Source organism: Crotalus tigris, unplaced genomic scaffold (assembly GCF_016545835.1).
Source record: "Crotalus tigris isolate CLP2741 ecotype Arizona unplaced genomic scaffold, ASM1654583v1 scf7180000017881.257975618366:2651188, whole genome shotgun sequence".
Classification (NCBI taxonomy): Eukaryota; Metazoa; Chordata; class Lepidosauria; order Squamata; family Viperidae; genus Crotalus; species Crotalus tigris.
In genome coordinates this window covers 1,906,733-2,045,825 of record NW_024096698.1, presented here as the reverse complement: position 1 = coordinate 2,045,825, position 139,093 = coordinate 1,906,733, and the positions used below count along the sequence as shown (strand labels likewise).

The 139,093-nt window shown below is 38.0% G+C and overlaps 1 protein-coding gene and 1 long non-coding RNA gene across 8 annotated transcripts; one reads left to right on the top strand and one right to left on the bottom strand.

Annotated features, from left to right (window-relative positions):
* The first annotated feature begins 32,760 nt into the window (after positions 1–32,760).
* Positions 32,761–35,383, top strand: LOC120308211. The gene is made up of 3 exons (XR_005556792.1): positions 32,761–33,158; positions 33,643–33,764; positions 34,614–35,383. It is a non-coding gene; the product is annotated as an uncharacterized LOC120308211 (long non-coding RNA).
* A 2,460-nt stretch (positions 35,384–37,843) lies between these two features.
* On the bottom strand, positions 37,844–93,112 carry BCAS1 (brain enriched myelin associated protein 1). Of its 7 annotated transcripts, none has more exons than XM_039343936.1 (13): positions 92,972–93,111; positions 87,142–87,226; positions 85,734–85,821; positions 72,162–72,724; positions 61,205–61,363; positions 59,526–59,570; positions 57,809–57,943; positions 53,263–53,298; positions 52,765–52,995; positions 49,209–49,373; positions 47,672–47,734; positions 44,760–45,014; positions 37,844–42,413 (listed from the first exon to the last, which is right to left on the bottom strand). In XM_039343936.1, the coding sequence occupies exons 2-13, from the start codon at positions 87,211–87,213 to the stop codon at positions 42,339–42,341; spliced, it is 1,887 nt and encodes a 628-aa protein (XP_039199870.1). In that variant the 5' UTR covers positions 87,214–87,226; positions 92,972–93,111; the 3' UTR covers positions 37,844–42,338. The 7 variants fall into 7 exon arrangements, with proteins under 7 accessions (XP_039199870.1, XP_039199871.1, XP_039199873.1 ...); XM_039343937.1 differs by having other exon boundaries at positions 87,142–87,221; positions 92,972–93,050; XM_039343939.1 differs by having other exon boundaries at positions 87,142–87,221; positions 92,977–93,036.
* Between the last annotated feature and the right edge of the window lie 45,981 nt (positions 93,113–139,093).

Here is a 139,093-nt window from a genome sequence, read left to right as displayed (position 1 = left end):
CTTTGGACAAAAATGTTTTACAGACCATGAGACATAATTTGGCATCTTCCCATTCTAGTATCTTCTGAAGCATCATCAGCATAATTCCATGTTTAGTGATCTAGCTTTTATTTATATAAATGTGTTAATTTATATCCCATCTTTCTCTGGGACTATCAGAGAGCTTAAATGTGGATCTGTCTTGATCCTATTCCAGAAGAAGAACCCTTTTCTGATAAAGAACAACCCTGAGCATTGATGATGTTATCTAGTTGGGAAATGAAACATCTGACTTGTTCCTCCAAAGCAGATCAATATTCACTGAAGAATGGGTCCCTTTAAAGAGGTAGCTAAGCTTATCTTTTCTTCTCTGCAATAGCCCATGCAGACAATTGGCTTTTGTGTCTACTATAGGTTTCTACCATGGGGATGAGGAAAAAATAATGGGTTTAGTGCTCCATTTGTGGGATCACAACCCTGCACAGTCATATTATATAAACACAAAAGCAATTCCCACTTTTGAAATATCTCCCTCTGATTCCTAGACAGCAGGAGATGACAAGGTGCAATTAACATCTTCTGATGCTTATTGTATTAGGGGCAGGCAGCTCTCCAGTGGGAAATAGAATAGAATAGAATAGAATAGAATAGAATAGAATAGAATAGAATAGAATAGAATAACAGAGTTGGAAAGTACCTTGGAAGTGTTCTAGTTCAACTCCCTGCTCAGGCAGGAAAACCTATACCGGGGTAGGCAACTTGGCTCTTTTATGACTCGTGGACTTCAACTCCCAGAATTTCTGAGCCGCTGGAAACCTCTTCCCTGAGCATGGCTGGCTCAGGAATTCTGGGAGTTGAAGTCCACGAGTCATAAAAGAGCCAAGGTTGCCTACCCCTGACCTATACCATTTCAGACAAATAGTTGTCTAATCTCTTCTTAAAAACTTCTAGTGCTGGAGCATTCACAACTTCTGGAGGCAAGTAGTTCCACTGATTAATTGTTCTAACTGTCAGGAAATTTCTTCTTAGTTCTAGGATGCTTCTCTCCTTGATTAGTTTCTATCCATTGCTTCTTGTCCTGTCCTCAGGTGCTTGGAGAATAGCTTGACTCTCTCTTTGTTGCGGCAACTTTCCCTTATGATGGTAGTGTCTTGTTTACTTGGGCCATGTTATGGGGGGGGGGAATTCAATGGAGAAAGCAATTGTGTTTGGAACAGTTAGTGGTAAAAGGAAACCAGACTATGAAAGAACACGGTGGCTGGACACTCCCAAAGGTGACACCAGCCAGAGCATAAAAAATCTCAAAGAAGTGCAAGATTGGAAGTTGTGGAAAGACCTGATCCATAGAATCACCAAGAGTCAGATTCGATGGAATGAATAACTTCATCATCGTCATGGTAATACCTTGAATTTAGAGAAAAGCAGAGAAGCTGATTTGGTAGTTCCATTTCTCAAGCCTTGCCCTGGGCAATGGCAAAGGAAGCAATGGCTACTATTCAGGTCAAAGGCTTCTTTGTAGAAAGTAGCTTATTAACAATAGAAGTGGCAAAGGAACCTTGGTCTACTCTATACTTTGATAATCCTTCCTACCACTGAAGGATAACAGGAAACATGACAAAAAGGCCTATCAATAGATGCTATGGAGTTTTTTTTAGCAAATATTTGGTTATCCAGGAGCAAGTGATCAGAAGGATGTTGGATTTGGAATCACTTGTTTTAGTCTAGAACAGTGGTTCTCAACCTTTCTAATGCCGCGACCCCATAATACAGTTCCCCATGTTGTGGTGACCCCCAACCACTTATACATCACCGGGTGCCAAGGGCGTGGCCAAAGAAAAGGGGGGGAAATGGTGGACAGCCTTGTTTGGTGACCCCCATAAAATGGTCGTTCGACCCCAAATGGGGTCCCGACCCACAGGTTGAGAACCACTGGTCTAGAAAATAATTATTTTGGTTCCAGGAAAACAATAAGAAAAATCACTTCTTTTAGTCTGGAGAATAATTATTTTGATTCCAGGATTAGAATAAAAAAAAAAAATAGGAAAATTTGTGTGTAGATTGAAATCATTTATAACCACCTCCTCCTCCTCCTTTTTCTTCTATTTTTTGACAAATGATTTTTAATGTAGCTACAAAAGAAATATAGAATTTGCAAAGGTGTGTTGCCATGAAAAGATTTAGAAAAATCCCCAGTTATTGTTGACAAAAAGTCCTTGACTTAACATTTGACTTACCCATTTGTTTAGTAGCCATTTGAAGTTACAATGACATTGAAAAAAGTGACTTTTGGCTCTTTTTCACATTTACAACCATTGCTGCATCCCCATATTCATGTGATCAAAATTTGGATGCTTGGCAACAGGCTCATATTCATGACGGTTACTCACTTAACATCTTTCTCACTTAGCAACAGAAATTTTGGGCTCAGTTGTGGTCATAAGTCGAGGACTTCCTGTATTTTATTTCTAAGTTGTTTTATTGCATAAAATATTAATAACATACTATAGAATATAAAGAATAATTGACTGAAGTGATATTTATACAATGGAACTAGAACCTGTTAACACTGTTAACAGTGTTATGAGTAAAATAAATTAAGGCTTTAAATATAAGAAAAAAATATATCATTGTTAAATAGAATTTTGAAGAGGTTAATAAACATAAGGTTGCCTTAAATTGTGCATGTAATGATAAATATGGCATTGATAAAAGTTTCTTTATATTTGATGAATGGTAATGAAAACATGAATTATATCATCAGCTACATTATTTTAATGCTATTTGCTATATTAAAATCATCAATGAAATTTTATAATGTGTTTTCCTGTTAAATTATCTGCAGAATTTAGGCTTTCATACGGTAGCTTTTTTAATAAATTGAAATCATTTCTATAGTTAGGATGGCCCTATTTTTTTTTCCTTTTATCCCTAGGGGAAGGATATTTCTGTTTTGATCTCTGATCTCCATAAAATAAAGGTATTTAAAATCTGTTTATTGTAACTTTTTTTAAAAAAAATGAATACTGTACTTCAGATTGTAGATATTGTTTATTCTAACTTTTTTTTAAAAAAATATTGTATAGTCTACTTTAGATTGTGGATACCGTTTACCATTGTAGCTTCTAAAAGAAGATCCTGACACTGAATGCGCACAAAAGATAGAAGCTTAAATCTCTGACTTTATTATGGAAGGTTGGCTTAAATTCAGAGAATTTTACCATTGTGCCTAAGAGGAAGTTTTAAAAATTCTTTCAGCATTACAGTTACTTGTCTCTATAGTAAACAAATCTAAAGCTTCAGAGTTTGTAGGCAAGATTCATTTGTGTTGACCACATGTTGCCATTAATTCTTGGCCCTCATTCAAAACAAAAAAAAAATGTAAATACAAAACTGGATGCAGTATTCCAAGTGTGGCCTTACCAAAGCATTGTAAAATGGTATTAACACTTCACGTGATCTTGATTCTATCCCTCTGTTAATGCAGCCTAGCACTGAATTAGAATTAGAATAACAGAATTGGAAGGGACCTTAGAGGTCTTCTAGACCAACCCCCTGTTCAGGCAGGAAACACTATATCATTTCAGACAAATGGTTGTCCAATTTCTTTTTAAAAACTTCCAGTCTTGGAGCATTCACAACTTCTGGAGGAAGTTGTTCCACTGGTTAATTGTTCTCACTGTGTTGGCTTTTTTTGTAGCTGTAGCACACTGCTGCTTCATATTTAAGTGATTGTCCACTAGGACTCCGAGATCCCTCTCACAGTTACTTTATATATTTGTATATATTTGTATCTGAACTGAAGTTATTCTTTTTCTATCTTTTAAAAAATATTTTATTCTGTATTTTATCAGTCTTTGAAATTCAATAAAGTCTTATTTATAAAAAAAGATCACACCTCATCTTTCTGCTTATATAAGCACTCTAGAAGATTGACAACCATTAATGAAATATATAGAATGACAGCATGTGAAAATCAGAACTTAAATCAGTATTGTTAAAACAATTTAATGGTTAAAAGCTTAGGGAAAGACATGCTCTGTATGTATTTCCTGAATACTGGAGTCCAAATGCATCTGAACTCAGCAATTCTATTTGCCTTCTAGCCAGTTATAGCAGTGTAAATATCTTGAACATCTTACCCAGAACAATGGATTTTCACATATATTGGTCTTTTTGCTATACTACCTAAATGGCAAAAGACAATTTATGAAGTGAGATATACATAGGATGAAAACAAAAATGACTTCCAACAATATAAAGTTCTTGAGAATAGTGTTGATGGAAACTAATTTAGGCTATGTTTCTTTTTCTTATCTAATGGATTTATTTTCTTTTGGTTATTGTTTCTGTGCTTTGCAGAAGTTTCTGTGCTTTACAGAAGTTTCTGTGCTTTGCACCCTAATCAGATATAGTGTGATGGATAGGCATGCCTATCATCCCTACCCTATTTGCTCTTTTAAAAAGTTCTAACTTTGTTAATGCATATTTATTTGTTTATCAGATTTTATAGGATGCCAACTATCTAGGTCTCTCTGTACTTCACAATACTAAAGATAAAGGAGGAAAACCCCTTAAAAGCAACATTAAAAAAAAAATGATCAAGGTTAAAAGTCTTCCCCCAAAGAAGTATTTGAAAAGCAAAGGAAGAAGGATGGGGCTTCAACTCAGTAGGGAACGCATTTCAAAGAATTGGGGCACCAGAATGTTTTCCAGTTGCTAGAAGGAAACCATGACAATTGTAAGCTTTTCAGATAAATTGGGTGCGAAGGAAGAACAGACAAGAATCTTAGAGAAAAGAAGGCTTTCTCTTTAGGTAAAAATTATCCTGCATAAGAGACAGTACATGCAGCATAAGCAGGTTTCTGCATGCTCATTTTTACCAAGGTAAGAAGTCATGGAGTTGTACAGGTAGTCCTCGATTTATGACCACAATTGAGCCCCAAATCTATGTTGCTAAGTGAGAAATTTTTTAAGTGAATCCTTGCAATTGTTAAGTTAGTAACAAGGTTGTTAAGTGAATCTGGCTTTCCCATTGACTTTGCTTGTCAGACGGTTGAAAAAGGGGATCCCATGAACCTTGGATGCTGTAACCGTCATAACTATGAACCAGTTGTCAAGCCTCCGAAGGCAAATCACATGATCATGGGGATGCTGCAATGGTGATAAATGTGAAAAATGTTCATAAGTCACTTTTTTCTGTGCTGTTGTAATTTCAAACAGCCACTAAATGAACTGTGGTAATTTAAGGATTACCTGTATTGTATGATGGCTTTTCATAATTTGGGAGATGTGGTTATACAAGTATTCCTCATTTATTGACAATAATTGGAACCAGGAACTCTGTCTCTAAGCCACATGATGTCATGTGATAGGTGCGATATCATATGATTGTGCTAACTATCAAGAGCAGTTGAAGTTGTTACAGTTATCATAATTTTGGCAAATCCTCATAGTTGCAGCATTCAGCAGTCACATGATGGCCATTTGTGATTTTCTGCTGGCTTCTCCGTTGACTTTGCTTGTTGGAAGTCAACAGTGAAGGTGTTTGAATTGTGATCCCAAATTGCGATTATATGGCTATGGACTGCAACTACAAGGGCCTATCGTATATACCTCTTGTGTAGCATCATTGTAACTTTGAACATTATGGAATAAATGGACGTTTGGTGAGGACTACCTGTGTATATATTTGCTATATAATGAATTAGATTATTAGACCCTAGAAATGCCTACTACAGGCAGTAATGTTCAAGAAACTGAGACTGTATTTATTCTATCCCAGCAGAAATACTAGGTCCTACTTGTCATAAATGGGCAAAGAAAGTGCAGTTTCTTTGATATAATCATTTGTGACAGCATCATAGAATTAGACCTGCAAATGCAACACCATGTCTATTAATCCTGAGTTACCACTAGATGGCAACAAAGAATTGGTTTTTCCTGTGCCCTTTGCTGTCATCTAGTGGTTACTCAGATATTAGCAGTCTATATCTGGCAGACTTCTGCAATCTGATATTTAATGCTGTATTCATTTCTGCTTTTTTTTTAAAATCAGGTTTCAGTATTTGTATTATGCTTCCTATTCCCCTAACTTTAACACTAGCTGGCTTAGAATAAGTATCTCATATAAATCTGTGAATATTAAGTTAGCAAAAATACTCTGATCACATTACCAAAGATTGATTGTCTATGGAGATTCTCAGTCATCCAGGTCATAGTTATCCCAAAGATGCTTTTTCACAAGGCAACTGGACGTTCTTGTTACAAGAAAGTCCAGTTGCCTTGTGAAAAAGCATCTTTGGGATTACCAAAGACTGGCTGTCCTATGACCTCAGAAAAAGCATTCTCAAGATAAATGCTTGATTGTTGAATTCACTTTTTCCTCTTTTTTCAGTTAAAGTTGTTGGCACATCTTTAGATGTTTGGTACCAACTGAAGACATATCTGGGCCCTTTTATGACTTGTGGCCTTCAACTTCCAGAATTCATGAGCCAGCTCAGGATTTCTGAGAGTTGAAGTCCACAAATCATAAAAGAGCCATCATTCCCCACCCCTGTTCTAGTCATTCTGTTAAATTTGTGCTGCTGGCTTTCCTGTTTCCTACCAATGTCTAGTTGTTCCATGATGAGATATGAATTTTAAGCCAGGATGAGATTTTTAGCTTCCCACCCTATCTCCCTCTAAATTTGCTTGCAAAACTATGGATTTTAAAATATTTTTCTCCCTGTAGAGAGAGATGAAAAACAACTTTAAAAGACAGGAAATGGGAAGGGGAAGGAGAATTGAAAGTACAACTAACTGAGACATATAAGATCATATGCTCCCATGAAAGTCAGTGACTGCATTGTGTGAACAGGCCTAGAATTTTCAGATTAACAGGTATTGACTTTTTAAATTAAAAAAAAATAGATATCACAAAGAACAACAATATAAAACAAGCAGGTAAATATTACACAAGTATCAAGCCCATCATCATTATTTACATAGCTTTTGAACAAGGTGTGGCTCTAGAGGAAAAGAGCCAAAACGAATCTTAAGGCGGAACAAGGGCATTTGAGTTTTATTCATATCATACAGAGTTATTAGTCATGTGTTTCAGCATTTCAAAATCTTGACATTCTAATTTAAGCTATTCTTGTCTCCTAAATTTCTCTGCCTACTGTCAGCACTCCATAGTAAATCATATCTTTAACCATGTGATTAGGATTTTCAATATTTGTGCATTTGTTCAGATTTTACAGCTAGGTACATGCCTGAAATAGAAAGTACTGAAAGATAAAGATGTTAAAACATATAAAGAATGGTTGCTGATAATTCCTTATTTCTACCCTAATGAAAAGAAGGACTAGGGGTGACATGATAGTAGTGTTCCAATATCTAAGGGGTTGCCATAAAGAAGAGGGATTCAGCCAGTGGTGGGATTCAAATATGTGAACAACTGGTTCTCTGTGTGGATGCCACTTCCAGAAATCCATTCTGGGCCTGGGCAACAAAAAATTACTACCAGTTCTGATGAAGTGGTACGAACTGGCTGAATCCCATCACTGGAGTCAGCCCATTCTCCCAAACACCGGAAGGCAAGACAAGAAGCAATGGATGGAAACTAATCAACGAGAGAAGCAACCTAGAACTAAGGAGAAATCTCCTGACAGAGAGAACAATTGACCAGTGGGGCGACTTGCCTCCAGAAGTTGTGGGTGCTCCAACACTGGAAGTTTTTAATAAGAGATTGGACAATCATTTGTCTGAAATGGTGTTGGGTTTCCTGCCTGAGCAGGGGATTGGATAAAAGAGCTCTAAGATCCTTCAAACTGTGTTATTCTGTTCTGTATTCTGTGCTATGAGCTACAATATATTTCAGTATTGGTCAATTCATCCATTTTCAATAGATCTCTTGCTAAGTTTATCTTAGTGGTATCTTTTCCCCAATGTGATCTGCCCCTATCACTGTGAATAGCTTTCTTTAGCCCTGGCCAAACTTGTTTAATATTAGTTAGAAATTATAAGAAAGAGCTAAACACGAAAATGCAAAATAACTGGAACAGAAACTGAGGATAGAACTGGTAGTTCTGCTTTTTTTCATCAGCAGTCATTGGATGAGCTTGCAAGAATAAATACATAGAAGGCATTGCCAAATGACCTAGGTATGTGTGAGAGAAAGCGAGGGAAGAGAGAGAAAGAGAGAAAAAGGAGATAAGGAAGAAATATACCATGAAGGGAATTCAGGGAAGGAAGCTCTAGATCAGTTGAGTGATAGATCAGACTAGTAAATTAATTATCCATATTTCGACTTCCCCATTAGAATGAATTCCACTACCCTTAAGAAATGACACTGTCATTCCATCAGAACACTTTGTCCTTATTTATAGAAGCCCATCAACCCAGCTATCTGAAATTTGGCATATGTGTTCCTCAAAGAATTGGGTTCACTAACTACAAATGTCCTCATATCTTGACTCAAAATAGAGGCACTTAATTAAAAAAAAACACCAAAATCCAATTGTAAATATTTTAAGCTGGAAACACCTTGTGCCAATTTCAATAAAATTTTAACTTCATCCTTGTTTAAAATACTTGACTAAAGTGACTCAAAGTTCAACATGCCTACTATTGTAAAAACATTGCTACAGTACTGTATCTATTTGAAATCACTGGCTAAATGGTAGGAAATTCTAGCTTTGTCAATCAATTTCTTCTCTTATTCCAGGCAATTAACTTGGTTAGGTGACCTTCAGAGAAACTTATGCCTGAATATTTTCAGAGCTTGGGTTGAATCCCCAAGCTGGACCAGATGGAGTTTGTGTATATTTTAATCTCTATAGCTAGTTTTCACTGAGTTATCCATAACTCCACAACTCCTTTCCTTTTTAGTTGGCTGCAAACTAAGAAGTCCTTTAGGGTATGAAAAAATCTGAAATATTTTCAGCAAACTACATTGCTTACCTGTAACAAAATCCTTTTAATAATACAATGCAATACAATCATACTATGCAATGCAATACAATACAATACAAATATTAGTAGAGGACCCTAAAATTTACATCCTTCTGTTGGGAAAACTACCCATATATTCCTGCTTTCTTATCTCTATCTAGGCTATTATCCCAAAAGGACATCACTTATCTCATGAATGTTGCTCAGAAGCCTTAGATGAGGAAATTTGTTGCAAACAGTTTGAAAGTCCAAGCAAATTGCATCTTCTGGATCATCCTTATCTGTATGCTTCAAAGAACTCCTCATATTTGAAAGGTCTCTAGAATTTTACCACCATTTGCCTCTGTTTCTTAGATTCTGTCTTCATAAGATTGGACATTGCTATTCTATATCTACAGTGGAGATGTTCCTCAGCTTCTTTGAAGTCTCGTTATCTTTTAATATCCCTTTACCTCCCATGATCTCTAATGGTCTAAGCACTTTCCTTGCCAGCTTGCTACTTCTATTGCCTTTTAAATTCATCTTAATATGATTGATGACATGCTCTTTTAATATTTAACATTTTTGTGCAGTGCTGTGTTCTGTTTTGTTTTTTGGCCTGGCAAGTTTTCCAGTTTCAAAAGAAGTCTTCTCTTCCCCCATATCTCCTTTGAATGCTGCTCCCCCATGTGGGTGGTCTCTTGGATTGGCTCTAGGTGAGCTTTTATTGTTTTGTTTTATTTATTTATTAAAATTATATGGCCACCCATCTCACAGAAGGTGCCTTTGTGTGATGTTCAATAAAACCAATAGTTAAAATGGTAACCAAAAAACCCCTCCCAAATAAAATAAAAATCAGAATTAAAAAAGCTCCAAGATGATGAAAGGGAACACATCAGAATATTATATATAATGCAGCCAACTTTTTAGTTTTGGAGAGACAACCTGTTCAATTTTCTCTTTCTGCTTTTCTTACATTGATCCACTCATTTCTATAAGTTTTAAAGTTCAATGTAATTATATTTTGATGCCTTTGGAAGCTTTCAGTTAAATGCAAATTGTAGCTGATGGCACTGAGACACTCTAATCTATTCAAAAACATCCATATCTTCTAGTAAGCAATTTAGGGAAAAGTCAAGTCATAGGTTCTATGATCATGGTCTTAGGGCATAATCATTTAGGTATCTAAAAATATGCAGTATTTCTTTGTAAGTGGATAGAGTATTATATCTATTCAGGGTAACAGTACAGCTTAATTCCAGGAAGCCTTGCATTCTTATCAATCTTTGCAAACTTTTATAACCATGTTACCCCTAAATATTCTGAAAATGTCAATAAATTGTTTCATCCTTGCCATTTGCTATTAAAAGGGGGCAGCTAGCCTCCCTTATGCAATATTAAATCCACAGTCTAGAACTGCACCGCTATATGTTGTTTGTATGTATGAAAATTCTTTCTCATGAATAATGAAGAAAAACCTTTCATACATACAAGGCAGAATTCCATTTGTATTTAACTAAGAATAGTACAGGTAGTCTTTGTCGTACAACTACAATTGAGCCCAAAATTTCCATTGCTAAGCAAGGCGGTTGTTAAGTGAGTCATGCCCCATGATCATGACCTTTTTGCCAAGGCTGTCAAACAAATCTCTGCAGGTGTTAAGTGACTCATGCTGTTGTTAAGCGAATCTGGCTTCCTCCATTGACTTTGCTTTTCAGAAGCTCCTTAGGAAGGTTAAAGTTCCAAGGACATTCCCAGGACCCCGGATGCTGCAGCCATCATAAATACAGCTGGTTGCCAGTTTTGATCACGTGAATGTGGGGCTGGTGCAATAAGTGCGAGAACCAATCATGTCAGTTTTTTCAGTGTCGTTGCAACTTCAAACTGTCACTAAATGAATGGTTATAAGTGAAGGACTAGTTGTATTTTTACAGCTAGTCCTCGACTTATAACCATTCATTTAGTGTCCATTCAAAATGGACTTATGACCATTTTTTACACTTATGACTATTGCATAAGGGTATGGTCACATGATCAAAATTCAGACGCTTGACAACCAACCCATTTTTATGACGGTTGCAGCATCCCGGGGTCATGTGATCACCTTTTGCGAACTTCTGACAAGCAAAGTCAGTGGGGAAGCCAGATTCACTTAACAACCATGTCACTAACTTAACAACTGCAGTGATTCATTTAATAACTGTGGCAAAAAAGGCTGTAAATTGGGGCAAAACTCATTTAATAAATGTCTTGCTTAGCAACAGAAATTTTTGGCTCAGTGGTAGATGTACTAGCTGTCTAAAGAGTTTTTAGTCAGACAGGGTAAGTAGCTGAATTCCTCTTCTTACAAATTCTTCCATTAACTTTTTGGAAGTGTGGAATAAAGTGGGAGACTTCCAAAATCAGAGACATATTCTTCATTTTAGCACTGCAATTTGTTAAATAATCTCATTGAAACCCTAGTAGCTAAACTAGCTCAATACAGTCGTTAATATCCCTGTATTCAGCTCTGGGAAGGAGGGGGGAGGGTGATGGGGGGGAAGGGGGTGGGTGGGAGAGGGGGTTTATTTTATTGTAAAACTGTAAAAATTTTCAATAAAAAAAATACAGTCGTTAATACAATACATTTGTGACAGAGCTAATGAGAATACGTTGTCAATTTTGTACAACAGCTTTTCCCAACTTGGCATGCTTTTCATATGTAGAGACATGTCAGCTAAGAGTTTAGGCAATTACAGCCACAAAACATCTGGAGGACAGGAGATTAGGAAAAGCAGTTTTAAAGGAAAGGTCATTCTTTACAAACATCTAGTACACTGAAATGTTTGAGCAAACTTGAAAAACTGGATGTCCTAAGCTAACAGCAATCAAAATTGCTGATGTGTGTTCTACAGAAACGCCCAAGAAAGACTGATACCTTATTTCATTCTCTTTCCTGCCAAGTATCCAAATAAGAGAGTGATAAAAAAAAGCTCCAGAGGCATTTATATTCATTCCGCCTAATCTGACTTTAACCTTTAAAGAACAAAATAAATCTTCTCCTCACCAATAGGTTCACTTTTCTTTCTCTGGTTCTCTAGAGGTAAATAAAAGAAAACATTTTGTGTTTTCATGCTGTTCAAATATCTTTATATATTGGGGAAGCTGAATAACCTATGATTTAACACCAGTATCTGCTGATCAAAGAGATAAACTGTCTCCCGTCTGTCTGGTACATTTCTTAAGTCCTACACCTTCAATTATGTTTTTTCCTCCAACTCTTCCTTAATGCATGCAGATGAGTCGTTAGGGAGCCCAGCTTTTGCATTTTAAAATGTGCCCTGGAATTGACTTGTGAGAAAAAAATTGTTTTCCTGTTGAGGAGCAGCTGGTGAGAATGGCATAGAAGGGATAATCAAGAACAAAGCTGAATTCTTGAGAAATTCCAGCCTGACAAAACCCACATAGCTACTTGCTTTAATAAAAAATGGGGGGGGGGGCGCATTAGAAACGTCCCAAAGTAATTAAAGGAATGCAATTAAAATATCTTTCCTTGGAGTTTGGACATCACTACTGTTATATAAATCTATTTTTTTTCTTAACATTAATATGCAAAGGAAATTTTGAGCCGTTTGAGTTGACTTCCTTTTTGCATCTGTATAGGTATATTTATATACACTGTTACACTTAAAAGAAGCTCTACATGGCAGCCCACTTCCTGAACCAAGAAGACATCTGCATTGAGGCAAAATGAAATGGAATCACAGAGAGCTGTTAACAGCCCAACTTTCCTTGAAGAATAAGTGGGATAGTTGTATCCAGCTCCAGTTCAGTCTGTCAATTAGGTCCTGTTTTGGAAAACCTCCTTCTATTCTTTGCCCTGCTTTTTCTTCTACCTTCAAAGAAACACTCATCTACAGCTTTTTTTTCTTTCTTTTTTTTAAAAAAAATACAATGGATCCTTTTATACTTCTGTAAAATTTAGAATTTGTTTTAGTGAATGCATATTATTCCCCCCCCACTCCCCCCCAAGACAGGCTTCTAAGGGGCTGCCACAAAGGAGAGGGGGTGTGTGTCAACCTATTCTCCAAAGCATCTGAAGGCAGTATAAGAAGCAATGGATGAAAACACCCATTACATCCCAGGGTTCTGAAGGAGCTGGCAGATGTTATCTCAGAACCACTGCACCACATCTTTCAAAAATCTTGGATTACCGGGGAAGTACCTCAGGATTGGAAAAGGGTTGATGTGGTTCCCATCTTTAAGAAAGGGGAAAAAATGGACCCAGGAAACTACAGATCAATCAGTTTAACATCAATACCTGGGAAGATCCTAGAAAAGATAATAAAAAAACAGAGCTGTGAACAATTAGAAGCAAACAAATTTATAACCAGTAGCCAGTACAAGTTTGTTAAAAACAGATCATGCCAAACCAATCTTATTTCATTCTTTGGTAAAGTGACTAAACTAGTAGACCAGCGAAAAGCTGTTGATGTAGTATACTTAGATTTCAGTAAGACATTTGATGAAGTAGACCACAACCTACTCCTTGGTAAGCTAGAAAAAGGTGGAATAAACAACACCACCACCAGATGGATCTATAGCTGGCTGGCAAACCGAACTCAATGAGTAATCCTCAATGGCACCACATCCACATGGAGAGAAGTAAGCAGTGGGGTACCACAAGGTTCTGTCTTAGGCCAAGTACTCTTCAATATCTTCATAAATAACTTAGATGAGGGAATTGAAGGGAAACTCATCAAATTTGCAGATGACACCAAACTGACAGGAGTAGCCAACACCCCAGAAGACGAACTCAAGATCCAAAAAGATCTTGACAAACTTGAACAATGGGCCCTATTCAACAAAATGACTTTCAATGTGGACAAAAGGAAAGTCTTACATTTGGCAGGAAAAATCAAAGGGACAAGTACAGATTAGATGAGACCTGGCTCAAAAACAGTAACTGTCAGAGGGACCTTGGAGTCCTAGTGGACAATCACTTTACTATGAGCTAGCAGTGTGCAGCAGCAACCAAAAAAGCTAATACAATTCTGGGTTGTATAAACAGAGGCATAGAAACAAGATCACGTGAAGTATTAGTAACATTTTATAAAACCCTAGTAAGACCACACCTGGAATACTGCAACCAATTTTGGTCACCATATCACAAAAAAGATGTTGAAAGTTTGGAAAAAATTCAGAGAAGAGCAATTAAGACAATCAAAGGCCTTGAGACTAAAACATACAAAGAATGGCTGCGGGACTTGGATTTGGCTAAAGAAAAGAAGAAATAGGGGAGACATGATAGCAGTATTCCAGTATTTGAGGGGCTGCCACAAAAAAGAGGGGGTCACGTTATTCACCAAAGCACCAGATGGCAGGACAAGAAACAATGGTTGGAAACTGATCAAAGAGAGAAGCAACCTGGAATTAAGGAGAAACTTACTGACAGTGAGGAAGTTCTATTCTATTCTATTCTATTCTATTCTATTCTATTCTATTCTATTCTATTCTAATCAAGGAGAGAAGCAAAGAGAACTAAGGAGAAATTTCCTGACAGGGAGAACAATTAACCAGTGGAACGACTTTTAAGAAGAGATTGGACAACCAGTTGTCTGAAATGGAATCTAACAATTGTAAATAAAACAATGCAAACCCAATGGGACTGTGTTAAACCAAATGAATAACAGAATAACAGGGTTGGAAGGGACCTTGGAGGTCTTCTAGTCTAACCCCCTGCACAAGCAGAAGACCTTCAAGGTCCCTTCCAACCCTGTTATTCTGTTATTCATTCGATTTAACATAATCCCATTGGGCTTGCATTGTTTTATTTACAATTGTTAGATTCCAAATTAAATAATGTCCATTCCTTTAATATTTTTGGGTGGATAGAGAAATCAGATCTATTTCAGGAAGAGATTAATCCCTGGTAACTTCATGGATACATCTATGATATACAAGGGCTTGGTTCAGACATTGTTTGTCATTGTCTTTCTTCTGGAATGATTTTTCAACCTCTCCATCTGCCCTACCCTTCTGCATTTCTTACAGCCTTCCCATTCAAGTACAAACTAGGTCTGGCCTTATTCTTTTCAGATCAGATCAGATGGGCTTCCAATGCTGCCAAACTGGGCTCTCTAGTCTACAGCTCATACAAATGAACCATAAAATGATAGAAATATGATTATAACAAGAAAATTCTAAAACTACAGCTGTAAAAAGTTGAAAATTAAAAGGACTGGGAAAGTAAACATGGTTTGAGCTCCCTACTAGAATAATGTAGGTCTTTGAAGAGGTTTCACTCACCGCATGTTGCCATAACTGCAATTTTGGCAATGTCTTTAAGGATTACAGTACATCATGAAAAATACCTTGTGCTACTCCAACACTAAAATTACCATTGCATAAATGATCAAGCCAAAGACTTTCTCTTCTCGATAGGACAAAATTATTTATCAGCTGAAAATGACAGGCTGTTTTTGCTACAAATACTATGTGTGTAGTGACTGGATCTAGTTCCCTACATTGCAAGCAACCTGTTTAAGTGAGAGTACAATCCCATCTAGAACAGGATATATTTTCAAATACTGAAACCAGCCCCTAGAACTGATAACAGCTCAGTTCTAACTAATTTTAGCTTCAGCCTACTGTATTTTCTCACATTGAGTTTTTATCCTGGAGCAGGGTTTCTCAACCTGAGCAACTTTAAAATGAGTGGAATTCCCAGAATTCCCAGAATTCCCTAGCTAGCCATGTTGAAGTCCACATGTCTTAAACTTTCCCAAGTTGACAAACCCTGCTCTGGAGAATTTGAATCCCAAAAGAGCAGGAAGGGGAAACATAACAAAGTCCCATCAGCTTATTGATGACAATAACCCCCAAACTTGCAAATAATCCTTTCCTTTCATGTAGATGCTAAATAACATAGCAAACAAAACAGAACCAATGAAAAGAAATTAGAGAGAATGAGGATGAAAAGTGGAGCATTCAAATTGCAACATTTACTGGCAAAAAGGGCCAGGATGACCCTTTTTGTTTAAAGTTAAAGTTTAAAGATGCTAGTATTTTAAGAGCATGGATCTGTATTTTGATGTGTATAAATATCTGTACTTCATCTATATTAATAACATTTTAACTGGTTTCCATCAATAATAAGGTCTCCATCTAGAAAAGAAACACCCTGAGGGAGAAGGGATGTTCACCTACCCACATAAATAGAAGCTTGTTGACAGTTCTTCCAACATATGTTTGTTTATAGAGACAGAACATCTTTAAAAGATCCCAAATTTGGAAGCGTGAACAATAAAAGAACAGTGCACTTCTTTAAATAGCTCTTACTTTGGAGATGGATAAGTGATGGGGGCCTTTAATACAAGATGCAAATGTTAAATTCTATATCACAAGCGGGCATTCTCCAAACATAAAATTACATGTATCCCCAGAATTTATTTTTGCAACTCCTGACAACTTATCTAATCATGCCATTAACTTCAGGCAGTGAAACTGCCTGATATTGGTTACATGGCATCTGACTGTTTGGAGATGAGAATCACACAGAAACTTGAATAGAATCAAAATAAAGTTGATTTATTTTATCCACTTAAAAAGTGATTTTAAATATCTAGGTATTTTAAGTGATGCATTACATATTTAAGGAATTATTTTCTTCTCTACCATTATTTATATTCAAAGACACAGCCTTATAGCTGATTTAGGGGAATTATTTGATGATGTTGAAGAATCAGACCTGTTATTTATTTTATTAATTTATTTTTCTCATTCCTGAACTGCCCATCTCCTTCAAAGAGAATTTATTTGAGAGATTTTAAAAAATAAAATAAAATTACTAATTGGGAGAGGCCATGGCTGGGAGAGAATTATTTGTTTTCTTTCCAAATAAAGGCTTTTAGGTCCATCAATATGTTGGTTTGGCTGATCATCACAGGAGCTGGAAAAAATGTCAAGTGCTTCTCCATTGCTCACCTTATCTCTGCATTCATTAGCCAGGATCCTGAAGGATTAATATTTCCTTTTATATTGAGCAATAGGATAAGAAACACCTTTGTGATTTTCCTTGAACCTTCACAAATAAAATGTTCAGCAACTAAAAGACCCCAAAGGCCTGAAAACCAACAGAACAGGCCAAAGGGTCACCTTAAGTGTGTGTGTATGTGTGTGTGTGGGGGGGAGAGATTTGGCAATAATTCTTATGTGTCAAGTTCAACCCCTGTATATTATAGCTGTATACCTTTCTGAATCAGACTCCATCTTATAGACTGTGGGGGAAAATGTACTATCTTCAGTACCTCTGAATTAAAACTCAAAGTGCAAGTACTGTATGAGTTCAAGAGGTGAAGAAATAGCTACAAATGAAATTCACTGGCTGCAGCAATAAAATGTCAGAAGTACAAGATAATCTGCAGTAAGCAGTGGGGTACCACAAGGCTCCGTCTTAGGCCAAGTACTCTTTGACATCTTCATCAATGACTTAGATGAGGAAATAGAAGGGGAACTCATCAAATTTGCAGATGATACTAAACTAGTAGGAATAGCTAACACCCCAGAAGGCAAGCTCAGGATCCAAAAAGATCTTGACAAATTTGAATAATGCAACAAAATAAATTTTAATGTGGAGAAAAGGAAAGTTTTACATTTAGGCAGGAAAAATCAAAGGGACAAGTACAGATTGGGTGAGACCTGGCTCAAAAACAGTTAACTGTGAGAGGGACCTTGGAGTCCTAGTAGACGATCACTTGACTATAAGCCAGCAATGTGCAGCAGCAGCGAAAAAAGCTAATACAATCCTGGGTTATATAAACAGGCATAGAATCAAGATCACAGAAAGTATTAGTACCGCTTTATAAAATCCTAGTGAGACCACACCTGGAGTACTGCAACCAATTTGATCACCATACTAGAAAAAAGATGTTGAGACTTTGGAAAAAGTTCAGATAAGAGCAACTAAAATAATCAAAGGCCTGGAGACTAAAACATATGAAGAACAACTGCAGGACTTGGGTTTGGCTAGTGCTAGTCTAAAGAAAAGAAGAAATAGGGGTGACATGATAGCAGTATTCCAGTATTTGAGAGGCTGCCACAAAGAAGAGGGGGTCACATTATTCACCAAAGCACCAGAGGGCAGGACAACAATGGTTGGAAACTGACCAAAGAGAGAAGCAACTTGGAATTAAGGAGAAAGTTCCTGACAGTGAGGACAATCAACCAGTGGAACAAAAATCACAGGTGCTCCATCACTGGAGGTTTTTAAGAAGAGACTGGTCAGTCACTTGTCTGAGATGGTATAGGTTCTCCTGTTTGAGCAGGGGCTGGACTAGAAGACCTTCAAGGTCCCTTCCAGCTCTATTCTATTCTATTCGCATCTGGCAAAGTGGAATCAGATTTATAAAAGCCAATGTCACAATTCACATGCTAGACTTTGACTTCTATAAAACCTTCAGCAAAACAGACTACTGGCTTCCCTAGTTGAGGAATCTCTTCCCTTTCAGGAAGATTTTTTCTATTTTTTTGTCACCAATAGATCTTTTAACACATCACTGTTAATTAGCAGTTTACTAATTGTTTCTCCAATCCTGTAACAATTGCCAGTTAACCATTATTGTTGGATTTCACTCAAAGAATGATTCCTTACAAGTTTATTTTTAGAAATGCCGGAACAGTATTATTAAGTATCAGTTCCATATTTTCTTGACGGAACAAGAGATCTATAAGATTGGTTTGGTTGTTACTTATTGGATGAATCCAGACCATCTCTGCTTCATTCTATTCTTTGGTGCATAGGCTCATGATAATATTTGCTATCTTCAGCTTTTAGTAAAGAGCTGTTATTTATTTCCTGGCCATGGATATAATCCCCAAGTTCTTTAGTTCCTTGTTGATGTCACTCCTCTAGAGGTTACGGTTCTGTATTTAAGAAATTTGAAATTTGAAAGATATTTCAAAAATCACTGTGTAGGTGTAATCAAGAAACCTGATATTTATTTTGGCACAGATAATAGGATTGCCAGGAAAGCCTTTAAGTCACACACACACACCACCGTCACTTAAACAAGAAAGATGCATATTATTTACTTTGTCAAAGTAATCACAGAGTCTTGAAAGAAAAAAAAAAGCGGAGTTGAGTCAAACAGAAATGATTAAACACGAACATAATAGAAACAGCATGTCTCTTTCCTTCTAGCTTCTCTCATGCAGGAACGAAAAATAAATTTTGAGGAAATTTAAATTGGATTAGGTGAAGTCTTGAGTGAGAAATTGTAGAAGGGCCAAGTTTGAAGACCCCTGTTCTAAGATGACCTTGTCAGCCTACATGTTTCTTTCTGCTGCTGGCTTTATAGTAAGAAACACAATAATGATTGTGAAATAACCACAATAAGCTCTTTTAATATACTCTGACAATTTATTCTGGGTTACCCAAAGAAGAAACCTTTGCATTTTGCTCTAAATCAGAAGTCATTCTGGTCTGGTTTAGAATTGCAATCAGAGTTCTTATATGAAGGTTCAGGTAACTAATAAGAATAATAGGGTTTTTTTAATGGCTTCCTTTGCATGGCATAAAAGGTTTGAGAACTAAAACCTGAGATCTCCTATGGTTTTGCTTTAGATATTGCTTGACAACACCCAAATCCTTATAGGTTTGGGGATACTTTTTAAAAGAATAGGGTTTTTTTTGGGGGGGGGAGAGGGGGATGACCTGGTTCCTATTGGGTTAGTTCCTGATCTCTGCTCTGAAGCCACTCTTCAAAATATCTTCACTTCCCCTTTCAATCAGGAAATATGGTTTCAACCTATATACTCATTGCGTTACAATTCTATGAAACAAAATAATAAATATTGGGAACTAGGGGATAAAACGGGATATGCCCTTTGCTGGAGGTGATCTGGCTGTACATATGACCACTTCTAAACTGGGGTGCTTCCTGTTTCTCTTTCAGATCCATCAAATTTCTCACCTTCAGCAAACTAAATGGAATAACAGTGCATTTAAGTTGCCAAAGTCTGCTGAGATACACCTAGCTGAGTTATTTCAAATGCTCCCAAAGAGTAATAGCTATATGGCCAAAGAGATTTCCTCTGAAAGCAGAGGGTGAATTAGAGCTGTGAGGTAAATCAGAGATATATTAGCTAAACAAGGATATGAGGACTGCTGCCTGTAAGTTTAAGAATGTTCATACTCAAGAAGGGGATGAGTACAACTAGTCTGTTGTTTACTAGTCTGTGAATTTCTGTTGCTAAGAGACATAGTTTTTAAGAGAGTTTTGCCTCATTTTATGACCTTTATTGCCACAATTATTAAGTGAATCACTGCAGTTGTTAAGCTAGTAACATGGTTGTTAAGTGAATCTGGCTTCCCCATTGAGTTTGCATGTTAGATGGTCGCAAAAGATGATCGCATGACCTCGGGACACTGCAACCGTCATAAATATGAACCAGTTGCCAAGCATCTGAATTTTGATCACAGGATCATGGGGGTGCAGCAATGATCATAAGTGTGAAAAACGGTCATAAGTCACTTTTTCAGTGCTGTTGTAACTTTGAATGGTCACTAAATGAATGGTTGTAAGTTGAGGATTACTTTTAACGCACAATGAGAAGACATCAACCAGAAGATAAACTGATTTGGTCTGCGCTGGGTTTGATAACAAAGAAATAAAAGAATCTGAATCATATAAGATTTGTTAGGCCATTAGAGAATTAAACTATTCTAATTTAATTTGATGAACAAGAAATTGCTCTCCCCCCCAAGAAAAGATAAGAAAATAATCAGCGAAATTCTCACTAAATGGAATCTTAGTGCTTCCTTTGCTACATGATGGACGAGCAGTGCAGGTATAAATGTGTATCTTTTATGGAAAAATATATCTCAAGTAAACTGTGGCTTCTTTTAGTGCTTTCAATTTAATGTCACAAGAAGATACTGATAGGAACTCCTCCATGTGGCAGATTTTTCTGCTTCCAAGCATAGCTCCAAGGTACATCACCAGAAAGAAATATGAAAGGAATGCTCAGAATTTCTCAGAGAATTCCCTGAGAATAATGTAGAAAAACAGCAGCATGTTTTGCTGGGCGAGAAAACATTTGAGAATTTTTAAGGCAGACTCCAATGCAAAAGTCTCAGCTGGTTTGAGATCCTGTTGCATTTTGGCTCAACCACTTTGAAAGGCAATATTGCCATTTCCAGTTCCTGCAAACTGTCTTTCAGAAGTTGCTGCGAGGGGCAGGAAATCACAGTGCAGTTATTACTTTTAATTGCTTAAAGAAATGCTTGTATATTAAGTAAATAACCCCCTCTGGTTTCCACCGGTACTGCTGATAGAGATATATGATACAAATGGTGTAGTCTCTCTTCTTCCATATGTTTCTCCCTGAATTTTAGAGGCACAAATGGGACTTTATTGTATACTTCATCAATTAGTGAAGCACAAGGTCACAACTTTGTTTCTGTAATATAATGGTGGTGGCATTGTTGAATCCACCTTTTCTCATTCTCTGTTCCATATGCAGCTTCTGTTTGTCCAAAGGTTAAGTCAATTTTAAATGAATGTCTTTTTTTTTTAAAGTGCTTATCAAATTTTTCTGGAATCATTTTAATTTTAAATGACATGCTTGAAGGCAAGCTTCAGCTCTTGGCTATGTGCGTCACTGTGTGTCTGGAGATTGTGCTGATATTTTTATGAAATTCTGTTATCACTTCTGCAAGGCATTTGATTATATGTTTTACTGATGGCTTGACATTGATTATGTGTCATCGGGTCATTTTTGACTCTTAGTGACCACACACATAGATTTTCTTTGAAACTATCTATCCCTAACCCATTTTTTCAAGACTCCCATCACCACTGTTTTCTTACACTGATGTTTTTAGATTCTGGATGTCGGTGTATTCCCATGATCAAATAACTTTCTTGATTGCTCGCAATCCCTTTGGAATTCAGCCCTTCCTCTTTCTTACTTTGTGAAAACTAGAATACAAACACTCGTACACCAAAGACCAGGATCTCCAAACTTGACAACTTTAAGACTTGTGGATGTCAATTTGCAGAATTCCCCAGCCAGTATGGCTGGCTGGAGAATTCTGGAAGTTGAAATCCACAAGTGGTAAAATGGCTAAGTTTGGAGACCCCCTACTGAAGACACCATAGCCACATATACTTTTTGCAACTAATCTGTTAAAAAATTGAATAGCTAGAGAAAGTACCCAAAGGCAACAATACTGTTAATTAGATAACTTTCATTGAATATTTTCTTCCAATACATACCTCTGCAATTTTACAGCAAGGTAGTTGTTATGTCCCGAGCCTTTGCAAACGGCTCGGGCGTTTGCAGGCAGTCCCGGGCAGGTGCAAAGCTGCCCGGGACCAGACAGGCTGTCGCCAGCGCCGTGCGCATGCGCGGGTGCTGGCGCGGGAAAAGTAACCCATTTACCCGGGAGTTGCCTATATAAGAGGCTGCGAGGCGTTTGGGCGAGGCTGAAGCCATCTTCCTGTAAGCTGAACGCTGAATAAAAGAAACTGAGAACTCCAGCTGCTTCTCGTGTCTGTTTTCCCGCCACGGACTCAACACTGGCGACGAAGATGGGATGCCTTGCACTACCTGGAAAGGAAGAAGTGTAAGCTTACCCAAGGAGTCCTGAGCGGCGAAAGAGGAACGGTGTCGACTCGGCAGCTGCCCGCCAATCCGGTGCGCATTCGGGGGTAGGCTGGCTGATAGACCCGTCTCCTGAAGATCCGAAGATGGCGAAAATCGGAAGGCTTTCGGAATTCGACGTCTCACATCCAGAGCGGTGGGAGTCCTACGTATCCAGAATGGAGAACTACTTCAAGGCAAACCAAGTGAGGGAAGATAGCTTGAAGGCGGCCACCCTGCTTTGCGTTTGCGGCCAAGACGCCTTCGAAATCGCAGAAAACCTTGCAGCACCTGTCCCAGTAGAGTCTGTAAGCTACGCAGACCTGAAGAAGCTGCTGAAGGAGCACTTCCACCCCAAGGTGTCCGTTATCTCATGGCGCCACACCTTCGAACAAAGGGATCAACGGTCCGGTGAGTCAGCCAAGGAATACATCGCCGTGTTATGGAAGGCCGCCAAGCCCTGCGAGTTCAAGGACCTCGAGGAACGACTGAGGGACCGATTCGTGTGCGGGTTAAGGCATCGCGAGCTACAACAGAGACTTTTCGCAAAGGAAGAATTATCCTTCCAAGACGCCTTAAGGGAAGTCACCGCAGAAGAAGCAGCAGGCGGCGCCGTCAAAAACATGCGGCCGATCAGAAACAGTGCAGAGGGTGCGTCCGTGCACCAGGAAGACGTCCGACGAAACTCCGAGGAGGATCCGGACGAGGAAGTCGACCGTCTACACCCCGCGAAGGAAGAGAACCAGAAGGGAAGCTCTTCGGCTCCGCTCAAGTGCATCGGCTGTGGAGGTCGCCACAGGAGAACCGACTGCAAGTTCCGCTCCGCTACCTGCCGGGCATGCGGTAAACAAGGGCACATTGCAGCTGTGTGCCTGGGCCGACGAAAGGCACAACCCCAAGAAGAACGCCTGAAGGGTACCAGATTCCCCAGCCAGAATAGGGTAGGTTTTTGCGCTTCGCGAAGAAGCATCTGTAGAACAGGCACACACAAGCCCATGAAGAAAAAGCTGTCACTCAACGTGAAGCTACAAGGGGTTCCATTATCTATGGAACTAGACACAGGGTCTGCCCTGTCCATCATTTCATTGCATACATTTAGGAAGATTTGTTCCAGAAGTGGGTCTAAGGCCAAGTTAAGGCCTTCTGATATTGTATTAACAGATTTTCAGAACTCAAGAGTGTGTGTTAAGGGGGAGGCCACCCTTAACGTGCAATACAAGAGTTTTGAAGGTCCACTAGACTTATTAGTAGTAGGGGGTGAACGAACGAGTCTCATAGGACTCGATTGGTTTGAGGCCCTGGGGATACACGTCACAGGACTCAATAGCTTACAAACACTCGACCTACAGGAAGTCTGCAAAGAATTTGCAGATGTTTTCAGCCCCCAGCTGGGCACATTCAAAGGACCACCTGTGTCCTTAAAGCTAGACCCCACTGTCACTCCCATTAGGATTAAAGCAAGAAGGGTCCCTTTTGCTTTAAAAAGTAAGATTGACACTGAATTAGACAAACTAATCCAACAGGGAATCCTAGAACCTGTTGATTCCAGCCCGTGGGAGACCCCCATTGTCACGCCTCTAAAGGCAAATGGGGACATTCGCATTTGTGCTGATTACAAATGCACACTCAATAAGGCATTGCAGCAACATGCCTATCCTGTTCCTGTGGTCAGTCACATCCTGGCCTCTCTCAAGGGGGGGCGTGTTTTTGCAAAGCTTGACCTAGCTCAAGCATATCAACAGCTGCCTGTTGATGATGATGCTGCCATAGCTCAGACCATTGTGACCCACAGGGGAGCCTTTAAAGTAAAAAGGCTACAGTTTGGAGTGAATGTCGCTCCTGGGATTTTCCAAAGCGTTATGGAAAACACACTACGAGGTATACCAGGGGTCTGCCCCTACTTTGACGATGTCTTGATTGCAGGAGACTCCACACACATTCTAGCTGAAAGGCTTAGGGCTGTCCTGTTAAGATTCAGGAAATCAGGCCTCAAGCTCAGAAAAGACAAATGCCAGATTGGGGTGCCTTCTACTGAATTTCTGGGATTCAAAATTGATGCTGCTGGGATTCATCCTGCTGAATCCAAACTAACTGCTATTTTAGAAGCACCCAGGCCAAAGTCTAAGGCCGAACTTCAGGCCTTCCTAGGCCTCCTGAATTTCTACAATTCTTTTCTTCCACATAAAGCTAGTGTAGCTGAGCCTCTTCACAGGCTACTAGACAAACAGGCTGTGTGGCTGTGGTCACAAGCGCATGAGGCTTGCTTTAAAGAAGTCAAGGCCTTGCTCACTTCTAACAGTGTTCTTGCACATTTCAACGAGTCTCTCCCTGTGTGCATCGCTTGTGATGCGTCCCCCTACGGGGTTGGAGCTGTCCTGAGTCACCTCAGGTCTGATGGAACTCAGGTTCCTATTGCATACTACTCCAGAACACTGTCTTCTGCCGAGCGCAACTACGCTCAGATAGACAGGGAGGCTCTGGCTGTTGTTGCTGGAATTAAAAAATTCCACGATTTTCTATATGGCAGGCATTTCACGGTCTTCACTGACCATAAGCCTCTGCTGGGACTGTTTACCACACGTAAGCAGACTCCCCACATCATTTCCCCTAGAATGCTTAGGTGGTCTATTTTCTTGTCTGCATATGATTTTTCATTACTCCACAAGCCTGGGAAAGAAATGGGCCATGCTGATGGCCTCAGTAGGTTGCCTCTGCCAGTAGTAGAAGCTGACCCCGCGCCAGCTGTCAACATTCTATCAATCCAAGCCTTGCCCGAGCTCCCTCTTAGTGCCAGGGATGTTACCGCTGAAACAGGTACAGATCACACACTTTCACGTGTCCGCTCCTGGGTCCTGTCCGGGTGGCCTGAGCACTGCCCTAGTCCTGAGTTTCAGAGTTTCTGGTCCAAAAGAAACGAACTGTCCCTTTCTCAGGGTTGTCTGCTTTGGGGAAACAGAGTTGTCATTCCCACCTCAATGAGGACTAGGGTCTTAGAATCCCTCCACGAGGGTCATCCTGGCATTGTTCGTATGAAGGCTCTTGCACGCAGCCACTTGTGGTGGCCTGCTTTAGATAAAGATATTGAGGCTAAGGTACACGCATGCCACCTGTGCCAATGATCTCGCCCAGAGATGCCCCAAGCTCCTGTGCATAGATGGGAGGAAACACAGTCCCCATGGTCTAGGGTGCACATTGACTACGCTGGGCCCTTTCAGGGCCAGTTCTTCTTGGTCCTTGTTGACAGCCATTCAAAATGGCTTGAGGTTGTGCCTGTCTCATCCACCACCACTGCAAAGACTATTCAGGTACTGAGGGGGATTTTTGCTGCACACGGGCTGCCAGATGTCATTGTGTCCGACAACGGCCCTCAATTCACCTCCTCCGAATTCCAAGCTTTCTTACAGGCAAACCTGATTCGTCATGCCACGTCTGCGCCTTTTCACCCGTCCACCAACGGTATGGCTGAACGCATGGTGCGCATCGCAAAGGACGCCTTGAAGAGACTCACCTACGGGGACTGGCATCACAGGTTGGCTGACTTTCTCCTTTCTTATCGCACCACACCGTCCACTTCTACAGGGAGAAGTCCAGCTGAACTTCGTTGGGGGCGCCAACTTACTACTAGACTTGACCGGTTGCATCCGGACAGACTGCCTTCATCTACCTCACATCCTAGGGCACCTAGACAACTACTTGTGGGTGCCCCGGTTTGGGCTCGCAATTACGGGCCTGGTCATACATGGGTCCCCGCTTCTGTGTCCAGGATCACAGGTCCTCTCTCCTACGAGGTTGCCCTGGACAACGGTCGTGTCCTGCGTCGGCACATCGACCAACTTCGCTCTAGGCGAGACTTTTCTGCTGAGACTCCTGGGTCTTTTCCAGGGGGGGAGGGGGACCCTTTGGAGCAAAGGGAAGGGCAAGAGCTACTGCCCATCTCCACTGAGGGAGCCACAAACGGCTCGTCCCAAGGTTCTGCAATTGCTCCGAAAAGAAAGTCATGGAGCTTACCCACACAACAGGCACTCACGCCTACTCCAGCCAGGGAGTCACCCCGGGGGCATACTCACTTTCCACACACATCACACAGCACTCCAGCAACGGAGGATACCCGGGGGCATCCCAACAAATCATTCCCCGCAAGAGAACTGGCACACAATTCCCAAGGTTGGCCTGACCTTACCCCAAATCCTACAGGGGGTCAAACATACACAGAGTTAGTCGAGGAACCAAGTCCCGACTACAACAACCCTAGCACAAATCAGGGAACACCTGAGTTTTGGGAAAGTACAGAAACCCACACGAGCCCGAACACAGAATGGGGTTCAGGGAATGGACAGCCTCCTGACAGGTCTTGGACTGACCTAGGAGGTTCTACAGAGACGCCCAGCAGCGGCTATCACTTCAAGGGGCCTGAGGGTCTACAGCTAGGTAGGTCAACCAGGTCACAAAGTAACAGAAGCCCTGGCCTGACGAGCCCGGTGGGCAAGCAAGCAGGCCAGGCATCGGGGCACAGTCCTTGGAAGACACCAGGGCACAATAGAGAGAACAGGCTCACGCCTCCCTCCAGTCAGGGGACTTATGCCAGTAACCCAGAGCTAAGAAGGTCACAGAGAGCAAAGAAATCTCCTAAGTATCTAGAAGATTACATAACATTGCTGGCAAGGCAAAAGCCAGTAATCAGTGGGAGCACTGGGGAGCAAAATGTCATATAAAATAAATGTTGTATGTTGGTAGTAGTTTTAGCCCGGGGGAAAGGGGTGTTATGTCCCGAGCCTTGCAAACGGCTCGGGCGTTTGCAGGCAGTCCCGGGCAGGTGCAAAGCTGCCCGGGACCAGACAGGCTGTCGCCAGCGCCGTGCGCATGCGCGGGTGCTGGCGCGGGAAAAGTAACCCATTTACCCGGGAGTTGCCTATATAAGAGGCTGCGAGGCGTTTGGGCGAGGCTGAAGCCATCTTCCTGTAAGCTGAACGCTGAATAAAAGAAACTGAGAACTCCAGCTGCTTCTCGTGTCTGTTTTCCCGCCACGGACTCAACAGTAGTCATCTACGGGGGGGGGGGGAGGTTTATAGTAAACCCTGCAGAGTACAGGGTGTTGGGCTTGATGACCTCTTATGTTCCTTCTAGTTCTAATGAAAGCAGAAACAGCTTTTTCAGAATAATCTTAATGTTTCCTCTGTTGCACATTTTTTAAAAAGAAAAACAGTGTGGTAGAGCCACAAGTAAGGAAACGGAGGTACTTCCTGCCTCTATGTGTTCAAAAGGAAGTTTCTTTCTCTTTCCTCTCATCTTTTATTTCTTTCCCTCTTTGCCATTCTCCAGAACAAAGGATTTGCTTTGCAAATCAGCTTTCCAAACATTGCAACTCAACATAAGCTTCTGAAGGATTTGGAGGAATATTTGCATGAGGTTATCTCTATTTTGCTGGCCTCCTCCTGCCTGCTTGACAATTCAGCATTTAAATTATTGGCATCTATTTCTCAATTCAGCAATGAAGGTATAGATTTGCCCACTCACAAAATGATGGCTCATAATCAGTTACAAACCATCCATCTCCCAGAATACTATCTGCAACCCTCTCTATTATTTATTAACTGATAGATTAGATTTTGATCCTGCCCTTTTCACTTTAAAAGTAACATAAGGTGGCAAAAATATCCAATACCCCTTCTTCGTACTTTCCTCACAACAACCCCGTGGAGTGGGTTAGGCTGAGAAAGAATGTCACCTACACAGCTTTCATGCCTAAGGCAGATCTAGAACTCACGAACTCCTGGTTTCTAGCCAGCCCTTTAACTACTATACTAAACTGACCAGCGGGTCCCTCTGCAGGACACCCCCAATTTCTCAACCTTGACAATTTTAAGGCATGTGGACTTCAACTCCCAGAATTCCACAGCCAGCATTGCTGGCTGTGGAATTCTGGGAGTTGAAGTCCACATGCCTTAAAATTGTCAAGGTTGGGAAACACTGCGCCTAATGTTATTGTCTCTGTTTGTCCTTTTTCTGAACAGATGGACACAGTTTTGGAGACAGCCTTGAGTTGCAACTGACCATCATTTTTATATTCTGAAGGAGCTTTTGTAACCTGTATATATACTTGGGAATAAAAGCCTGGAAGAGAATGTTTTAATTGGCAACATGCCAGCTCTTTATTTTTATTTTTCAATACATAACAAGTTGCAAGGGCAGACAGCCTGATAGCTCTAAAAGGGACACTGGGGCCCCCAAGGCCATACCTACTTAAATGAAGAGTTCCTGAGCATTACTAAGCTGACTACATCATTATTATTTCATTTGGTGATTGATTGATTATATGCCATCAAGTCGGTTTTGAGTCCCAGCAACCATGTAAATAGATGTTCTTCTATATTGTTCTATCTCTAATCTAACTCATTTGCATTAGAATTCCAGGCAAGCTTTCAAATTATAGATGCCATTCAAATTGATAAAAAAAAGTTGGAACACCTTCAAAGAAAAGGAAATAAGTCTCTATTTTCCTGGTCTAGTTCATTGTTCTCTTCTTTCTCTGACTTCCTAGTTTTTAATTTCTCCCAATCCTAAAAGCTTCATTACTAACTCATTTGTTTCACACTTCTACAGATGATATTATCATTGTTTCTTTTCCCAACAGAGTTCCTCAGCTGTTACTTTATGACATGTCTTTGAGGTAAGCGTACTATTTTTAACTTCCAAATAAATACTGTGCATATAAGTGTTTCAGATTAATTGAAAATGCTTCTCTTTCCCATTCCTTTTCTTCGCATCCTCTTTTACATCTGATGTTTTTCCCCAGCCCACAGGTTTTTACTTCCTGTCAACAACAGCATTCGGTAAGAAGCACTAATTCACAGAAATTTAAAATAGGAATTAAATTGCTTACTGCTTGCTCATTTTATTTAGCCTCTGAATTTAAAGGAAGAGTGGATTAATTCTTTGCCTTAAGAGTGGCGATGGAGAAAATGACAAACAACTGAAGAAGTTTAGGATACAGTCAAAGCCATAATTTATTTATAATTTATAGCATTTATAGGCGGCCCATCTTACCACGGAGTAACTGTGACCTCCCTGGTGACATCACAACATTGGTGCAATGATACAGTACCTGTGATAATATTTGTCCCATTCCCTCCATCATTTATCTTGATGGAGATGTCATGTCTCCATCAAGTTAAATGGAAATGGGTCAGAATTCCAGCACTTCTGGGATCGAGGTATGTTTCCCCAAATTGTAACATGAGTAGCTGTGACTTATTCCAATATTTAGCAAATTTGCTTGCTTAAATCTTGAGATGCTCCTGGGGATGAGATTCAGGTTGCCAACTGGTGATACTATTGACAAGCCCTTGCAGTTTGCTTGGCAAAATTTTTTGGGAAGTAGTTTGCCACTGTGACTTTCCTAACATTGGCAGAGAGAGACTGGCCCAGAGTGACCAGCTGATTTCCTTGTGCTAAGAAGGTTTCTGCTCTGATCCGGCACCTTAACTGACCAAACTGACTTTTCTATGTTTCTACATCAGTCTTTCTCAACCTTGGTGGCTTTAAGATGGGTGGACTTCAACTCCCAGAATTCCCCAGCACTCCACAAAAGTCCCACTTTCTCAAGTAACCCCTTGGGAAAATTAATTGCTCACTCCTGATGTAAAAGTTTTTGGTCATTTCTAGATAGGCCAGTGGCCAAATTGTTGGTCAATAATTGGATCTGTCTTCCCATATTCTGGGTATCTTTTCCACTCTGAAGAGGAAGCTCCCTTTAATCAACTGCTCTTGGAAACAAATATATAAAGAGCAATAGATCTAATTATAGTTTATTCAGCAGGCTTTACTATGTTTTACTCAAGTTGTTTGTCTTTGGATAAAATACATTGCTTAATTAAATCCAGGGGGATGAAACATCTCTGTTTCATAACCCTTGGTGCTCATTTCCAGGGACATAAAACAAGTCAATTGGTAGCCACAAATATGCAATCTAATCCTGTACCTTGTTTACATGTTTTACCTTCCCCATGTACATCTCTGCTCCCTCTAACTACAAGGCAAAAAACTGTTAATACCTGTAGTATATAAACCTCCATATAGCTTCCCATAATACTAGGGTAAAACAGAAGATCTATTACCAAATAGTTTTCCATGTTTTTATTTAATTAGATTTTATTGTTCTGCCCCCAAAGTTTAATAGGACTGGGACAGGGCATAAATATTGTATAAATAAATTGTAAATGAAACAGTTGATTGCAAGAGTGGCAATGTTAATTCTAAGGCTTAAGAAGGGAGTATTCATAACTGGGGCTTATTAGAAATGGACAGAGTTTATCAAGTTTGGTTTTGGAAAGGAACCATCTCATAAATTCAATCTCTCTTCCCTTTCAGAGCAATCTAATTACCACAATCCTATCTAATGAAGCAGGTTGCCTTGATGATACACGGAGGGGGAGCTGATCTGTCTTGATAAGCCAAATCAGCCAAAACATACCATCCATTTCCCCTGTCCCAAAGGCTACTGTGAAGCTGTCCTGACAAGGAGATCTCTTTGCTTCATGGTTGTTCTTCAGAGCTGCTCCCTAACTGAAATCCCAGCGATGCAAAGAACCTCCTCGAAGATCTTTACAGATCTAATGTTACTATTTGCATGTCCAGGTGGAATAGGAAGAAGCTATTCTTAAAAGGAATGACCTCAGAAAGTACATCATAGTGCCCTCTGCTGGTTATAGGAGATTAAAACCTCAGCTAGAATGCTTAGAAGTGGAGAGAGACGAGTGTATGAAGCAGAAAACAGAGCGCGGAAGTGAAATTAAGCAACAATCAAGGAACTTTGTCAATAAAACTGGGCAAGGCTTGAACATTGTAATCACATACCAGGGAGGACTATCTTATTCTTAGCAGACCTTGCACTAACTGTCAGCGGTGTACATGTACAGTAACTAGTTCAAGATGTTGAAACAGAAGCTGTTGGGAGGGAGAAAAAAACAGGAACTGAGACATTTTCCAAGTTGTTTGATTTCCTCACCACAAGGAGAAAGAGGTTTATAGTAGTTTGGCATAGGCTGGCAAGTGACTGTCCAGTCTCTTCTTAAAAGCCCCCAGCGATGAAGCAACCACAACTTCTGAAGGCAAGCTATTTCTCTGGTTAATTGTCTTCACTGTTAGGAAGTTTCTCCTTAATTCCTGGTTGCTTTTCTGCTTGATTAGTTTCCAACCATTGTTTCTTGTCCTGCCATCTGGTACTTTGGAAAATAAGTTGACCCCCTCCTCTTTGTGGCAGCCTCTCAAATATTGAAATACTGCTACTATCTCACCCCTAGTCCTTCTTTTCTCTAGACTAGCCAAACCCAAATCCTGCAAACTTTCTTCATATGTTTTAGTCTCCAGGCCTTTAATCTTCTTAGTTACTCTTCTTTGTACTTTTTCCAAAGTCTCAACATCTTTTTTGTAATGTGGTGATCAAAACTGGATGCAGTGTTCCAGGTGTGGCCTTACTAAGGTTTTATAAAGCAGTACTAATACTTCTGTGATTTTGATTCTATGCCTCTGTTTATACAACCCAGGATTGTATTAGCATTTTTGGTTGCTGCTGCTGCACACTGCTGACTCATGTTTAAGTGATTGTCCACTAGGCCTCCAATGTCCCTCCCATATTTACTGTTTTTGAGCCAGGTTTCCCTTAATCTGTAGTTGTACCTTTTGTTTTTCCTGCTCAGGTGTAAAACCTTGTTTTTTTTTCCATATTAAATTTCATGTTGTTGGAATAGGGCCCATTGTTCAAGTCTATCAAGATCTTTATGGATCCTGAGCTTGACTTCTGGGATGTTGGCTATTCCTGCCAGCTTAGTGTCATCTGCAAATTTGATAAGTTTCCCTTCTATTCCCTCATCTAAGTCATTTATGAAGATACTGAAGCTACAAACAATTGACTCATTAACATTAGCACACCTGCAATGTTTTCTCAATTGAAGATTGACAAAATATGTGTCTGAACAGACTTTCATCCAGCAGTTTCCTGTGTGCATGAGAAAGAAAATGAGTAGGTGAGTGTCAGGTTTCCAGATGCAGTGTGGTGTTTTATTTTTTAAAGAAAGCTTTATTTTGTTTGTATGTATGTGGTGTTGCTTTTGTTTGGGTAGCTGTAATTTTTATATTTGTTTCTTTTCCTTTTTTTCTTTTTCTTTCTATAAAACTATTATAAAACTATAAAAAGTCATCAAACTTAACAAAATAATGTATATATTGCAGATTAATCAAATTGCAAAGAATTTTCTAAAATTTAATTTCAAGACAAAAAATAAACTCAATAGTTCTCTAATATTACAAAATATTATAAAAAGTGACACGAACTTATATTGAGTGATTCTGATTAGTAGATAGAATTGCCTTTTCAAAAAGGGATGTTACTATTTTTTCCCGAAACCGGTATTGTGGTGGCAGCCTAGCCATTTCTCTACAAGTATGACATCACACACATGTATGTATAATAGAGCTAGTGGCACAATATGACATCACTTCTGTCATTCTGACAAAAACAGGACAATTCTGAAACAATTCTCTCAACACTGGAAAAAAGCATCCCTACACAATTGCTTAAGAGGTAAAAAGAATATGGAAAAAACAAAAATGAAGCCAACTATTCTGAGATTTCACAGAAGAAGGTAACTCCACCTATGCTTGGGGCAAGCTTATTCTAGCATATACATGATATCAGACATTGCTTAATCAGCAGTGTCTGTCTTAGTCTCCCAAAACGTACTTAGAGTTTAACATCTGATTATTATCAAGCAATAGGAGCAAAAGAATGAAAGAAAAAAAATCCATAGGATTAACAGATGTTAATGTAAATGAATAGCTCTGATATATGGGTACATAATTTACATAGAGCTATATTAGAGAACTGGGTGAAATCTGAATTAGTACATGAATTTAAAGCATTGTCCTATGAGTAATAACATTGGAAGGGTATTTTTTTTTACATTTTTTTCCTGTTTAAGAAAAAGTGCTTACCTTTAAACACTGGGTATTGATGGAATCATAAATATTATCTGGGAAAATCACAGGATAACATGTGGAGGTTTTGCATTTGTTACTCTTAGTGTAAATGTTTGGTAGAGCTTGGCACCAAACTGACAATATCTTCAGATTTGTTTTAGGAGGAAGACTTGGAGATCTTTCAAATGCAATGAAGAAAGATTGGGATGAAAATCTGCTTTGACTAAGCTGCATGTAACTGGAAAACCACTTCCTTGTGAATCAAAACGTGGGTGAGCCAGAAATATATATTTTTAATGATTCACTGGAAAATCAGTTTTGGGGAAATAGATTTATCTGAGAGTTTTAGTAATTACAGTATGTTTGTTCTTTTGGTTTCTAGTTCCTCAACATAGTGTACTTCAAATGTATGAGACCATAATTCCCAAAATTTTTGAAGTGGTGGTCACAATATATCTAGATCCAATCTTGGCAACTTTAAGACTTCAACTCCCAGAATTCCCCAGCCAGTCTTGTCTTAAAATTGCCAAGGTTGGACACTCCTGATTTAGAAGATGCCATAAGAGCTGTGGTGGCACAGTGGTTAGAATGCAGTATTCCAGGCTAAGTCTGCCCACTGCCAGGAGTTCGATCCTGACAGGCTCATGTTTGACATCCTTCCATCCTTCCGAGGTGAATAAAATGAGGACCCAGATTGCTGGGGGCAATATGCTGACTCTGTAAACTGCTTAGAGAGTGCAGTAAAGTGCTATGAAGCGGTATATAAATCTATGTGTGATTGTAACTAGGATTGCCTATGGTTAATAGATAAAAAGGCACCTCATCCAGCTTCTAATCTTTAGCCTGAGAAAACTTAGCTAATCTTTTCAGCTTCAAGGCTTACCAGCCCCTTCTTGCATAATCAGTAGTAAGGAATTGTAGGACGTATAATACAAAGTGTGTAGGAAGCACCATATTGTCCTTCCTTGATTTTATACAAATTACTTCATTAGGAGCATATGTGAGTTTGAGATTTAGTAAGCATTGAGTCTGGTGGCAAATGAAATGTGAATGCTATAGAAAGAGATTATATTTGTAACAGAGCCTGTCCATAAAATAATTGTTCTCAAACATTCTTTTAGGTGATCTGGAGTATGGCAGGGCTTTCTTGAATGAAAAATGTAAATTGGAGCAGTTAATAACCTGAAGGAAGAAGACTGCTATCTAAAACACAAACTATGCAACAGGAAGATAATATTACTGAGGTCATAGAAAGAAAATGGAAACATTGCCATTTTGGAAAAAAATATTTTCATTGAGTATGTTCTTCAATCCAATCAAAAACTGGATTTCACTTACAAATATGCTCAGGAGTTATGCTTGATGAAACTGCACTGTCTTTTCTCCATTAAAAGGAAGAAAGTAGGGCCACAAAAATCTAAGCAACCACTAGATGGCAGCAAGGAAGCAGTTTTCTATATTAGCTTGATGACAACTAGAGGTTATCAGTTGTGAGATGAGCTACACAAATTATTTAAATAAATTGCAAATACCATCTAATAAACAACAAATTAATAACATCTGGATTTTTGAAGATCCTGTATTGTACTACTTCATATCTATGTTTGATTTAATGATTAAGGTACTGAGCTAGAACCAAGAGAATGTGAGTACTAGTCCCACTTTAGCCATGAAAGCTGGCTGGATGCTTTGGGCCAGTTATTCGTTCTTATCGCAACCCACTTAATGCTAGTAAAAAAAAAGGGGGGGGGATGCCCCTGGATAAGAACTTTCTCATTCTTAAACAGAATAACAGAATAACAGAGTTGGAAAGGACCTTGGAGGTCTTCTTGCCCAACCCCTGCACAAGCAGGAGACCCTATTCTATTCCAGGCAAATGGATGTCCAGTCTCTTCTTAAAAGCCTCCAGTAATGGAGCACCCACAATTTCTGAAGGCAAGATGTTCCACTGGATAATTGTTCTCACTGCTAGGAAGTTTCTCCTTAGTTCTATGTTGCTTCTCTCTTTGATTAATTTCCATCCATTGTTTCTTGTCTTGCCTTCTGGTCTTTTGGAAAATAGGTTGGCCCCCTCCTCTTTGTGGCAACTCCTTAGATATTGTAACACTGCTATCACGTCACCCCTAGTCTTTCTTTTCTCTAGACTAGCTAAACCCAATTCCTGAATTTGTCTAATTGAGTGAAACAAACCCACTTTATCTCAAAATCTTTATTTAGAAATTTTTAAGGATTTTATTGAAAAAAATAATGTTCTTTTCTGTTCAGTTTTAAGAAAAGTAGCTCATTTTACCATTCTGGCACCATTTGAAACAATGCATCTGCAAAGCCCATTGAGACTGTTTGGATGGATGGACGGATGGATGGACGGACGGACGGACAGACAGACAGATAGACAGACAGACAGACAGAAAGACAGATAGAGGCATGTGATTCTTTTCTTCGAACTAGGTCCACCATATCTGGGCTACATATTTATGAGTTACGTAAGACTTTTCTGGACCTTTTTGTTGCTAGTTTGTGGATTTTGTCTCTCATATCTGGTATTTATTTCAAGCTCTTATTACAGGGGAAAAACACACCTTCAAAAGAGGTGGTGCAGGATTTCCTGTTTTTGCACTTAAACTGAGTAGTCTGTAAAGAGTTAGTAGTCACTGAAGGAGACACCATGGAAAAGGAGAAGTTGTAGTTTTCCCGAATTCTTTGTTTAAATGTTTTCTTTACAAATTGATAGATGATAAAATAAACTATATGCAATGTATTTTCTCAAAAAAGTGGGTGCGGATAGGCGTGCGTTGGGGATGGCTGAGGTCATGTACTTCTAAGCCATGATTTAGAAACCAGAGGAGCTAGGCTCATGCTACATGTACTTCTCATTTTAGTGAAATATGTGGAGAGAGAGAGCTTTCCAAGTCAGGCCTTCACTCAACCTGCTTTTCTTCTTCTTTCCTAATTACATATTCAAGAACACAAATGGGCATGTACGCTCAAAGGGTTTGATTGCAGAAGTCCCCGGAAATGAACCATCCTGAATTTAGAATGAAACGCTTACTAGAAGCTGTAAACTGGAGCAATCTGGAATGGTTTTAAAAACTATGTAAACCTGCATGCTGGAGAGTTATGGTAAAGTAATACAAAATAAATGCTATGTTTTCATAATATTAATCTTCAGCCTAAACATAGAACTCGAGTATTATTTATTCAAGCAGTTATACTAAGTCAGTAAGCACATTTTTAGTCACATATGATTTGTGATTTCAGTAGAACCATAGAGTTAGAAAAGCGACCAGCCAGTCCAATCTCCTGCTCAATGCAGGATTTACTCTCCAGAAGTTGTGGGTGCTCCAACACTGGAAGATTTTAAAGAAGAGATTGGACAATCTTTGTCTGAAATGGTACAGAGTTTCCTGCCTGAGCAGGGGGTTGGACTAGAAGACCTCCAGGGTCCCTTCCAACTCTATTATTGTGTTATAGTCTAGCCCAATGTTTCCCAACATTTGGTACCTTTAAGATGTATGGACTTCAACTCCCATTGGGTGTTTAAGTCTTTGTCTTAAATCCTCTAATGAAGGAGCATTCATCATCTTAAACAATATCTTGTCCCAACAGTTGTCAGCCTCAACTTGCTTCATGTACTTTTAATTCATTGGTTCTAGTCTTGACCTCTGGGGCAACAGGAATTGAACCTATTTCTCTTTCTGTGGGATCACTCTTCAGATATTTGAAGATTGGTGTCATCTCTCCTCAGTTGTCTCTTCTGTAAGCTAAACATATCTAGATCTTTTAACTATTCCTTTGTTCCAACCCTTTTACCATCTTGGTAACTTTCCTGAGCATGTTTCAATTCACTTTGAACGTTGGCGCCCCAAAATTTCCTTTCTCCTTAATGCAAGATTCAGAAATCTGAACTAGGTCAAATTGACAGTCTAAACATGAACTTCAGTATATTGCCGAATATTCAATTTCCAATGAGGTTCAAATATAGAAAAGATGAATTACTGTACTAATTTAAACTTAATATATGATATGTAATATGAAATTGATTTACAGCAGTCTGCCCCAGTCAAGTGGCCACCCAAGAGGAAGAGCAAGAAAGACGCACACACACATGCACAACTGTCAATCATTTGGCTGGAGAAGTGTAGATTACAGTTTTCTGTGTTCATGTGTATCATTTTCTCATCAAAAATTCAGTTAATGTCGAAGTGTCCTTGAGTGTCCAACATCTGGTGTGGACCTTTGATACAACCTAAATATATTTCAGAAAACAGTAAAAAAGCATTAATAAGTAGTACCCAAGTTTTGCAAAATTGGAGAATTAATAAAAATCTTTAAATAAGTGATTAAAAGGAAATAGGGTTTCTTAAATAATGTTTATTGAATCAGAAGGAAATCAAAATATACAAGTATTTAAAATTCAGGTGCTAGTTTAAATTATAACGTTAGTCTTTCTGTTCCTTACTTTTACAATAATGAATAGAATGTGTTTGTATGTGTAGCACAGATGTGCTATAAAAAGTTCCGACCACAGAATGTTGGTAAATCAGTTATAATTTGCATTTGTTCTTCTAATCCATTTTTTTAAAAAAATCATATAATTGTATAACCTAACAATCTGATCTTGCCCTGCATAATAACACACAAATTATATTAATAACACAGAAGTAAATATGTTCTTTAGGTTAGTGATAAAAGGGCTTCCATATTGCCCCCTTGTGTTGGATTCTGGCTAATACTTTAATTACTTTTGAGAAGCAAACTTTTTGCATTTCATTACATGAAGTCAGAAAGAGATGAGAATTAGTGAGAAATCCTGTACATTTCAGCTTTTTCAATAAAATTACCGGTAGTCCTCGACTCACAATCATTGTTTGACAACCATTCGCAGTTACAATCACGCTGAAAAAAAGTGACTTATAACCAGCCCTTGCACTTAAGACCATCATGTGACAATGCAATCACATGATCAAAATCCAGACATTTAGCAGCTGGCATTATAATCACAATGGTTGCAGGGTCCCAAGGTCACATGACCACCATTTGCAACCTTCCCAGGGGATTTCTGACAAAGTCAAATGAGGGAAGCCTGATTCGCTTAACAACTGTATGATTTGCTTAAAGGCTGTGGCAGGAAAGGTCATAAGTGACTCACTTAGCAACCACATCACTTAGTGATGGAAATTCTGTCCCAGCTGTAGTTGTAACTTGAGAACTCTCTGAAACCACTTGAAAACCAATTTCAAAAATCCCATTAAAAATATATGAATGCAGCCCTGGTATTCATGACCAACAGTGGGGTGCTCTTGTAACCCACTGTTGTACGTTCGTGTGTTATGAAAATAGTTTAGACACTAACTTGCAATGGAGGTTTTGGGGGTTTTCTATTATTCTTTTCCCTGGAAAATGGTACTTTTCAAAGAGGATTCCCCTGATTATATAATGTACATCTAACTATAAGCATTTTAATCTCATCCTTTTCTTATTGTCCACTACAATCCTAAGGAAGCCTACTCAGAAATGAACCCCACTGTCCACTGAGTCTTACATTATATTATCTTTATAACTGCAGCCTTAGAAAACTTCCATACTCTGGTCAATCGCCCTATACAACTGCATTTGCAAACATCACATAATACTGAGCAATGGCTCAGCTCATCATTTACTATCTTAAGTGTGCATTGTTATCTGATAAAACTACAAATAAGGGTGGCCTAGAAAAGGAGATATGAAATTTGCCTTAACTCGAACGTAAACAACACTCTTTTGTCTATATTAACTTATTTGTCAGAGCTATTCTTAGCTTGCTAATTAACTTCTCATTTTGGAAAGTTCTCTTTAAGTATCTTTGTGTTTTAATGCCAGTACATGTTACTCAGTTGATTCCCTCTAACAGGGTTTGTTTGAAGTTGGTTTACTGTCAGCTCTTTGAGACAGGTTAGAACAGAAAACCAATTCTACGAGTTTTATTGAAACTTTATTTACTGACATAGGGCATAGTCAGAGAATTTGAATGCCTGATTGAGTTTTCTCCTCCCTCATTGTTAGACTTTAGTGTATTAAGGAGCGAAACTGGGCTTCTTTCTGCTGTTTTCCATTTTTCTTGGGCTTAAAGCAGACATGTCAAAGTCGCGACGTCATGTGATGTTGCACGACGTATTGGGATGGTTTTGCCATTAGGGTGGGCGCGGCTTCCAGATGATGCATCCAGCCCATGTGCTGGCAGTTTGACACCCCTGCTGTAATCACCTCTGTATAATTTCTCCAAGGCTATCTCTAAGTCTTTCTACACTTTGAGAGAGGCTCTTAAGAATATTTATCTCCACGTTAGCACCACTATTTTACTATAACCCACAATATTCCTAGCTAAGATTAAAATTAACCCAAGACCACCCATGAGAAGCATGACATATTTTCAGATCCTAATAGAATATGTACAGGTAGTTCTCAATTTACAACAATTTATTTAGTAACTGTTCAAAGTTACAGTGGTACTGAAAAAAGTGACTTATGACAATTTTACACATTTATAATCGTTGCAACCTTTCCATGATCATGCAATCAAATATTAGATGCTTTGCAACTGGCTCATATTTATGATGGTTGCAATGTCCTGGTGTCATGAGATTATCTTTTGTCACCTTTGGACAAGCAAAGTTAACGGGGAAGCTGTGTCACTAATTTAACAACTGCAGTGATTCACTTAACAATTGTGGCAAAAAAGGTCATAAAATCTGGCAAAACTCACATAACTGTTTCGCTTTGCAACAGAAATTTTGGGCTGAATTGTGATCGTAAGTAGAAGACTATTTGTGCATTGTTTTTACAAGAGGCCAGATTCAGTATCCAAATGGTTTGTTTGTTTTTAATCTTAAATATAAGTTGGTTTGCCACTTCGAACAGATATCCCGTGGGTGGAATGGACTCAGATTTTGAGCAATTATAAAGAAAACGTCCACTTGCTTTGAAGAGGGAGAGCCTGCATATCGATTAGCCTTTGCTTTCAGAATTATCCACCATTTCATAGCTCATCCCATACTAATGGCCAAGAAAGCCAAACATAACACACACACAAAAAGGGGCCGGAGCTTTGATTTGCACAGGCACAGTTGCTATTGGGCTTTTTTTTTTACTGCCCCTTAGAGATGCCCGTTTGTTATAGATCTGTTCAAATGATGTTAATAAGTACAACACGAACAGCCATTAACCATTAATTTTCTTCATGCTTCTATATGCAATTATGTTCTCACAGAGCAGGGAAACTGTGAATTTACATTATGTAAATTACTGAAAAATAAACAAATTGCAAACACATTAATACAAATGGTATTCTTTGCATAACTGGGCAAACTAAGACAGATGATCCAAGACTGATATTCTAATCTGAGTAAGAGGACACTTTCAGAATTCATTCATACTCCAAACTGGTTCTGAAATGATTGATTTAGCTGCAGCCAAGAGCAATTGCAAAGAATTTTTCATAATCAGAGATCATGAAACTGCATTATTTATATTATTTATTTACTGGGGCTTATATACTGCTCTAATTGTAGAAAGAGAGCTGGACTAGTCCATGATAACCAAGACATCCAGAGGTTTCTGATAGCATCTTTTATAGAACGATGTACGTTTCAAGAGCTACAGTCTCACTCATGAAAGTTTACATATTTTAATAAAATCTGTTACTTGCAAAAAGTTCAATCAGACTTCGTCTGCTGTTCTCATCTAACAGGGCTCTGGAGTGATAAATGGGCCGTAGGACCTGCTATCAGATGCCCTGAGATGATCTCTTAAAAATTAGGACATTTGAAGAAATTGGGATGGAAATTACATTCCATAGAGTTTGGATAGGCACAGAGGAGAAATATATTTTCCTCCATTTAAAGAATACAAACATACTGTATGCAGGTCACTTTTTGTGAATTTAGAGGTGTTTCTTCTGCATCACAATCCACACTTTGCACAATTCTGTGATGTGATTTGCAGCTAAAAAGATGTATAGGAAATATCAGTGTCTAAATTATGTACTCAGTTCAGAAATGCATATATTAGAAATGCATAATGTATATAAATTTGTATGTAGGTGTTCTCCAGTTTCCTTTATGTTGGTTTTGTTTTTGGGATTCAGAAAAAAGAATGAAACAAATCTTAACCCATTTCCCCATACTGGTAATGTCTATCCACTTTTGGTTTTTGATGAATCTACCAGATGTTCTGGATGCTGAACTCCCTTTAAATCTTATTGCTTCTGTAAGCTTTTGTTATTTTTTTAACTTTTAAGAGAATATGTTCTGTAATAGGTAGTCTCTCAAAGCATATATTAGCCCAATAGATGCATCCAGAGCTGTAAGAAGGTTCGATAGTGTTTCATTTGGCTGCAGCCCCACCACTCCATTTTATTGCTAAGTGTTAAAAAAAGAAATGTCAGGCAGCTAAACCAATCAGATGCTCCCTTTTTGAGTGCATGACCAATGAGAACACTGAATTAGATAAATCTGCCTCATGGTCATCCCATGGAAGGTAGTGTGATCATGGCAGTAGGACAGAAGATGTACATAGTGATTCAACAGACTGAACTGCACTGAGGATGGCAAGGCAGTGGGAGAAGCAGTGGGTGGATGATAATGGAAACAGACACACCTACACCCACACAGACAGCGCACAAAATACCTTACTTAGGATGACCTTGGATTTGTATATCAACCCTTAGGACTTAGTTCGCAACAGCCATGAAAAGAAGGGAAGGAGAGAGGGAGGGATAAACAATACCAATCATTTCTTTTTTCTTTTTGTCCTGAAAGGACGAAAAGTAATGGTGATCCAGTGATTCTTCAGAGACTTCCAGTGGTTAATTATTTGGGTTTCACAACAGACACAATAGACACAGGATCTGTTTGTACCCCAGCATCTGACATCCGTTTGGGACTCTAGAGAAAAGGGAGAGAAACATGTAAATATTGCTGAAGATCCTCAGGAAATTGTGTGTTTATTTATTTCTCTCTTTAGTGGGCTATTTTCTTTATCCAGATGATGGAGGAGTCTGCATCCAGAAACGTGTGCACATTTTACTGTATAAACAAACAAGCAAGCTTACTGCCAATATGAGGCAAATTCCATGTGGAATAAAAGCTGTAACATACAATATATGCATATGGGCTTCATGATTTACACATTTGCATGATGTTTTATTGTAATTTATTTTGTTCTTAGTAAGTATGAGAAGGAATAAAGATTATGAAACTTGCCACTTAGACCAGTGAACACTTTTGAGGGGTTTTTGATGGACAAAAACAAATCAAGATGGCAGTCACTATGATACAATCAAAGATCCAGCAGTTTTTTTTTTTAAATGTGCATCACAACATAAACACCTCACATTTCACTCAAAACCTTTGGACTGTTAAGAGTTAGCTTTAATTTAGCATGCGTAAGGATTGGGAACTTTTTTTAAAGACAACATTTGGTCACTAATTACATGACCTGCACTTTTTTTCTGCATTTGTGCATATAAAACCCCACCTGTCATATTCAAAACACCAACTTGTAATATATTTATATTAGTCCTCAGAAGGTTTGCCCATTCATATCCCATTATTCCTCAAAATATTCTGTCCTAACTTAGTTTTTTCTCTGTCCTATGTGCTATAAGGCTTTGCATGGGCAGAGACACAGGAAGAGGTTGGCTTGATGGAGCTTCTGTGATTCTAACTCATTACTGTTTTGATCCTACTTAAAAATAATATTAACATTTCACTTCACTTCAGTAAGGAAAAATGAAATAAAACATGGATTACAAATAGCTCCCAAAGGATTATGGGGTGCCTTATATATTATTGTTAGTTTCTCATCTGGTAGGACTTTGGACAAGATTCACTGGGAATGGTTCTAGCATAGTTCTCCTTTGAATGTCACCTTGGGCTTGCTCTTTGAAATAAATATATAAGTGCATAGAGCTTGGCTGGAGGATTCATAGTCTGAAAGACACATGAAAGAAAAGAGGAGCAGATAAAAATAGGATAAAAATGTTGAACCCAGGTTCTACAATGTGCAGTTGAGTCACAACTCAGGGAATGTAGTTTGCTGCAGCAAAAATTCCAGGAATAAAAAAAAGTTGTTTTTTTTTCCCTGAGGATAGAAATGCACTCAGTTGATGTGTACAACGCAACACATTTAACATGATTACTATCAATCTGTTTTTTGGAGTTACCCCATACATATTGAAATCCAAAGAATTCAGATAGATTGGCTTCACGCACAAAGCCACAAAAATACTGCATACAGTAAGATTAAAACAAACTGCAATTAGCATTTTGTGGGAATGAATCTGCTAGGTCTTTAGCATCATCTTTACAGCATAAGTAAAATATCTTTAATGGAAGATATTTATCTTCCCTAGCAAGCTCAACCTGGCAATACTGTTGTGTGGAAATAGATCATCATGATCAACTTCCAGGATGTTGTTGTTGTTATTGTTATTATCATTGTTGTTGTTAATGTTATTGTTATTTATTTTCTCAGTCTATCTTGATTAGCAGATTCTATATATTGTAACTGTAAAAGTAAAAGTGAGAAAACATTTCCCCCATAGTCCGATACAGATGCAATCATTTCCAATGAAGTGAGAAACAACAACGAATAATACGATAACTTGACATGAAGCACCAAACTAAGCTTTTAATTTAAACTCCAGTGTGTTATATGAACAGAGATCTATAGTTCTTTAATTCAAGGCATGACTTTGGAAAGAGATTTCTGGGCCAAAAATAAAAATAAAAATAGGCAATTAAGCAGATTTCTCTGATAATTTAGCTATAACCCAGATGGAAAACCATTTACTGAATAAAAATCCATATTGATCCATTTTTCAACTGCACAATAACTATTTCGCAATCTAGCACTCTCTAGATATACTTAGACCTCAACTCTCAGAATCCCTGTCAGTTTTTAGATGTGCTAGTAGGGAATTCTGGGAGCTGGTCCTAATAGAATCAGAGGGCACCAGGCTGGCTAAGGATTCCAATTCATCCGAGTTCTAGAGCAATCCAGAATAAAGAATTTGTTAGTCACTTGCTTTTATAGCTCTCCTTTTGGTAAGCTCAGAAGAGCCAGATCTCCCTCCAGTTTGGTGCCCCTTCCCTTCAAACCAATAGTCTCCCAATTCTTGCTTGGGAAAAGAATGAAGGTGCAGGAGCTATTCTCATTTCCTCAAAAAAGTTTTCTTCCAGAAATGCTGGCTAAGTGGGGATTGTTAAGGGAAGATAAAGGTAACCTACAAGGCCCTTGAGAAACCCTCCGAAGGTCTGTCGCTTCTCCGTTCGCTTGAGGGGGCTTTGTTGTGCTGCATCCTCTCCATTCTGAAGGGAGTCTATCTCGGCTGCTTCTTCTTGTCTGGATTCTTGTGGATCCTTGGTTTTCTGGGGAATTTCTTGTGACTTGTTTGGGTTGTCTGTTGAATTCTTGCGGCTCCCTTTGCTTGCAGGGTCTCGATTCTCAGCCTGGGTCAAAGGTCTGTCTGTGAAGTCCAGGGTCTAGAGCAGTTTCAAACAGGGTTACTTGGTTGGGGGGTTTAAAAGAAGAAATGGGCAGCTTGCTTTGCAAAATGAAAGCCCAAATGGGGAACAATTTGTTTGCTCAGGAGATCATGGATGCAGCAGTAAATGCCAGTTGTGGGCTTGGTTCAGGGGTGTCCATACAGTACATTAAAAAAAATAAATAAATCAACGTGTCAGACAATTTAAGCAAGTATATGTTAATAAGTACTACAAATCAGTTGGAACACAAAGAATGGAGAAATCAGAAACCAAATACCTATCTACATTATTTTTGGTCCTTCCTTCCTTCCTCCCTCCTTCTTTCTTTCTTTCTTCCCTTCCAAAAAGTCATGGTGATTTTGGCAGCAACCCCACAGATATATACTTTTTCATATCATAAAAAACAACTATGCCATCAGGATAATTTTCTTGACATAATTTTTAACCATACCCTGATGAAATCCCTGGCACAGGGCAAAAAAAAACTGTACAACAAGCATAATCTGCCACATAAGTGATCTTCTGTAGTCCTGTGTTTATGTGAATAAAAACGGCATCACTGGGTTTCTACAATATCTCTCCCTTCCCTTATTTCTAGATTTTTATGTTTATTTTCTTTAAGGATAAAAAAAGAGGAAGATGTTCAGCCCAGAGCTAGGAGCAGATAACTCTTCTGGCACTGGCATATGCCGTTTCAGCATTCCTCCCTGCCAACTTGTATCACCTTTTACAGCAAGGCTAGCTGGCATCTTAGTGCCCTCCAGATGCTATGATTTTAACATACACAAGGTCACACTAACAAGGCCAGTGGCCAGGAAGCTGTATCCAGAATATCCAAAGCCTATTATCTATAATATGGTGGATTGGCATCTATCGCTGTGATTTCAAAAATCAACATAAGGTTTGATAGTATGTAATCTATCCAAATCATAAGGTATAAAGGAATTCAGAGCTGATCTTTGGAAAGACCTGGGAGGCACAGAAGAAAGGAAGGAAGAAAGAAAGAGTTAGCCATTTGGGAGGGATCTGGATCCAAAGATGAAAAGAAATGTGAGGTGAAAACATCAAAATAACCCTGTCTTGATTTTACTGTATTGTTATGTAAGAATAAATATTTATTCTTGTATTTTCCCACACCAGAATTTATTATTTTCTTTTTGGGGAAAGGGATCTATTCTGGCAGGGAAAAAAATACTGTTTGCACACTGCACGGAGTCACTCTGAGGGTGAGATGGGTGGCATCTAAATTTGATAAATAAATAAATTAATTTTTTGGAGCTAGAAACTGTTCCTCTCGGAGCCCCTAAAGTTCTTGGTAAAGTTAGAAACGGTGTCTGCCTAAGTTGTACAGGGAGTTAGATGGACTTTCCTAATTTTAGTCAAATGAGCCTGTAAAATTCTGCATGGAACCACAAATGGAGAAAAGATGACTTTGTTTCATTTACTTTATTGTTTTTGCGAAGACATGACAATTACAAGAGAGCGTGTTTTAGACAAAGAAAGGAAAAAAGAGCAGGATACAGTACAGATAAAGAACAAGATACAAAATGGCACTGTTGTTATGGCTGCAGTTTCAAATTACAAAGTAGAAAGAGGTTAATATTCGTCCATCATCTTTTGTAGTTGGAAGTCTGGAATAAGGAACTAACTAAACAAACCAACACATTCTTTTAAATTGGCTCATAGAGCAAAAGTAGGGTAATAATCAGGCATTTGCTAAAGACTTCAAAACAAAAATGATGCAAGGGCATCAAATGACAATTTGGTTTTTGAAGATTCTACATTTAATTAACTTAGGCTCCGTGCTCTGGTCTGCATCTCTACTTTCAAAATGGTTGCAATTGCAGAGACAGTTTCTGAAGTTAAAAGAAATATTAAATCTGTCTGAAAATTTGGCCTAAAATTATCATATTGTATGTTTAATCTGAAAAGCCAGTTTTCCCATGTCTGTGTCTATAAATGCTGCAACCACTTTATATTGTTCTACTTTAGTCAGCTGTTTTACCAAAGCACTCTCTGGGGTTTATATGTAGTTCATAGGCATATCACTGAATAGTTCTTAAATTTTATAAGACTGAAACATTATTTTCAAGCCTGAATATCCAGGCTTAATTTAACCTTCCTTAACTGGGCTGAAATACTAGGAGTCACAATCCAATACTTCTGAAGAATATGAGGTAGAGGAGAATGGGAATGGTTCATCTTCTCAATAATAATGACAAGGCTATTACCTCAACCAATGTTTCTCAACCATGGAAACTTTAAGTTAAATGCATGTTTGGCTGGGGAATTCTGGTAATTGAAATCCACACATCTTAAAGTTGCCAAGATTGAGAAGCAATGCCGTAATCTGTTTAAATATTGTATTAAACAGAAATGTTCTGACCAATTGATCCAGCATTTGAGAACTATATTATAACAATGCAAATTTTCTTCATTTTAGCTTCAATTTTGAATTGAGTGGTTTTTGAAAGAATTTAAACCAACAGTGCCACTTTCAGTACAAAAAATATTAGGAAACAAAGGCAGAAGGGAATACATAAAGTTGTATATCTAATATAATAGTGAAGGATCATGTACATTCTCATTAAGCCCCAGAAGAAGAGTTCAGTTGAACCATCACCGAAGGAAAACTGAAGGATCCATCCACTTACTTGGTGATCTGATGCTGGCCCATTTATTTCAGGAGGAGTTACACCTGTGTCATTCCTGACTGACTAAAATAACAAAGGATTATATGAATTTCTTCCACGTTCCTACAATGATTATAAATGATTGTACATGGGAGTCTAGCTGAGCCTTTTTGTTTCAGGACTTAGGAACACAATGGCAAAAAAAGCATGTGATTTCTTTTCTCATTGGAATGTCCTCTAGGGAGCCTTTTGCCAAGCATGGGAGTCTCCCATGAATGTCTATTTAAAATACGCTTATGGTGTGTCACATCATTTATCATACTTTTTTATGTCTTTCTTAATATAGTCTATTAATTTCTCCCTCAGAAATGATTTGTTTCAGTGTGTCAGGTTTTAGACCTGGATTTGTTAGTAGATCGTAGAACTCCTGACACTTCACTCTTATTTGACTTCTCAACTTGAGTTGGTAGGAAAGTCTCAGAGGTGACAAGGTTAGATTAGAATCTTTATTGTAGACAAATATGAAAGAATTCACATGGTAAATGGTTGTCCATGTAGTGAAAAAAATACCAGGGACTTTTATATATTCTCAAAGATTTACATTTGAGGATTTTTTTTTCCCTCCTGCCCTTTTGAATTAATACCTGGCCTGATGCTTGGTGGATTGCTACTCAGGTAGTTGTGGTATATTTAGATCAGTGGTTCTCAACCTTTTTAATGCCGCGACCCCCCAACCGGTCGTAAGTCGAGGACTACTCAACCAGTCGTAAGTCGAGGACTATTCAACTGGTGCAGGACCATTTGCAGAATGGGACTTTTGGCGGGCTCAGCAGGGCAGAGACAGCCTGGACAATTCCTATTGGCTTTTGAAAGCCAATAGAATTAGACTCTATTCAAGAGAGCCTATTCTATTGGCTTTCAAAAGCCAATAGAATAAAAGGGAGTAGCACAGCTAAGGAAAAGAGGAAAAAAAATGGCAGACTGCGTTGTTTGGCGACCCCCGTGAAATGGTCATTCGACCCCAAATGGGGTCCCGACCCACAGGTTGAGAACCACTGATTTAGATAATGGCTATTGCTAGCATAGAAACTGTTGATTCCCATTTTCCACCCTGAACCCTTATGCAGGGTGAAGGTGAAACTCAAGGGAAGTGGCATTCAACAGGAAAAAGCCCTTTACTCAGGCGCATATCTCTAGCTCCTTGAGAGCCATTAAAATTCTGCCTACCATCAAGTGCTATAGATGAACTATATAGATATAATGTGAGGTGGACTTATAGGCAACTTTTAACATTCCTTTTATATTCCTTACTAGCCATATGTTTGGTGAAATGGAGACCCAAAGTTGGGTTCACTGTTGGTATGGTAAAAATGATCATCCGTCCATCTAATTTGGTGAACCCAGCCCAATGTACTGTAAGGCTGTTACAAAAACTTTTTAATTAGCTGGCACTGGATTGTCCCATCATATTTACTATTAATTAATTAAATTTTAAGCTGTCTGACTACTCAATAACTGTATTATAGCTGATATACAAATCCAGGAATATCCATCTTACCAGTTTAAAGAATTTTCTCAGATTTGTTTTGGTCCTCTCAGATTTGTCCTCTCCTTTAGACTTGGTTTCTGCAACTTCCTGGCTCCTACTTTCAACTTTCACTGGGGTCTCTGGAGATGCTTCAATTCTTTCGGTGTTTATCACCTCTATGTCATCTGTGGGAGTCTGCAATGATTCAAAAGAAGTGTTATCAAGGATGTGTGAATTCATTCAAGACATTTAGATGAGTCAAGATGAGATTCAGAAGGCCTTCTCTCAGTGAGGCTGAAGAATGGCAGACTAGGTGTTCTGCTTCAAGAGGAAGCAAATTCAGGTTTTGCAACAAAAAATTCTGCCAAAATGGTGCAAACCAGCTGAATCCCACCACTAGCTGCATAGCATAGCATTGTGCACCTCTTCTGCACATTCTTTTGCTTGCAATCCAGAAGTCATATTTTAAATTTAATTAGGAGAAAACTCTTAGAATGTAACCAGAGGTTTCTGCAGGCAGCAACTTGTCCTTATGATCATATCATAAGACTCAGTAAGTTCTTTTCTCTGGATATTTTTAGATTCAAGCGTTACTGATTTGTTCCCATTTAAAAAAAAATTAAACTGGACTCTATGCTCCACATACACACCCCTTCAGACTGAATTTTAATGTAGCATGACTAACCCAATGTTATTGTAAATAAATCCAGATGGATACCAGGAGCTGATCTACAGTGAAGTTATGCTTTATTGATTAGCATTAATTTTATACGATGTTAAAAGTTTTAAGCCACTCAGAGAAGGATAAATGAATTTGAGGAGTAAGGTAGAAGGTTTAATAAGAATGAAGATTAAATAGTATAAAGGTAAACTAAAACAGTGATCTTTCTCCATAGTGAGAAGAGAAGGAGAAGGAGAAGGGGAAGGAGGAGACATTGTGAAAAATGCTGGCTACTGCCAAAATTAGTGTTCTGATATCAGATTTCTCTTTTCACTTTCATTAGTATAATAAACGTTACCATGAATTTGGCAATGTTATGCCCTAGCTATGCTATATTATGCAGTCCTTATTAGAGATTAATTTAAGGACCTGTGAGTTGTGTGGTATGAAGTAATGGTGTTACCAATAAAGGAGAATATTTATAGCTCAGGGTGGAAATGAAGGATCCTTGATGCTTTCTGAGCTTGACTGTTTCCTTGCAGACGTTACATTACTCAAACTAGGTAACATCATCAGTGCTAGTGTTCTTAGTAATGATGCTCTTCCACCTTTTCATTTAAGAGTTATCGTCAGAAATTTAGCTGGCAATTTTGTTAACTAAAAAAAATAGAAATAGTCTTAATTAAACTGGTTGAGAAAAGTGGTAGTTAACAGAAGCAGAGTTAATTTAATTAAAATTATAATTTAGTAATTTAGCAATTTTAAAGAAAACTGGAACACTTATCACTCATAATTAACTCATAATTATCTATTATGTTATCACTGTGTCTGTTGCTAAAGTCTGTTTTTATTTTTTTATACGCAGTGCACTGTAATAATCCTGTAATACCATCTGATGACAGAAAAAACTACAATGTCAGATATAATCCAAGATTATATCAAATGCTTATATGCAGCTAATAATGAAAACATATTATCACATTAAAATATGATACCACTGAAAACAAACCTTTAATTTTTTTAAATAACCAGCTTCTCTCTCACACTCTCACTTTAGCAGCTATATTTCTAATATCTCTCACAATAACAGCATTAATTCCTCCATCCATACACCATTTAGAAATTTTTATTTTTATTTCCAAAGCTGAACTCATGCTCAGTAAAGCAGGAAGCTTCTCTCATGATTTACTTTTAAAAATAAAATAGTGTACGGGATTCTCTTGAGAATATTGTATATAATTCTTCCTGTCATATAATGTTAATTCAGTGGGTTTAATTTCACTAGTGATACACCTATAACCTGGGAGGGACCTTTGTGATCTAAGAGAGATATTCAGGAAATCATTTGCTTTGGGAACATGCTTGACTTGAAATCTATTCATTGTGAGCAGTAGCACTGGCAGGATGGGACACAAATGTTGGAGTTGTGATGTCCATGACTTAGAAGTTACTGCAGATATCCTTGCGTAGGTGCTGCGGATTTGTGACGTTAGAGTGTAATTAGACCTACAAGATCCCTTCCAACTCTGATATTCTATTCCAGTGATGGTGAACCTTTTAGAGACTGAGTGCCCAAACTTCAACCCAAAGCCCATTTATGTATCGTCGGGTGCCGTGTGGGCGTGGCCCATTGGGTAGCTGCAGTGGTAATGGCAGACTGGGTGGGACTAAAAAGTTCAATCAATCAATTCCAACTTTGCGGGATCTTTTTTTTTTCGTCAGAAGTTGAAATTGACTGATTGATTGAACCTTTTTTTTTTTTTTTGCACATGGTGGCAGAGGCCTAAAACGAAAAGGTTTTATAAAACCCAGCTGAAGACCTAGGACTGGGGTGACAGTGCGCGTGCCCACAGAGAGGGCTCTGCATGCTACCTGTGGCACGTGTGCCATAGGTTCACCACAGTGGTTCTATTCTGTTCTGTTCTGTTCTGTTCTGTTCTGTTCTGTTCTATCCTGTCCTATCCTATCCTACCTTATCCTACCCTACCCTACCCTACCCTACCCTGTTCTATTCTATTCTATTCTATTCTATTCTATTCTATTCTGCAATTGCTGGACTTCAGCCTCCAGATCCAGATCCAGATATTTATTTATTTATTTTTGCTTAGATGTGGTTGTGGATTGCATCTTTATTAGATGTTCTCATTTTTCCATCAATCATGCAAGGAGATGACCAAGATTGTTCTCAAATATTTCTGTGACTTCATTTATGATTCCTCTAAGAGAACAATAGCAATGGGATATGTTGCATCTGTGATACAGCTCCTCCAGGTTACACTGAATTTATACCAAACTCAAGTTTTCTTGCTTATCCAATCTGCCATCACACTGAATCACAGTGGAAATAATACATGAGCAACCTGCTTAGGTAACTCCTAGAAATACAATGGCTACCTGGCTGGAATTGCATAAGAAACATTAATTATTTTTCTTGAAAATGCACCTTTGTTTAAATAAAAAATGTAGTAGAAAAAAATATTCCCAGCAACTCATGGAAACTAATCAAACATCAATTGAGAAATTAAATAGGAATACAAAAACAACAGCAACAAAAAAACTACTAATCAATTTAATTGTCCTTATATCATCTTATTTATAAACTCTATCACAGAACTTTGTTTTCAGGTAATGCCAACAGTCTATTTGGATGAACTATTCTGTATAAGGGATTACCAATTGCACACAGTTTATACATTTGTGATAATTTATAGGTGGAAAATCTCTGATCCATTACTTATTATACTGCAGATTCTATCAGGAATCCAGAGTTAGATTTATTCTGCCTTTGTTAACGCAATTGAATCAGTTCAGCATAGAGGAGAGCTAATTTTTTGTTGCCCAGCCCAGAATGGACTTCCGGAAGCGGCATCCACACAGAGAACCAGTTGTTCACATATTTGAATCCCACCACTGATCCAAACATACCTTTTTCCAAAAGAATTTACTTATGGGTGTGGGAGTAGAAGAAGATCTTTCCTTGGTCATCTCCTTGGGAGCTTCATTGGTGACAACCACAGCTGCTGAGGCTGGTTGTGGTTGTTGTACTGGAGCTTCTGGAGGCTTCACAATTGGCTTCACTGCTGGACTTTCCTGAGGTGGAGGCACGTTTATTTCCGGTTTTGTAACAGGAACAACGGGGACAGGCTGCTCGGTTTGCTAGAAACAAAATAAATCAAAAATTGTTCTGAAGAAGATGAACTTCAAAGACCATTGGTGGAAAAATGGGTATAGTGGAAGACAAAAGAAGCTCAAAAAAAAAAAAAAAAAGGTTTACTGGCATCTTTCATTCCAGCACCCTCACACATTCATCTTTATCCATTAGACAGGTTATGAAAAAAAAGTAGAGATCTATATGGGCGATCAAAAAACATAGAAATACTGTATGCAAATGGAAAACTCAGAATTGTCCGTATTACTACTCACCTTGGTATTTGCTTTCTGTTGAATATCTTTTTTTGCCTAAAACAATGTAAAACACACAAACACAGAGAGAAATCATGTGGGCATTTTCATTCTCTAAGAATAGAAGTGGCTGTAATGATATTTAAGGATGGCGGGATCCAGGCACTGCACAGGATTTGACATGGTGAAGCCATTATAAAGAAGAGATTGCTGGATGTATTTCAGCATTTCTCTGATATTCTGAAATGTTTGTTCTTTTATCCTGAAATGTCACAGGGGACAAACTGGAGTATAAAACTGAAAACATGATGTAGCTAAATTAAAATCATCTCAGAATGATGGGTGGAGAAAGTTCCTAAGGAGTTTTTCTTCTGTAATTTTATGCAACCATTAGCCTGACTGAGTGGAAATAAAAGTCAGAAAAATGGAAGGATATGCAGATATGTATGTCCTTCAGTCAGTCTCCAGACTTCCAGCTTAGCCAGGCTATGGCTGAGAATTTTGCTAGCTGATATCCAGACGGTCTAATTGGGATAGGCTAACACTTTGGAATTTGGTATCACAAGAGAAATGACAAATGTCAAATGGGAAAGCTTCAAAAGGGAAGAATTTATGAACAATGCAGCAGTTAGTGCCTCGTCATCCTGATGGTTAAATGTCTCCAATTGCAGAGACAGCATGGCTTTCATTACCAGCAGGAGAAGTTGAATGGGATATTATGCTCAACCAGTTAAGCCTTTGTTCTAATGTTCTTCTGAATCTGAATTTACAATGATTTCACCATATCAGCAATCAAAAGGAAATGTTTATATCAATATTAGTATTTGATATTAGGCAATGTCATGGCTTTGGAGTTCAAATTAGTTTTATGATGTAATCCTGAAAAAAGAATCTGATGAGGTGAGATTATCTGAAGCAAATCTGTATTCATTATTTTGGGACTATGTAGTATCTTTGGTGAAGAGAATTCATCAATTCAGATGCTTCGTAAAAATAAGTTGCAGACATCAGGGTTTATAACAGGAAGGTATATGAAAAACAATGTTAGACAAATTATTAATTTATTAGAATACTTAGATAAGAACAACCAAGTTCCTGCAGGGCTCATATTTTTAGATGCTGAAAAAGCATTTGACCAACTGAATTGGCATTTTATGCTAAGAGTAATGGAAGAAATGAATTTTGGTGAAAACATATTACAAGCCCTTAAGGTAATATATCAAAAACAAACAGCACAACTTATTGTTAATGGAGGTTTGTCGGAGGTTTTCACAATAGAGAAAGGTACTAGACAGGGGTGTCCTTTATCGCCATTGTTGTTTGTTTTAACATTGGAAATATTATTGATTAAAATTCGAGAGTCTCAGGAAATTAAAGGAATATATGTTAATAAAAAAGAATATAAGTTGAGAGCTTTTGCGGATGACTTGGTTGTTACTTTGTCGCAACCTGATTATTCTGTAGTAAACTTATTACAGTTGATTCACCATTATGGTTTGGTCTCGGGTTTTAAGATTAATGTAAATAAGACTAAAATTTTACCTAAAAATATGTCGAGTCAGGAGAAGCAGATTTTGGTTAACTCGACGGGTTTTGAGATTGTTAATAAGGTAAAATATTTGGGGGTGATGCTGTCTGTTTCTAATGCAAAATTATTTAAAAATAATTATGAAAGGTTGTGGGTCAGGGTACAGAAAGACTTGAAAAATTGGGAAAAGTTGCAATTATCCCTCATGGGAAGAATTGCAGTGATAAAAATGAATATTCTACCCAAGTTTCTTTTCTTGTTTCAAATGTTACCAATTTTGAAAAATGAGATTAATTTAAATGAGTGGCAGAAGGGTCTCAATAAATTTATTTGGGCAGGTAAAAAACCAAGGGTTAAGTTCAAAATTATGCAAGACTTCCGTGAGAGGGGTGGACTCAAGGTACCAAATTTGAAATTATATTATGATGCGGTGGTTTTAACATTAATTAGTGACTGGGTAAATTTGACAAACTCTGAGATACTTTATCTAGAGGGATGGGATTTATTTTATGGGTGGCATGCCTATTTAATATTTAATAAAAAAATAGATTGGGCTTTTAAATCTCATATTTTAAGAATTTCTTTACTTAGGATCTGGAGAAAATATTATAAAAGTGATTTTAAAGTACCATTATGGGCTATACCTTGGCATGCGATAGAAGGAATAAAAAGAGGGTTTAAAATGGATATGGTGACTTATAGACAGTTACTTAAATGGGATGGACAAAACTGGCAATTAAAATCACGGGAAGAATTAGCACAAGAAAATTTTACTTATTCTTGGTTCCAATATAGGCAACTACTAGATAGATGGAAGATGGATTGTAAGGTGGGTTTTCTTAGAGAAGATGAAAATCTTATTAAGCAACTGAAGGATCAAAGACAAACCCACATTAAGAGAATTTATGGGTTTTTAGTTGAATTGGACTCAGAAACGGAACTAATTAAAGATTGTATGATTAGATGGGCGCAGAACTTTGGTGAGCCAGTTTCATTGGACACCTGGGAAACTATTTGGGTGAGAAATGTCAATTTTACTCAAGCACAGAATCTAAGGGAGAATTTTTATAAAATGTTTTATAGATGGCACCTTGATCCACAAAAAATGTCTTACATGTACCCTGACGTGCAACCTAAATGCTGGAGATGTGGTTATAAGGAGGCTTCCTATTATCATATTTGGTGGTCATGCAGAGAGATAAAAGCATTTTGGATCAAAATATGGTGGAATATCCAGAGAATTTTTAGAAGGAGGGTAAAATTTACTCCGCAATTATTTTTGTTAGGTATTGTTACAGATTGTGATACAAAGGAGGTTGTATTGATGTTAAATTTGATCACAGCCGCGAGGCTGTTAGTTGGACAATATTGGAAGAAGGAATCTTTGCCTACATTGCAGGAATGGTTTTTTAAAGTAGCTTATCTGGCGGAAATGGCAAAGATTTCGGCTTTCTTAAAGCAACAAACGCAAGAGAAGTTTTTTGCTATCTGGGACAAATGGATAAAATTTATACAATTTAGATTGGGTATACAAAAATATCATATAGCTTTTTCATAAGTTTTATTTTTATATATATTATAGATATCTTTTTTATATATATAAACATAAAGTTTTTAATTTAATTTTTATTTTTTTTTATTTCTCAAGCCTATATTCTGCTCTGGGAAGCTCAGGGGGGGGGAAGGGAGGGTTTTTGGGAGGGGTGTGGGGTGGGGTTTTTTTTTTTTTTTATATATGTATTGTTTAACTTTTTTTCTTTTGTATATGTTGTTTTTTGTTCTGTATTGTTCTTGTTTTTCTTGTAAAATTTATAAAACTTTTAATAAAAAAAAAAAAAAAAATAAGTTGCAGACACCATTGAGTAGAAATGGCTTCATGGTAACTATATGGACACTGTCTTATCAAGCTGGTTTTGCAACTCCCCTTGGCAATCATACAAAACTGGTGCCAACCTTCCCCCCCCCCCAAGAACATGTTTTACATGCACAGTATAGCCTGTTGTCCTAGGTTTTGTGATGGTGTTCCATCCAATTGTGCTGGCTCAGCAAGCACAGTAGCAAACTCAGCAGTGCTGCTACTCAGTGAAGCATGGAAAACTCATTTCCCAGGAAATAAGAATCTATGCCAAGGAAATCCTTCACATTTTCATTTTATAAAGCAGCCTTCCTGGTATTGGTGCCATGATAATGCTGGAATTCAAGGAGTTGTGTTTACAACACATTCAATGTTGCTAGTTTTAACATATTTAACATGTGTTATAATTTCCTAAAATCAGCTCTGGTTCTATGATCAGTGTAGCTCTTTTATATGGAGCTTGAATTAACTGGGCCTAACAACTTTTTCATATGGAAGGAATTTAATCAGTTTCCTTTTCTTCAATCCAGGACTAACAAGATTGAAAAACTCAAAGATATTTGAGCCTTCCTTCCTTCCTTCCTTCCTTCCTTCCTTCCTTCCTTCCTTCCTTCCTTCCTTCCTTCCTTCCTTCCTTCCTTCCTTCCTTCCTTCCTTCCTCTTCTGTGATGGCAGGGTTGAAAAGGGGAGCAGTTATTGCATGACTGGCAGTAAGTCGGGGGCAGGGCACTGAATTTCATGCTTTGTTTTCAACATTTCAAAGAGAAGGAAAGACAGTCACACAGTTCAGCTTCAAATTGCTTTGTGGAGTGAAACTAATGGCAGTATGGAATTGCTCTAAGTTCTGGTTAGGGTAGCACAGGTTTTGTTAGTGAGAAAGGCTCAATAACAAGACACAGAAAATAGCAGTGAATATGCAGTCAGTGGGAACTTCCTTCCATTGAACCCTGAATTCACAGATATTAATGAAGAGATAGATATTCAGAATTATCACGATACTTCCCTATTGCCAAATTATATCTTTGTCAAAGCCAGCAACAATTCTAAGAAAAATTCTCCAACTGAAGATTTGCTTTTCGGTAAGTCTAGCTGCTACATGTTGACATTCAGGATAAGAAGATTTAAACGTTATCTGTTGTTATTCAGGGTTCGAGATCTTCATTTTACTCTCCCAACATACCAACCTTATGTCTAAACAGTTTGCTAAATGTACTATGTCCTAATCGTGGGCTGTCTGGCTTCTTTTTCTTGGTGCTTTTGACAAGGGAATCAGTCGCCGTCTTCTCAGCAAGCTGCCCACCATGGCCTGTTTGAGATCCCTTTGTGTGACATCAATCAAAGTTGAATTTTCATTGCATGCTCTATTTTCCTTTTGCCCATAACAGGCATCAGCAATAGTTTATGCACAATGTCTTTATAAAACTCAGAACTCATATCCACAAATCTCACTTCACTGAAGAGAATTCTATATTCTGTTAAATACTATATAGCATTGCATTTTTTTTCAATTAAGATAGTCCTCTACGTAGGACCACAATTGAGCCCAAAATGTCTGCTCTTAAGTGAGTTTTGCTCCATTTTATGACCTTTCTTGTCTTAGTTGTTAAGTGAATCACTGCAGTTGATACGTTAGTAACACGGTTGTTAGGTGAATCTGGCTTCCCCATTGATTTTGCTTGTCAAAATGTTGCAAAAGGTGATCACATGATCTTGGGACACAGCAACGATTATAATCTGAATTTTGATCACATGATCATGGGGATTCTACAAAGGGTGTAAATGTAAAAAACAGTCACTAAATGAACTGTTGTAAGTCAGGGACTACCTGTATTTGCAAGAATATATTATTTGAGCATGCATTTATCTAGCAAGAAATCCACATATATCTACCACCGAAATGGCAATCATGTAACCACAGCTGACCACAGTTGTGTGGTGATGTGACAACACTGAAGTGGTCACAACTTTGCCAAGAGTCATGGCTTTTGGATTTTAGACATATACTGTAAATTGGTCCATTTGAGATCCATTGATTAAACATTGTTGCTGTTCTGTTCTGTGCGTTGGTAAGGTATTGAGACGAGGCAGACGAACAACAGATACTTCTTTACTGAATCTCCAACAGAACCAAAACAAAATGGCGCAGATTCCTTTATATACCCCTTTGCAGGGACAGTGTCAGTCAATCAATGCAACGGATTCCCCTGCCTTGCGCGTGTGCAATAGGCTGGAGACAGCCTGTCTGAACCACGTGGTCTGCCCGGGGCTCTCTGCAGCTTCCTGCATCTGCTGAGTCACTCAGCAGGCCCAGGACATAACAGTTGCTCTATGAAATTTGCCAAATTGAAGGTTACAAACAATCTAAAAGACACAAGAGTTTTAATAGATGAGTCATTAGCCTTAGCAAAACCTCTCTGGGTGTAGGCAACAATATTACTTTGGCAGAAATAAACCACAACAGACTCAATTCTTATAACAATAAAAACCAAAATGAAACAGATGAGTGAAACTAGTCATCACAAACATCATGCTTAATGCGAATTGAATTCAACTCCTTATCTAACATAATTTACAATAGCTTTCCCCAAGCTAGCAGCCTCCACTTGTCCAGTGTGGCCTCCAAGAATAATAAGGCAGTTGTGAAGGTAAAACAAATGAGGATCATGTATGCAGTTCTGAACATCATAAAAGTAGATCAAATAAGTAAAATGAAGTAAGTAAAATAATGCAAATTAAATGACACATAAAATTTAAAATCACCCAACTTCACATCAGATGCAGTGCTTTTCCATTTAAGATGAGATGTGTGTGTGTGAATCAATCCTGAAATACCCAGACAGATACGCCCCCCCCAAAAAACCACCCCTCAAATGTTGAACTTGCAAGGAGAAAGATACTCACCTTATCCTCAGTGTCACACTTGGAATCAGCTTTGCTTGGTGAAACCTTTCAATACAAAAATCATTCTTGAAATTGCAGTTTGTAAAACTATTCCAAATCTTGTCATTGATTGAGAGGCAAATGGAAGTAGGAGGACATAGTTTTGAAATACAGAGATATAAATTGAAATGAAGAAGTTTCTAACTATATGTGAAGCAAAGTAACAATCTGGTAAAGTTACATTTTCCACTCAAACAATCAAATTGGACAAACATCTATCTATATTAGAAAAGAAATTGGAAGCTTTTTTCACAAAAAATAATCAACACTAGATGGCAGAACAACCGCTGCTTGTGATGAATAAATTCATTCATTTTTTGTTTGTTTCTTTGTTTGTTTGTTTGTTTCACAAGTCACTCGTAAGGCCCAAGAACCAAGAACAGCATAGGGAGTTACTGCTGGGTAGTTTCTTTATTGTTATTCACCTAGGAATCTTGCTAGACTATATATACAAAATGGATGTATTCTGTGAACTGCTAAGCAGTGGCCATCTTAACTCTCTTCCTGCCTACCAAACTCTCCAAGCTCTGCTGCCTCTTTGACCTCTGGGAAGCAACCCCTCCCTCCTGGGATTCCAGACTACATTCCATGCCATCATTCCAGTTATACACATTTTGTTGACTACAGTATTATATTGCTTTGAGTCAAAGTAAGAAAACAAAGAACCCACACTAATGCTTAGCAGGATGCTTTGCAGGATATACAATCCCAGATATTATCTTCTAATTATCCACTATTGGAAAAAGTATTACCAGTCTTGATCAAGTTTTGATTCCTTCCAGCAGTTATTTTATTTTCTTATATTCTGTCCTCAAACTACTTAATGCATATGTAAAAGGGAACACCCCCCCCCAAGAAACGTGTCTGAATTCATGTGGTTTTTAAAATTAACCTTTAGTGTCAGTCTTATGCTGTTTAGAAGTTCTATATAGGTTGAATTTAAAGACCATTGTTTCTGAATAAAAATCTTAATGCAGGTTTTTTTATTTCTTCATTGATACTGGTACATATTTTTTCATTGTGCTTAACTAAAAATCCTGCTTTTGAGAAAGAACATTTACTTATGAATATAATACATTTAAATGGTTGCCCAATTCACGAATTCTTAAATTCCACAATTTAAAAACCTGTAACCCCCATCAGAATATATCTGATAATTTTGACTTTATCTTCCTAATTAATGAATAAAAACCACAGCCCTTCATATTCAGTTAACTTACATTCTTCTATAATAGCTTTCTTCAATTTCGCACCCTAAATCCAAAGATTTCTGGCTAAGATGACTCTTCCTAAAAGCAAAGGAATTCCAGTCCAATATAACTGTTGGGTGCCAATCTGAGGAAAATTATTCTATAAGTTCCTTACTTCTTCTAAAACAGAAGTCTTGCTTTCTACATTGTCTAGCAAGTATAACCAGCCACACTATCTTCTTATCTGCCATACACGATTTACAGGATTTTACATTTGGCTTCTATGATAGTTACTTTTCTGCTGCTGTCATACTTTAAATTGCCCATTTTAAATTAGGAAGGAAGGAATGAAGGAATGAAGGAAGGAAGGAAGGAAAGAAGGAAACAATGGATAGAAAATATGTGTAACAATTCATATCAGATAGGGAAAAGCCAATGATAGCATCTTACCAGTGTTTTGAAGAAGCTCATGATGTTATTATCTGTCCTGGTTGCTATATTAATGTTCTCTGTTTTTCTCTCTTCTTGGGCAAGATCCTCAGAGGCCAAACAATTTGCAACTGCTATATCCTGTTGCAGAGTGGTTTGGTTGCACTCATCTATTAAATTCTGCATCAAAAAAAAGCATGTTTCTTTCAGATCCTAACTTCTGGAATGCCAAACAGATTTGTAAAAGTAATCTGTTTGCCATTCGTATCTTGTTGCTCTACAAGAAAGAGTCATAATTCCATCCATATTTCTTCAGCCTACATATCCAGAACAATTGGTCATTTATGTAGTCAATGTCGAAAATATGTACATTTGCCGTTGGTTGGAGGGACATTGTTCGGAATCACAGAGAACAACAAATGCAAGAAACAGGGTTGCATATTCCAAGCAACTGAATAGTAAATAGTAAACTCCACATGACTGCAATTTTGAACTCTGAATTCTGAGGATAATATAATACCACACAGGAGTTTTTGGAAAGCTCAATTTATAAAATTTGATTTGCTTAGCATTTGCTTAAGCCTAGCTAAAACTTTAATACTGATGCAGCATGGAAATGTTCTCTTGATGATCGTTTACATATAAAAAAATAGTAATTTCTGCAACTGTTAAGGATTTTTTTAAAAAATATATTGTTCAAACCTTTGAGTTTGAATTAAATAGTAAAAACCACAAAATGTCTTATACAGAGAAGACCAATGATACTACCTGGGATAATTAACAAACTAAGGAGCAAAAATGAATTCAAAACAATCTTGATAGGTCAAAAATGGGCTGAAATAATACCAGAATAGAGAAAATAAAATAAATACAATATAGAAAAGAGATTTTTCTTTTTCATTTCAAGTCAGTATTGACTCCTGGCAACTGCCTGGACTAATTCTTGTAGTTTTCTTGGCAAGATTTGAGAATTGGTTTTTGTTATGTCCTGAGCCTGTGAAAGCAGGCTTGGGGCATTGCAACGGTCCCGGGCAGGTGTAAGCTGCCCGGGACCAGACTGGCTGTCGCCAGCACTCGTGCGCATGCGCGAGTGCAAGCGCGGCAAATATTGCAGTTTGGCCTGGGAATCGCCTATAAAAAGGGCAGGGAGATTTGGGCGTTGTCGGCGTCTTGTAACCAGTATGCTGAACAGAAATAAAGGGGTTCCTGAGAACTACAACTGCTTCTCGTGTCATTACCATTTCTTACCTCCTTCCTAGGACTGAGAGAGAATGGCTGGCCCAGCTGACCTTGTGTTTAAGGTAGAACTAGAACTCATGGTCTCTCAATTTCTACCCTAGTGTTTTTAACCACCACAACAAACTGGCTCAGCAGAAAAAATACTGGGCTTGAAATAGGACATTTGAAAAATATCTTGGAACTGCAGCTATACCCAAACTGAATATGAGTCAGTTATATGATATGGCTGAAAACAAGGCAAGTATCAGGCATGAAAGACCAGATTTACAGTACATGTAAAGTGCAATTAAATGGATTTCTTACTGCAAGCCAATGTTTAGATAAGAGTCAAGAGCACTCAGGTTTGTGGCTATATAGGGATACTAGACCATTCCTTCTTTTAACTCCGCATCAGGGTTCTGGCATTCCTTCTCCTACAACAAGTGTCATTTCAGGCAATATCAATGAAAACATAGCTTCACATACAAAAATTGCTCAACTGTATTCTAGCTCTGTCAAGACCTCAAATTGAGAACAGGTTTACAGAAAGACAATTAGAATATGAAGTTTCTAATTGGTTAGTGTATTTGTATTGTATAGTAGTCTTTCTCTCTCAGGAAATTGAATGTAGCACAGTAACTATATGTAAATAAGAGTATGAGTGGTCTGTGTATGTGTGTTTGAATACGTGTGTGTGTGTGTGTGTGTGTGTGTGTGTGTCTACCTCATCTTTCTCATTTATTCCACCTTGCTTTTCAATAATGCCAGAGATGCTGATGTTTGAAGCAAATAAACATGTTTTTTCTACTTTGTACAGCTGAACACTCAGAAATGGACACTCACAAAAGTTCAGTTTTGACAGCTGTTCTCTGCCCACCTACTCTCTTCTCTTTTGTTGTATACAAGCTTAACAATTCCTAATTAATTTCATACTTGCCAACATTTTTCAAATGATAAAAGCAGCATCATTGTCTAGTTATAACACTCTCTGTTTTACACATGCACACATATACACAAAGAGATAAAAACATAGGATTACATAGATTGTTTTTCTGTTGTGCTAAATTACTGTAGAAAAGTTTTTAAAAGTTTTAAAAACTGGCCAGATTCAGAGCACATTCTTCAGATAGACAGGCCCTAGCCTGTTTAGGTTTTAACAAATGTGTATACCACTTTTTTGGTTAAAAATCATCAAGAAAACTAGTAAAGGAGAAGAATTACAATATGCAGAGTAATATTTTAAAAATACAATGAAAGTATGGTTTTTTTAATCTTTCATATCTTTCAAGAACGGCTGCAGGACTTGGGTTTGGCTAGTCTAAAGAAAAGAAGAAATAGGGATGACATGATAGCAGTATTCCAGTATTTGAGGGGCTGCCACAAAGAAGAGGGGGTCAAATTATTCTCCAAAGTACCAGAGGGCAGGACAAGAAAAATGGTTGGAAACTGATCAAAGAGAGAAGCAATCTGGAATTAAGGAGAAACTTCCTAACAGTGAGGATAATTAACCAGTGGAAGACCTTGCTTTCAAAAACCATGGGTGCTCCATCACTGGAGGTTTTTAAGAAGAGACTAGACAGTCACTTGTCTGAATTGGTATAGGTTCTCCTGCTTGAGCAGAGGGCTGGACTAGAAGACCTCCAAGGTTCTTTCCAGTTGTATTGTATTGTATTGCATTGTATTGTATTGTATTGTATTGTATTGTATTCTATTCTATTCTATTCTATTCTATTCTTAGAGATTGCCCTGACATATTCCTGCAGTACAAATTATGGTCACAAATTAGTCCTCAACTTACAATTATTTGTTTAGTGACCATTCAAAGTTACAATGACCAATTTTCACATGTATAATGGCTGCAGTATCTTATAGTCATGTGATCAAAATTCAGACGCTTGGCATCTGGCATCATTTATAATGGTTGCAGTGTCCCAGGGTCATGTGATCATCTTTTGTGACCTTCTGACAAGCAAAGTTAATGAGGAAGCTAGATTCACTTAACAACCATGTTATTAACTGAACAACTGCAGTGATTCACTTAACAACTGTGGCCAGAATGGTCATAAAATGGGCAAAATTCACTTAACAAAATTCTGCTTGGCAACAGATATTTTAGGCTCTGTTGTGGCCATAATTCAAGCACAACTTGTATTCTTGCCAGGTTTTTCAGAAGTGATTTGCCATTGCTCCTTCCTAGGGCCAAGAAAAAGTGACTGTCTCAAAGTCATTCAGCTGACCTGTTTCTAGCCTGGTGCCTTAACCACTACACCAAAGTGGCTCTCACAATAAGAGTACAACAAGTAGCTAAAATATTATTAATTCAGAGAAAGGAAAATAGAAGCTAAAAAGATGCAACCATGAGAATTAAAAAAAAAAAGCAATCAAAAGTCAGTCTCTCAATGAATCCAAGTTCACATCCCTAACACATCCCTAACAATCAAAAGCTACAATACTACAAATGAGCCATCAAATTCTCCTGGTAAACTTCCAAGCTAATTTCACAGGAAGATAGAATTAGGCCAAACCCTTGCTTGACGTGCCTAAGGTAAACATATGGTGAAAGGAATAAACTGAAATATTCTCAGATCAAGATAGGGAACGGGGTGGCCCAAGGGGTTCACCAAAATGTATTTTTTTTTTTTAAAAAAAAAATTGGAACAGATAAAAATTTCTTTTCATGCCTTTTAACAAATGTTTATTTCTCTTCATGCCCTTTAATTAAAATTAAGGCAAGAAATACATAACATTTGAACATCAAATGGATGATCTTATTTGTAATCTATGGGCATAGTGTAAATGCCAACATTTTGTCACTTTGATGATATATGACAACGTAATTGTCAACAACAAATGATACATGAATTATTTATTATTCCTCGTATATATGAACACTATATTGACAATCATATGGCATATATTTTTTAATTCAATTATGTTTATAGACGGAGGGGCCCACAAAGGCAAACATGCCTAGGGCTTACAAGTCATAATGGCGTGCTGGGCAAAAATGTCCCCAGCAAGGCTGGACAAGCCCCGCCCCCTTCTTCTCCATACCTGCATCATGATTTCATTGCAGAGTGATGCTTGCACAGGGACATCACTGTGTCTGCTGAGATGCCGTTGAAAGCAGATTTTGCTTGCTGTCAAAAAACAGGCCAGTCAGTGCAGCTGGTTTAATTACTGATGGCAATTTTCAATTACTGACTGTGAGCGGACCAGCTGCTGCTAACCTGGTTTTTGAGGGCAAGGAATAATAATTATTATTATTTTAAAAAACAAATCTGGGAATCAAGTAATGTCAAACAACTTCATTGGTTGATTATAGTGCAGATCTTGTTATTTTATAATAAATTAAACAGATATTATTTAGAATTCCTGGGTGATATTTTGGAAAGTTGGAAGCAATGAGGAAGGAATATTCCTCAACTAGAAAAAAAGGTAATTGTACTCTCTCAGTCTGCACTGTGAGCTCATGGCTGCTTTTAAAAATATGGATGTTATCCCAGGGTCTTCTGTATATAGCAGGGGTGTCAAACTGCCAGCCCGCGGGCTGGATGTGTCATATGGAAGCTGCGCCCACCCCATTGCCGTCAATGGCAAAACTGTCCCGATATGTCGTGCGATGTCACATGACGTCGCGAGTTTGACATGTCTGGTGTATAGTGTTTAGCTTTTAAACCCTCCATATTTCATTTTAGTGTTTTTTGAAGGATGCAAAGTACTGTATTGGGGTTTGGCTTTGTTAGTTTTTAGCAATTTTCTTAGGGACCCACTAGGAGTCACTTTATAAATGCATTGATCATATGTAATAGCTGTTGTTTTGGGGGTAGAGTGCACATGTTTTGCAACTTTCTGTTTCAATAGCACTTGTGTTTTTTAAATGATGGCTTTTTAAATACTATTTTATATAATAATCCTATTATTGTATAGAAAACATAATTCAATGGATTATTCGATATTTGTGTTTTTCATTCATACAATACAATTCTTTATGAAATGCTTGGCTGGGTGGGAGAGACGTTATAAAACCACAATATGAATCTATTTAGAAAGATATTCAGAAATATATTACAGAGCTTATTCTACCCCATGGAGATCCTTTTCTACATGTCTTTCCTTTACCAGAAAAAAATGTGTCACATACTGTTACAAAGGGAACATACAATTCAGTGGGATGGAAGTGGGCAGTGGAGAGAAATTCTTATTATATGTGAAATGTTGCATGCATGGAGTTATGGTATAACAAAAGTCCTTTAATTTTATGAAAAGCTAATAGTGTTTCTATTTAGGTCAGCATGCAAGGAGTTAAATGCTTCTATAAAAGTCAGTCAATCGGTTGATCTACAACTTTCTCTCTCTCTGTCTCCTATCTAATCACATTCTATCTTGTCACAATCAAAAAGAACCTTGGTAGCTTAGATAAATTAAAATAAAACAATTAAACCCTCTAATATAGAACCTTCACAACAATAAAAATAACATTAACTAAACACAAAAATAATTCATTCGGGGGATCTTAAACAGTTTAGAAATGTCATACAAGAGTAAAGAGGTTATCTCAAGAATAAAGAGTTGTTGCCAGTACATAGCTTACATTAAAAAATATTATGCCATAATAAAAACTTTATATTCATCTACATGCAATGTTATTCTCCATGCATTAAAAACGATGATGATAACTGTAGAAAATGTATACTTTTACAGAATGGGCAAGCAAATTAGATAGGGGTTTATTAACATTTGCCAAGCTACTATAAAAAAAATTATGACTTTCTAATAGAGATTATATGGCTTGTAACATGACCTGTACCCTAGTATTATCTCTCATTTCTTCCCCAAAATGTTACTAGTCCTCAGTAATGAGGAAAGTCTGGCTATAATACATCAGTGGAAGGGGAGAATCCTAGACTTCCATGATTTTCAAGTAAAGTTTGATAAAGATTTAAACAATAGGCATTCTTCAAATAATCATTTAAATATTTGGACTTTTCATCTAAGTTTTGTTCTTTATTATCTTTATCCATGTATTTTGTTTAACAGGAAATTGATTGGTGACTAAACCTTTGTCACAAAAGTCTCAGAATTATATACTATAATTTTTCAAGAAGGAAAATAATATGACATTTCTTTTATTTGGTTAATTGAATGAATAAATGTCCAACTACTGGAAGGGACAGGTATAATCAGAGGGTAATTATATTATTATCCAACCTCCAAGAGTCCCAGCCTGGAATAACAGATTTTTAAAATAAAACACTTATTTTAACCATCTATGTCAGGAATGGGGAACTATGGCCCTTTTATGACCTGTGGATTTCAACTACCAGAATTTCTGAGCCAGCATGGTCATAAAGGGGCCATAGTTCCTCATCCCTGATCTAAGTAATTAGATGGTTAACCAAGTTTAACAGTCTAATTATTTAGTAGTCACTTAGGTGAGATAGGCGATATAGAAATTTTAAATGAATAAATAATTTTGGAATCTAACTGATTTTACAATTTTTCATTGTAACATTTCAGAATTGGATTTTTTTTTAAAAAAAATTACCAGTGACATTCTTCCATTTCATCTTTATGATGATGATCGGCTGATTAGATAAAGACACAGGTGGAAGTTATTTTGTAAAATGAATTCCTGAGCTGGGAATTTCACATATAGACCCTTCCCAAATCTGAACAGTAATTCTAGTTGCCTACTTATTATAGAACACTTTTCTTCCCTCATTCTTTAGGTAGGTTAGAAATGATTAAAAGTTTAAATCCAGCAATTGGGAATATCAGATGAAAGAAAAATCTGAATATGATGAAGAACTAAAAACTGATTTCAGAAAAGCTAACAAGACTTGTAGGAATTTTGGAAAATTTTCACAAGAATTGTAAATTTTGTACAGATGTATAGTTCCATGTTGGACAGACAAAGAAACGTGAGAGAGAGAGGAGAAGAAAAATGACTGAATCTGGATCAGTAATGGTGAACCTTTTGGAAACAGCGGAAAATGCATAACTTGACTCTGATGGTGTGGCACACATGCCTCTCCACCAAAGAAAAAGTCTCAGCTTCAGTCCTACTGCCGTCACTGCCAAAAAGGCCACCTCATGCTGTTCCCCAAGGTGCAGGATCACTTATTGACATAAGTGCAATAAATAAATACAATAATTAGTACAAACAGCAGCCATGATGATTAATCAGCAAATAGTAAAGCTATGTAACAGGGCCCTTAACACATTCAGAGAACAAGGCCTGGGTGTGTAGCCAAATTTTTAAAGCTTGGTGAAAAGCCAACAGGGTTGGGGCCATTCTAATCTCTGAAGGGAGAATATTCCATAAGGCAAGGCCTACAGCAGAAAAAGCTCATTGTTATACCTAATTGTGCATTTTAGAAATGGAAAGTGATTAAACTTGGAAATGCATAGACAGAAAAACTTTGGGGATACACAGGTAGTCCTCAACTTACAACAGTTCATTTAGTGACCGAAGTTAGAATGGCATTGAAAAAAGTGACTTATGACCATTTTTCACAGTTACCATGGTCACATTATCCAACTTCAGATGCTTGGCAACTGACTCACATTTATGATGGTTGCAGTGTTCTGGGGTTATGTGATCACATTTTCTGACCTTCTGACAAGCAAAGTCAATGGAAAAGCCAGATTCACTTAATGACCGTATTACTAACCAAACAATTGCAGTGATTAACTTAACTGCAGCAAAAAACAGGGACAAAACTCACTTAGCAACTGTCTTACTTAACAACTGAAATTTGGGGCTCAATTGTGGTCGTAAATCGAGGACTATCTATATTGAGGGATAGATGGAAAGAGAGATATAAAAAGATGATTAGTAAGTCCTTTTTTTGGATTATCAATCTCTCTTTTTCATTATAGATCTGTACTGACCCAAAAAAGTTGCTTTTACATATTGAATTTTCTGTGCATACTGAGTACACTAGTTAGTTAGTTAGTTAGTTAGTTAGTTAGTTAGTTAGTGAAATTTATTGGTCTTTATAAATATCCTAAGGTAGGTATAATCATAAATCAAGGGTACCTTCAAATAAAAGTCAAGTTGGTGGCCATAACTTTAGAAATTTAAACCCAGCCTTTTTCTTTTTTTAACAAACATTGACACATGCAAAAGAGAGCAAGCTTTTGATTTTGCACTCCCAGCTGCCATTCTGTTTTATCTTCTCCTGCCCCCAGCATACACCCTGGTACAACTCCTAGTCTTCGAAGGTATAGACAAGGAGATTTATGAAAATGATCCCTTCTGCCAGGACCACATTCACATGGCTATGGCCAATATTTCAAGCAAACCATTTACCTTGGCCTGAATAGCAACTGCTCTATCCATGCAGTGAATCCTGCCCTTGTTTTAATTCTGTAGCCTCCTGAATGTAGTTTTGTGATGCCTGAAAAGAAAGCCATGGTTCAACCAAACACAGAATGTCTGTCTAGCTCCAGGACACTCCCCTAAAATAGGAGCATCTCCCTCCATTCCTCTTTCCAGGGATGTTGTTTGTTTGTTGGCATGTGGAAAAAAAGCGTTGATGTGATTAATAAAATTGATTTTCTCCTCAAAAGCTATAAGCCTTAGTTTACTTAAAGAGTGATCAGTGCCTAGAACAAAATGCAGACAATTACAATTCTATCTAATAATTTGACTTTCTGGACAAATATGCAGTCTATAAAATTGGGGGTTCTTGCCATTAGCCCAACCAAAGGAGTCTTTATTATAAGAGGTGTGGCTTTTCTATCAGACTTCTTCATCTGAATATAAAGTCAAACAAAATATAGCTGGGAAAAATATTAAAAGTTTTTTCTTTTTTTTACATGGAAGATCAACTTCAGGCTATCTGAACATGCGTACGCTACAACCTGCTGCTTTGAAATAAGAAGTGCAACATAAGAAGCTTAAGATCCCATTCCTCTTATTGTGGCTTGTGCAGCAATCTTTCCAGGCATGAAAGTTTGTAATATTTTCCAAGCTTCTAAACAAGGATTCTCAATGCTTCAGAATGTTTAGCATAGTGTTTCTCAACTTGAAGATGGGCAGACTTCAACTCCCAGAATTCCCCAGCTAGCTCTGCTCTGGGAGTTGAAGTCCACCATCTTCAAGTTGTCAAGGCTGAGAAACACTGCATCTCAAGATGCAATCCTCTCCTACTGAAAACTTAACTTCAAGGAAGGCTTATTTGTACTCTGTTTGACACTTCCATTTTTGTCACAGGTGATCTCCGCCAGATTGAGAGAAAGGAAAAGGATGAATGAAGTTGCAAGAGGCAGAAGAACTGGTTATGAGAAAAGAAGAGGCAAGGATCATGAAGCTGATGATACTGCTAGGATTTTGTGAGGATATTTTGGAAACAATTCAGTGATGTAGAAACTGCAATTGGGCTTTGTGAGAATAAGGTTTGTAGAGTGTACAGTCTCAGTGGCAAAGGACAGGGGACTGAATTTCCTGCAATGTCCAGTATCAGCCTAGGATCTTCACCTCATCATAGGAACCTACCATTGAAATCAACGAAATGGAGAAGTACTAAACCATACATTGGGTTTATATATTGTACTAAGTCATGGTTTGCTGAATAAGCCACCATTGGCTGGGCTCACTTTTTTGTCTAATTGATGATCTACAACTATAAACCATTAGCTTTAACATTTTTTTCTTACCATGATGTATGAATGCAGTCATGTAAAATGAGGAATATTTAATTCACAGGATAATCATTTCTTCTACAACATTGTTTATGCTGTTATATATAAAGTGGGGTGCAATTAGGATGTTTATTTTTAAAAAATCATCTTTGTAACTCGCTAAATCTTATTGAAGCAGCTAGGATTCCATGTTTTATTTTTTTAAAAAATGACCGAACTAATCACTCTGCCTAATGACAAGGCTGGTCTTATTTATTTCTCTCCCTCAAGCATTGTTCCACCTCATTAATCTGAAACTATCTTGTTTTCCCTAAGAACATCTTACGAAAGTCATCAGGAATAAAAGAGATATTCATTGTGTGTCTAAATTTTTAAATGCCTCTAGGGAAAAAGGTCATCTCTATGAATAACTGGTTCCACTGTTGCATTGCTTTTACAGTCAGGAAGATTTAAAAATTATAATAATAAAAATAATAATTGAGAACTATCTTGCAATGGCAAAAATCCATTATTTGACAATGGACAACAGATTTTTGACCTTTGATAAATAGGATATCCTTTCAGGTATTTGAGAGATTCTGTCTTGACTCTCTTGGCCTTCTCAAAGCTGAATAAATCCCAATTCCTTCAATCTCTCCTCATAAGGTTTAATTGCTCATCTTCTGATCATTCTCATTGCTCTTCTTTGAACCTTTTTTTTTTTTTTTAGTTTTTCTAAATCCTTAAACTGCAATGTGCAGAACTAGACTCTGTATTCAAGAAAATAACTTGAATACTTTCTGGGATTTGGAAATTACCTTTCACTTGATGTAGTTTAAAACTGTCCTTGATTTTACTGCTTCTATATTACACAAATGGTTCATATTCAGTTTGTAATCAACTACAAGATCTGTTTTGCATTTTTTTTAAACCAAGCCAGGAACCCTCTCCCTCCGAATATTGGGCTTGGGCATGTGTTTTTCTGTTTCCTAAATGAATAAATTTGCATTGGTCTCTACTTTTTTTGTTATTTTAAGCTCAATTCTCCAATCTGTTAGGATATTTTTGAATTTGATTTCTGACTTCTCTGGTATTAATTATCCCACCCAGTTCAAATTTCTATACTTACCTTTCCCTGTGATTCATGATCTGAGGTGCTTTGTAATCCTGCAGGTTCTTCTGAGGAGAGGCCTACTTCTAGATTGCTGTCAGTCACCTCCTGTTGACTTTGCTCCTGTTCTCTGCTCTTAGGTTTTCCTTTTTCCAATTTGAAGAGTCTGTCCAAAAAGGTTAACTCTTTGGACTTTGGTAAAGGGACATTCTCCTCTTTAGCTGTTGCTGAGAGTTCAGTTTCACTGTGAGATGCCTCACTTAGGTTTTTATCAGACGCTTTCTCTGCTGCAGCTGCCACCGAAAGCTCCCTGTTTTCACTCGATGCTTTGTTTGCTTGAGCCGCCTCTGAGCTGACATCAAGTTGAGCTGATCCAACGGATGAATTTGTCGCCTGCGCTTCAGTACGTCCTGGTACAGACCGTGAAAATGCAATGGCAAAACGAGATTTGGCAGCTGGTGGGATTGGTTTGGCTTCTTTCCCGAGATTATTTCCACTGGCCTCAGAGTTGGAGCTTATCTCCATTGTTTTCTGGGAAGAAACAGCTGCATTGTCCAGGCCAACACTCACTCTTGCATCCACTACAAGTGCAAACAAGAAAACAGCAATTCTCCATCACAACAGGAAAGATGCACTATTAATCGTAGCTCCCTGCATCTTTAATGGACTGACTGTAAACTGAAAGGTCTAAAGTCTAAACAAACACAGTGTACATGTTTTATTCTCTTACCAAGTATGATGTTTGGCCTAGCAAAGAATTTGAATTACCCAAATTCACCATATGGTTATTGGTCCATTTATAGGCCCTGCCTTTTTAATGACATAGGGCTGTAGGATAAAATGAAAATTAAATTAGCAAATAAGGATTAATAATTGGAAGCCTTCCCTATTTCAAAACTGTCTCAGCCCTGCAAAAGTGAGGCTGCTATTATTCATTTTTTAGGATATATTTTTCAAAATGGTAAAGGTGAGATTACAACCCTTTGTTGAATCTTCAGAAGTTGTCATTTTATGAGAAATAAGAATCTGGAAAACTCAGCAAAAAGGCAGAACTTGGTTTGAATGCCAGATGCTAGTTAATATTTGAGAACACAGACTGTTCAAGTACTGGCAGGGTTTCTTGTATACAGAGTTCTCAATTTATTTAATGACCATTCAAAGTTACAACAGTACAAAAAAAAAGTGACTTACAACCAGTCCTCACATTTACAACTATTGTAGCATTTCTATAGTCACATGAATAAAATTCAGGTGCTTGGCAACTAGCATGTATTTGTCATGGTTGAAGCATAATGGAATCGTGTTATTGCCATTTGTGACCTGACAAGCAAAGTCAGTGGGGGAAGTTGGATTCACTTAACAACCATGGAAAAAAAGGTTGTGAAATTGGCTGTGATTCACTTAATGTCCATATTGCTTAGTGATGGAAGCTTCGGTCCCAATTGAGGTCATAAAAGGAAGGGAAGGGAAGAGAAGGGATCAAGTTTATTTCTAAAGCTAAATCAATTTCATACTCTCCTATTCTAGTGTTTACATGGACACAATCATGCAGTTTTATAAGCAACAATGCAAAAGTTGCTTGCAATTGGATTCTTCCAATTTGCCAGTGTAGCCTACAGTTGTGGAACTTCCTGGTGTTCACCCACTCATGAACTAACCACATTTAATCGTGCTGTTTCCAGGCTAAAACACAAGGTCAGTTATTTGCTAAAACACTGAAGACTCTAGAGATGAAAACAACAATTGAACAACCTATTAATTTGTTCATTCACTTTGAAGAACTGTCTTTTACCTACTGTTTTCTATTCATTTTAATGTAAAGCCATCTTTTACCAGTTCTTCTTTCTCCCACATGAACTCTTTTTAAACAAGACACAAGAAAGTTTTGCATCCTTAAATATTACCATTGTCAAACTAGTTTCATGTTACATCAAATGGACATTTGAGTGATTGTTCATGTTTGAAAAAAAAGAACATACTTTTCTACTTCCTCTGGAAAAATAATACTGATAGCCATTGAGATGATGTAGCATTTCTTCAAAATGTCCAGTAATTCAGTTTCAAAAAATAATAATGTACAGATTAATATTCATATTTACTTCTTTATATTTAACGTCTTTCATCAAGGAAACATCTAGCAATCTGTGGCTTTTGGTCCTTCTCTCAGAAACTAACAATCACAGGCTGCAACCTGATACCCACATTAGAAACTGAACTATTATTTTTTATTATGCGATACTGCATAATGGGTGTTGTAGACCTATTCATCTCAAGGACCTGGATTGGAGAAAGTTGTCCTATTGGGAATTGGAAAGTGTCCCTTAGAGTCCACTTTGGTCCTTGGATTTAAGGAAGATTGTTGGTACCAGGGGGTAGGATTACATTAGAAATTCTGATCTTATTTAAGTATTTTTATAGGGGAAAAAATAAAACATGCCTTTATAGCTCCCAGGGTCTGAATTTTTGAAGTAATGGAATTCATAGATTCGTGATAGGAATATATTTGGAGGAGACTGAGGCTCAAGTAAGAATATCTAGTTGGCAAAAATTATAAGGGAGCACAACCTATTAAGAAGTTCTGTTGTGTTAGCAAAACAAACAAGAATTATTTCAGATAACTCTCAATCAATTAATTAATTAATCTTATAACTGTTTTGTAGAAAAAATACCTCATCCTGGAGCAATGCTTCAGAAGATTTACCATGATAACTCATTAATCAGTACAATACAGCAAAGCAGATTCTGGCTTGCAAGTGATAGCTGTTCACTCAGTTAAAAACAAAGATAAATGTGTGTTGATATCAGAGCTTGCACAACTTGCAGGAAGAATTTAAAGAATGCTTTTAGGCGTGTTCCTCAACTACTGTACAGAAACATTAGCCAAACATGCATAATAAAACAAGGGAATGAAAAAAATCCTAGAGTACTGAATGTACAGTAATAAATGAAAACCCAGAATAAATGAATTATGTTTATTTGTTACTATTCAAAACTTTCAGCAGAAAAGAAAGGGCGGAAAAAAGATGAGTGTCATGAATATATTTACTTCATATTGGACTCTGTTTCTATTTCTGTTTCTAAAGCAAATCTACAAAACTGCCCTAATCCATTGATTTTGTCTACCCGTTAGAATGTGGATCTGTATTTTTCAAAAGGCTTTCAAATGGAAAATTACTACTACCTGCCTCCTTTATTTCTTTGCTTATATCCTGCCTTTGTTATTTTTACAAACAACTCAAGGCAGAGGACATACAATACTCCTTCCTCTTCCTCTTTTCCTCATAACAACAACTCTTGAGGGGGTTGGGCTGTGAGAGTGACTGGCCCAAAGTCCCTCAACCAGTTTTCATGACTAAGATGGGATTTGAACTCATGGTCTCCCACTTTCTAGCCCGGTGACTAAACAATTAGACCAAACTGGCTCTATTACTTTCATTTTGGTTCCTCAAGTCATTACTGATTCCTGGCAGCTGCCTGAATTAGTCCCTGCAGTTTTCTTGGCAAGATTTCAACATTTCAGAAGTGATTTGCCATTGTTGCCTCTTTCTTAGGGCTTGGAAGGAATGATTGGACCAAGGTCACCCAGCTGGCTTCATGTCTAAGGCAAAACTAGAACTCACAGTATCCCAGTTTCTAATCTGCTACCTTAACAGTATACAAATTGATTCTCTCATGCTAGCTATCCTTTTATTCTCTATCTATATGCTTGATATGACCCTTAAACTTTCAAAAGCAGCTCTAGGCAGCTTACAGATAATTAGAAGAATAAAAAACAAAGAGTCCCAAAACAAAGCAAAGCAAATATCCAGAACAAAATAAAGTGGATCATCCACAGTATATTCCATTCAACTTCTTTCAGTTCTTCATTGGCTCCTCCCATACTCTGGCCCAATACCTAGGGTGAAAAGCCAGGTTTTATCAGAAAAAGGCCCATTTGAATCTAGGGTGAATATTGGTCCATAGAGCAGGTATGTTAGAGAAGGCATGTCACCTAACTTACACCAGGTGAAGGTGTTTCATAGAAGGGACTTGAAGCATGCTGGATAGACAGTCCTGTTAATAATCCAACCATGAAGAGACTTATAAGTGATAGATAAATTACACTTGGAAGTTTATAGGGAGCCAGTGAATAGGCCTCTAAATCTACGAATGACACAACTGGAAGACAAGATGAATTTGTGCAATGGCTATAGCTAATCTGATAGGAGTGAAGAGTCCAAGAGGACCCCTGGATTACACTCCCTGACTAGAACCAAAAGTGGATAATCCCAGTTGCTGGAGAAACTCAAAAGACAGAGATTCTTAGTCTTGCTTGGATTGAATCAAAGCCTGTTCTTCCCGATACGGATTCCTACAGCTTCCAGACACTAAGAGAGAACCTTGGCGGCATGACTTGGTCAGACCATGGTGGAAATGTACAACTGGATATCATCATCAACAGCAGCAGCAGCATGTTGAATAATGCTGGGCCATATATTGAGACATGACATCACCTAGCAGTTTTGTGTACTCATAATACTAAGGATCCTATCCATTTTTTCAGGATAAATGGGTTCAAATTCTTCCCAGGTAATCACACTAAACATTCCCTAGTAAATTTCATGTCTAACTAGAACTCACAGTATCCTTTACAGAAGCAGAATCTCTCAGAAGGTATAAAACTAATTTATCTGACAGATACCTAGTTTAGTCTTCACAGTGCCTGTTTCCACTGCCTCCTTCCCCAAGAAAGACAGGTTACCTAAACTATGCAGTAATCCACTTATCTGCAGATACAATAAGAGCAAAACAAATGGCTACATTTTGCTGCTGCTTTTATTGCCCCAAAGTAAATGTCAAGAAAGTTTTTCTTTTTTTTAATATATTATTTTATTGATTTTTTTAAAAAAAAACCATAAATCACTTAATAATTGGTGAACAGTGTGTTGTCTGGATTACATTTGTAAAACAATCATTAACAATTGATTTCTATAATCTATAATACACATAATGGTTTTAGTTGATTTCCTCTTTTCCCAAAATATCCTCTTTTGCAAACATTGAGTTAATACAATTCTTATTGTTTTGATAGATAACAATTAAATAAAAAGTAAACCAGGTAAAGTGTCTTTGTACAGAGCTTCTGCCTTTCCATGTTTGTTGAAAATCTTTTTCTTTTTCTCCGCTTCTCTTATCATTTCCTTTCTCTCTGATGTTCCTTACATTTCTACATTTCATTTTATCCAATCTGTTTTCTTGTCCTCAGATTTATTTTGTAGTCTTAAGGAATAAGTTGTTTTTTCCAATTCTTGTGATTTTTCCCCCCACTAGGATTAAATTATGTTTCCTTGTTTTGTTAAGTTCCATCTTTTAGTCACTATTCTCAATTCTATATCCATTTATCTGTTTTATCTGCTCTTTCTCTGGGAATTTTTTTGTTGTAAAGTTAACTTAGAAATAGATTGATTTATATTTTCAAAGTTATTTTGGATTTCTTTGTGGTTTAAAGTTATTGTTGTTTGAATTAGTTGCAGTATACTATATATCTCCTCCTGTGAAGTATTTATGTTTTCTTGATACGTTCTTTCTACTTGTCTCTAATCCATGATGGCCAAGAATTTGAGTTTTTCTCTTGCTTTCCTTTCTCTGCAAATATCTTTAGAATCCCAATTAAATAGATATTTGTAATCCAAATAGTTCAAAAAAGATTTTTTTCCTGAAATTTATAATTCTCTCTTTGTCTACAGCCCAGATTATTGTCTTTTTTTGTCATAGCTGTTCTTTGCTGTTAAGACTTTGAAGGTCACAAAGATTAGGTTTTCCCAGGTTTTGCCAAGTTTTATATTAAAGTCATAGCTATCATAGTCTTCATCCACCACTAGGTGTCAGCAACTATTTGTTTTTCAATTTCCAAAATGAACAATTATCTTTAAAATGAGAGTCTTAACCATGCAACCAATTTTAGATTTATCCAGATTTAAGTTTTAAATTTCAGGTTTTATATTTATTTCACTTCCATATCTTTTGATCCTCCATAAAAAGATTAATTTGCCGCTTCCGTTAGTATAAGGATGGGGCGGAAATCCCCCTCCTTCCTTATTGGAGGTATTTTGCTACCACGCAAAACGGAAAGTCCCCTCAAGAAAGTTTTTCACCCATGCTCAATTGGATTCACTGTTTACCATCCTTCAGTGATGCTTTTCCTGAATTCATCAGAAAACCATGGAGCTATCTGAGACCTACAGACAGGGTTAGTATGCGCAGTTCCCTCTGAAACCAAACAGGTTCATCAGGTGCCTGATATTTATCTGAAAGGAAGACTAAATTCTTTACAAAGAAATCATCTTTATAACAGGGTGGATACCTTAGATTAGATAAGTATATGTTAAAAGAAATAAACAAGTTTATTTTTCCATCTAGTATTTCTGTTGGTAAATATGGGGAACATTTCCAAAGGATGACAGGCAGTGATGGGATTCAGCCAGTTTGCACCAATTCGGCAGAACCGGTAGCTAATTTTTTGTTGCCCAGGCCCAGAACAGACTTCTGGAAGGGGCATCCACACAGAGAATTGGTTGTTCACATATTTGAATCCCACCACTGATGGCAGGTACTAACTATTCCTCTTATTAGAGGACTACCAGGAGGGCTAACTCACCAGGGTGATGTTTGAGAACTCCTGATCCTCCCCATGGCAGTGCTACCAATTGCTTCAAGAATGTTTTAAGTGTCTTCAGCTCAAAGTCACACGTGCTATGAAATAAACTCCTAATATTTGTGTCCATTATATTCAGTCCCCAGAAGCCTTTTGGATTCTTGTGACTCCATGGAGCCTACCAGAGATGATCAACAGTCCAGACATGCTTGACAGTTTCTGAAAGGTTTTTTTTTTAAAGGAACTTTGAGGAGTTCTTTGATGAAGAGTCACTCCGAGCTACATCAGAACTTGCAAACTATTCATGCATGCCACAAAGACTTGGAAGAATCAAGGAAGATTTTAACCCTGCGTTGATTTGCAATTAACTGAACCTTTTAGCTACAAAATAGGACATTCAACAGTGCAGATTGCCGGGGGCATCAGTGTAACTCCAGTAATAAAAAGCAAATGAAGATGGTAATTCTGTAGGTTGAAACTTCACAAGGTCACACAAATGAGTTTGACAAGATTATTTGGATTAGCCTCTGTTATTTTAAGCAGATTGTCAATCTTACCACACCCTTTGACTAAATATATTCTGCTGAATACACAACGTCAAGTAGGGTGCTGAAGCATATATTTATTAATGCTGGTCTCTCTCACATCCTTCATTGTGCTGTAGCTTCTCTGTCTGGTCCCTCTTTCCAATCAGAGAAAAATCTTCTTTTGACACTGAACTGAAACAGAAAAGCAACCTTTGGAGTTGACAGGCATGATTGCAACACTGACAGCACATTGTAGGTGCTGACACAAAATGGATGGGGGTGAGGAAGAACTTGTCTGGCCTGTTAAAAAATAGCCATTTACCACAAGGTAAAACTGCTTTTTCTAAGGTTCTAGGGCCAGCTCAGGCTTTCTGAGTTAGCTTTGCCTTTTTTTCTCTGGGGAAGTAGTCATATTGCCAAATAAAGTTTTAGACTACAACAATAATCCACCTTATTTGTTTTCTTATCCTGGTAATGTGGGATGCAACGACAGTTTTGAAAATAAATATGTTTCCACAGACTAGTACTTTACGATATTTCCACTGAAAAAGATAATCTTTGAAATTTTAAATTTTAGGCAGGATGGGAAGCCTAGACTATGCCAAAGTCAGTGTCCAGAGATTATAGGGTAGTTCTCGATTTATGACCACAATTGAGCCCAGCATTTCTATTGCTAAGCGAGACATTTGTTAAGTAAGCTTTGCCCCATTTTACAACCTTTCTTGCCACAGTTATTAAGTGAATCACTGCAGTTGTTAAGTTAGTAACACAATTGTTAAGTGAATCTGGCTTCCCCATTGTCTTTGCTTGTCAGAAGTTTGCAAAAGTGATCACATGGGGATATTGCAACTGTCATAAATATGAGTCAGTTGCCAAATGTCTGCATTTTGATCACATGATCATGAGATGCTGCAACAGTTGTAAATGTGAAAAACGGTCATAAGTCACTTTTTTCGGTGCTGTTGTAACTTTGAACAGTCACTAAATGAACTGTTGTAAGTCGAGGACTACCTGTATCTTCACACACATATACACTTTACTTACACCCCTCCCTTACATTCCCCTACACAGATCTGCAAAGATTTCCCTTATAACTATGCAATTAACTTCATGGCATAATGTGGTATTTCTTGAAATTCAAGATGCAAGACATTTTAGACAAGCTTGCAATAATGCGCACTTTCCTACAATATTATATGAATGCTAGTGTAGAATCTACTGCTCAGACTGTCAGTGGCAGAATGTTTGAAAGCATCTGAAAGTGTTGCTCATCTTGGCTTTTAGAATCGTATCTCAAATTAGGCTTCAAACATATCTATGCATTCAGCCATGAAAACATCTTAACATGCATCCAAAGAAAACTGTAGGGTTGGTTCACAATCTACTTACACTCAATTAAGTAGCAATAGATGCACAATCGGAAGAGCTGAAGGATCAGGTTAAGCACTGATCATCAGGGAGAACATCTATCCGTGTAGTCACTAAGAGCTGGTTAATAACTTGTTGGCATGTAATCAATCAACTCCCCTTCCAAAAGTATGAATATCCAAAGCAAAATCAATGCTACCTATGTTTCACAAAAAACGAAAGTCAAGCTAAAACGTGATTCTCACTAAGCTAAACATATTGAAAATTTGGATCTGATTCCTCCTATAAAAAACAAGAGGGATAGAAAGGTCAGTCTGATTTAAAGATCAAAAAGGTTGTGAGTTATAAATTCCACAGTTCCTTTTATTTTCCTAGTCTGACTGCTGCCTGATATTGGAACACAATGCAGGATGAAGAAAAACCGAGACCAAAGAAGTAATTATGGAATGAAATGTACTCAAACATAGACACACCATTTGTATGTTCCTTTCTCTAAAAATCTGCAGGATTGATACAAACCAGGACTAAGATATACACATCTGTTGCTATCACTTTTAATTTAACCCTTGCCTTGCAATCCACTTTCCACTTTATGATTCAAACAGATGTTTCTACAAGACTCTTCCATAACAGAAAATATTTTGCAAAGTACCAAGACCGTGTCTCTTGATAACAACCAGCTTTGTCTTCTTTGGCAGCTTTTACAAACATGGAATTACTTGAAGTGCCAAGTTGTTGTAAAAACTCTCTCCTCTGAAAGTTATTAGCAGAAATGTTCAGGAGAAAGAGCATGGGCTGTAATATGTTGAGTGTGCACAAGCAATGTGTTATGTTGTAGAACAAAGGCAAAAGTGATCAAAAGTAGCTACTGATTTCATAGATGAATAAAAATGTCTCCATTTTACGAGCAAATAAACAGGGGAGCAAAGCTCTTTGTGCAGGAATTTGGCAGGGAGATTGTAATTGATTCCACATAGCACAGCAAGTAAAGGAAGCTTCATGGTAATCTGCAAATTATGCACAATGCTTGTTCTGCTTGAAGAGAACAAGTTCCCATCCATTGCTTCTTGTCCTGGCTTCAGGTGCCTTGGAGAATAGGTTGACCCCCCCCTTCTTTTTTCTTTGTGGAAACCCCTTAGATATTGGAACAGTGCTATCATCTCACCCCGGTCCTTCTTTATATGGCTTTTGACTATCTTCTATCTGTCAAATCCTTCTTTCTTTTCTATGGCTGAAGACCAATTTTAGCAATGTATTAAGACATCAACAGCTGTGCACACTTCATAAACTGAAAATAGACAAACTAATACTTGTGGCAGATTGTTTACATATTGATCTTTGTCAACATTTGAATTAATGCAACTTGGAGGGAAGGGCGAGAAGGAAAATGTTCAGACATTTTTGCTCCTACTGTAAATTCTAATTCCTTTATCTATGATATAAGCTTCTAGACACCTATTTCCCTTTTTTCTTTTCTTTTCTGTTTAATAAAGTCTAGATCTGAAAAAAAATGCTTCAGATATAATATGCACCGGGGGACTGAAAAAGAATTCCTGCTTATCTTTCTAATCGAGAGTCAGTTCAATAAACAAGCTAACAGTTTTGGAGAAGCTGTTTGCAAACTGTTGGACATGTGATAGCCTGTTCAGTTGCAAGCAAGTTAAGCAACTTTAGGTCATGCCACTTGTCAGAGCCTGTCAATTACTTGACATGTTTTATTATTTTCTTGTAGCTCCAGCAGATAAGAAAGAGCCAGCAAGTTATTGATCTCCTAGATATGATAAGACTGGCTCAGCTTGATGTATGCAAAGTTGAGCAGACCAGGCTCATTATGTATAAAGCTCATTATGTATTAAGACAGGATTCAACACTAAAAATTAGCAGGGCAGTTCAGTTTTCCCACTTGATGTGTGGAAGTAAAAAATGAGTCCTCCAACCAACTGAAGGACCATCATTACCAACTTAGTTCTGGCACATGTAAGTTATCTCACAAGCCTTTTTTTCATCTCCAGCAGTTAAAATACAATGTCATAAACTCTAAGATTTTTTTTTTTTAAATCCATGGCATAAAGTAGCCACGATTCTTTGTTTGAAGGATTAACTCTTCCCTGGGGTGATGGAAATGGGAGCCTGTTTTTGCACCGGCATGTATCTTTTCTCTTTCCTGCAATGTCACATGGAAAAGAGGTGAGCCAACTCCAAATGAGTCAATCAAATCAAACTATTGATTAATGCAAGCTAACACCCACAATGTAAATTTGCTGTTGACTATCAGCCTTTTGTACTAAAAACTGCACCTTCATTGTACACAGAAAATAGACAAGTGATAATGCAGGACGCCCACACACACACACACACACACACACACACACTCACACACACACACACAGAGCAAGAATTTATAAGATCTACAAAGCACTTTCGATACGACAGTGGTAGGCTTTGTAAAATAATCCCAGAAAGATCTGTTTGTGGCAATAATTTAGGCTGTATTGGTGAGTGGAATCTTTTCCTTGAAACGTCTAGTGAAGATGGCCGTAAGTACTTTACTTGCAACTTGAAAAAAATTTCCTGGCCTTCCATTCTGCACAACATCAAAGAATGACACCTGCTCCTTAAACAATTCACAATGCTTAGAGGCTTGGAGCAATATTAGATTGAGGATACTCTGGGAAATCTCCCAAGGGATCCATGTCATCCTGGAGATCATTGGACATATGCAACTTGGGAGCATAGAGCTAAATACAAAACTTGTTGAGATACCAAAGATCTGGCAGCTGCCCAAAGTTATCAGCCCTATTAGACAGATGTGAGACATTGCTCAGAATTTACAGAGAAGAAATTCATTCATGTGAAATGTACTCAAATCCCTTTAGAGCATGTTGCTCTAATGTAATCTCCCTCAATATGCTACTATCCAAATGCTAAAGATGAAGGTTTCCTCTATCCCAAGCATGTCAAACTCGCGATATCACATGATGTCGTATCATGTGTATCGTGACTTTTTCCCCATTACCGACAATGGGATAGGCACGGTTTTGGTGTGATGAATCCAGCCCGCGGGCTGGCAATTTGACATGTCTGGTCTATCCAGCTGATTCTGACTCTAGGGGGCAGTGCACATCTCTGTTTCTCAGCCAAGGGAGCCAGCATTGTGGCATGGTAATGTGGCCAGCATGGTAATGTGGCCAGCATGACTATACCTTTCCACCACAGTGGTACCTATTTATCTATTTGCATTTGCATGCTTTTGAACTGCTAGGTGGGTAGGAGCTGGGGTAAATAACAGGAGCTCACTCCATTGTGAGGCATTAGGGTCTCAAACCTGGACTGTCAGCTTTTCAGCTGACAAGCTCAGCTTCTTTAACTGCTGAGCCATCATGTCCTTCAATCAAGATGCTACAGGATACCAACCAAATCATGCTTGGTAATAATGATAATTCTAATTTAGGACACCAATAGGTTGAAGGAAACTTTGGATTATTTTTTTAGAAAGACTCCAAAGTAAGTAAGTAAGTAAGTAAGTAAGTAAGTAAGTAAGTAAGTAAGTAAGTAAGGTGATGATAACAACTACTACTACTTGTTTGAGGTCTTATTTTTAAAACAGGACAGAAAAGGACAATTATATTTTGGTGAAATGGATTCTGGTTGCCTGTTGAAACCTTGATCAGGCCAGTTTTGGTTTTGCACTGCGGCTATCAAACTTAGGCATCCTCCCTTACTGAATTATTTGCATCATACTTCATGCTTCTTCTGTAGAGGTCCAATTCATGGGAGACATAAAGATTCCATGAATTCCCCTAAGCTTCCCAGTCTATAAAAAGCTCACTGCTTCTGCATTAACAAGGGTCAGCTATAAAAATACATATTATTTATCATGCTGATGGATTTTTACAACCTGCCCAGACAATCTTCACCTATAATATTGTATGGGTTAAACCCGCAAGCTTTCTATACTTCAAAAATAAACACTGACCCAGACTTCTGTGTCTCCATCGGGTGCTTTCCGGAACTGTTAGCGATATTGCTAGGGGAAGAGAGGAACTGTAGTGCCACCTCAGAGATATTTTCTTGAAATAGAGGGCAAACTTTTTGGGGGCCATAGAGTTGAACTTGTAATACAGGTAGTCCTCAACCTATGACCACAATTGAGTTCAAAATTTCTGTTGTTAAGCAAGACAGTTGTTAAGCAAAATTTCCCCCATTTTACAATGTTTCTTGCTACAGTTAAGTGAATCACCGTAGTTGTTAAGTTAGTAACATGGTTGTTAAGTGAATCTGCCTTCCCCAATTGACTTTGCTGGTCAGAAAGTCACCAAAGGGGATCACATGACGCCAAGATACTGCAACCATCATAAATACACGCTAGTTGCCAAGCAGCTGAATTTTTGATCACGTGACCATGGGGATGTTGCAGCAGTCATAAGCGTGAGAAACAGTCATAAGTCACTTTTTCAGTGCTGTTGTAACTTTGAATGGTCAATAAATCAATAGTTATAAGGCAAGGACTACCTATACTGTCCTGGAGATTGCAGTGGTTATGGTTTGTGATATCAGGACACTACCAGGAAGAGAGGGATAAATAATTCCATCCTAAAATATTTTTGAGGTCTTGGGAGTTTTCAGGGCATAAGGGACACTTAAACATGGCCAAGAGCTATATTACCTGTTTTATTTCTATACAATTCCACTCAAAGTTTTTTTAAAAATTGGAGGCAATTGGAGGATGGTTGGCAGTTTTTAAAGGGCACAGTCACTTGAAGACTAAGGCATCCATATTGCTGCTTTGAATACCTCAACTTGTAAGAGAAAGATCTGAAAATTAGCCTCTGCCTACTCTGAGAAACTCTATTGTTATTCTGTGGGTGCTAGAGTTTACGTAGTTTATTGGGTCATGGAAAGCTCATCCTTGCATTATATGATGCACTCTTCTTTTCTCTATCTCCTACTCACACAGTGAAGTAATACCACTTGACTGTTCGCCTTTTCAGTTCCCACAGAGTCTGATCCCAATTATATAATAAGACATGGATATGCTAATCTTCCTTGCACAGAACATACCAGTGTCGCTGTTCGCAGAAAGCTCTGTCTGTACCGGTTGGATGATGACAGGTCCATTCTTAAGGCTTTCAGAAGGTTCAGAGGAAACCTGCAGCATAAAGTTTGGTCATCAGAACTACTAATTCATCCTGAATGTTTGTAGTGTTTTATGCAGTATGGCAATCAACAGAAGTTCAGGTGGAACCAGTTTTGAAAAAAATGCGACCTGATTAAAAAATGAGTAAAATGAGTAAAAAATGGAGGCAAAATACTGTAGATTTGTGAAATGATCACTTCTGCAGATTCATTTCTCCAAAACAATGCATTTTTGGGAGTAAATCTAGCCAATTCATAAAATCCAGACAACTCTGTTCTGATTGAATTTGTATAAGAATGCACCATTAATCTCTCATTTTTATTCTCCTACCATGGAGATATTTTTGCAAAATATCTTCATGGTAAATCAAAAATATCAAAATGATTTTGTGTTAAAAACAGAATAGCATGAAATGATGGACAGAACAGACAGATAGATGATAGATGCTAACTAATTAGGTAGCTAGGTAGCTAGGTAGCTAGATAGCTAGACAGACAGACAGACAGACAGATAGACAGACAGACAGATAGATAGATAGATAGATAGATAGATAGATAGATAGATATTCTTCAGGAGTGTTTGAAGCTGTGAAGCAATCCTTCAAATGTTTTGATGAAGCAAAATTGGTCATGTTTACATATAATGGAGTTTCTGTGGGACTTCTTCCAGAAAAATTAGTGAATTAAGGTGAATCCACTCTAATCTACAGGCTCCACCCTTTTTTCCCCTACTTTGAATATTGTCCATCTCATGTAGAGTGAGCTCTAGAAAAACAGTCCACTTATAAGTCTGAATCTTTTTTTTTCCAGGAAATAATACACCACAGTCTGCTAAGATAGCTTGAAAAGAATGGCAGTGAAGGTCACCATTCTAAATTTTCAACTTTAAAAAAAAAGAATTTTGATGAACCTGTATTTTTTATAATATATATTGCTTTGAAGGTTCCAAATCAGTTGATGAACTAGGAAACATATATGGCCTTCAGTTTTCCCCAAAACCTAGTCTTATCAGATGCAGGGAAATGTGTAAAAGAGTGAAAGATATCAATGTATTGGACAAATCTCTGGTTACATGAAGCCAAATAACTGCCAAGAAAAGCACCAAAGATACACACTATGGTGTAGAAGGGCTAGTTCCATGTTATTTATATGTCAAAACATGTAGAGTGCCGTGCATATTTTAATACTACTTAAATACTGTATGAGCCAAGTGCTTTTGAAAAATATTGGAAATCAAATCACTGGGAATTATGGGAGCTGAGCTCCACAACACATCTAGAAAACAGCACATTAGGTAGGGCTAATATACACAAATGTTTACTCAAAATTTTACCTGTGAATATGATATTTCACTAACAGGACCTTGGTCTTCAGATTCTTTTGGAATGAACTGTGCATTTCCCATAACAGTGGCTGTACTGGGAGACAAATGAAACAATTAAGTACAGATGAATGAATATATTTTAGCCAAAAATCAGGAATGGACAATAAGATTGCTAAACTTCGGCTTGTAGGAGCACCAGTCATCATGGTCAGTAGCAAAGTATGCTATCAGGTGTAGTTCAATAACAGCTGGAAAGCATCAGATTTTGCATTCTAAGCCCTGTTTTATCATTACCAATGACCCTTGACTTACAACCCTTAGTTTAGTGACTGTTCGAAGTTACAACAGCACTGAATAAAGTGACAGCTGGTCCTCAGAATTAAGACCATCTTCATGGTCATATAATCAAAATTTGGGGACTTGGCAATTAACATATATTAATGAAGGTTGCTGGGATCACCATATGTGACTTTCCTAGCTGGCTTCGGACAAGCAAAGTCAAAAAGGGAAGCCAGATTCACTTGACAATCATGTGATTCACTTAACAATAGTGGTAATAAAGGTGGTAAAATTGGGACCTTACTCTACTTTCCTGCTGTGGCATGTTTAGAAAAAGGATTCCTTTCTCAAACAAAAATAAAAATGGAAGTTCTCAACATTTTTCTTTCCCTTTTCCTCTGGGTGACTGAAGTGCCTGATTGGAAGGAAAAAAGATGTGATTGGTTTTTTCTGTAATGATTTATCTGTTTTTCCTGGTGGTGAAAAAAGAATAAGCATATACAGCAAAATTTATCATGATGCAGCACCATCAGAAGAACAGGGGATGAAGAGAAGTCTCATGTTCCCAATTTTGAAACTGTTAGGTTTCCCCAGATAATAGAATAAATGTTCTTCACTATGATATATATCAGAATTCTAAATGTGCAGTGCTAAGTAATCCGAGTTTTGAAAAAGCCAATATGAAGTACCCAATTTTCTTATCAGAAAGTTGAAGGGATGTTTTCAGACTAAGGTTTATTGCACCAAATATTTTAAGAGCCTCCTATGATATTAGCTTTGTTCAAATGCTGAATTGTCTTGAGGATCCACAGGAAAATTAGCATTTCCAGTATTTTACTTCTGCAGGATTTGGGGGTAGTTTGGTCTTTGTCCTCCTTGCTCCAGATGTATCATTCCTTTAGAGCAGACATGTCAAACTTGTGATATCACATGACATGCAACGTATCGGGACAGTTTTGCCATTGCTGGCAATGGGGTGGGTGCGGCTTCTTCATGATGCATCCAGCCCATGGGCTGGCAGTTTAACACCCCTGCTTTAGAATATTTAGGAGTATTCATGGATTTTTAAAGGAAAAAATGGCTTAACATGCCTTTCATTCATGTTTTTCCATAATATTTTTTTAAGGGCACATTGACACAACTCTTTAATTTCAGCTTGAATATGCTGAGCCCTAATTGTTATTTAAGATCCTGATCACATAACACATTTTCCTCTCTCCCTCAGCCCATAGTCAAGGCTGCGTGGTTTTGAGGTTTTCTGATCTAATGTTTTCCATCTACATCCAACAAAACTACAAGTAGTCCTTGACTTAGAAAATTCATTTAGCGACTGTTCAAAGTTATAATGAAACTGAAAAAAATGACTTATGAGTGGACCTTGCAACTAAGACCATAGCAGCATTTCCATGGTTACATGATCACAGATCAGACACATGGCAACCGGCATGTATTTATGATGATTGAAGCATCCTGGGGTCATGTGATCACCATTTGCAACCTTCCCAGCCCACTTCCGACATGCAAAAGTCAATGTAGGAAGCTGGATTCACTTAATTTGCAGTCAGATCTTGACAGAGGACGAAAGCCACCAACCTGTCCATCTTTCAAAATTCACTTCCTTTCCAGCTTCTCCCTGTGTCCACTCCAAGATGAGGATAATGACTTGTGAATGCAAGGAAATATATCTACCACAGTACCTTCACTTAACCTGCAGTAAACTATTAGGACAGCCCCACTCATCACTGTGCCAAAATAGAGGTCAGCTATGGGGAAAATTACAATGCTCTACATTTGCCTCACAGACTGCGGGAATGCACATGAATTTTATGGCCTGGGTATCTCTATATTAAGAAAGAAAACAAAGTGGAAGCTATTTATTTACTGCCTGCTTTAAAAGACATGGGAGTGAGGGGATTTTTGTTTTTCTGAGTTCTGGACTAGTTTGAGGCAGGTTGGATAGAATCACATTTCTTTGCAGGAGTGTCTATGGAATGAGAAAAAGCCCAGAGTCACTTTTCAGAATGTGATGAGCAACTAAATAAATAAATAAACGTTGAAACAGTCAAGATGGGAGTTTCAATTGTGCAATCACAATCATCTTAACTGTTTTGACCATCCTCTTTGGCACTCCTGTTTCTTTGTGACACCCCTTATTCTTTGTGCTCTCCTGCAATATGTCAAAGTCAAATGAAGCAAAGAGGACTGCAGGATGGCTCCCAAACACTTGTGAGGAAATGAGTTGTTAGAAATGTGCCAATGTGGGAAGGTAATGTAATCTATTTAAATTTATTTTGACTGCCCATTCCAAAAACTCTGGCTGGCTTACAATTTCCAAATATACAATTAAAACACTTAAAAACGTGAAACAAAATGTAATGAACTGGATTGAAAACAAGCATAACAATAAAAAACATGACATGGGCTCCATAGACATATTAACTCGATTGGGAAGTATTGCCATAGAAATCTCAAAGAAATGGTACTATGTTGGTACTATGAAGCTTAACATATTTATGATGACTTTGGTTTCTGCAGGCTACAGCAGCTTCATTAATTTATGCCACAATAAATCTGTTAATCCTTATGGTGTCTCTTTATTATTTGTATTTTAAGGATGTCACTAAATTTGAGCCATAAGGGCTGGAACATAAGTCTGGAACTAGAAATCATTGATGCCTTTCCAAATTTAGCTGTGACAAAGAGCAAGAAGGAAAAATGTTTTGGGTGTGATTGCCTGCTAAATAAATATCCGGTTATGCAGCCAACTAAATCACTTTTTAGCGGATGCCATTGGCATACTCACAGAACAAGCAAAAAGCAATGGCTTTTAATAATGTCACATGCTCTAATCTTGAGTTAAGGAAAAACATGAGAGTGACAGTGGAGACCAGCTATGGGAAGGTAAATTCTTTGGATCTCTCTCCATTCAGATGAAGTCATTAGTCTGCTTTGTCGAAATAGGCAGCAAAGGGAAGGGTTTGGTATTAGTCACTGGAGAGTAAATAAGAACCACCCAAGAACAATTCAAACAAGTTTACAGCACAGCATACTCTGCATTGCAAGACCTTATAACCTCTCTCTTAGCCTCAGAAACAAGCCTCCAAGTTTTTCATGCACATCACAAGACTGATTCATGCATGACTGCCATACAGACACTTGAGTCTTCAGAAAGAGAAATCTGGGTTTGCAAAAAGCTAGCATAGCAAATGTTTGGAATAAAACTCTCCTCCATCTGTCACTCATCAGTCAAAATTGATCCATCCTAAACATCTTTGAGAAAAATTATATCTATATATACGAAAGGAGTCATCAAAAGACATTGCCCCAGAGTAGTGTGGAAAATTAAAGCGCTGCTTGCTTGTTGGCGTATATTATCAGCCCTAACAGACATTATCAATGGACTTCTTGAACTCTTAAACCTGCAAAAACCAAACCATTTTTTCTTCCTTTCTGAAATTATTTCTGGTTTGTACTTCTGAGACTGAATTCCTCCATAACCATTTTTCCCTTTATGTTTTCTATATAAAAGACAGGTTTCTCTCATATTAATGTCAACTTCAGATGACTTCACAGACACAACAATGTAATTTTCTTGGCAGCAGAAAGAACAGATTTATCACTGGTTCTTCCAGGATGTCTTCTGATCCCTCTGTCTAGAGTCAGAAATATTTTGGTATGGATGGCACATCATCAGAAAATCTCCAAGATGTAGGCTGAAGTGAGAAATCGATAAGACCAAAGTGTGTGTGTGTGTGGGGGGGAGGAACAAAGCTCTATATTGCTGCAAAAACAAAACAGCATTGACATGTTCAGCACTTTCAGCATGTCTTAAAGGAGCCTTTACTTTTTACGCAAACTAACAACTAACACCTTTACAATAAAAGAAAGATGTCATCTTATATCAACAAAAGCAGGGTGCCCAACCTTGGCTACTTTAAGACTTGTGGACTTCAATTTTCCGAATATCCCAGCCAGCCATGCTGGTTAGGGAATTCTGGGAGTTGAAGTCCATAAATCTTAAAGTTGTTAAGGCTGGACACCCCTGAGCTAGAAATTGCTAGAAAGTACATGGAAACAGCACAACTTCCCTTGTCCCCTCTATTATCATATTATTATAAATTATATCACTTTTACTTAGAGCTTTCTAACGTAATTTTACTATTATTAGTAAAATTATAGGTTGTGGCTAGGTAGAAAGTCCGCGCATTATAGGTTGGCTTATTAACACAAGAAAAATTTGAGCTATGAGGTATAACTCAAAAATGAACATAACCTGTTATTTGTGAGCAGCTTTAAAGAAAAATGGAGATAATGACAGGGAGGTGCCTCTCTGTCACTAGGGGAACACCTTCAAAAGTAAGGAAAAACTATGGAAAGGGACAGGCTTCTTCTGATCTTGGTTTTTCTGCTGTTGTTTACATCTTCAAATGACAAGGGTTTGTATGTACACATGTGTGTGCCTCCCAGTTAGTGTTGACTCCAGCTGCCCAGACTAGTCCCTGCACTTTTCTTGGCAAGAGTTTCTCTCATTTTTTTCCCCCTTGCTTTCTTCCTAGGGCTGAGAGAGAGGGAGTGGCCCACGGTCACCTGGTTGGCTTCATGTCTAAAGTGGAACTGGAACTCACAGTCTCCTGATTTTTAGCCCAGTGCCTTAACGGCTACATCAAAGTGGCTTTCAAAAAATGGCAAAATAGTAATAGTAATAGTAGCAAAGTTGGAAGGGACCTTGGAGTTCATCTAGTCCAACCCCCTGCTCAGGCAGGAAACCCTACACCATTTCGGACAAATGGCTGTCCAGTCTCTTCTTAAAAACTTCCAGTGTTGGAGCATTTACTGCTTCTGGAGGCAGGCTGTTCCACTGATTAATTGTTCTTACTGTCAAGAAATATACTGGTTGTCGCCTGTTGTGAATTTTATCTGTAAGAAAGCAAAACTCTTAACAAAAAGCCCTACAACAAATTACTTTTAAATATTACCTATCCTCTTCCTGTGCGCTCCAAAGCAGCATAGCCTAACAGTTCATTTTGTTCTCATAAATGCCCCATTACTTTGTTTGCCAGAATAGTTTCCTTCTTGGGAAGCAGAGATACGAACCGGGTTCTCCCCAGTTCTGAATTTCATCTGCTGCTTCCCAGAGAGAACTGTAAACAGGAAGCTGAGTAGAGGAGCCCTGATTTTTCCAACTCGGTGCACTACGCAGTCTCATTTTTCCAGCTATTGCCTATGAATTGGCTCCATGTTGTAAGCTTTGGGTAAGAAGGAATAGCAGATATGCTAGCCATATGGGCAAGTCTGGAAGCTGGCAAAATCTCTGAGAAACACCCTCCCTCCACTGCATAAGGCAACGAAAAAGAAAGGGAGAAGAAAGGAGGAAAAAAAGCCAACCAACGAATCAACCGAGTTGCAGTGTGAAGTTTTTATTTTTTGGTTATGAAGTTAAAAGTAAGATTAAAATATACATATTTGATAAACTAGCCAGGATGCTAATAAATGCTATTTAAACACTGATGGATATTTAACATTAACTAATATACATACAGTACATGTAAACAAATTGTACCTTGCCTGTGTTTGCAGAACGAAGCCTGGCTCAGCTATGCTGCTGATCTCTTCTGGAGCTGTTCAGCGACAGGTGCTGCACTATTTAAAAATCTCTCCCAACAGGTACCTTGCTTTGCCTTGAGCAATATTCAGAGTGTGTAAACATTAGGTACGGCTACATGGATAGGGTGGAGCTTTGGACACTCAGCTATTTTTTTTTCTTCCTGGCTTCCAGGGCAATACAAGTCTGCTCTGTTACAAGTATGCTTTCCATCATTAATAGTGCCTGCAAGTTCTGTAGAACCCTTAAAAAAATAATCAGAAGACCACGAGGCTTACAGCTAGTTATGTATTACTTGTTGCTTCAACAAAAAGTAACAATGTGATCTTAAGTGTGTTTATGCAGAAAGAAGGCTCACTTAATGGGAATTACCTAGGGCAATGGTGGCGAACCTATGGCATGTGTGCCAGAGGTGGCACTTGGAGTCCTCTCTGTGGGCACGTGTGCCGTTACCCTAGCCCCACCTCCCCCCGCAATCCCCTCCTCACCAGCAGCCTACCCAGAGGAGAGGCTCCCCCAGGCACAGCCCACACGGAGCAGTGAAGCAAGCACATGACAGACGGGCAGCAGGGGCAAGACTCCACCCTCGTGCCCCATCACAGGCAGATAATGTTGGGGGGTGCAGGTGGAGGGCGTGGCTGCCATGGTGCTGCAAGACTGCCTGGGAGATCTGTGGTGAATGGCCCTGTGGGTGGGTGGAATGGGGGGTGGAACTGGTGACGGGCTGGGGGGGTGGGCTGGTTTCTGGACACTTGGTCTCTAAATGGTTCACTATCACTGACCTAGGGAATATAGGATGGCAAGAATGTGGTGTATCCACATGAACAGGAACTGGAGCAGTTGATGGCTTTCTATGAGCAAACTGCACAGCTTTTTGAAGAAAAGGCTGCTTTAATTTGGATTCTATATTCTCAACAAGGGTTTGTTCTGTTGCTTTGAATTCTTTTCAGTTTGTAAATCTGGGAGATAGTATGGAGGCTACTACCTGCTTACTGGAATCTCACCCTTCATAGATGATTGGATCAGCCAGAATGGTGCTTAAAGGAAGTGAAGAATGTCTTTTTGAAGGTAAGTTGTGTCCACCCTATATAAAACAGGCAGTTATAGGATCTCAGATGGGGGAATCCATCCCTTGCTCTGGGAAATTTGTCTTATAGGCAGATTACATTTTGTTTCTGGGGAAAAGTGATCAATAAAATAGTGATCTTGCAATTTCAGAGATATCTGGATAATATTGAATATCTGAACTCATTTCAGTTCAGATTTCAGCTAAGATACACTACTATAACTATTTTAGTTATGCATTGATTTATATCCAATCTAGAGACTGGTTAGGAAATAGTAAAAGCCAGCTAGATCTCTTTCATTGAGCATGATATTTAGCATTTAGCAATAGTTCAGGCCTTTCCTTTAAGACCATGTCCAGTTAATCAATAATCAATCAATCAATCAATCTATCAGAATACAGCTGGAAGGGACTTTGGAGGTCTTTTAGTCTAAATCCCTGCTCAAGCAGGAGAACCTATACCATTTCAGACAAGTGACTGTCCAGTCTCTTCTTAAATATCTCCAGTGATGAAGCAGCCAAAACTTCTGAAGGCAAGCTTCAGTTAATTATTCTCACTGTTAAGAAATTTCTCTTTAATTCCAGGTTGCTTCTCTCCTTGATTAGTTAATGAGAAAACTACATAAAGAAACTATATTTCAACATCTAGAAATGGAGATCCTCTGACAAGGTATTAAATTATCTTCCATGGGTCACCATCTATATTAAATTACAGTAAGAAATAAACCAGATGTTGGAGTGGAGTGACATCAATACACTGATGACATTCAGCACTACTGCTCTTCCTTATCTATCTCAAGGAACAACTGATGTCCTTATATGTTGAAATTTGATAGTGGCATCAAGGACATAATCAGCTATTATTTCATCAGAGATCAGTGCATCAGAGAAAACAAGATGGAAACAGTTCAGAAGGATAGAGCTGCTTTGGAAAGTTCTTGCACCAAACAGACTATTGAAAATGCCTCAGTTCCCATAGGGAGGACATCTATTGCCAACTATTCTTAAGTTTTTGGTTGGTCACTAAATGGTTATAAGTCAAGGAGAATCTGTATAGGTAGTATAGGGTTGAATGCTTTGTGGTTCAAAGTCTGCAGCAATTCAGTGATGTGAACTACCGTAAGCCATTTCAATAGACCATGACAAGGTTTATTTGAATATAGAATGCTTTGTGAGCAAGGTGATTGGATTTTGTGAATCAAATTTAGCAAGTTGTCTGAATTCAATCAGTAAGTCTATAATTCTCTCCTCATCAGCCTCCTTCTCCTGCTAGAAACAGTTGCATAACATTCTGAAGTCATGTAGGTAATTTGAAAGCCTCAGTCTACCATAGGAAAATGGCCAGAGATTGTATTTTCCAAAATCTAATACCTTTAATACAATTCACAGATTTGCTAGTTGAGTCAGTACCATCCATTCAATTTATGATAGGCCAATTTAAAGAATGTTGGTATATTCAATGGAAAAATCAAGAACTGGCTAAAAGAATGTATGATGCTCATAGTATATTTACAAAAAACATGTTACTTGAACGATCCATGAAAAATAAATGAAAGGGAGCTGAGCTTTCATGTATAGTTGTCTCATTTATTTATCAAAGAATCTATCACATGAAATTCTTGCTTTTGTTTTTATTATGACAATCTATGACTTAAAAGTGAGTCAGAAATACCAACAAGATCATGGATTCTTAACCCAAGTTACACAAATGACATGGTAAACAAGATTGCTCCATGCCCATATCCTTAAAATGTATTTTAATCCTTTTCTCACAATACCAAACCTGTATGGCAACAAGGAATTTTGACATTTGTTTTCCCCATTGGATGGAAATCACAATTCCAGGGAAGATTGGGCAATCTGTGTCTCCTAGATTGTATAGAATCCAACTCTTGTAATTGGCCTGATTGCTAAAAATAGCATTTCCTGCTATTTTTAAATGGGGACAGATAATATTTGAGTCCAAGTTCTACATCAGGTATATCACAGTTAAAAAAAAAGTAACTTCCCAAACATCTCCTTACATTAGCTCCACACACATATGAGATACAGCACCATCCATATTGGCCTCCCACAAAATGTTGAGTCCAGGCCTTGGTCATTAAAGTGCTCACCATGCTACTCTGTCAAGCACACAGCTTCTTTCAATTGTTGTATGTTCATCTTTGCATCAGATTTGATGTTATCAAGCAGTGTGTTCTTTGCTCCCTCTTCTTTGTCCACTAACCATTCCTAGCTTCATTGCCTTTTCCAATGAATTTGCACATATGACATGGCCAAACTAAATCATCAAACGTTGTACACAAGTAAATGGTTAAAAACAGCAACACTTAATATTATTTCTATTTAGTATTTTGATATACTGCACATTTAACTTGATTAAAGTTACTATATAGAACAAAAAAACAGCAGCACATAAATTGTACATTCTGTGCTACATGGTATTTCATTGTTCATGCATGCCAAGTGATAGTTGTTTTAATTCATCAAATCAGTGAGTTATTAATGTGTTGTTCTATTTCTTTTGCAAATGTTGGACTATGTGTTCTTTAGACTTCTGGAGTTTTATTTCTGCTTAATTTCATGGTCCTGTCCATGTAGTTTTACTGACAACAATGTTGAAATAGTTTCCCATTCCTTTCTCCAGGAAACTCCAATTTTGTGATTTCCTGGTATTTTTCCAATCATACACTAACCATATTTGAACCCCAGCTTCATACTGCAACGTAGCAAGAACACATGAGTAATCAAAATAAGGAAGAGGGAATAGCAGGAATACAAGCTCCATCCCCTTCCTCTCTTATCTTCACCTACCCCACCATCTCAGGTTCCAACACTGTTGTTTCTATAACACTCACATGAGCACAGTTAGAAGTCTCCTTGTGACCTCAGAATGTGTTTCCTGGTATCTGCAATTAGCACCAGGCAAGGTTTTTCTTTTTCAGATTTTGCCACTGATTGAGGCAAACAGAGGAAATTGGGGAGGGGGGGAAGCATATGCCACCCATTTCTCTCTCCACCTTGAGAATTTTGAGGAAAAAGAGGAAGAATGTTTGTCTTCAAAGCTCCTTTTATGTAGCATGGATTGAGTGAAGTTATGAATGCTCCAACACTGGAGGTTTTTAAGAAGAGATTGGACAGCCATTTGTCTGGAATGGTATAAGGTTTCCTGCTTGGGCAGGGAGTTGGACTAGATGACCTCCAAGGTCCCTTCCAACTCTGTTATTCTGTATTCTAAGGGCAGAGAAAGAGCTGGTGGATTATTTCCATCAAGCTGTTATAAAGAGATCACAGTGTTGCTGCAGAGGGATTTACAATGTACCATGATTCTAGTTCTACAGTCAAAACTCATGGATTGTCTGCACTAATGCTAATTAACTGGATCCTTGAAGAGACAAATCCTTGATTTATCATCAGTTATCAGGATATTTTCATTCAGGCTCAGCCCTGTGGCATTTGTTCTAGACAATATTCTCTTTATTTGCTTTGTATAGAGGATTGTTGTCCTATGCTGCCTCTAGAGTTTAGTGCTACCTAAGATTCATTGTGTCAGCTGATGTGCCTTGATCTTGGCCTACTTCCCACATTTAGTTATAAATACGTCCTTAATTTCTGCTTCCTTGAAGATAATATCAGCATGCAAAAGAGAGAGCTCATTTAATACTGGGCGTTGAAAAAAGATCTTCTGCCCCAGTACAAAATACTGCTTTCTAGGCAAACAATTCAGAGCAGAATTGTGTTTATGTGTTTGTATTCTGTATATTCTTTGGTTCTCTCTCTCTCTCTCTCTCTCTCTCTCTCTGACTCTCTGACTCTCTGATTTGCTATAGGGTTATTACTTCTGAACTGCAAAACCCCCAACCACCACAAAATGGGAGCAAAGAGACATCAAAAATATTAACAGTTTGCTGCCACCTTGTGATTGTCTGGATTATTACAGTTTAGATCTGCAAAAACTCATCCATTTCTTTTCCTTCTTGAATAGTATTTTATAAGTATGATCAAGTTTAGATATTATTTAGGGAGGATTAAAGAACAAAATCCTGGAATCCTTTGAGGAATTTGCCTCAAACTGAATTATGATGTTTAATTTTAAACTATTGGCATAGCTGTAAGAGTTTGGGGACTGCTACTTTTAACAGATGATATTAATATTCCTGGATAGTGGAAATGAAGGAAAAAATTATTGCTGAATCACTGTTGATTGTGAACTATGAACAATTAAAGCAGAGCTCAAATAGAAGATTCTGGATATGAAAACTTAAATTGTGCATAGACAAGTTCATACTAGAACTTAGGGAAGAAACTAATGGGCCGGATACTTTTTTCAGTTTACTATAAAGTACAGGTAGTTCTCAACTTGTGACTGCTTATTTAATGATAGTTCAAACTTATAACAATGGCCTTGGAAACAGTGATTAGCAGCCTCAGACTTATGTATGTCACACCCTCCCCACAGTCATATGTTCATAATTTGTATGCTTATAAAAAGAAGAAGAAGAAGAAGAAGAAGAAGAAGAAGAAGAAGAAGAAGAAGAAGAAGAAGAAGAAGAAGAAGAAGAAGAAGAAGAAGAAGAAGAAGAAGAAGAAGATTTTTTAAAAAAATATTATTCTTTTTCTTTTTTAAAAAATAAAAGTCAGATGGCCCAGGATAGTTGATCAGGTCATTTTTGTAGCCATAAGTATTATATCCCTTATCCTTGAATTATTCCCAGGTCAAGGAGAACCATACAAAACCTTATCCCCTCTAACCTGCTTGCTTGTCAGAAGGGGACCTCTCTCGGGCTCCTGATAAGACTGCCCTTCACAAATGAAAGTTTGGTGCAGAGTGATAAGAATGAAATAAACCTCTAAAGTATTTGGGATGGGGGCTAGCTTTGAAAGAATGTCCAAGCTGAGAACAGTTATTTCTTCATGTGGGAGCTCCACAAAGAGCCAGGGATACTGTGTCACCAACCAGAACTGAAACAGGAACATATTGTGAGATGGCTGGAGGGGTGGGTGGGGCAGGCATTTCGGGAGCACAATTGTTCTACTGTCTGAGCTGTTTTGCTATCCCACTAAATAGGCCCCACCGATTGCAATACTATGCTAAATATTTCACTCACTGAGTCCAAGTTGCTGTACAGGGAGTAATGGTAATACCAACATCCCCTATCCAAGCAGTTGTGGTTCCCAATGACATTATTTCCTTTGACATTCACACACATGCATATACATGTTTTTTCTGTCTTGCATTGAGTCGGCTTTGATCTTCTCACCCCTGTAATGGGCATCAAACCAAAGGCATTCTGCTATCCCTCTTGGGTAGTCAATAAGCAGAACACTTTTTTTAAAAAACTCCAGCTGTAATGGTGAGATGATCTGATTCATTTTTACACAAACCTTTAATCAGATTTAGATTTATATCATGCTTTTGTTTCAGGAGCCCAAGGCAGTGTACATATCCATCTGTTCTTCCTCAAAACAGCAATACTGTAGCATAAGGCGGGCTGAGAAAGAGGTAGCCCAAAGACACCTAAGCCTCAAGTGATAAATAAATACTTGACTACATGGTTACAAATGGATATGATGATGCGAAGAATTTTGAAAATCAACATTCAGATGAAACCAGAGTTTTTCTTAGGGGGGGATTTTTCTTATAGGATTTATGGATACAAAAGACTTAACAGACAATTGTTTTTATATCTGATAACAACAGCAAGATTGTTATAGGCACAAAGATGGAAGAATGAAGAAACACCCACAAGGGAACTTTGAAGATGGTAGAGCTTGTAGACATGTCTAAATTGACTTGTTTGATCTGGGAGGGAATAACAATTACTTTTATAAAAGACTGGAAACACTTTGTGGACTTTTTGCTGATGATGGATAAAAATGAACAGATGGTTTCTGAAGTTACTGATTTAAAAGGGCTGTAAATGGGGAGAAGGGAACTGTGTTATGTAGTTTTGAACGCTAATAAGTATGTCTGTAACAGCTGTAAATAAGGTTGAAAGTTGCTTCTTTAAATATTTTTCCTTTTTTTCCTCCATGACGTGCTTTTTGTTATTTTCAACATCATTTTTTCTTTATCTTTCCTCCTTTCTTTCTTTTCTTTTCTTTTTTTTTAGTTTTCATCTTCTAACTTTGTAAAAAAAATATTTTGTTATAAAATGTAACTTTAAGAAGTTTTTTTTTAAAAAAAGAAGGGGATGGGAAAACACACACAAGAACAACTATAATTAACAGCAGGTGGCAGCCTTTAATTATTTTAAGGACAGGCTCTAGAATCCAAGGCTGCTTCAGAAAATTCTTGGAAGAAGCAGATTCTTTCTGCTTTTGGGGGGGGGGGTGTTTATGGCATAAACTTGCCCAGGAAAAATATTTTTTTCTATTATTTGCCCATGATGTTACCACTTGTCTGAGATGGTATAGTTCTCCTGCTTGAGCAGGGGGCTGGACTAGAAGACCTCCAAGGTCCTTTCCAGCTTCTATTCTATTCTATTCTATTCTATTCTATTCTATTCTATTCTATTCTATTCTATTCTATTCTTGTAGACTACATGAAGCCCATAAGTGAGGTGGGGTCAGGTTATTCCTATCAGTATTAAGGTCGCATTTTCACCTTATTCTTTTTTTTTAAAGAATTTTAAAGCACAATGGAACATGTGCTGCTGAGTCCATATATAGAAGGAACTCTACCCAAAGTGGAATTTAGTTTTTGAGATGTTCCTGTGAATTGCTATTTTTCATTCAGGGCAGCAAAACATACCTAAATATGATACCAAGAATTATTGCAGGTTTGCAGATTTCCCAGCAGAAACTCCCTTTTTACGACCCTGTAATCCTTAATTCAGGGTGGCTGAAGAGAAAACAATGGAATAAAAAATTACATTAGATATAATCCTTCTCTATTAAAAATTATAACTGAATATCAGTTTTGGGAAGGGCTTTAAGTCAAAATTCAAGGCTTCTGTGGTCTACTTGTGCCCTGCAAACTTGTGGCACTACAGTGATGATCACAATCAGTGAAGGCTCTAGTTACTAGTACTAGTAGCCTTTATCTCCAGATATAACACTTTTTCAGCTATAGCTGTTTAATTAACAACAAACTTCCCTGGGTCGGGATAGTTTGATCATAGTGGTCCTACTTCAAAGTTAGATTCTGGCAATGCTGTTCATGTAGCCTGTTTTTCTGTGTATGTTTGGTAGTTGTTGTTGCTGTTGAATGTTGCTGGAGGAAGCAACTGATAGCATAGATAGTACCATTCTTCTGTGGGAAATGGGCTGACTGTGAATTTGGTCCCAAGGTTATTGTTTTTATGCATTAAAACCCTTGTAGCATAAGATTTATCAATTAGATAGATCAGCTTCTTTCTGTTACTTATCTAGATTATAAGAAGTCTAAAGGATGCCTCTAAACAGCATCACTTCTACTACGCATCTGCTAGATGGCAGTCTAGAATAGGATATCTCTGACAGAGATGCATCCATTGTGGAATATCCTCTCTGATCAGGTATCCTTTTCTGTTTTCATGCTATCCTGTGCTGGTATTTAAAAAAAGAATAGCAATAGCAATAGTACTTAGACTTTTATACCACTTCATAATGCTTTACAGCCCTCTTTAAGTAGTCTACAGAGTCAGCATATTGCTCTTGACAATCTGAGTCCTCATTTTACTGACCTCAGAAGAATAAAAGACTGAGTCAACCTTGAGCCGGTGAGAATTGAACTGCTGGCAGTCAGCAGAATTAGCTTGCAATACTGCATTCTAACCACTGTGCTACCGTGGTTATTTTTAACATGTTAGCAGCTATATGGAGAGGGAGAGGGAGAGAGAGGGAGGGAGGGAGGGTTAGTGGTGGACACTTGCCTCCCATTCAAAAGGTTGAGATTCAATCCTAGGTAGTGGCAGATGTTTCTCTCACAGGCACAAAGAAAAAATATCTGCTGCAAACTCCACATGGCATCAGGCAGGGCATCAGGCCAGTAAACTCTAACCTCCATCCAGTCACTCTGACTCTATCCTGAATTAAAGGATTGTAAGGTTGTAAAAAAGGAGCTTTTTATGGGGAGGGAGGGAGGAAGAGAGAGAGAAAGAGAGAGAGAGAGAGAGAGAGAGAGAGAGAGAGAGAGAGAGAGAGAGAGACAGAGACAGAGACAGAGAGAGAGAGATGGCAAAGCAAATTATTGCAGTTTTACAGATATGGATATATAAAATAGTCATAAAATGTGCATGAAAACATTACTACAACATCACTGTGATTTATACATTCATGTTTGACATTGAAATACAGTAAAAATAGGACAGAGTTTATGTTCATAGTATCATGATGATCATAACTAGGGAGGATATGTGTGATGTATGACACCTGTCTTCTCCTTTCCAAGATGTCTTATATCTTCTCCTATCCCCTAGCACAGGGGTGTCAAACTGCTGGCCCACGGGCTGAACACGTCACATGAAAGCCGCGCCCACCCCATTGCCAGCAATGGCAAAACTGTCCCAATATGTTGCGCAATGTCACGTGACGTTGCAAGTTTGACATGTCTGCCCTAGCAGTTTCTCTACAAAGCAAACTTATAGCTGTATTGTTCCTCAGCTAAAATAACATCTACAGTAAATAATGTTTGGAACATTGTTAGAACTCCAGCTTTGCAAACAATTTTTAGTTCTAGCCAGTGCTTTTTTTCTAAAAAAAAAAAAAAAAGGTGCCGGAACTCACACACGTCATACAACCCGCCTTGCTTACCCTACAAGGTTCCATCCCAAAAAGGTGCCGGAACTCCGTTCTGGGCGTTCTATGAGAAAAAAAGCCCTGGTTCTAGCAATGGAGTCTTGGAGAGAATATTCAGTGGAGGGAATAAAAGAATTCTGCAATTAATTTTTGAGTTTCCCAGCCAGTCTCACAATCCCTCAGGAAGGAAGGAAAGAAGAAAGAAAGAAAGAAAGAAAGGAAGGAAGGAAGGAAGGAAGGAAGGAAGGAAGGAAGGAAGGAAGGAAGGAAGAAAAGAAGGGAGGGAGGGAGGGAAGGGAAGGGAAGGGAAGGGGGGAGGTTTCTGATGCTTCTGCCATCTTTCCACAAGGAAACTGAATGAGGAAGCCAGCAGGAATTTGGAAGCTGCTCCTACTCCCATGCTTTTTGCCCACCCTTGGTCATTCTGCTTTTCTGTTTAAGGACGAAAAGTCTTTGTTGTCTAATATTATGTAATTACAAAAATTGCTAGGACAATTCTGGGATCTATTCCCACTTTTATTTTCACTTCTGGGAAATAAGCTACTTCAGTGGAAATGTTATTTTTACTTGCCAGATCTTTAGCCGTAGGAAATTCACAAAATGCAAAAGAGGATATTCCCTTTCATTTTAAGAAATCTTGCAGATTTATGTTCCATAACTATTAAAGCATTTATCAGCTATTTAGTAGTATGAGAAGCCAGACATCATTAAGAAACTAATGGCTGGGAGGGCTAAGCAAAGACTACATTAATCCTTGTAAATTAAGTCAGACAATCTTTTGGGCCTGCTGGAACACAAACCTTCCAAGGTTGTTCCCACCCCATTTTTAAGCTATCTAAGTGTTTTCTATGACCAATACCTACATTACTGCTGCTAAGTTTATATTTGCCTGTTTTTCTGGGTAGATGGATCCACTTTCAAACAAAGCATTGAGTATAAATGCCTTCCATTTTCTTTTTTGAAGATGTCTATGGAGTTTGGAAGCATTCTTCTAAACAAAGCATACGCTTGAGGTCACATAGTTCCTCCATTCAGTGTGTATATTAATTTAAAGATTCTATTGATTGATTATCTGCCCTCACATCATTGTGGATTCACAGCAACCACATACCAGTAGATAGATTTCTTCCATGATGATCTGTCCCTAACTTGGTCTTCCAGTCTTCCAATGTAGCACCCATTACTACCATACCTGAGTCCATCCACCTTGCTGCTTGTTATCCTCTTCTTCCTTTTCCTTTCACCTTTTCCACCAGTAGAGCCTTTCAAGAACAATTAAATGAAGAGGGAAGGTAGTCTCTGAGGGAGATCTCCATCAGGATCATATTGCATTCAGTACTGCTGCATGAATGGAAGGTTCTAATTTGTGTTGGTTGGCAACTGGGAATACTACATGTTGGACTAGAGTAGACAGATCTTTGGATTGAGCCTTTGATATATTTTGCCTCTGTCTTCTGAGTTATGAACAGGCATCTGTTTCAGAGAAGGTTACACAGGGTTGATCTCATATGCTACTGAGCATTTTGTTTCTGATCTTTTCTAAATTACATGGGCTTGTTAAAGCATAGCAATTTTAAGCCATATCACAAAAAAGATGTTGAGAGTTTGGAAAAAATTCAGAGAAGAGCAACTAAGATGATCAAAGGCCTGGAGGCTAAAACATATGAAGAACGGTTGCGGGACTTGGGTCTGGCTAGTAGTCTAAAGAAAAGAAGAAATAGGGGAGACATGATAGCAATGTTCCAGTATCTGAGGAGCTGCCACATGGCAGAGGGGGACAGGTTGTTCATCAGAGCACCAGAGGGAAGGATGAGAAACAATGGTTGGAAACTGATCAAGGAGAGAAGCAACTTGGAATTAAGGAGAAACTTCCTGACAGTGAGGACAATCAACCAGTGGAACAGCTTGCCTCCAGAAATCGTGGGCGCTCCATCACTGGAGATTTTCAAGAAAAGACTAGACATTCACCTGTATGAGACTATATAGGTTCTCTTGCTTGAGCAGGGGGCTGGACTAGAAGACCTCCAAGGTCCTTTCCAGCTCTATTCTCTAATTCTAATTTCTCATTGTACTTGAAAGATCACCACTAGCACAGTTGAGAATCCTACTAAACTTTAGGCTAAGAAAACTTTTATGCCCTGCATTCTGTATGAGAAAATAAAGTTTCACGTTCCTGGGCATATCCATAATATCAAAGCTTAAATTTAAGGTTCCCATATTTTACTTAATGGACAGTATCATAATAGCACAATACACACCTGTTAAAGCATTCCCTGCCTGCTTCTTATGAAGTCAGTGAGAAGTCATCAGCATAAAGCACATGCATACTTTACTTTAAATATAACATTTTCAGAAAGTAACAATCATTCTGTAGTTTTGTTTCTGCCTTCTAAATTTATGTCTTGCCATATCTGTTAGTGCTAAAATAACTTCTTAGTTGTTTGTAATCAACTGGTCTTCCAAGTAAATGAAATACAGAAGATAATTCTTCTCCACCGTAGTTGAGATGTTCTGCTACAGAAAAAGAGTCAACACAACTCGTCCTTAGGTTATGACCATTTAGTCAATGACTACTCAAAGCACTGAATGAGTGGTACTTATGACCAGTTCTTGGAGTTCTGGCGGTTTCAGTGTCTCTGTGATGATCCAGGTGCTTGGCACCAAGCTTACAATTATGACATTGTTGCAGGCTGAAGTAATGTGATTGTGATTTCTCATGATTTCTCACAAGGAACGTCAATGGGGAAGCTGGCAGGAAGTCAGAAAACATAATCATGTGATTTCCTTGCTTAATGACCCACATGGTCCTTGCTTAATAACAATAACAGGGATTACTAGAATTGCTGTTGTTAAGTGACATGGCCATATAATGTTGTGTTTTACGACTGCATTGCTTAGTGAACTCAATTGGCATCATAACCCGAGGAATACCTGTGAGGGAAATGGCAGCAATGTTTTAAAATTTGTTGCATGCTGCTCAAAATCAGTTGTTTGTGAGATGAGCGGCTATATAAATTGGTTTAATAAATAATAAAAAAATGAATTTATACCAGTTTTGTTCAAATTAACTAGATCTCACCATCCCTGTCCTCAGGAAGTAAAGTAGTTGAGATTGCCCAGAGAATTGAAGCAATCTAGCAAAATGATGAATGGACTCCATGTCCTGCTTTTGGCTTGCAAAGACTTATGTTCTGTCTGTGTAAGCCAGGAAGCAATATATCTGACTGGCATTTGCTTTTATTTATTTTTTTGCTGCTATTACTGCTCTTTTTAAAACAATCCCAATGCAGTTTGACTCATCCTGAGTTGTATCTGAAAGACAAAGTTAGATATTTTGAACTCAGAAAGTGACTTTACTTTTTTTTTTTTTGTAGACACATGAGTTTGCAGCTCAAGAAAAAGCTAGACTCTGCATTCTTGATGCACCTCTTTTTTTAAAAAAGTCCAAACTATGGACCACATCACAGTCCTAAAATAGCATCTTTTGTACCCTTTTTTAGCCTTTGGGGTCAACTGTTGGTAGAAGTTACATTGGGGGTTTTTATTATGGGAAATGGAAGATCTGATTTTTCTTCCGACTCAGTCTAGCTAACCACTAAGTAAACTCTAAAAAAATCCAGATGGTTTTCTTCTTCTTTTTCTTTTTCTTTTTTTTTTAAATGCTCCCAGCAGTAATAACAGGATTTTACCACTATTGACCAATGTGGTTCCAACTAAAAAAAAAAAAATCTATGGTCTTGAATAGCACATTTTTTTCCATGCTAAAAGAATGAGTGATTCTTAGCACATTGCATGAATGCCTGTCTAAGAAAGTCATAAAAAAACTAAGTCATAAGAAAACTACACCATGTCATGATTTTTCTGAATACATGGGTTTGACATTATATCCAACCTAACCTAAGGAATCTTAAATTCAATCCCTGGTAAATACTTGGAATATGATGGCTGAGTGTCAACATGAAGATGGTGGATGTCACAGCACAATCACAAGCCTGCCCCCTTTTAATGTGCATCACAGGGACAGAAAATGATGATATTTTGATTACCCAGTCATGCCCATCATCTTGACTTTTGACTTTTGCCCTTTGCAAAAATTCCACACAATGGACAACTACTTATTTATTCTGGACATGTCCTTTAAGTGATTTCAATAGCTATGATATGTCTGTGTACCATGGTTCTCCCCTTTCAGTTCAATGCTCATGATATTGTCACCATTATTTGGGGATAAATATACAATATTTCAAGATATCCATCTAATATTGAATTATGTAATAAAAACTGTAAATGTATTGCTTTATAAAGAACTTTAGGTTTGTTCAGCAAGGAGTACAGCTAAAAAGATGATTTGCTTTATTAAGGAGATACTGTTCTACAGGAGTTAGAATTTTGGATTGAAGACATGGTATCTCTTTGTCTTTGAATTGGGCCTTTGTCAATCTAATGAATAAACTGACCATACTATTCTATAAGGTTAAGATTTATAGACGTATCACTATATGTCTATGAGTATACAATTGTAGACATGTTTTTTTCCCTTTTTAATTCTTTATTCAGTTTCGCAATGTTTCTTTATTGTTTTCTTTTTTCTTTGTATATTTCATCAATTTTAAAAAAAGAGAAAAGAAAGAGAAAGAAAACATTCTTGATGAGTTTGTTGGATTCATTTGTATAAGATATACAAGTAATAATTCTCAAAACTTCATCTTTTATTTTCACGCTGAAGAAAGATGACATTTATTAGTATTATACCAGTATATAGCATATTCAAAACACTAAATACCAGACTTTTTTCTGTTTCTGCTTCATTTTTTAAAAAACTGGTTACTTTATTACTTTTAACTTCTTGGAATCAAACAATTTAGAACTCTAAGATTATTTGTAAAGAAGACTATTGAGATTAGCAGACTCAGTGGCGTATGTGTGTGTGAGTATGTGTGTGTGTTTATGAAAATATGAAATATTGTAATGCGGTGCCTACCATACCTTGCAGATATGATTTATCATGCCACTTTCTAAAATAAAAACAACTGGCAAAGAAGTTCTGTAATCAATACATGCCAAATTAGCTCTAGATTTTGTTGTCACACAAAGTTGCAAATTAAAGATTCTATTCTAAGTATAGATTATCAAATTATCAAGGTATTACCAAATCTAGGTATCAATATGAAAATAGGGAACTGCTTTACACTTAGTGAGTTCACTGGTTCTCCTTAGCAAAAAATATTATCAATTATAGTAGAATTTCAGCAAGGTTTTTGCAGATAATCTGCTACTTCCATTGAATTTGCACAATACCAACCAATTTTTTTCTCTTCCTGGTCAATTATCAGTTGTCATGATTCAGTGGTAGAGTCATTATTTCAGTGGTAGAGACATTCCTTGCAAAATTAGGCAGAGATTTACTCCTTAATCTATAGAGAGAATTAGGAAAGAGTGCAGAGAATATACTGTTTTGTTTGCTATCCCCAAGATGCATTAATTCACTAAAAAGAAGGAGTCAACCTATTCTCCAAAGCACCTGAAGTCAGGGCAAGAAGCAATGGATGGAATCAGAGAAATTCAGCCTAGTACTAAGAAGAGATTTCCTGACAGTAAGAACAATTAATCAGTGCAGTGGCTTGACTCCAGAAGTTGTAGGTGCAACATCACTGGAGATTTTTTAGGAAGAGATTGGATAGCCATTTGTCTGGCATGGTAGAGGGCTCACCTGCTTGAGCAGAGGGTTGGACTAGAAGACCTCCAATTGTCCCATCCAATTCTTTTATTCTGCTAAATACTATCATCAAGACCATTGCATGTAACATAGCTGGACCATGTGCCTTCTTTTGTGCAACTTCCATTTCCCCTGGCTTCTTCCTAAAGTGCAGGCTGGCTCAGGAATTCTGGGAGTTGAAGTCCACAAATCATAAGAGGACCACTGTTCCCCACCCCTGCTTTAATGCATATAGTTAAGGTATAATTAAAAACCAGGCCTTTCAAAACATATTTCAAGGAATTCTAGAATGTGATGAGTTACTGCAAGAGATCAAGGGCAAAAAAGAAAAAAGAAAAGAAAAACCCCTCCATGTTCACCTGAACGCTCAATTTTCAATCTTTTCAGCCTTTCCTCTTAATCAAGAGTTCATTTTTTAAAACTAAAAGGTTTGGTGGCCTGAAAAAGTTGGAAAACCCCCGCTATAAATGATAGAGTCAAAGTCATATTATTTTCTCAGAGGTTGCTTTGAATTCCAGTGCAGTTTACTCCCAGCTGAATGATTACAGAGGACTGTACTTTTCCCAAAATGAATCCTTTTTTTGCAAAATAAATAAATCCAGGAATGAGCAATGTGGTAAAGAAGTGCCTTTTATTTACTTTAGGGCATGAATATGTGCCCAAACCTGACCAGTACAGTGCAAAGGAATGTCTCCTTTAAAAGTGACACTTGTCTGTCTTTATTTTTGGAAGTGAGTTAAGTGACATAATTCATAATTGGAGATGGAATTTCCAGAATAACCTCAATCAGGTGGAGTCAACAAAGGATTAGAAGTACCAATGTAAAAATTCCTGCTTGCAGCAGGAAATGAAAATTATGATTCAATGAAAAGAGGTCTGATTCAATTTTTCTTTAGTGTACCCATAGAACTGAAGTTGCAAGATTATGCCACTGTATCCCTGAGCATTTGTGTAGGGTTTCTAAATTCTTTCCTACTCAAGTACACCTTCAGGATCAGAGTTAACATGAGAGGACTGGTTGTAACATTAATCAGCTTGTGGAGTTGCTTTAAGGCTCAGTTCCAATGTTATATGAGCCACAGCCACCTGCCATGAACAGCTTTGTCTCTGTAAAATCTAGATCTGTAATAACATTTGTGATATCTTTCCCTCTGAGGTCAGATTGGCTCTGATCTTGCTGGCCTTTCAGAAAGACCTGGACCTGTGAAAAGTGCCCTACAGTCACTGAATTATTGGCCACCTTGCCATATATAAGGGGGCAGAATATGGTTGACCTAGCTTTAAGAAGGTTAGAAATGATTAGTATTTAGATGGGAGTCTGTCAAGAAATAGTTGTGACCCTAACATGGTAAGAGAGCATCAGTATACAAATAAATATCTTTTTAAAAAGGCAAATTACAAAGTTAGGGTACCATGCCTTTAAACACAGACAAAGAGGTTTCCCACCTCCAAAGAACCATTCTACTATATGGGGCTTATGGAGGATTTTTGCTAAGCTTAGCTGCCATGTTGGGAATCGATAAAGGTTAAAGTATTTCAGCATCTGTACAGACCTCTGATATCTCAGCTAAATCTTGGGATAACCCTGATGGCAATTAGATTTACAAGAGAGAGAGAGAGAGAGAGAGAGAGAGAGAGAGAGAGAGAGAGAGAGAGAGAGAGAGAGAGAGAGAGAGAGAGAGAGAGAGAGAGAGAGAGAGAACATTTTTCAAACTTAATTGACATGGGGGTAGAGAGGTGATAATTTCTAGGATCATAATGCATGGGTACCAGAGCAATTAAATTTACAGTATTACTTTTGGTAATGTAGTTCTTGAAGTACAGAAATAAGTAGCACTTGGCAACTCATAGCAAAGGAATAGTTTTTATATAAAAAGCATTCCCTGAAAATCTTTCTATTCAAAGTAGTTCAATTTAGAAAATAAACCTATTGTTATTAACAGACACCTGGGACTATTGGAATAATTTTGGGGCCTTGAGAAATAGTTCAGAAATTGAGAGTCTATGCCTTCTATCTCCATGCACTAGGGACCTTTCATCTCTGCCATTCTATTTCTCCCACAAAAATAAACTTGAAATATCTCGGCATTTCTACTGAAATAGTGGGATTAAAGGGACGATAATTTCCTAGGCAGTTCCAGTCCAAGCTACCAGCCTTTGTCCTTTGAATAAGTTGCGTGCTGTCCCTGTTTGTGTTCTAATTCTGAGGTCACCAAGTGCATACTGGAGTTCTCAGTAGGGATTAAACCTGTATAAACCACACCAGGCACTCTTACCTTCACTTTCTATAATAGATGACCTGGCGCCCTTAGTCACCTTATTACCTTATCACTTCATTATAAAGATACGTAGGGTGTGAAGAAAAAGAAGAAAGAAAAGGATAAGAACAGATCAATGCCATTTCATAGTATCTTTCTCAGCTGCCCTGTATCTTTTCACCACTACAATTTAACTAGCAAAAACTTCAAGGAAATATGACTCAGAAAAGTATTTAAACCTGTTCTACAGCTTCCTGTTGATAACGGTGAGTACAGTTTAAAGAGGCCACTGTAATAGCTAATGTATTAGTCATTAAATAGTAACTTTCTATCTAAATAGGTAATTTCATTAGATGAAGGAAAGACTCTGGGTGACCCCTTATACCAAACACAATTAATGGAACTGTTGGGTGGGGGGGAAAGATGATTGTGCCATGTAGAAATAGATTGAAGGAACTTGACTTGTTTTGATTAACTTCTGATTAGATGTTTAATAGTTCAAAATCTTCTTCCCCTTTTTTCTCCATTTGGAGCAAAATATATTAATTTTAGCAATAACAATAGCATTTAGACTTATATACTGCTTCATAGTGCTTTTCTGCACTCTCTAAATAGTTTACAGAGCCAGCACATTGCCTCCAACAGTCTGGGTTCTCATTTTACCGTCCTTGGAAGGATGGAAGGCTGAGTAAACCTTGAGCCAGCGAGGATTGAACTCATGGCTGTGAGCTAAATTAGCCTGCAATACTTCATTCTAACCACTGAGCCACCATGACTCCTTTTCCAACAGCCAACCTTTTTGCACAGTTTTTTTTTTGAGGAACAAATTAAAGTGGACTCAGAAGCTAGATTTACACCTCAGGCTAAGCTCCAACTCATAGTTTAAATGGGTGAGCTTACATACACTAAGCTACAACCCTACTTTCATAGCAATTCTGTTGATCGTCTATGGAGATTCTCAGTCATCAGGTCATAGTTGTCCCAAAGTTGCTTTTCCAAAAGGCAAGTGGAGTTTCTTTGTTTTTTGCTTGAAGATATTTCATTTCCCATCCAAAAATCTTCTTCTGTTCTGAACAGTTCAGAATGGACTGATGAGATGGATGAGAAGAGAAACTTTTTCAAGGGAAAAAACAAAGTCCACTTGTCTTTTGCAAAAGCACCTTTGGGAAAACTCTTCATTATCTTAGGAAACATATTAATCTCCCTCCCTGAAACACAGGTGATGTAGGAGATGACCAGGCTGAGCCTGAGGAAGGTGTTAAATGCATCATAAGTCATGATTCCCTGTGTGCCTGCAAGAGATCTAAATCCAGCCCACTTTGAATGCCTCTCTTATCTTTCATGCATTTCCCTTAACCAAAAGTTGGTCAGATTCTTGTAGAGAGCTTAAGCTTGCAATAAAGCTTTATACTCATTTAAACTGCCTGAATATCCTGACTTCCCTGGTGCTTGACAGGTGATGTTCTGGGTGACACACGGGCATTCACCATCCCTGAACAACTATTCTCAAAAGCACACTCCATTCTTATGTGATTTATTATTATTATTAATATTATTATTATTATTATTATTATTATTATTAAAAGGTTACTAGGTATCTTTGTAGGCATCATAGGGCACAATGATGGCGAATCTTTTAGAGACCGAGTGCCCAAACTGCAACCCAAAACCCATTTATGTATTGTCAAGTGCCAGGTAGGCATGGCCCACTGGGTGGGTGTGGCCCATTGGGTAGGCGTGGCTGCGGTGGTAACGGCAGACTGGGTGGGACTAAAAAGTTCAATCAATCAATTCCAACCTTGCAAGATTTTTTTTTCCCCGCGAGAAGTTGAAATTGATTGATTGATTGAACCTTGGGTATTTTTGTACATGGCGGGAGAGGCCTAAAATGAAAAGGTTTTATAAAACCCAGCGGAAAGCCTAGGACTGGGGCAATGGCACACATGCCCACAGAGAGAGCTCTGCGTGCCACCTGTGGCACAGGTGCCATTGGTTCGCCACCATGGATAGGACATGTGACATCCAGTTGGCTACTTTCCTCCTGAGTTTCAATCCAATCCATCTCACTGGGTGTTGCAGCATTTGAAAAATTACAGTTGGACTATTTTTGGACTTTGGAAAGACCTTGCAGAACTATATTTTTCCAGTATATCTTTAACTCAAAGTACAAAATTCTCTTGGTTTTTAAGTCAAGGCTGAGCAACGTGCAAAAGTGAACAAGGCAGTCACTGAACTTTCCATTCCCACGGGAAATGGTTAGAAAGCAGCCTGGTCAGATAAAGTATAGGATTAGAGCACTTTTTTTTCAAATTTTGAATATGAACAATAATAAAGGACATATAAAGTTCTCCTCATCCAAACTCTTTTTGTAAAATGCATATCAAGCAAGGGAATATTTGAAAGACGCATTACAGATGATAAAAAGGACACTTTTCACAGAAGGAAGAAGGAACCGTGTCATTTAAAACAAGCCCTGTGGTTTAGAGCTACTATGTAATCTGTGCCTATTATGCCACAGGTGTTCATGAACTCATTTTTGAACATTTGGGTACACTTTGTCAAGTTATTTCCGGCCTCCTGCTTCTGAAGAATTGCATGCTAAGGCAAAGAAAACACAGTGTCTGCTTGTTTGTTATCTAGTATCCCTGTAATGCATTTCTGGAAATGAGTGCCAATTCTCCCACATTTCCATTTCATATTCAGAGGAATTGACCTTCAATTGAGTCTTTAATTAATCATTCTTGGCTTGGGAAATGACATGTACAAAAATGACTGGAACTGATTATGAACTTCAAAAAGATACTAGGAAAGCAGCTGGAGAGCAAGGAAAGCATAAACAATCCCCAAAGATTTTATCTTAGGTATTTATAGGTGCACATTTTGTAAAAGAGGCAAATTTGCACCATCAGATTGACTGTGCAAATGCTAATGGAGCAACATGGAGCTGGGGAGGTTTGATTTTTTTCCCTTTTTAATATTAAAGTGCTTTTATAAATCAAACTCTAAAAATGTCAGGTGTGATGTATGTGAACAGACCTGATTTTGAATCTTCTGCAAAATCCCCTCAGGGCTGAAGTGACTGAAATATTGGCTGAGATCATTCTATAGAATGAACCAGTCCAGAATCTCTTTCATGGGCAACTAGTTCATTTCCAAACTCAACTCAAAGAATAAGTAGTCCTTGTTTAGCAACCACAACTGGGACTGGCAACTTGGTTGTTAAGCGAAACAGCCACTAAGTAAAATTGGAACTGTGCTTATAATCTTCTCTCAACTTTGCTTTACAGACCTGTGAAGGTCATAAATGTGAGGAATGATCATAAAGTTACTTTTTATATCATCCTATTTGCCATTGGACAAACCCTGGATAAGCACCAAGTAGATCTTTGCAGTAGAAATTCTAGACAAGAACAGAAAGATAGGGCAGTATAATACTAATGTGCTAAGCAGTCTTTTAAGATGTGAAATCAAAAAGAGAAGTAACAGTGGCAGGTCAGAACTGGCATTATCTCCAGATGAAAAAAAAACTCTTTGGCTGGTAACCTGGCACAGGTGGCAAAGAGATCCAGGCCTCCCTATATAGCCCTTTCTCATTATCACCATGGATGTCCAGAATACTGTAGCTTGTCATTTGATCATGGGTGCCACATGGTAATTGGCCATGTTTACAGGGGCAGCCACTATGGTTATTTCAACATCTCTCTCTCTAAGGATCTCCTCAGAATTATGTCTACCGTGCAGTTACTACTGCCAGTTGAAAAAATAGTAGTTGCACTGCTTCTGTTATTGAAAAGGTACATAGAAGAGGTGCATAGTAAGATTATATCATGAGATTAAAACTATAGGGAAGCAGCAGTCCTTGTTCCACCTTACTGGTAAGTTCACATTGCCATAGATGGATTTTTTTTTAGGGGGGGGGAGGTCCCAATAGTGCTTGCATAATGCGTGCATTAAATTAGGCTCTGATCAACCCTTGTTGCAAAAAACAAAAAAACAAAAAACCAAGGTTAAAACCAAGAACAAGATTGTAAACCAATCTTGCATTCAGCTTTGATCTGAATAATGCCAAATACATACATATTCAACCTTTAGAAGAAGCAGCTTGTTTTTATCCAAATTAAAGCAATAGGAAATCTACACAATTAAAAGAAAGTGAGGGGATTAATTATCCATCAAATATTTCATTATTTCTTAATGTGGCTGTTCCAAGTGTGAAATCTCACATGATCATCTAAAATGGCTCTGTCTAGAAAACATAAAAATGAAGAAGGAAGGCTATTTACTAGCTTCTTCATATCACACTGTTCCCTGTGACTGTGTAAGAATTCCACTTTATTTTTGCAGAGACGGTTCCTGCTACAGTTTGCAGGAGCACCACCTAAAGACTACTTTGCCACCTCACAGAGTTTTGGGCCAAAGTCTGATTCTATTAATAGTATACCAGGATCAGAGGGTCAAACATAAGAGGTTCGCCCAGGGTGGTTTTCTATGAAAGTAAGTTAAAAATAGACAAAAGTTCTATCTTGGTCAAATGTTAATTTGGTTAGATAAAAATAAGTATTGCACCAAGCCTCGCAGGCCAATAAAAACATGACTTGGGTCACTGGGTCTTCTGCAGTTGCTAAAACTGTGTAATAAGCATAATTCCTACAATCTGGTCTTCAGGATACTTGCAAGGAAAGAAATAAAAGCTAAACAAAGTGATAAAAATGTGATGCATTGGATCTTCTGCAGCTTCTGAAATAGTAGAATGGGTATATATTGAAGATACTCTTTAATTGTTGCTTTTAATCTACTATTCTAGTTGCATGCATTCACTCAGCAAGTTTGAAGTTATGATGACACTGAATGGTGGTGCTGACCAGTCTTTAGAATTCCCTTCCTGGACTACTACACACTTGTTTTATGACTGCATTACTAAACAATGGACATTCTGGTCTCAATTGCCATTGTAAATTGAGGACTATCTGTATTGTGTCCTCAGCCAAACTAGCCCAAACTTTTCCTTCAAGTCCTATAGTTTTTTTTCTAACTCCTCAACTATCTCCTCAGGTTTTATGAGGTTGCCAAGAAAATTAAAATAAGTCTTTTTAAACGAGATGAAGCAGGAAAGATGAAATGCAGGATGGAAATCAAATCATGTAAACCACGGGATAAGGATTTTATTTTAGGCACACTCTTCTTCAATTTTGACCATGCCAACAATTAACCAGTGGAACAACCTGCCTCCAGCAGTTGTGAATGCTCCAACACTGGAAGTCTTTAAGAAGAGACTGGACAGCCATTTGTCTGAAATGATGTAGGATTTCCTGTCTGAGCAGGGGGTTGGACTAGAAGACCTCCAAGGTCCCTTCCAACTCTGTTGTTCTATTCTATTCTAACATCCTCCTCACCAGATCTCCAAAAAAAAAAAAAAAAACCACAAAGCTTAGAGGTGGACCTCAATTTGATAATATTTTACTCACCAATGATACAGCTTAGTATTTTGGCAGGATCTTTCCCATTATCTGCAATTTGCTTCTTTTATTGGAAATTCTGGATGCTAAATATGCAATGATATTTGACTTCTGTGTACAATGTAACAATGGTCACCATTTGTTTTGAAATGACATTCTTATCTTGCTTCTCTGATCAACAAAGGTCAAAAGAATAGATATAAGAGATTTGAAACAGTCAAAATTGATTATATTTTATTATAAGCTGCCCGTATGTGAGACGAATAAATAAATATCTCATTCCCCAGCTAGACTAGCTGTAGATTCCCTCCAGTTTCATGACAGTCTGTCTATTCCAAAACAAATGTGTGCTAACCAGAATAATGTGCAAGATTCTGCCGTGCATTTGTGCAACATGTCACAGCAAATACAGGGATTAAAGGCGTGACTCAAAAAGCAGTGGGCAGGGAGATCCAAACAGTGCATGATTCAAAAGGTTGGGCCATCTATAGACCTGATTGTTCTTTGAAAATGATTCAGAACAAGTACTTCTGATGTCACAACAACCTAGTACTTCATAACTGTTCATAAAAGCGGCCTAACCGTTTTCAGACCTGCACATAAGCCTGAAAAAAAGATTATGTTGCTTTAAGAAATCCATTTATTAGAGCTAATACAATTCTTCTCCCCCCCCTCAAGTTAGCATAAAACTTGAAGGAAGCCCTAGGGCACGGGTGTCAAACTTGATCTCATCATGTGACGTATCGTGACGTATCATGACGCTTTTTGCCTTTGCGGAGCTGGGGTGGGCGTGGCCTGTGCATGATGCACCAGTTTGACACCCCTGCCCTAGGGCAACCACTTATTTTTGTTCATTTAGATCAGTGTTTTTCAAACTTGGTAGCTTTAAGATTTATGGACTTCAATTCCCAGAATTCCACATATTTTAAATTTGCCAAGTTTGAACAAATACTGATTTAGATTAGACCATCCTTCCAAGGAATGCTAGACAATTCATTCCCAGAGCCTCTCTTGGCCAGACATTGAAAAAAATATAAAAAAAGGAGTTTAGAAGCTAACTTTTAAATTTCTTGTACTGTCGGTCTACTAAATCTACTATTTGCTGATTGTTTCCATGAGCCTTGAGATATTCAGCTGGTCCCATGATGGTGAATCTATAACTACAACAACCTAGAGCTGAGCTCCAATGGCATCTTGGTATTTTTTACCAAATTTCAGGTGCCTTTTTTGATTAACAAATGTTATTTAAAAGGCATAAGCTTTCATGCACTGCATCAGCTGCATAGAATGGTGAGACTGATACAGAATTAAACTGGGAAGAAGTGGGGGAAGAAAGGAAGGAGAAGACAGCTTGGTTATGAGGTTTTCCTACTCTCCAGTTTAAATCCTACATGAATTAAAAGCTTACACCTTGTAATGAAATGCATTAGTCAGAAAAGCTGCTCTTAGGCTGTGATTTTTGTTTTGTTTGATGTGACTGTCCTCCTAAATTCGTAGATAGAGAAACTGGATGATTTTTTTTCTCTTAATTTTTTCAAGAGATATAGAGTCTCTAGGGAAGACCTGGGTAATTTAAAATCCCCAGGCCACATCTGACACTTTGGTTGTCCCTTTCAGGCCTGTGTGGATTGCTTTTATTTTGAAGACAACTGCTTCCTCCCCCAATATAATAATAGTAACAACAACAACAACAACAACAACAACAACACAGTTGAAAGGGACCTTTGAGGTGTTCTAATCCAACCCCCTGCTCAGGCAGGAAACCCTATACCATTTCAGACAAATGGCTGTCCAGTCTCTTCTTAAAAACTTCCAGCGTTGGAGCATTCACAACTTCTGGAGGCAAGTTGTTCCACTGGTTAATTGTTCTAACTGTCAGAAAATTTCTCCTTACTTCTAGGTTGCTTCTCTGTTTGATTGGTTTCCATCCATTGTTTCTCATCCTGCCTTCAGTTGCTTTGGAGAATAGCTTGACTTCCTTTCTTTGTAGCAAACCCTGATATATTGGAATACTGCTATCATGTCCCCTTTCATCCTTTTTTTCATTAAACTAGACATACCCAATTCCAGCAACCGTTCTTTATATGTTTTAGTCTCCAGTTCTCTGATCACCTTTGTTGCTCTTCTCTGTATTCTTTCTAGGGTCTCAACATCTTTTTTACATCGTGGTGGCCTCACCAAGGTGTTATAAAGTGGTATTAACATTTCATGTGATCTTGATTCTATCCCTCAGCCTAGCACTGTGTTGGCTTTTTTGGAAACTGCAGCACACTGTTGGCTCATATTTAAGTGATGGTCTACTAGGACTCCAAGATCCCTCTCACAGTTACTACTATTGAGCAAGGTACCACCTATACTGTACCTGTGCATTTGGTTTTTCTTTCCTAAATGTAGAATCTTACTTTTTTCACCATTGAATTTCATTTTGTTATATAACACCCAATGTTCAAGTCTGTCAAGATCCTTCTGTATCTTATGCCTGTCTTCTGGAGTGTTGGCTATTCTTGCCAGCTTGGTATCATCTGAAAATTTGATGGGTTCCCCATCTATCCCTTCATCCAAATCATTGATGAATATGTTGAAGAGCACGGGGCCCAAAACAGAGCCCCGGGGCACCCCACTGCACACTTTCCTCTATGTAGATGCAATTCTATTGAGAACCACATGCTGAGTACGGCCCGTCAGCCAGCTACAAATCTATCTGGTGGTGATGCTGTCTAACCCACATTTTTCTATCTTATCAAGTAGTAGATTGTGGTCTACTTTATCAAATGCCTCAATGAAGTCCAAGTAAATTATATTCACAGCATTCATCTGGTCCACTAATTTTGTCACCTGGTCAAAGAATCCAATAAGATTTGTCTGGCATGATCTGTTTATGTATGCATGTGCATTCATGCCTACAGACCTTCATAGCTTTGTTGGTTGGGCCCTCCACAACAGTCCCAATTTGTCATGTGCTCTAGGGCTTAGCCATGACAATAACACTGCTGAGTGAAAAAACTCCATGGGAAGAATTCCATATTCAGTTCTTCTTTTGGGATTTAATAGAAACATGGGAAGCATGGTAGAAACATCACAATCCAGATAAAAAACTAGGTGTTTAGAGTTAGCAGAGGACACCTATATTTGACCTGCATATAAGAGTTTTAAAGAGCAGGGAGACACAAATTATAGTTCACCCTCAGCCACAGATGCTGCATATATCTTTGGGCCAGTCAACAGAATAACAAAGTTGGAGGGCACCTTGGAGGTCTTCTGGTCCAACCCCCTGCTCAAGCAAGAAACCCGATACCATTTCAGACAAATGGCTGTCCAGTCTCTACTTAAAAATGTCCAGTGTTGGAACATCCACAACTTCTGGAGGTAAGTCATTCCACTGATTAATTTTTTAACTGACTGAAAAATCGCCCTCACTCCAACCTATGTCATGGTGGGGAAAAAATGCAAGCATCTTAGTGAGACTGTGGACACTTAAAATGATTTGGAAGACATACAGGTAATTCTTGACTTATGACCAGTCACGTTTGAAATTATGTTACCTCTCTAGGGGGTACTTACTGTACAGTAAATGTACTGTACTGTACAGTTCTGAAGTTCTGACGGCTGCCCATACTCCATGATCATGTGAATGCATTTTGGGCACTTGGCAACCAGCCTGTAGGAGATGACATGAGACAGCCTGCATTTGTGGCCATTTGCAATGTCTTATGATCAAGTTTTTTTTATCATTTATTGCAAAAAGTCAAATAATGGGTTTTCTTAATGATCATGGCATTTGCTTAACTGCAGTGATTGCCTTTTAATCACAACATTTGCTTAACAAGTGCTGCAAAAACGGTCGAGTCAGTCACGTGGGAGACCAATTTTACAATCATCACGATTAAGACCGTAATGAGCAGGCTCTGTTATGGTCATAAGTTGAGAACCTACGGCTACACTGTACACTGGGTTCCATGAAAGTGTAGAACCTCTCAACTCATACATTCAATCTCCATGACTTTTTCCAGATTTTCATGTGAAGATAAAAAAAGGAGTCCTGTTTTAACAGTCAAATCAAACAGTCAAATTTACTAAACTTCTGCTTCCCCCCTCAAGCTTTTTGCAGAATCCTAGGCAACTTGAATAAAGAGCAAAGAGTTTCTGTGCTTATGTCAACTCCAAAGCACTTTTGAATATATTTGAATAATGCACAGCCCTACTATTTAGATTTTGATCAGCATTCTAATATTAGCATTTTTAAAACGTGGAGTAATTCCATCCCAATGGATTGCACATAGTCCCCAGGGAATGTTTTTAAAAATGTAAATATCAAAACACCATAGATTGGGAAATCAACCTTCATACTCAAGTTTTGTTTCAGAAAGTCAGAAGAACCTTACATTAGTTCAATGCTCAAAATAAAAAAAAAAAAACTATCTCTGAAATTATTGTGGACTCTGAAAAAAAAAGATAATGCTAAAATCTTAGGTTTCTACAGAGGTTGTCACATTACCTAAAGACTTATTGACAGGCAGAGTAATTGATTACATGAGATGTAGCCATGAAGAAAGTGACACAAAGATACTTCTTTATGTGCAGCCAAGTATTACTAATATGGCTATCAAAAGTGAGCTTCAGTTGCTGTAATTGTAATTCCCTGGCTGAAGCTGAATTGCACAGCAAGATTTTTTCACTATATATGCATTTCCTTATTTTATAATATTTTTCAGTTTTCAAGGCAACTCCTAGCAAAGTTGTGAAAACTATATTTAACATTTTATAAGAAGTCTTGCAATTGAAACATTAACATTAAAAAAAAGGACCCACAATCCACATAAATGATGTAAAAAGGCAGATTCAGCCAAGCATGATCAGTGAAAAGCAGAAGGGAATAATGTGAAATGACTAGTGTCCCAACACTGTTGCTGTATCATGGTTATATGAGTTGAAATGCAAATTCTGGCTTCAGCTAAAAGGCTCAGAATGCAACATTCTCCTCTTAGTAGACTCTGCATATCCACCACATATGATTGAAGGATTAATTGGACTATGAAGACCTTATTTTAATCAAATCACCTCATTAGAAAACTGGAAAGGAATGAAGTCTCCCCTACACACATTTCTAAAAGACAAAATAACAGAATGACAGAGTTGGAAGGGACCTTGGAGATCTTCTAATCCAATCCCCTGGTCAAAGAGGAAACCCTATACCATTTCAGACAAAAAAAAAAATCTCTAGTGTTGGAGGACCCATAACTTCTGCAGGCAGGTCAACCCACTGATTAATTGTTCTAACTATCAGGAAACTTCTCTTTAGTTCTAGGTTGCTTCTAGAACAGTGGTTCTCAACCTGTGGGTCGGGACCCATTTGGGGTCGAACGACCATTTCACAGGGGTCGCTAAACAACACAGTCCGCCATTTTTTTCCCTTTTCCTTAGCTGTGCTACTCCCTTTTATTCTATTGGCTTTTGAAAGCCAATAGAATAGACTCTCTTGAATAGAGTCTAATTCTATTGGCTTTCAAAAGCCAATAGGAATTGTCCAGGCTGTCTCTGCCCTGCTGAGCCCGCCAAAAGTCCCATTCTGCAAACGGTGCTGCACCAGTTGAGTAGTCCTCGACTTACACCGGTTGAGTAGTCCTCAACTTACGACCGGGTGGGGGTCGCGGCATTAAAAAGGTTGAGAACCACTGTTCTAGAAGAACTAAGGCCACATTACTTCATTCTTTGTTGCACATCAATTTGATCCAATGCTTCTGGACATATAGTGTAAAGACACAGAAAACACTTCCTCCCAAGTACAGGGCCATGGCAGTGAGGTTACATAAAACTGCTTGAGAGAAAACACAGTATCTCTTTGCCTGAGTAAGGAGAACAATGGGGTTCCACAGTGCAGGACATCTCCTTCAGAAAGCATGCCTAAAAAATGCCTTCTTTGTAAAAGAAAGAGAAGCATAATCATGATGACCAGGCAGGAGATCATTTATGCTGGGAAAGACTTCATCCCATTATATTTTTTATATATATTCTCTCTCATTACAGAGACAGCCAGTTTGGTCTAATGGTTAAGGCACCAAGCTACAAAGCAAAAGACCATGAGTTCAAGTCTTGCCTTAGCCATGAAAGCCAGCTGGGTGACCTTGGACCAGCCAGTCTCTCTCAGCTCAGCTCGCCTCACAGGGTTGTTGTGAAGAAAATAGGAGGAGGAAGGTGTGCTGTCATGTTTGCTGCTTTGAGCTATTTGTAAAAATAATAAAGATGGAATATAATAAATAAATACCACCATGCCACATCTTGACAGTTATTTCTATGATATTGCACTTGCATTGCATTTAAAGACCCCTGATTCATTCCTTGACATCTCTCTGTACTATGGAGGAAAAATTATTTAGAACAGGGGTTCTCAACCTTGGCAACTTTAAGACTTGTGGACTTCAACTCCCAGAATTCCTCAGTTAGCAAAGCTGGCTGAGGAATTCTGGGAGTTGAAGTCCACAAGTCTTAAAGTTGCCAAGGTTGAGAACCCCTGATTTAGAAGATCCAGAGTTGCTGCTAATGAATGTTGACAATGCTATGATAGGCAGACTAAAGGACTGTTCCTCCAAAAGCTGCTTCTAATGCCTTCTGTGTGGCTAGGTTTAGAATAGAATAGAATAGAATAGAATAGAATAGAATAGAATAGAATAGAATAATACATTATTGTCACTTTGAATATACACTAATCAGCCTACATTAAAATGAAGTTTTGTTGCATGTAGCTCTCTACTGATGGTCATCACATGCTGCAACGTCTATGGAGATTTTCAGTCGTCCAGGTCATGGTTGTCCCAAAAGCACGTTTGGGATATGCTGAAATGGTTGAGAATACAGTGAGGTGGATACTGTACAAATACAGCAGACAAGGAACTGACCCAGAAGTACTAGTTCTAACTTTAATATAAGTTTAAAATAAATGTAAAGGTTTCCCCTGCCCAGTTGTGGTCCAACTCTAGGGGACAGTGCTCATCTCCATTTCTTAGTTGAGACAGCCAGTGTTGTCCAAGGACATTTGCATGGCCATGTGGCCAGCATGACTATATGCCAAGGCACATGGAATGCTGTTACCTTCCCACTGAAGTGGTACTATTTATCTACTCACATTTGCATGTTTTCAAACTGCTAGATTGGCAGGAGCGGGAGTAAGTCATAGGAGCTCACCCCATTCTGCAACGCTCAAGTCTCAAACCCAGGCTGTCAGTTTTGCAGCTAAAAAGCTCAGCATCTTTAACCACTGAGCCACTGTGCCCCTAATATAAGGTTACATTAGCAGAATATTGCAAATCTGAAGTTGCATCTCTCCCCCAGCCCCTTTACAATACAAGAAGCTAGGGGAGCTCCTTTTTGAGACATTTGCTATTCCTATTCCTTCTACATGCTAAGCTGCCTCTTATCTGACCATTGCCTAGTCTGTGAATTTTCATACTGCCACCAAAGATCATTCCCGCCTACCATTATATCTGGCACAGCCTCTTCAATATTGGTGCTGTTTAGATATGTTGAGACTAAATTTTTTAAAGAACATAAACCAGAAGAATTCCTGCTGAAGGGAGTATGACTGAAAAAAAAATAAACTTTTCCCCAAAATTGAATACTAACATAGATGGACATGACTTTATGAAGATTACATTTTTGTATTTTTGAAAATTTCCTCATTAAGTTTCCTCATTGACGTTACTCATCAAAGCCTCTTGAGTAAACTTAGTGATCATGGGATAAGAGACCAGGTTGTTTATGGATTAATTGTTAAAAAAATCAGAAATAAAAGAGCAGAGATAAATAGATAATGTTCTTGATAGATAGACGTGAAATCTTCCAAATAACTGGTGGGATTAATGTCTTTTATAAACACTCTTGAGCTGACTGTTCTATAAATTGTTACTTTGAAGGGCTAGAAGTGGCAGTTTTTACAATCTGGTGGGGAATAAAAAAGGGGTGATTATTCCCCCAAATGTTTATTTTTCCCATTCTGCAGAAGATATGGCTGGGAAAAAAGACTATTTGATTGTTTATTTGTTGAATTATAGGCTGTCTCAATCACAATTAAGAGAACATTCCACTTGATTAACTGTTCATAGAAACCAGGGACAGCTGGAAATGAATTGGGTCAGTTGAAACTTTGCTGGAGAATGTATTAAACATCCTAAGAGGCAGCCTTAGAGTTCGATTGTGTAACAGGCCTGTGAAATCCCCAAATGTTTTTAGTAACCGAGCATCTGTTACGATATTTCTCTTGCTCCCAGCAATTATAGTATGAATCATGCAGGCATTGGAAGTAGTTATCCCTCAGCAAGTGGGGAAAAATGACTGTGATTAACTCTAACGAGGAAATGTTACATTGGATTGCTGTTCTTGGGCAGTTATTGATCCAAGAGTGGCTTGCACTGACTTGTAACACAAGCTTCTGCTAAATGGTTAAGTGGGAATTGGGCACATGGCAGGCAAGAGATGAGAATTATGTCATAAACATGGGAGAAGATCCTTTAAGTATGACTGTTTTGGTTGGTTGTTAAACTAAAATAGCAGCATTATAGCATAGTAAACATGCCTGGTCTTAAATCTCCAACCATATTACATGTCAACAGAACCTTTTTTTAAATGAAGTGACATACTTCATTTGTAAAAGATTTGTTTCTTGTTGATATGCTGTATTTTCAAAATGGATGAAGGTTGACAATAATTTTCTCCAACTACCAGCTGGCACAACAGCAGCCATCACAATATTTTTTATTTATTTTTTAAAAAATCTAGTTCTAATTATGAATCATTCTGTCCTCACTTTGACATGACTTTGAGCGCAGAGCAGAATTCCACTGAAACAGCATTTGGCAGGCAACCAGGGCAATAAGATTACACTTTAAACACTATTATTATTCCAATGTAATATTTGCTTACATTATAACAATAACAATAAGGAGCCTTATTGGGGAGAAAATTCAAGGAAATAATTGGCAAATTAATACCACACGTGTTTCAATCATACCTTGTTCTGTAGTAATTACCTGACTTCAGTGAATTTGTGGTAATCTATTAATTACTTAAATTAAAATTACCCATTTCTTTCTTGGCCTGTTGGCCTCACTGGGATGATGTGACAGGGATCATACTCCAAAAAGTGGACTGAGCCAGGGGAAACTCAAATTTTAGATGCATTCAATCTAATTTAAATTCATGTAGATACCATTAACAGGATAGGATTGCTATGTCTGTTATACAGGTAGTTCTTGACTTACAACCATAACTATTGTCTAGCAAGATGACTGTTAAATGAATTGTGCCCAATTTTATGACTTTTTGTACCACTGCTGTTAAGTGAATCACTGCAATTGTTAAGTGAATCACATTATTAAATGAATCCAACTTCCTCTATTGAAGTTGGGAAGGTCACAAATGGTAATCACATGACTCCAGGATACTGCAACCATTGTAAATACATGCTGATTGCCAAATTTTGATCACATGCCATAGGGATGTTGAGACAATCATAAATGTGTGAACCCATTGTAAATAATTTTTCCAATGCTGTTGGAACTTCAAACTGTCAATAAATAAATTGTGAGGACTATCTGTAATTTTTTCCTATTAAATGGCCTAATCAGATTGCGATAGTGGGCAGGGGTAGGAAGATAATCCTCTGCTCTTTCTGTGGTCTTATTTCCAATGCCACTCCATTCCACCAAGAACTGCAATTTGCTAGTGATCATTTTCTTCCATGGACTAACTGAAGTTGTCATAAAGAGAATCCATATAAAAATCACAGAAGAGCCTGGATGCACTGAGTCTCTCTCTTCAGATCTAAAGTGATCACTTGTTATAGCTTTGGGTCAGAAGGCCCCATCAATGGAGCTTCTATGGGGCCTTCAAGCATATTTGAAGAATTCTTGTGTCTGTTATATTTGGTAACCTTTACTTCTCAGAAAAGGCTGAAAAGAAACATCAGCACTGAAGGAGGGAGTGTACATCAGGTACCAAATGAATGGCTCTCTCTTTGACCTTCACCAGTTGAATGCATGGACAAAGTGCCTCCATATAGTCATTCAAGAAACTCCTTTGCTGATGACTGTGCAGTCCTGGCACACAAAGACAGCAATTTATCATTGATGCTCAGATACTGCTGTAGTCTTCAGCCTAACTATCAGCCTGAACAAGACTGAAGTACTTTACCAAATACCACATTATAGAATAAAAATCACTTTTGATGATGCCCAGCTTACAATGTAAACAGCTTCAAATACTTGGGAAGCATCATTTTGAACAATGGGTCTTTGGAGAAAAATTGACTCCAAGATCAGCAGAGCTGATCAGAGTGCTCAGTCAACATAACATCCATATCTTGAAACAACTAAAAATATACAAAGCTGTGGTTATACCTTCCCTCTTATATGGATCTGAGTCCTGGACTCTCTATGCCTTGCCAGTGGATCTATGGCGTACTGGAGTCTGGAAAGAGACCTTGAGTTCAACCACACGTGTGCTACAAAGACACTGTGAAAGAAACCCTACACCAATCTAGCCAAAGGAACTAGAAGCTGCAGATATTGATAGAACTTGCTGGCAAGCTATATGCTCTGAAGCCCCCACTGGCTTTGAAGACAGATGCCACCAAAATGGATAGAAACCTGTAAGTGGCATCCCAGAATAAGACTCACAGACACTATAACAATGGACTTCCACTGTTCCCTCTGTGCTAGACTTTGTGCTTCCAGACTGGGACTACAGAGCCACCTCAATGTCTACAGATAATCTGCACAACAGCATGTCTTTTTTGAACCCGAAAAACTACCATATATCTAGGGTTGGTTTTTTTGGGGGGGCAATCACTGATATTATATTTTTGTTTGTTATACTTCAGTAATAAAAATATTAAAAAAATTGAAAAGATGCTAACCAGTAAGTAAACAACAACAAGCTTTATGGATAATGTTAAATTTTAAATTTACTGACAAAGAATTAAAGGGAGACTAGTATAGCTGATGAGAGTTAAATAGCTCAAAATAGCTATACTTGTCTCCCTTTAATTCTATGTAAATAAATTTAAAATTTGACACAGAAATAGTTGGTCGCAGAAGTGACTGCCTGTGAAGGCTCCTAGATTGGGGTTGAAAGGCGAAAGTGGAAGCAATATGCTCCGTTCCATATTTGGGCAGATCAGGTTGCTCTGATAGACAAGTCTCATCAGAAAACACTTTAGAGATAAGATACTCATTTTGCATTAAGTTAATGCTAGGGGAAGAAGAAAAGTTTGTAAATAAGTAGAATGCAGAATGAAACTTCATTCCTTCTCTCTCTCTCTCTCTCTCTCTCTCTCTCTCTCTTACACACACAGAGAGATAGACAAAAATTCAGTGCAAGCCAACCGATTTAACAGTTTCTTTAGTATAAAATCATTTTCTTATTCCCTTTAAAATTAAAGTTAGGTAGAAACCTAGAAGTCTGTTAAATTCACTGGATTTGGAGGATATATTAATTTCTGTTGGATGGAGACTTTGCTCTAAGCTAAATCACTTTTGGAATTGCCCATTTGTAGCCAAGCCCAGATGTAATCCAAACTTATTAAAGAAATAGTATTTGTTTTACTCTGTTCTTGTACTTTAAACCAAAAGTCACACATTCCTTTGCTTTTTACTCACCAGAAAGCAAAAAAATAATTTAATATCTTGCAGTAAATTACATTTTTCCTTGACTCAGAAATGAATCACAGCATGAAAGCAAGTAAAAGAATCCCAGTTTCACTTTTTTTCCAGAATGAACCCAGTGACTTTGTAGTATTTCAACTAAATACTTCAATTAAAAAGTTCAACATTCTGTTTCTTTCTCATTCTTCTCTATTACACTCGGAGAATATTGACATTCATTTCAAATCAATGGAAATAGACATATTCAATAAATATTTAATTCTCAATTTCCCGCAAAATACTTGTATGCGTAGTTCACATTTCCACAGAAATGTTAGTAATTTCTTATGAACCACTTCATGGATTTATAATTTTATTAGCTATTCATCTAAATCCATCTTTCCAGCAGCTTTAATCTAATAAGAAAGTGAAATGCTTCATGATCATACATCAAAGGACTGCTCACTTGTCAGAATCTATCCTAATTTCTAAATTTTTATATCAGAACTCTGATGACTCTTTAATAAAGGACTTTTTTTTGTATAGCCAGTATTTCACAAGGAGTGATTAGTGGTCAACTGCTTGAGTTCTCCTAAGATCATTATGCAATTTCTGGTAGTAGACCATTTGGTGCAGGTTAGCATCCTCCAAGTGTGAATTTAATTTCTTAGATGGTCCAATCATTGACCACACAAATCAGAAATTCTGAAGACATCTGGGAGATGGCAAGCCTGGGAAGCTTGACCTAGGACTTTCAGATGCTGCAATACTTGCAAACAATCTAAGGGTAGGCAGGTCATAGTCTAAAAATACAAGGCAATTCTTACTCAATTAAACAAGAGTTAACTACAGGCCATAGATTAACTTATCGTTGCATTGTTTTGAGAACCTGAGTGTGCACTCCTATTTTTTAAACCTATCACTCATCAATGCATTTCATTTTGTAGAATTGATCAGCCCACTTTTGAAAACATAAGAAGAATAACTGAAACAATGTTTTCTAATTTACAAATGGGGAGAAACCTATTTTTGATGCCGGTCGATATGATCATAAAAAGTTAGAAAACATTTTATTTAATAAACAGAATGTTAGATCCCAGTGTAATTGTGAAGATTAAGTATTTAGTAGTGGTCAATATACAAATAAGTTTGAGTCACCCTATTGTAATTGTGTGCAATGGTAGTCTAGACTGACAACCTGCTATCAAGATAGTGCTGACTCTTAGTGACCACATTAATTCACTTTCTCCAAGATGATCTCTTTCCCAGCCTATCTTTCAGATCTTCCATGGTGAACTCATCACCACCATAACTGAGTCCATCTGACTTTCTTGGTCATCCTTCTCTCTCAATGGTAATATTCTTTGAAAAAAATGGAATATGGCAAAATGTCTAAATATAGTTGATCTTATACATTTGGAAAATTAGATTACATTGCTAGTTCCCAAAGATCCTCTGAATAAAAATAAAAAATGGATCTTGTTGTTTTTCATCTTTCAAACTATCCAGGAAATTATATAATATTTGCCAGTTGTGCAACATTTCTTATTGGGCTGGAAAAATCTAACATGCTCCTTGATTTAGCCCTTAATGATTAAAAATGCTCTTTGTGCTATGCCAGCTTCTTGTACATTCATTATGGGTGAGGTTGTTTTTGTCTGCCAACAATTGTTTAATAATAGGCTTAAGGTGGCCAATTAGTGGAGAGAAATCAAGCAGCATGCTTTTGTAATGAATTGCAAGATAGCTCATGCCAAGCTCTGGGCTTTTTAGAGTGCCCTTTGGAAGGTTCAACCTCTGTTCTTTCAAATTTAGAGAATGGATTTATATAACAGGTACTATTTAATGATTTTGCAGGGCCTCCAAAGAGAAGGGGGACTGTAGAGGAAAAAGAGGATGGATTGCAAGAAGTGAAGAATTGTAGAAGATGAAATGGAGAGAAACCTATTTTTGATGCCCTGGTCACCTGCTTGAGAGGGTCCATCTCTGCCTTTCTGGTCTTATGAATGCCCATTTGATTATATTCTGTCTTTTGATTCCATTGTCAGATCTGCCCAGAAGCAAGGGAAAGATTTAAAAAATGACTGCTGCACTCAGGTTTATGTCATTGCTAATTAGTTTTAAGGAACATGTAAATATCTACAATACCCCAGGAACAGCAAAAATGGATTTGGTGGCTAAGGGATTTCAGGGTTTTATTTATTTTATAAAATGTATAAGCTGCTGGACTCTTTCATAACTCTAAGCAGGTTATCAATGGCCCACTTGATTGCAGGTCAGCCTTTCAATGCCCAAAAGTTGGAGACTAAATAGCTACAGTTGCAACATGCCAATTTTTTAGACCATAGTGAATGCTTTCGCCAAAAAGGTTCTTTCAGACTTTGTTTGGCATGAGAAATCATACAATAAATGAAGGTCAGGACGAAACATTAATATTTCATGTATACTTCAATGAAAATGAAATATAGTTCATACCTAATGAGAAGAACCAATTCTTTACTTGAATGCCTATTTAATTGCTTGAGGTAATGATATGCAAGTAGAAACTTTCATTCTTTGTGCTTTTGTTATGTGCAGATCCTGGAGTAGGAGAAAAAAAAAAACAACTAATGTCCTTGGCAAGGACGAGGGAACTAGATGAAATCAAAACAATGGATAAATGAATGGATGGGATTATGAATCTCACTGGAATAACTCTGGAAAAGTAGGATGTTTCTGGGGACTGATTGAGATGATAGATATTTGTCCATATAGTCCACCAAGAGTTAACCCAACTTAATAACAGCTAATTCATTATATCAAGACAGATATTTAATATATTTTCTCTCTCTCTATGATTACAAGTTTTGGGAGTATCTGGTTGTTGCCTCCATTGTTTTGAGGAAAGTATGATCTGGGACTTCAGTTTTCCTTTGTTTTAGATTGAAGTTCCATGTTTCTCAAGGACTTAATCATCCCTGAGGCTGAGAGGAGAGTAATGTGTGACACGTATGCTTCTTGCATAGAGTCACTTTGTACAAATGATGTCTAGGTGGATTAGATATTACATTGTATATTTGTCTGGAATTTCTGACCAACTAGTGACTCAAAAAAGGATGTGGATGGACTCTAAAAGTTCATATCTTTATACCTATGATTTATATCCTTGTACCTCTGTACCAGGATATCAATCATAATATACTACTTCTGCTGCAACCACAACTCCAATTTAAAGTATGGTGAAACTCTTAATTCCACTGTTTTGTCTGACTGGCATTTTCAGACTTCTTTTTTTTAATATGTTTATATTTTATATACATTTTTATATTTATTAGGAAGGTTTCAAATGGACTTCTGCCAATTTGACATAGATGACCCATCAGTCGGATGCTTATAATGTAACATACTCCATCTGCCCTACTTTTATCCATGTTAGCCTCTTTAATTTAGCAGTTTAATGCCAAGATGTTCCAACCTGTCAGCAGGCATATGTCCAAGAACATAAGTTTCTCAGATAAGAATCCACATTCCTTTCTTCTTCTGACTATTCCTTCAAGCAATCATTTTAGATTTCATCAGGAAAATTGTCTTTGGTAGAAGTGCTGTGATCACTAGAGCTGACAAACGAACTGGATTCCTGAAGTTGATCATACATGTTTGGTTCTCCAAATCTACCTAGGAAGGGCCTGCAGGCCAAATATATTTGTCAGAGAATATATTTATATATTTATCAGGAGATGACTGGGGGAGAGAAGGAGGAGGTCAATGCATGTCCTGTTATATAATCTTCTCATTGTGCAATGATGCAATGAAGCATGTGTCATTTTAACACAATCATAGCTTATTTCAAATAGCTATGGCACGAAATGTGAATAGGTGCCTGTTTGTTCTTTTTAACTACAAGCCTTTTACCAGCTCTGTGCACCCTGATAAAGCTTGGGTATGCCCATCAAATCGGAATTTTTAATGTGGCAAGAGGAGGAGGACAAGAGGTAGAGGAGATTATACATGTGGAAAGCTATCATCTGAGCCATAATTCATTTTTATTAATGCATAGTGATCAGTGTGTATGACTGTTATAAGAGACAGTGAGTGAGTGAGAGTGGAAAAGATCTATATTATTCACTCAGACACAGAGGTTTACTGGGATGGCTATGAGCCACTCTCCTTCAACTCTACCGACTTTACAGGGTTGTTGTGAGAGAAAATGGGACATGGAATCATTATTTATGCCACTTTTCCTTTCTGAATGAAAGATGGGATATCAAAACTCTGAATAAAAATCAATTTAGTTGAATCCTTTCTTTGTTCTGCTCTACCTAGTTTTTGGAAAATGGCTCTGATCATACCTTTTAAGGGACCAAGAGTAGCCCTAGATCTATCTTTTTTGAAAGAAAAAAAAATCCTTGTTTCAAATGTTGTTAGAGAATTGAAGAGAAAGGGCATCCATTTTCTGTTCTTTGACCATCTTGAGTAATTGAACAAAATTGAAGCTCAGTCTGTTTATCATTATTCTTCAGGTGAACTTAAAAACATTGGTCATAATGTAGAAAGTTGAAACTATTGAATAATATTTGTATTGTTTCCTAATAACTTAAGGAGATACCAGTTTTCTTGGCTGGTTTCTTCTCATGCAGCTGTTGGCCCTAGCTACTTAGCACTGAGGTAGATATACTCTTCACGTGCTCAAAGGAAGATGCTTCCATATTTCAGATTTTCAGATAACAAGTTCTTGGACAGAATCCTAGTGAATTCTGGGTAAATTTAATTTCTGAGAAGGGAGCCATTCTTCCAATTCTCAGGACAGGGAAATTAAATAAGGAGAGTACATGTGTAATCAAAACAACTTGACACAGATTAGTTACTTATAAATATTCTTTAAACTACCTCTCCCTCCTTCTGATTGTATTAATACTCAAGGCTGTTAGAAATTGCTAAAACAACAGTGTCTTCTTTCCTCTTGCATATTCAAAACATATAGGGACAAGGTTCTGTTTTTGCTTTTTGTTGCTTGAAGTATTTTACTCTGATGAAGAACTTGAGAAGCCTGCTCATACCAGTATTTTTATGGCTGAACCTAACAAAAGAGAGGTAGGCGTCTAACCAATCTCATAGAAACTTTAAACAAAGCCCTGAATAATCCTGGTTAATCCTGGTGGGAAGCTAGATTTCCTGGATCTCAATGGACAAGACTGAGAACTCAAAACATAAATTCCAGAAAGAGAAACAGCTATTGCTTTTGTGTTGCTGCCAAGAAAATAACCGGCACCTGCCCATGAATTCACCCGGAACTATGGCTGACTTGAAAAAGACTTTGTAATTTTTCTTTTACAAAGGAACCTGTATCCCTGTTACAGAACAAGATAATTTAGCTATTAATTCTTTGGGACTGATTTAGGTGCTCCTGGAGAATCAAAGTATGTTCCTTTCAGAGAAGATGTCATGTTGTTTTTGTAACAGGGCAGTTGGTCCTCTTGGCCTGTGGTTAGCACTATAACCTGGTTAAAAACTCCCAGTATCCTTTAGTGTTGGCTTTCTACCTGCAAGTTCTAGCTCAGCCATGGAACTAAGTATTTGTGTTTGAATAATATAACAATGTACTCCTAAGGTAAACAAAATTAATGCTCAAGAGCAGGGGTGTCAAACTCGCAATGTCACATGATGTATCATGACACATTGCAACTTTTTTTCCATTGCCGGCAATGGGGTGGGTGTGGTTTCACCATGACACATCCAGCCCGCGGACTGGCAGTTTGACACCCCTGGTCAAAAGACTTCAGTGCATTGGTAATACAAGGCATTATATTCTATTAAAACAAGGTATTTTTAACCACAGCTTTTGCTTATTTCTGGAGACAGCCAGTACAGTATTATGTAGTAGTTAAGATGCTGGCCTAGAAATCAGGAGACTGGGAGTTCTGCTTAAGTATGAAAGCTGGCTGGGTGACTTGGGCCAGTCACTCTCTCTCAGCCCACCCCATTCCACAGGGAGTTTTGGGGAAAATGGAGAAAGAGTATACATAGTCCTCAACTTATAACTTACAAACAATTAGGTTAGTCACATGACTGACCTGCTTTATGATCATTTTGGGCAGGTTCCATTATGGTCATAACCTGAAGACTATCTGTATTATATACATTTGCTGTCTTGCGTTATTTATAAAAATAATGAAGGCAAGATAAAAAAAATCTAACTAACTAACTAACTAACACAATTGGCAACTGTTGAATTGCCTCTCATCCTTCCATGCATCCACATATCTTATCTTCTATTCACATTTAGTGAACCCAAATAAGTATAATTATAATAATAATTTTCCAATTTATTATAATACTACAATCATGCTAACTATAATCTTGATAGATTTTGCTGAATCAGATCTCTGAATGCAATTCTGTGCACTCAGTGCCCTGTTGTAGTCTTTGGTGCTTTTGAAGGAGAGGGATGTTTGTTTTATTATCATTTGTGCCAACTGACACAGAGTTTGGTTTTCCCTCTTTGCTTCTCAGGAGACAGACTTTGGAAAATAGGAATGACATAAACAGACATTTGAGTTCAGTTTCATAACAGTGTTTGAAAAGGATGACTTCCAAGTCTCCGTCGTCTGGAATTCATCAGAAAGTCATCTATCTGATTCGAATGAACACTCCAAAGTCAAACACCACCCCCAGTCTCCATCCAAGCTTCCTGTTGCAGGCCAGTCTTTTGAGATACGATCTTTCTGGTAATGGCGTAAATCTATTACAGCATTGTTTGGCTAAAGTTGTTACAGGGAAGAAGAGGGAAGGAAGGATCTCTTGAAGATGCCTGACTCTGATGATGAGTGGGTTGGCTTTGTGAACATTAGTCTTTCATCTCTCAGTCCAACTCCTGTAATCAGAATAAATTGCCAAGGTTTTTCTTTGTATGAAAAATGTTGAAGTACATTTAGTGGAAGGGGGGGGGTGAGTTCACAAAAAACTGAGATATGGACATTGTGCTAACCAGAGACCACAAGGACTAACTGCCCTGTGCCAAGAACAACATGGATACTTTCTCTGAGGGTGCATAAATTGATTCTTCTGGAGCACTTAAATCACTCATAAAGAATTAACAACAACAACAATAACAACAACAACAACAAAGTTGGAAGGGACCTTGGAGGTCATCTAGTCCAATCCCCTGCAACTTAAATTGACTTGTTTCCCGGTTCACTCCCCACTTCATGTTTGGCTGCATTCACACAGTATGTTTAGCTATTATGGATCTAGTAGCTCCATTCGTATAATGTACTAAGCTTGGTTTTCTATTAACTTTGGCTTGATCTTGATATTTTGTGACTTAGTATTTTGTGTGAACCCAGGCTGTTTGGTTAGTTTATGATTCAAGGAATTGTACAAATTCAAACTCTCTGCATCATTTCTATTAAAGATTGTAGGGCCAGTAAAGAAGAATATTTGTAGTTCAGGGTAGAATTGAGAGGTCCTTGGTGCTCTCTGAGCCTGGTTATTTTCTTACAGAGGTTTCATTACCCAAACTAGATAATGTCATCAGTGCAAGCAAGAAAACAACAAAACTCAGAGAGCATCAAGGACCCCTAATATTGTACAGCTAACTAGAGGCCATCATGGCCTGAGATGTAGTGAGTAAATATTTGGTTAAAGATGTTCCTAAAAAGTAGATGAGTAGGGCATGGGGAAATATCACAGGAAAAAAATACTGATTTAATTTGGGGCATTTGGTGCTTTAGTCAACAAAATCAGGAAATCAATTTAACCTTTTAATTGAGTGCTGGAGTGGTCAATATTAAAAGGAATTAAACCAAAATGGAATAACTTTGAAACAAGGATCAGCATGGTTGGTAAAATTACTGCTTGTCCAAAAATTTGGTTACTTATTTTTCCTATTTCTTAACCACCCATCTCTCTCAGAAATGCATACAAATTTGTATCAAAGTACATTGTGTGAGTAAAGTGTACCAAAGAATATTTTGTAATATGTTATTATTTAGGTAGAAAGAAAAGAAAAATAAAATAAAAAATTGAAATAAAACTGATATACTAAAACAAAACTATATACTAAAAAAGAAAACATGTTTCTTTTTAATATATAGCACATTTCATCCTGGAGATTCATCTTCTTATGCTTCTGTCAGCCCATCTTACTTTTGTCTTTTTTCTCAGCAAAGAGGTACAGTTCTCAAAAAATATTTGTTTAAAACTAATCCCTTTTCCTATTAAGAATTCCAGATGGTCCTGATGCATTATTAAGAATAAAGATGATGCTAGAGATTCCATGGTTATCAACTTTCAAAAAAGAGGGACTTCCTTTGCCTTATTTAATTTTCCAGATCCTGAGATCTAACATTTCTGGACATTATTAGTATATTGAATTTTAAGGAATAATTGGAAATCAGATTTTCAAATGCAGATAAACAAACCAAAAACAAAGCTAGGTATTTCTTACACTGAGATTTTTAATTTAATCAACCTAGCAATAATTATAACAAAATTTATGGTGAAAAACAGCAGGAGGAGGAGGAGGAGGAGGAGGAGGAGGAGGAGGAGGAAGAGGAGAAGGAGGAGAAGGAGAAGGAGAAGGAGAAGGAGAAGGAGAAGAAGAAGAAGAAGAAGAAGAAGAAGAAGAAGAAGAAGAAGAAGAAGAAGAAGAAGAAGAAGAAGAAGAAGAAGAAGAAGAAGAAGAAGAAGAAGAAGAAGAAGAAGAAGAAGCAGCAGCAGCAGCAGCTGCCATCAGGTTATTGCTGATGACCACATAGTTAGATTTTCTTCATGATAATCTATCCCTAACCTGATCTTTCAATTCTTCCAATGTGCACCCATCACCACTGTAACTGAGTCAATCCATGTTGCTGTTGTTTTGGTCTTTTCTTTTATTTTCTTCCACCTTTCCCAGCATGAGACCTTTCCCTAGAGAGCTAGTTCTTCACATAATGCATCTGAAGTAGGACAATTTGAGTCTGGTCATTTGTGCTTCAAGTGAGAACTCTGGGTTGATTTGCTCAATGATACATTTGTTTGTTATTTTGACAGACTCACATGCCTTTATTTTCACCACCAAAACCTATTCTTCTCTCTCTTCCCCTGCCCACTTGTGGTAGCATTTCTTAGAAATGCTATTGGACATGCATCCACAGGAACCTTTATTTGGTATCCATGATTATATGAACATAGTGCATCCAGATTTTGGAGTTTAAAGTTAACATTGTAAGGCTATAGGACTGGAAAATATTTCCCACTCAGATCAGCTAAAGTTGGAATGTTGATAAAAAATAAGTCATTACTACTGAGAAGCAAGAGAGAAATGGAGACATAATCTGGGGTTACCAGGAAAATGCTTTTTTAGAAACTAAGCTTTAAGGGCAAAGTATTCTACTGATTATGTACTATCAAGTTGGCATTGACTTTTAGTGATTCCATAGTTAGAGACTGGAGATTTCTCCATGATGTCTGTCCCTAACTATCAGTCACAAATGTCCTGTTTGACTTCTTATATTCTCCAGTTGTATTGCTCAAATAATACTTTAATGGCCTGTTAATTGTCCTTTGGCCTAACCGGCTAAGATGCTGTAAGGTGGTTTTAAAATCAAGTCATGCCTACTTTTGCAAATGATCAAGTGGAAATGCCAACTATTGCAACAGAAGTGGTCATCTTGCTTGGTAAGTAAAAAAGTTATAAATAGATCCAAAGGTATAAAAGGTTCAACTCTGCGGAGGTCCAATCTCACTATGAGGATCAAAGGTGAGAAAGTATGGTGAATATTTAAAATGCTTCAGGTTGTAATTCTACCCAGATAAGTTCTAACTATGTTAATGAGCATAGCTAGTATGTGTGTGTGTATGTGTGTGTGTGTGTGTGTGTGTCTGTCTGTCTGTCTGTGGGGGGGGGGCAGAGAAAGCCTGCTATTCCAGTATTTGAGGGGCTGCCATAAAAAAGAGGGGGGTCACCTTATTCACCAAAGCACCAGAAACAATGGTTGAAAACTGATCAAAGAGAGAAGCAACCTGAAATTAAGGAGAAACTTCCTAACAGTGAGGATAATTAACCAATGGAACACCTTGCCTCCAGAAATCGTGGGCGCTCCATCAGGTTTTTAAGAAGAGACTAGACAGTCACTTGATTGAATTGGTATAGGTTCTCCTGCATGGGCAGGGGGTTGGACTAGAAGACCTCCAAGGTCCCTTTCAGCTCTATTCTATTCTATGTCAGGAAAAATTGATTCTCCAGTAAAAATCTAAGTGGCTTTTTAAAAATTTGGTATTTCAAGATTCGGTATTCAGTTAAGTTGCTTGGTAGGAATTATCTTCTATGAAGTCATTTAGAACAGTGGTTCTTAACCTGGGCGATATCGCCCCCCTCAGGGGGTGATTCATTTTTCAGGGGGGCGATGGAACGAAAAGGGGCAACATGGGGGCGAAGGAATGAAAAGGGGGTGATATGGGGGCAATGGAGTGAAAGGTTTTGGGGACACTTTTGAGCCTTCCCCTGCAGCTCTGAGCCTTCTCAGCCATTTGCAGGCAAATCTCATGCGGATTTGCTCCCTCTCAGGGCTCCTGATTGGCCTGCGCCTGGGTGCCTCGGCCCCTGGAGAAGCGCAGCCAGTAAGTTTCTTTCCCTGGCTGGCCCCATCTGAGGTGCACGTAGCCGGGGAACCGCATGGGAAAACCCCGGGATCCCCACTGGGAACAGCCCTCCAGAGCCTCAGCTAAGCGGGCCAGCCTTCCTGCAAGCCACAGCCCCAAGGGAGAGCAGCCCCTACAATCCCCAGCCACGGGACCATTGGCCCAGCTGGTTGGGAAGGCATGCTGGAGTCCCAGCTGCTTTGTTGGTGAAGAATGTGAGGTGAGCAGAAGATGGGGGGGGGGAGAAAGGGAGGGCGGAGGCATTTTCCAAACAGCAGCAAAGAACCCCAGCTGGACCTGCAGGAGCGCCTCCTCTTGGTGCCCAGCACTGGCTTCCTTGCCCTCCTCCTCCTTCTCCTCCCCTTCTTTCTCCTGCTGCCCCCCAGGTGGCAGTTCCAGCTGGGGTGGTGGCTGACTGGGGCATCGCTCCCTGGGCAACGCTGGTGTGTCATGGATCGCCAGCAGTGCCACGCGGTGTGGAGCGGCCCCAGCTCCTCCAGCACAATGGACCTACCGGCAGCACAGGAGGCTCCAGCATTGGTCCTGGAGGGAGGCGGATCATTGCCCCGGTTCCGACCGAGGATGCCAGCAGCGTGGGAGGTTTGGCAATGCAGCTGACGGGCATTCTGCA

Bases quoted from the DNA above. Each gene is read 5' to 3' on its own strand.
- BCAS1 (XM_039343936.1), bottom strand. From the start codon at position 87,213: ATGGGAAATGCACAGTTCATTCCAAAAGAATCTGAAGACCAAGGTCCT. The intron at 49,374-52,764 runs GTATGTTTGGAT...GAATCATTGCAG, and splicing joins GTAAATTCTTTTGGAAAAAG to ACTCCCACAGATGACATAGA. The intron at 45,015-47,671 runs GTAAGTGGATGG...AAACTGCTCTAG, and splicing joins GGCCAGCATCAGATCACCAA to ACCCTGGACTTCACAGACAG.